The sequence below is a fragment of the Peromyscus leucopus genome, chromosome 5, assembly GCF_004664715.2.
Source record: "Peromyscus leucopus breed LL Stock chromosome 5, UCI_PerLeu_2.1, whole genome shotgun sequence".
NCBI lineage: Eukaryota > Metazoa > Chordata > Mammalia > Rodentia > Cricetidae > Peromyscus > Peromyscus leucopus.
Genome location: NC_051067.1, coordinates 84,763,992 through 84,883,467, shown reverse-complemented (window position 1 = coordinate 84,883,467; position 119,476 = coordinate 84,763,992). Strand labels below are relative to the sequence as shown.

Below are 119,476 nucleotides of genomic sequence, written 5' to 3'. Positions count from 1 at the left end.
AGTATTTTCAAATCTTCTTTGGGTGAGAGAGAGCACAGGGAGCTGGGGATGCAGAGAAGGTGAAGTCAGGTGGCCACTCTTCTGCTGGGCGATACGGGAGGCGTGGACTAGTTTAGCTTCCTATTGCTGGGAGAAACATCACAACCAAAAGCAACTCGGGGAGGAAAGCTTTATTTGACTTAGAGTTTTACATCACAGCCCATCTTTGAGGGTGGTGAGGGCAGGCACTCAAGCAGGAGCAGAGGCAGGAATCATGGAGGAACTCAGCTTGCTGGTTTCTTCCTAAGCTTACATTCAGGTACCCTTTTTGGTTTTTTTTTTTTTAGAGTTTTTTTTTTTTTTTTTTTTTTTTTTTTTTTTTTTTTTTTTTTAGAGTTTTTTTAACTATGTTTTATGTATACAGGTGTTTTGCCTGTATGTGTTCCTGTGTACCGCATGTGTCTCTAGTGTTCTCAGAGCCCACAAGATGGCATTGCATCTCTTGGAACTGGAGTTACAGAAGGTTGGGAGTAGCCACGTGAGTGCTAAGATTCAAAACCAGGTCCTTTGGAAGAGTTCTCAGTGTTTTTAGCTCCTGAGCCATCTCTCCAGCCTCTTAGCTGCCTTTCTTATTCCTCCTGGGACCACCCTCTCAGAGGAGGTACCACCCACAGTGGGCTGGGCACACCCATATCTATCAGTAATCAAGACAACACCTCACTGACATGCCCACATGATGAAAGACAATTTTCAGTTGAGATTTCCTCTTCCCAGACATGTCTAGGTTTATGTCAAATTGACAAAAAAACTGGCCAGCATAGGTGATATGGACTGAAAAGACAGGGTGCTGACTCCTGCCTGGGAGCAGGAAAGGGAGACTTGTAGGATGAGAGTATTGCCATTATGCTGTGCTGGAGAAGTGTTTTTGTATGTCACCCACAAGCTGTTAGCAGAAGCAAGTCACTAAGTTTCTATGAACCCCAACTTTCTTTTCTAAATAATGGGAATAGAGATACAATACCCACTGGGAACATCTGTTTTGAAGGTGAGGAGAGCAGGTGTGTGAGTTACATACACAATGCCTGTGTGACCCAGGGGATGTGGGGATATTAGTCACGATTTCCTTCACCCGTAGTCCAGGGAGGAGACAGACTCTTAGGGTAGCCATAGCCTCAGGGTTGGCTTCCTTTTGCTCATCTCAGACTCCCCAGAGAGCTCAGGCATTTTCGTTCTTCTCCAGCTCCAGACGCTAGGCTAGCTGGCTCTGCCTTCCTTGCACTGCCTCCTCCATCTTGGGGCTCTTTCATGAAGGACAGAAAGCTGGAGAAACACAAGCCTCACCGTAGCTCACCGCTATCTTGGGTGTCAGCTCAATGCCTAGTAAGACTGGTACCGAATTAGACTGCCCTGTTTGTGATTAGGACAACCCTGGTCTGTAGAGAACTCCGTGCTCTGGAACTCTTTCCCTTCATTTCTTTTTGTTTGTTTTAGCCTCAGACACAAGAGATGCCTCTCTGGGAAGTCAAGGATAGCCCAGGGTTCCTACTTAGCAGGAGCTGTGCTGTTAGGTTTCATGGTGAGTGTAGCCCATTCTGTTCCTCCTCCTTTTTCTGACAGGTTTTTGTTTTCTGAGTTTTCAAGTTATGACATTGAGAACCTTCAAGTTCATGGTTACAGTAACTTGTCACTTCCTCCTCACTCACTTGTAAATAATTCCCTGATTTTCTGTTTGCAATGCAGGACCTTCTAGCCGGGGAAAGAGTTAGTCATGCTTTAAGTTTCTCTGGTGCACACAATTTCTTGGATGGCCTGTGGATGCTCTGCTTGAAGTCAATAAATTACCCAGTCTACACAATTTCTGACGTAAAAGGTCTTGTGGGAGGGACAGCGTTGGGAAGCCCGGAGCGAGACAGCTGAGACGTTTACCATGGTTGCCTTCCCCCTCCTCTTGAAGTTCTTCCTCACTAATCCCAAGAGATTACAATGCAGATGGGCTGCCTTTGTCTCCAAGTAAGTCATGAAAATTATACCCCTCCTCTTTACAAACCAATAAAATGAAGACCAGAGAGACTGGTGTGACTAGCCTGGATTTCTCAGCCCAAAGGTGCTCAGAGTAGCAGAAACGGGACAAGGAACAAGACTCTCCCAGCCCCAAATCCCTGGTACATCTTCTGTTCTCTGCCTTTGGTTAATTCATTTGCTAATTAAACAATTCCTTCCTTCCTTCCTTCCTTCCTTCCTTCCTTCCTTTTCAAAAAATTTTAAAGTTAATTGTAATTGTAATTGCAACACAACACTGGGCAATAAACTCAGGGTCTGGATTTTGCTGGGCAAGTGTCTGCCCCTGAGTTCTCTGCTACTCCTAATTAAACAAATGTCGATTGAGCCCCTGTTCTGATCCATGCTCTGAGCTGGGCAGATATCCCTGAGACTGCACCTGTACAAAGCTTGTCGACACAGGCAAACAGAGGGGCCCGCAAGTTCTGCTCTCAAGTTTGCAGGAAGTAATTATTTTTTTCTTCCTCACCCTGGGGCAGTTATCCTTGAGTTTGGTAGCTGTATCTTTGCTTTCTCCCCTTCCTGTAAAACAAGCGCTGGTCCAGGATCCTGTGGTCCAGGATTCCCAGTTCAAACTCCCTAGACAGAAGTGGACTAGCCTGTCCCCAGGCTGTCCACGGTAGGAATCCCGATGGAGGCAGGTCTCTCTCTCTGTTGCCTCTGTTTCTCTTCTATTCCTTTGTCTCTACACTTGCACCTTTCCCTCAACCCCAGGACTTTGTGATGATCTGTGCTGGTACACACTCATGTCCTTTCCTTGGACTCTACCACCCGCATCCCTCTTTGGGGAGCTTGTATTATAAAAAAGGAGATGCCAATGTTGGCCTTTCAGGACATAGATGGGAAATGCCTTTCATGTTTCCTACAAATTAAAGGATGTAAGATTGTACCTGATAGGGACCATAATTAGAGGTCTCTGGGGGCTTCTTCAAGAATGTAAAAGGGACCTGGGTGAGTTCCAAAGACCAGGGGAGAGGGGGTTCCTGCTGGGTCACAACCTCTGAAAGTTTCAACCACTTCCCAATAGCCCCACCTTTCTCCCAAACCTTTGATGTGTGTGTGTGTGTGTGTGTGTGCGCTGCTTAAGATCTAAACTATAGCATCAGGATTGGGGGAAAAATCAAAGTGGTCTCTTCTCTCAAACTCTCCATGTCTTCCATGGGCAGGTCCTTAGGATGTCAATCCTGATGGGGAGGAACGTGGTAGACAGTGGCACCATCATGCCATTTCTTCCTACCTGCAGATGGGGGACAGTCATCTTTAGGACTTGCCAGATGCCACATAAAGTATCATGTTAGAAAATCCTTATTGCAGCCGGTTGGTGGTGGCTCACGCCTTTAATCCCAGCACTTGGGAGGCAGAGCCAGGCGGATCTCTGTGAGTTCGAGGCCAGCCTGGACTACCAAGTGAGTTCCAGGAAAGGTGCAAAGCTACACAGAGAAACCCTGTCTCGAAAAACCAAAAAAAAAAAAAGAAAAAAAAGAAAATCCTTATTGTTCAACCCATGTCTCCCAACTGTGTCCTCCCCCAAATGCACAGTCCTTTAAGGAGTAGGTGTCCACATGTTTTCATATCTTGCTTCGCCTTGTTAGGTGATGAGATTCTCTGCTCTGTTCTAAGTGGAACATAAAGCACAGGGCGTCTTTAGTAGCTCGAGGCAGGCGAAGGAGGATCAGAGCTGTGCTGGGCATCCAAATGCGGAGTCAAAAGGCTCAGAATCAAAGGGAAGGCGTTTGGTTTGAAGTCAACTCTCAGGTCATCATCACAGCACTTCTGTCATTTACCGGAATCAGGATGAGGACTTTTGGCTGCAGCTGGTTGCCGTGTGCTGGCAGAGAGATCGTTCCAGAACAGCTAGAACCCAATCGTCAGCTTCAACGTTAAAAAGAAATCAGCGATACAGAAGATGGAAAGAGGAACAACCCCAGTGGGGTCAGCACTCTGCTTTTGGATCTCTTGGGTTGTATCCCAGATAGATCATGAGAGATGCCGGTGTTTGCCATGGAAACCGCCAGAGCAAAGCTGGGAGGATTTAGAACTTGGCAGGTGATTCTAGCTTATAGTATCGCTGGCACCCAGTGTACAGGGGGAACTGAGTGACACCTACATCACTGAAAATTCTGGGGGAGCCAGAGCTCGGGAGCAGGTGCATAAGAAAGCATCTTTCTTACCAACGTTGGGGAATCTGTTCTCCAAGCTGGAAGGCCGGGCAGCTTAGTATATTTTGGGCACGTGGGGTTTATTTTAGCTTTCCATGAAGCTTTAAAAACCAAATGAGGAGCCTAAGTGCTGTCTCTGTCAATAAAGTGCTTGCTGCCCAAAGATAGGGACTAGAGTTTGGATCCCCAGTATCCACATCAAAGCCAGTGGGAGCAGGCAGAGACAGGGAAATCCTCGGAGCGTGGTGGTTAGCCTAGCCAATCGGTGAGCTCCAGGTTTGGGGAGAGGTTCTGTCCCAAAAGTAAGGTGGAAGGAGACAAAAGATGACACTTTCTGTGGACCTCTGACCTTCATATACCACACACACACACACACACACACACACACACACACACACACACACACGGTGCACATGCGCGCACATGCACACATGCATACACACACACACACACACACACACACACACACACGGTGCACACACACACACACACACACACACACACACACACACACACGGTGCACACACACACACACACACACACACACACACACACACACACACGGTGCACACGCACATGCGCGCACATGCACACATGCATACACACACACACACACACGCACGCACGCACGCACGCACGCACATGCAGGCACAGGCACAGTCACACACAAAGTAAACTTATAATATTGTTCTCAACGAAGTATTTACTTGACACTCTCTCTCTGTCTGGGACAGGATCCTTAGTCAACCTGGGAGGGGTGGGCAGCTTTTCCTTGCCCCAGGCAAACCCCTTTTCCCTCCTTATGTCTTGGGTTTCCTTGTTTCACAAGTGTGTAGAATTAGTTGTACCTCCCAAGTATACTTCGAAGAACAGAGTGTGTGCTCTTGGACAGACACTGGTATTCGGGACTCAATCCTGGTGCCAGCACAGGTATGCAGGTTGAGAACAAATTGGTGGGTGAACAGCCACCCAACTCCTCATGGCTTTTGGTTGAAGGAGGGTGAGCTTGTATCTTGTACCTCGTCCTAGTCCTACCTTTCTGCTTGCTTCATTTCCCCTGGGTGGTCACCAAGGTCCTCCCCAGCTCTGGGAAGCAGACTTTGCCCTGGGCTGTGGTCTTCAGCCCTTGGAAGCAGCTATAGCATCACACATTACTTTTTCCTAGACTCGAGTTCCGATCTTCTCCATCGGGCTCCTTCCCTGGCTTCATTATGGCATGGCACTGAGCTCATTCTTCCAGACTACGAGGTTCCTTGTCTATCTGGGGCAGAGCTATTATTCCTGGAGAGAGGAGTCATATGCTTCCCAATGAGCATCTCAGCTGCCTTTTCTCTCTGTCAACGTGAGAGGGTCTAAATTGCCCATAATTCCCTACAGCTGGCCTCACTGTGCACGGTTGTTTGGGAATATGGTTCTTTTGTCTCCTTGTTTTTCTTTTTAAGTAAACGTTTTCTTTTGAGTTCTGGATGAGCGTCATCTGGAGTTCTTAGGGAGAAACATCTCCTTCTCTGAAACTTCTGGGCAAGGCATTAGAGCTGCTGGTAGGGGAGAAGCCATTGCCCGTGTTTGGGGAAGGAGACTGCCAACAAGGAAGGCTTAGTAGGGTGAAGGGGGTGACCGCATTTGAGTTTGAATCCGCATTCTCTGCTTTGTGATCTTGGGAAATCCCTGACCTTCTCTGGGCCACATTATGGCCATCTGCAAGGATGGGACTGAGTTTGATTGAGAGTTTGCAGTTAAAAACAAAAGCAAAAAATATTGCAGCCCTCACTGAAATTAGTGTGATTGCTGGTTTTGTTGGTTAAAATAGTCACTACCATACATCTAACTCAGTGTTTCTCAGCCTTAGCACTATGGGTCTTTTGATCTTGATGGTTATGGGAGGATGTACTATGGATAGGAAACAGCACTGACCATGATTGACAGACACCTGAGAAATATTCAGATGTTGACAGACACCCCAGAATGGGCAACGTCACCTCTGCAGAACACTACAACTTTAAGCCAATCAAACTGTTAAAAGATGAGGATTCAAGGAGTGACGGATTTGTCTTGGACGACTCTCTGTGGCCTTCTGGTGAACCAAAGTTTCAGAAAACAGAGTTCAATAATCAGCGCATTCAGAGTTTTGATACTTCTCAGCTCAAAACTTCCCTGTGGACCCTGGATCCTATGTGTTATTAGTCAGCCCACAGCTGCTGCAATAAAATGCTTGAAAAAGTCAACCTAAAGACGAAAGGTTTGGCTCCTGTGCCAAAGGTGTTAGTCACAGATATTTGGCTCTGTTGTTTCTGTTTCCAGATCTGTGATGAGGTGGGACATCACCATGGTGGCGAAGCAAGGGAGCTAGAAGGGAGAGAGATGAGAGGAGAGGGGAGGGGGGGAGGGGGAGGAAGAAGAGGAGAGAGGAGAAGGGAGGGGGAGGAAGGGTAGAGGAAAGGGAGGAAGGGGAGGGGGAGAGACAGACAGACAGTCAGACAGACAGACAGGGGGAATGTCCTTAGATATTTACTCCAACTAGGTCCTGCCTTCTAAATGTCCATTACCATCCAATAGCCCATCGATTACTGCATTGATGAAGCCAGATTCTCCACGATTCAAGAAATTCCTAATACTCCCACCTCTGAATATTGCAACCTTGGAGATCAAGCCTTCAACACACAAGCCTTTGGGAGACATTATATCTAAGCCATAGTGCCTCCCTTTAGATGGGGATTTAAATACACTTTCTTGTTTCCTGTGCCCTTGAGACCTCTGGGTTTTGAAGTTCAAGAGGTCAAGTAGAAGGATCAGTGTCCTCAAGACTGTGGGAAGATGAGTCCTAGGGGCTGGGAGCTTCCTACTAAAGAGGCCTGAAGCCGTGGATTCAAGAGCCGCTAGTAGGAGGGTGGAGCGTAAGCCCAGATTTCCTGGGTTTCTGCTCTAGATTGGATCTGGAACGCCGTTTCCAGGCTTGGTTTCCTCCAACCCGTGGGTGTGGAACCTTTAAGAAGTGGGGCATAGTAGGATATCTTTAAACCACGGGTGTGTGTGAGAGAGAGAGAGAGTGTGTGTGTGTGTGTGTGTGTGTGTGTGTGTGTGTGTGTGTGCCCTCCAAGGAGACTGTTGGATGATGGTTTCTGCATGAAAATGAGGACATGACTACACCAAGGAGTGGTTGAGGAGAAGGGTTTTGTTGTAGATATGAGGGAGAGAACAGCCAGAGGCATCTGGAAGAGTTCAGAGCAGGGGGAGAAAGAAGTAGACTGAAAATGGCCTGCAGGCTGAACTGGGCTATGAGAAGATAGAGAGGGAGGGAGAGAGAGAGGAAGAGAAGAGAAGAGAGAGGGCAAACAGACCAAGAGAGGAGCTGAGGACTAAGCAAGCAAAGAGAAGAGAGGGCAGGAGGAAAGAGAGAGCTCAGGGCCAACCTGGGTTTATAGGAATCCTAAGCTGGGGGAAGGGAAGGGAAGGGAAGGGAAGGGAAGGGAAGGGAAGGGAAGGGAAGGGAACAGAAGGGAAGGGAAGGGAAGGGAAGGGAAGGGAAGGAAGGGAAGGGAAGGGAAGGGAAGGGAAGGGAAGGGAAGGGAAGGGAAGGGAAGCCCCTGAGCTGGAGAGGTTCAGGGTCGGAGACAGGGTATGCCAGCGAGGATGACTCTGTCAGAGGTGCTTGCTGAGAGAGGCTAGAGGTTGGCATGTCTTTGGGTATGCTAAAAGGCACCTCAGCTAACCATTTGTTCTGAGGTCCTTAGAATCTGAAAGTCTCTTTTTCTTCTAGACTCCATGGCTATATCACAGGCAGCTTCCTTTACCTTATGTTCCCACCGTGATGAATTCTCTTGCCACAGGCCACAAAACAACCAGGCCAACTCATAGGGAGCTGAAAAACCTCCAAAAATGTAACTCAATAAACCTGCCCTCTTTTTAAGTTAATTTGTCTCAGACATATTGTTATAGTAATAGAAAGTCAATTAATTCATTTACCTCAGATTAGCTGCGTTTTCTCTGTGTGCCCCAAACCTGTCCAAATCTCAGTTGTCTTTATCACATCTTGTCTTCTATTATAGTTACCTGTGCTTGCATGGACCTCCTGCCCTGAATTTAGATTAGGTAATCTTTATGTCTTGGTTTCTCTGTATTCTTCTTACCTCCATATAGTTTTCAAATACTAGCCATTTGGTGAAGTTAATGGGGTGTCAGTCCTTTCCAAGAATGGACAGACAAACAATGTGTTGAAAATGATAATACATTAATTGCCTTTCATTTCTCCTATCTACTGGACATTTCTCATTCAGCTAGGTGCCATATTGTAGTCATTGCTTCAGGGAAGAATAGCTCAGCATAAAACAGCAAAAATGAGATCTAGTTCTAGAATTTCTGAGCTCCCAAATTAGGTTCCAGGAGAGTAGAGAAGTTTTTTGAGGGGAGGGTAGTTTCAAGGCAGAGTTTTTCTGTGGAGCCCTAGCTGTCCCGGAACTCACTCTGTAGACCAGGCTGGCCTCGAACTCACAAACATCTGCCTGCTTCTGCCTCCGGAGTGCTGGGATTAAAGGTGTGCGCCATCACTACCCGGCTGAGTAGAGAAATCTTATACTGATGAACTTTAGCAAGTTTGTGATTCTGGGTTGTCCAAGGCTGTGAGTTTCGTGTGTGTCTTGACCCTGGCTGCTGTGGATATCGCTCTATATAAATAAAACACTGATGGCCAGTGACCAGACAGGAAGTATAGGTGGGACAAGGAGAGAGGAGAATTGGGGAAACAGGAAGGAGGGAGAGACACTGCAGCCACCACCAGGAGAAGCAGCATGTAAAGACGCCGGTAAGTCACCAGCCACGTGGCAAGGTATAGATTTATAAAAATGGGTTAATTTAAGATAAAAGAACAGTTAGTAAGAAGCCTGCCATGGCCATACAGTTTATAAGTAATATAAGCGTCTGAGTGATTATTTTATACGTGGATTGTGGGACTGCGGGGCTTGGTGGAACCTGGAGAGAAGCCCTCCAGCAACACTTGCACCAAATCCATTGCAGGGGGAGCAGCATATGGAGGGAACTAAGAGGACTGGGCCCAAACTCAAGACCAGAAACAAAGACGCAAAGAGCATCCAGCAGTGATGGGGTCATAGACTTGGATCTGAAACCAAGTGGTAGTGTCAGGAAACTCAGCTCCACAGCCTGCTGTCATGTGCCTGATGTGGAAATTGTTTTTGAGTTGGAGAAGAATAGGGCTCTGTTTGTGGGGTTCCCTAGTTTCTGGACCAGGATTCCCACACACGCCTATGCTAAGCCTGTAGTGTCTAAGATAACACAGATCCCCTTTTGACTTTTTTTTCTCAGTGAAAATTGGAGAGGGTTCACCTGGACTGATGAAAGAGCTTGCATCCAGCTGACAGTGTTTTCAGGACTTTATCCTGATTTGAGATTTTGGCCATTAGATGAGTACAAAGGCCTAACCAAACATATTAGTCAGTGTGGGAAAATGTCCAGACAAGCATATGTAGAGTAGAAGCTGGAGCACTGTTGATTTGTGATTGATGGTGAATGAGTGCAGACATGGCCCTGACTTCCATCACTCTGGGTATATGGCCAAGGAGTTGACTGTTTTTCATCTATACTAATAAATAGTCACCAGAACTGGTTAGAAACAGGATTATTAACTTATCCTTCAGAAAGTTATTGAAATGGAATTAACTCCAGGGAGTGAAAAACCCAAGCTCAAGGGTTATCTTCACATATCTCTGTGTGGATTCACACTCCTGTGATCACCAGATCACAACACAAAACATTAGTGGAATTCAAACAGTCTCTTGTGTTCCTTTCTCTTCTTAACACTCACCACCACTGAGCTATTGTTTTGCTGCTTTGACTTCTATAATTATAGATGATTGTTGTCTGGTGGCATCTTGGTGACTTTCAGTCTACACCGTATTTCTGAGTGAGGTTCATTCATATTGCTGTGTATGTTAAGTTTTTTGTTTTGTTTTGTTTTGTTTTGTTTGTTTTTTGTTTTTGGCCCCAGTAGTCTCATAGGGAGTGGTACTATTAAGAGGTGTGGCTTTGCTGGAGTGGGTATGGCCTTGTTGGAGGAAGTTTGTCACTGTGGGGGTGGGCTTTGAGGTTTCCTATGCATAGTATATCGCCCAGTATCTCAGTCGACTTCCTGTTGCATGCAAGATATTCTCTCAGCTACTTCTCCAGCATCATGTCTGTCTGCATGCTACCATGCTCCTGCCATGATGATAATGGACTAAACCTCTGAAACTGTAATGTTTTTCCTTTATAAGAGTTTGCCAGGAACAAAGCTACTATGCACAGTCTTTTTGTGGACACACACATTTATATCTCTTGAATATTTACCTAGATTGTGAATTATGTAGGTGGACATTTAATTTTATTAGAAACTGCTACACACATTAACTCTGCAGCATTGCCAATTCTTGGGATAGCTAGTATATATATAATACTTCTGGTGGGTGTGTAATGGTGCATTCTGTGTTTTAAATTATGTTAATTGACAAAGAATGTCTTTGAGCACATTTTTATGTGTTTATTAGATTTTTCCTTTTGTAAAATTGTCTGTTCAAGGCCTCCAGTTTAGAATGGATTGCTTGCTTTTTAATTGAAGTGTGGAGGTACATATATGTTGCAGAGAGGATTCCTTTGGGCATATATATGGGAGATTTTTCCTCATTAGTGTCTTATAATTTCACTTTATAATGGAGTTTCTCACCAAAGAAGCTTTAAAATTTTATTAAGTATAATTTATTTTTTACTTTCCTGGTTGTTATGTTTGTATTATCATTTAGAGATCTTTGCTTGTTCTAATACCACAAATTCATTCTCTAGAGTTCACATTTAAGTCTATAGCTCATTTTAAACTAATTTTTGTATGTGATAAGTTAGGGTGAAAGTTCCTTTATAGTGAGTAAGTCTTGGCATTGAGTAGCATAAGTCTTCAAACATTTGACATCCTCATTCTGAAGGATGAGTTAATAATCCTGTTTCTAACCAGTTCTGGTGACTATTTATTAGTATAGATGAAAAACAGTCAACTCCTTGGCCATATACCCAGAGTGATGGAAGTCAGGGCCATGTCTGCACTCATTCACCATCAATCACAAATCAACAGTGCTCCAGCTTCTGCTCTACATATGCTTCCTGGACATTTTCCACACTGACTAATATGTTTGGTTAGCCCTTTGTACTCATCTAATGGCCAAAATCCCAACTCAGGATAAAGTCCTGAAAACACTGTCAGCTGGATACAAGCTTTTTCATCAGTCCAGGTGAACCCTCCCTGATTTTCACTGAGAAAAAAAAGTCAAAAGGGGATCTGTGTTATCTTAGACACTACAGGTTTAGCACAGGAGTGTGTGGGAATCCACAAACTCATGAACCCCACAAACAGAGCCCTATTCTTCTTCCACATAAGATTAGAATTACCATTTCACTTTCCAATAAAATAAAATGGGACAAACCAGCTGTATTTTCATTTGGACTCAATTCACGCTGTAGTTTAGTTGGAGAAAATTGACATCCTCATCGTGCACTTGCCTGGATTTAGTCATTTAGGAGATTGCAGAGGCATGATTCTGGGACTGTGTGTGAGGGTGTTTGTAGACATGTGTAACTGAGGGGACGACCTGTCCTGAATGCAGGTGGCTACAGTCCCAGGTGACATAAAAGGGGGAAGGGACACCGCCAGCAGTGCACTGACATCTCTTCTCTCTGCTTCCTGGCCCACTGTGATGTGAGCGGCTGTGTTCTCCAGTGATCTGTCCTCCACAGTGGATGGAGCTCCCTGAAGCTGGGAGCCCGAGGAATTGTTCCCTCCTCAAGTTGTTTCTGGAAGGTACTTCGGTTAGAATGACATGTAAGCTTCTTACTAATATTGACTCCTTGAACCCATGAACACATTTACTCCTGAATTTATTTAGATCTTCTTTAGTTTCTCTTAGCAGTATTATGTAATTTTAGGATACAAATTGTCCAAATCGTCCATTTAATATATTCTGAGTATTTGATGTTTTGATTCTATCATACTTTGCATTTTGAAATGTTCAACTTCTTTGTTCATAGTGAATAGAAAATTGATTTTTTATATTGAAAGAATGTTCTCATAAATTTAGTAAAGATTGTTTTTCATCCATAGTAATAAGTAGTCACCAGAACTAGTTATGTGTGTTCAACTGACCAATGATGGCTTGTTTCAGTGAATACACCTTTTCAAATCAAGAATTTACTGTTAACATTTTGCTTCTGAAAATCAACCAACCAAGGATAAATTCACGTCAATAAAGACACCTCTGAGTGTCAGCAAATCACTAGCAGGTAGTCATGAGCAAGCTTACATCTACAGAGGAACTCAGTCCATTTATGCTAGCTAAAATCAGTCTTGCTCTGAACCCTTGTCTAATTTTCCTCATGATTTTGTTGTTGTTGATTCCTGGGTAATTTGCAAATGTGTTAACTTTTGAGCTTAAGGTCCAAGCAGCACACCTAACATTAGTTGGGCAAGACCACCCAAGAGCAAATCCAGCATCTGGAACCAGACTCCAAATGGATCACTTACCAGTGTTTGTGACCTGACCTCCTAAAGGACCGCTGAAAGGTAAAAATAGCATTCACATCTCTACTTTTCAAGGACTTCCTAGAAGTATGGCTAGTATCTGTGTCCTGACTTAACAAAGGACTGCTCAGGAGTGTGGCAGATACCAAATTCTTAATATACAGTACATAGTATATAGTACCAATAAGAGTGACCACAGTTAGTATATACAGTTCTATCCGTATTCCTTTACTTCTTAAAATGATTGGCATTTTATGTATTTTACTGTATTTTTATAGTGGGCCTACCCTTTGAGGGTGATTATTTATGTAGACAGTATTTTACTCTCGAGGGAGTAAAAGAGATTGAGTTAGAGATCAAACCCATAGTAAACAGTACACGGCATACGGTACCAACAAGCGACTGTACACAGTTAGTATACACAGAACTATCAGTGTACCTTCACTTCATAAAACAATTGGCATTTTACATTTTTACCATATTTTCACAGTGGGCCTACCCTTTACTGGTGATTATGCAGACAGCATTTTACTCTCAAGGGAGTAGAAAAGATGATGCCTGATAGCTCTGATTCCAGTTCAGAAGAAACAGGCAACTCATCCTTGTTATATCAACTTATATCAAGTTATATCAACTATAACTTGAACACTGCAAACACCTCCACTGAAAAATAAGGTATTAAAAAATTAAACCAATGACCTAATCCAAGATACTTAAGTCCTAGTGCAAAACGAAAGATACATGAAAGATCAAGGAAACATGGTATTTCCAAAAACTTAAACCTGTAATAATGTCCTCTGATGAGAGTAAATTAGACGGAACTTCCAGACAAAGAATTCAAAAGAGCAATTAGATAAGTTTTAAAAAGGAAAGTATCAGAGTAAGAGAGCTACCCCACAAGGGTCCTGTAAAGGTAAGCAACACTGTACATTTAGAGGACTTAGTCCCCCACATGTACTTGATAAATAATAGGCAATATGGTTTAAGAAAACTCTAGCTTACTCTAGGGAGAACTAGTGTAGAAACATGGTAAGTGTTTCATGTACTCTTGAAAAAATGTATAATCTAGAGTTGTTAATATTATTTTATGTATTTAACTAGATTAAATTAATTAATTCTGTTCAAATCTTTATCTCTAGGGGGTTCCTTTGCTTAGTTGATTATGTGGATGGTTTTGTTTAAACTATGACTGTTTTCTATCTTAAGGTCAGTAGTGTTCACTTCATGATATGGAGATTGTGTTGTTAGGATTGCTATAGGGTCCTACTCATATCTATGGGTGTGCATGTATGGATTCAGACAAGCAAGGGCAGACAATACATATTTTTTAATTGCATAGACTTTCTTTTATTGTCATTGTCCCCTAAAAAATAAAGTAACACAGCTACTTATATAAAATTTTAATTGTATTGACCATTATATACAACTCAGAGACGACTTAAATAGAAGAATGTCAATAGAGTGTGCAGACACTACTATTTTTTCTGAGGGACTTGAGAATCTGTAGATTCTCTCTCTCTCTCTCTCTCTCTCTCTCTCTCTCTCTCTCTCTCTCTCTCTCTCTCTCTCTCCTCTCAACCAATCCCCCAGACACCAAGGAAAGACTTTATATTTTGGTAATATTTTTTGCCTTAAAATCTACTCTATCAAGTGTACTGTAAGGTCACACTCTGTTTAGGTGATTTTCACTAAATGTGCTTACCAATATGAACACATATGGAGAGGCTCAGGCCTGCATTTTTGTTGTTGTTGTTGTTACTGGTTCTGTATTTTTTTCATGTCTTGTCTTTTCTATTTCTCCTTTCCTCTTCTAAATTAATTATTTCTCATGATTATTGGAGAGTTCTGCTATTTAGTTTACTATGTATATAAGATCAGAAACTTTCAGAATGAACTTTCTGTCAAGCCTGTAGGAGCCTGCCCACATTCATGACTGCCTTTAATCATCAGTGTCGGCTGTCTTTGTCTTGATTAGAAGTTTATCAATTTTCTCTTCAAAGAATCAGCTTTGGGATCCATCTCTATTAACATTTTGCAATTTTTCTGTCCATCATAATTAGCATCTCATTGTTTTTCTATTCTCTACTAGTTTCTCTCCATTCTATTATCATCTTCCTTGGATCCTTGCTGTTCTTCTCCTGCTTCTGGACATATGACCAGGTACTGATGTGGGAATTTTTATTACGGGCATTTGCATTTATAAATGTCACTCTAGCACTGTTTTTGTATCACACATCATAAACTGCAGTGTGTTGGATCTTTATTTTTATTTGTCTCAAAATACTTGTTAGTTCCCATTAATTTTTTTTTCTTTAACCTACTGGTCATTTGATGTTCTGGTTGCATTTTACATACTTGTAAAATTTGTGCATTTCTTTTGTTATTTATTTCTAGGTTATTTCATGTGGTAGTACATGATATTTTGTATGATTTCCAACTTTCTAAATTTATTGAAATTTATTTTGTGACCTGACAGGTGGTATACCATAGGGAGTTTTCCATGTTCACTTGAGAATAATGTAGAATCTGCTCTTCTAAAAATGTACGTATGTATGTATTCATGGGAATCCTTTGGAAATAAGATCTTGACAGGTAGTTCACATTATCCTCCAGCTCTTGATCTGCAGGCCCTCGAGATGGTTCAGTGGGTAAAAGTGTTTGCTCTGGAGACTTGACGACTCGGGTTTGATCCCTGGACCCACACTGGAAAGAGACAACCAACTCCTGAAAGCTCTCAGCTGCCTTCCACATGCCTGCTGTGGTACACGTGTGCCTGCTCCTTAATATCCACATAGTGATAATTAATGACAGTGACAAGATGATGTTGACTGTAGTAATAAACACCCAGTCTTCATGTCCCAGCTTGCCTAGTGGTGGGTGTCAGGGCCAAAAGAAACTCAGGACAAATGACTACCTGTGGTGCCTATTAGCATACCAAAGTGCATGGTAGTCTCCAGGCTCTCTCAACAAAGCCAGTACCTGTTACAGAGCCCATGCTGGCATCCTGGCTCTCCTCAGCTCTTTTCACCCACCCTTTCCCTAAACTTTTCCAGCTCATCCGCTTCCTTTCCCCTAGCTTCTCATTCCATCATTCCTATATAATGCTGCCATCTCAGCCATGCTCTCTCTCAGCTCTTGGTCCCCTCTCTGCCCCTCCTCTTTGTCCCCTCTCTTGGTCCTCCTCTATCACTCTCCTTGACTCCTCTCATGGCCTGATTCAGTCTACTAGTCATGTTTAGTCGATTACTTTCCCCCCCTGCTCTGGACTCTTCCAGATGCCCCTGGCTGTACACTCCCTCGTATCTACAGTAAAAACCTTCTCCTCAACCATACTTTGGTGTAGCACTAATCTTAAAAGGTCTTATTAATAAAATCAAACCTGAAGCCAGGTATTGGGGTGAATGCTGGAAGATCAGAGAAGCAGAACAAGCCACAGCTTCCTCACCTCACCAATTCCTCAGCTGATCCTGTTTCCTCAGACTGGCAGCCTTTGAGTCCTCATTCAGAATGGATCTCAGCTGAACTGTGCAGCTCAAAGGCCTAAAAGCTTAACCAGCTCTAGTTCCTGGTCTTCACGCCTTATATACCTTTCTGCTTTCTGCCATCACTTCCTGGGATTAAAGGTGTGAGTCACCATGCCTGGCTGTCTCCAGTGTGGCCTTGAACTCACAGAGACCCAGATGGATCTCTGCCTCCAGAATACTAGGATTAAAGGTGTGTCTGCCACTACTTTCTGGCCTCTATATCTAGTGGCTATTCTGTTCTCTGACCCCGGATAAGTTTATTAGGGTACACAATATATTTTGGGGAACACAATATCACCACACCTTGGAGTGGTCACGTCCTCACTTTATATAGTGGGTTTGTAGTTATGTGTCAACATGCCCTGTTCCTGTTGTTTGTTGGAATGTGTTGCACACAGTTCTTAGGTTTAGTTGGTTTGTGCTATTTTAAAAATCTTTGATTGCTATGAGCACTTTATATATAAATGGTCTATCCCTTATTGAAATCAGTATATTGAAAACTTCAATTATCATTGTAGAAACCTTTTCAAAACCCATGAATTTCTACTTTGTATATTTTAGAGCTCTGATGCTAGTTGTATACATATTTTTAATTTTCATAACTTCTGGTGGGTTGATTGGCTCTTCAGAATTACATATATCCTTCTCCATGTCTTTTTGAGAGTATTTGTATGGTTACATATTATGTGTGGGTATACATGTATAAGGGTGACAGCGCACATGTGTTGCCTAAGAAACAAAGTCAATATTATTGTAATGATGTCTCATAAGAAAGGGGGACGGAAAACAGTCCCTGAATGTCGGAGATGGTTATTGAGCCAGGATGCATGACACAGCACACAGCTCACCAGCTGACTAGGCTGATGCCAGTAAGCTCCAGGGGTTCCCCTGTTACTGAAGCCTGCCACTAACAGTGGGCTCCTCACAGATGTGTGCCACTGCCTCCAGCGTTTGTGTGGGTGCTAGGGATCCAAACCCAGCTCTTCACATTTGTGTGGCAGACACTTTAGAAATAGTTTGTTTGTTTTTAAAATTAATTTCTTTCATTCTACTTTTGTGTGAACTATTTTTCACATATTCTCGACTTTTTGTTGAAAAGTAGAGATTTTGAATATCGTAAGATGGAAGATCTGCAAATCCCCTTCTCCCTATTTTAGTCAACTTTCTGTCACTGTAACAAGATATTCCTGAAAATAACTTAAACAGAGGATCAGTCCATTGGTGATTTAAGAGGTTCCAGTCCACGGTCACTTGGGCCCATTGCTTTGGGCCTGTGGCAACATGTCCTGGTAGGAGCTCATGACGTCATGGCAGAGGAGACCACTCACCTCATTGCAGCTGGCAGGGAGGAAGGGCCAGGGTTCCAGTACCTCTTCAAGGACCTCCTCACTCCTCCATTGGAGCCCACCTTCTAGAAGTTTCAGCCTCTCTCAATACGACCAGCAGGCTGACCCCCAACTTGAGCACATGGGCCTTTGGGAGACATTAAAGACCCAAACCAAAACACATCCTTCATTGAGTTTGTAGTTGCTACTTCCTGTTGGTTTTGTTTGTTTAACGATTTATAAACTAATTGTGTAAAGTTTATGTTCCTTGTCCTGTATGGCAACTGATGTCTCTATTTGGTTAGCTTAGTGGTCAGTTAGTGATTTGGCAGAGATTTCCTGTTTTTATTTCATTTTAGTTTATTCTGTGGAGTTTGAAGCGGAAATTTAAATGCACGTACCATGGAGGCTTTAGATACAGTACTGAACAATCTCGAGACAAAAAGCACAAACCATTTATGCATTTCTCATTTTTAATTTTACATCTTGTAATACAGAGGTACTGTTAGCATACAAGTTCTAATTCCTCACAACCTGTTTGTTAAGTAGTGGGGCAACAATGTGTCACAGGATTGAAAGCTCCTTAAAAAGCCACAGCAGCAGCGTTTGGTGAATGGTTACGTACAGACTTCGCTGGAAGGTGATGCCAGACATTCCTTGTGGAACAGGTATCAGGCATGAAGCAACAAATGGAAAAGATCTGAGTTCTAATGATACCAGGAGAAGATAAAATGTTAGCTCCAGGACACTTTAAGAGCAGGCATTCCAAGTTGCTTTAATTCAGTCCCATCACCTAGCACTTCTGTAGCTGCCTGAGAGTCAGTGTGCTTCCAGGGCTGCTCGGTGGCTGTAGGCAGTCTCCTTCAAATATAAAAGCACATAGTCTGCTAGTGAAGAATCTACATTTACCTGGCAAATGTTCACAGTAAAACATACCTTCTGAGAAAAACAGACTTGAAAAAAGGTTGCATTGTGGGCTTATGATGATTTTAAAAATTGTTCTTCTTAAAAAGGAAAATGTTATGTTCATATCTTTCAATATGTGTTAGATGCCAGCAATTTATGTATTCTACACTTTAAGCAAAATTCTAGTTTTGAAACAGTTCTTAAGCCTAATCTAAAACAAAAAAGAAGTCAGCATGTTGGTAAAATGGCTATCCAATACAGAACAAAACCTGTTTCCACTATGAAAATTCATTCAGCTCTATCATTACCTTCAGGTAAGTGTTTAATACCTCATTTAATAATGTCACACGGGCACGAGAGATGGCTCAGCGGTTAAGAGCCCTGGTTGCTCTTCCAGAGGTCCTGAGTTCAATTCCCAGCAACCACATGGTGGCTCACAACCATCCGTAATGAGATCTGGTGCCCTCTTCTGGCCTGCAGGGATACATGTAGGCAGAACACTGTATCCATAAAACAAACAAACAAACAAAAAACCAAAAAAAAAAAAAAAAAAAAAAGTCACACAAATATTTAGTGCCTAGAACAACAAAAGCCATAAACAAGACCTTCCAGTGTGTGGAGACATTCTCTGTGTGTGCTAAGGTGCCTTCAGCATTCAGAAGGGCAATACATAACTAATTGTGTTTCACTTCGTGGAGGTCACCCAGACACGAGACTTGTGGCTTACAGGTATTTGTTGAGTGTGTTTCCTACCTTTGAAATGCACATAGCCACAGGACTACGTGGGAGTGTTTTAAATCTTTGTCATATGTTAGTCAGCTTCTGGTGGCTATGACAGAAAGCCTTGCACAAACAACTTAAAGGAGCTTGCTGATGAAGTTCCCCGATTCTCTCATCCAGTATGGATCACTAGAAATGTATTCTCTCAGCTTCCTCTCCCTGAACATGCCTTTCCTTTTCTTCATTCCTGAAGACTAGCCTCATGATGGAGGTGCGGGACAGGCAGTTCCTTCCTTTTCATCTTTTTCCATCTCTGAACATCTTCCATTGTCTCTACTAAAAATAGATCCTTTTCTTCTTTTCTCCCTGGGCTCCGATGAGTGCCTTATTTTCTGTCTGCTCTTAAGACTCCTTTTTAAAAAAAACCTTTGATTTTTAGAAGTTGATCACGGTATATTAAGTAGCAATATTTTTTCTTTGAATTAATTTCTGTTTAGAATTTGTTGAGATTCTTAGATGCATGAACTAATTTTTTTTTATCAGTTTTCAGTCAGTATATTTTTAAAAATAATTTTCAGTTTCTTTCTCTTCTCTTCCAGACTCTAATATTTTCTGAGATCAGATTTTAGTGTGTAGCTCAGGCTAGTGCCAAGCTCATAGTCCTCCTGCCTCTGCCTCGTAAGTGCTGAGATGGTACCCCTCACCCCAGCTTCTTCCAGTCCCCAGTCTCATACAAAGGTTGGACGCTGTGCCTTGTTCTGGAAATGCTTTGGTTTTTCTTTCCTGCCTTTTGAAATTTGTGCTTCAGTTAGGAGACTTTCTACTGTTGTTTGCAAGTTCGCCACCCATTCTCCAGCTTACATGGGTTTACCACTAAACCCATTCAATACAGTGTTTATCTTATATGCTGCATTTTAATACTTTGGAATTGTCATTACCAATATTGTAGTTCTTTCAGTTTTGCCCCAAATTTTCTATCTTTCCACTCATTTTCTTCACCTATTTTTGAAATCTTCCATGTGCTTATTTGTAATAGTCATCTTAAAGTTCTTATCCATTAGTAACATTTGGTCATTTATGAGGACTGCTTTTATTGACCTTCTGACTACAGGTCACATTTTCGTGTTTCCCCGTGATTGACATGGTTTTCTATCTTATAGCACACATTGCAAATGCAGTTGCCGTGGTCAGCTTAGCTATGGCTGGCCTCTGTTTTCACTCGTCTTGCAGGTGGGATCTCGTCTCTTCCGTCTGTGGGGCCCTGACGAGGCGGCACTGTGAATGTGCATCATTTCTGTTTCCCAGCATTTCTCTCCGCTCCTCAGTGCCATGCTCACTCTACAAAACTACGCTGGAGAAGTGGCAGCCAGAGAGCGGGAGCAGAAGCCCTTTTAGGACTCTTTTCCAGACTTCAGTCTGCTGGGCTAACCCGCAGTTAGCTCTGGAAGCTTGGATAATCGGTTTCTATTTGTGAGAGACTTCCTGTCTGGGTAGCTCTTCCTTCTACTTGTGTGTGACCCCCCCTCCCCCACGGGCAATCTCTTCCAGAGACACGGCTCCACTCGTCTGTATTCATATGCACGCATCAGGACAGTGTGTTCTCTTTGTGTACCTTAGTTTAATGAGACTTGCCTGTGACCATCCATCAAATCCTCAAAGGATGACTTGAAGAAAAATACATAATTTTAAAAATAGGTCCGGCACTTACTCCTTCCCCCACCAGAAGCTGTAATAATCTTCCGTGTTTTAACGGGGAGGAACATTCCCATGACTGACTTTATGAGTAGATCTGTATTTCATGAAGTTTTTGAAAGGCTGAGCTGATGACTTCTCAAGGTTTGGGTATTAGACCAGGGCAGCCTGTAATGTCGAAACCACATTGATGGATTTTTCTAATATTAAACCATCCTTGTGTGTCGATGTAACCAAGGGAAATCTAAGGAAATCCTTGAGTTTCATTTGCTTCTAGTTGACTTTAAAAGTCACCATGTTTAAGGTCACACAGCTGAAGAATTATTATCCATCTTCCACCAACTTGGCTGTTGGTGACGCCTCTGACTGAAGATGCCCAATAAATTACAACTGTTATCTTTTACTATCTCTCCTTTCCTCTGGTATAATTTTTTTTTTATTTTTTACTTTTTGTATTTTAAAGATTAACTACAAGGTTAGCTATTCCTGGGAAAGAGAACTAAAAAAGACACACATTGTAAACTACCTGTTAGGAGTTTTCCTTTAGATTTATCAGATTTGGATATCTGATAGTCTTCAGACAACACCAAATGTGGGCTATGGGCCTGCTAAACTTATTACTATAATTGTTAAACATAGACTAGTGTTTAACTGGAGGGGGAATAAAATGTTTGTTAACAGAAACGATAGGGGCTGCCTAAGATTTAAAGTCAGATTTGTTGCAATGATGCCTCACTAGAATGGGAAAAAAGATGTTCTCTGAAGTCAGTGATGGCTATTGAGTCTGGACAAACGACTCAGTCATCTTCCTTCATGTTGTCCTCTGCTCCCCCTTTCCTCCCCTGTAAAAGCGATCTCATGTCCCTGACAATCTCTCGTGCACAACAAAGCATACCTAAATCCCTTTGAAGAACAAAGTAAACTAAATACAGACCAGATGTGACTAGATGGAAACTCTTTGTAAAGATGTGACACCTGCCATAAAGATAGTTCTAGATTGACTGAGAAAAACAAGTTTATGAGAAGGGTCTGGAGAGGTCCTGGGCCAGAAAGTCTCTGGCCACACATCTGAGATAGTCTGTAGTCTGGTGGGGTCAAGCCCTAAACCAGTGGTATCTGTTGCTCTAGACAGTCAAATTAAATTGTAATAGAGGACATCCAGGTGACTTTCACTGGAGAAATACTTGATTTATGGAGAAATATCCCACACATTGGGTGAAATGTTGTGTTGAGGGATGTATGAGACTAGAAACAAACAAAAATTTTCTCTCCATATTCCTTAGACTCACCAATATCTAGTTCATGTCCTTTAGAGTTCAGATATAAGGATTGAAATATTTTGCTGAGTTTGTTATTCCTGACCACTTTGCATAAGCTGTACCCTTCAGCTGCTGAATTTATAATTTTAAACTTAACATTTACTGAAGACCTGCTCTATCAGACACGGGGATCATCATTGGAATACTAAGTGAGACCAACATATCCTAGTCCTTATGTGGTCTATAATCCATCATGATGGTTCATCTTAATTGCCAATTTGGTGACATTTAGAATCTCTTAGAGGATGAACCTCTGTGTGTATCTGTGAGGATGTTTATAGAAAAATTTAACTAATATTGGAAGATTCACCCTGAATGTGGGCAGCACCATTCCATGGGCTGGGCTCCAAGACTGGGTAAGAAGGAGAAAGTTGGAGCTGGAGAGATGACTCAGAGCTTAAGAACACTTGTTACTCTTGCTGGGGGCCTGGGTTCAGTTCCCAACACCCACATGGTAATTCACAATGATCCATAACTCCACTTCTAGGGCATCCAATGCCTTCTTCTGACCTCCATGGGTGTCAGGCATGCATGTGGTGCACATACATATCTGCAGGAGAAACATTCATATGCATAAAATAAATCTTAATAAATATTATAAAAAGGAGAAGGCCAGCTGAGCACCAACATTCATCCCACTCTGTTTCCTGACTCTACTTGATGTGAACACAATGGACCAACCACCTCACACTCCTACTGCCTTCCTTGCCATGACAAAATTTACCCTCAAACTATGAGTTGAAGTTAACCCTTCTTTCTATACATTGTTTTTGCAGGGGTATTTTATCATAGTAACAAGACAGGTAGTTAATAACTAATGAGAGAGGTTGAATATCATTAAGATTGAAACTAGAACCAAACAGATCCATCTCTGAAGATCAGCTTTACCACTCACTGATCTTTGTGACCCTTTTTTAACCTGACAGTGCTCAGCTTTCTTATGTATAAATAGAATAACAAAATAATCAATTTCACAGCATTTTATGAAGATATAGCAAGGCAAGGCTTGTCATTGGAAAAAACTTCATGGCAAAGATTGAGACAGGATTGAGACAGAAGTGTGTCTGTGCTTCCATGGAAGGGTTTCCAAAACTTCAACTGAAATCAGAGGGATCCAAAGGTATTTATATGGAATCCCCAAGACATCTGCTACCACCCATCCCAAGTCTAGTGGATGGTGCTGACCTCAGTGGGTAGGTCTTCTTCTACTGATTAAGAAAATTAAGACAATCTCTCAGAGAAGTTCACACAAGTCCTCCCAGGTGATTTCAGATCCTGTCAAGTTGATAGTGAAAACTGACCACCACAGTACTCACTATTTTTTCAACATGAGACTCAGGTCCCCATCGTTGGACTCATTTCCCACAGTGAATTTGCATGTTTGTTCCTCAAACCTGTGGGTCATGTTTTTTTCCTATCCGTCTCTTTCCAAACTCCTGAGCAACCCACTTCATTCACCAATATCCCAAAGTTATGTGTGTCTGTACCTCAGGTTTACTTTTGTTCTTATTAAAGATAGACATCTAAGTACATTGCTAGGCACCCTAACAAGCTTTAGACCTCCTTCAGTCCTCATGGACATCTAGAATGTTCCTAGGCAACCCATGTGTCCTATTTTATCCCCTTAGACTCTCCTTTCAGATTCCATCATGGCTTGGCAGTCCCCCGGACTTGCCTGGCTCCCTCTCCATTTTTAAGCCCTAGATATCTCCCCCAATAAAATCCTTGCATGAAACCCTCTTTTGGCACATGCTTGTTAGTTAACTCAATGCAAGCAGTATCAACTGGTCTAAGAAGGCATGTGGTATGATGGGGCCCTGGGACTGGGCCTTGAAGGATTGGAAGATGTCACCTTGTTTGATTGGAGGCGCACAGAGAGTCCTTGGCACAAAGCGGTACCTCAGTTGCTGTTTTTTCCCCTGGTGGTGATTATATGTCACAAATGTAGGAGGCTACTGTAAGAGATACGGAATGTAGTATTGGGAAGTAAGAGACCAAAGTCATCACAGACAACAGAGTAGTCAGATGGGTTACTAAGTTCTGTGCTGCAGAGGATGATGGAAGACAAAGTTGTTAAGAAACCGATCATAGTGATGGATCATGGCATGGGAACAACAGATTCCTGGTGAGAGTGTAAGGAAGGCCCCTTTACTCTTTATTGGGGTAGTTACCCTCACATGCCCTTGCTACTCCATTCTTGTGAATATAAGGCAGCATCTCTTTTGATAGTCTGTTTTGCTTCTCAGATACAATGCCATATTAAGCAACTTCATCATTTCTGACAGGTGAAGGCCTTGTGTGGTCCTTTAGATGCTGTGGGTCTTAGTGTCCACCTTCTGGCTTCTGGCAGTGAAGTGTCACCACCTAGTGTATGAATCTTCACCATCTTCCACTCTACTGTAGGAAGACCCTGTGGCCCCAGAGAACCCAGTTTCTCTGGCTCTCCTGCCTGCCCGTGGATGCTGGCTGCCTGATCCCACTGCTCCCATGTCTGTGGTGAGGACTTACCCTGCAGCTCTCAGAGAAGTTCACACAAGTCCTCCCAGGTGATTTCAGATCCCGTCAAGTTGATAGTAAAAACTGATCAGCACAGTGGCAGATTTTTCTGCCATTCTCTCAGCAGACCAGGCATTCTTTCAGGACCATCAACCATACATCATGAAAATGTACTTTTTTATTATTAAATCCTCTCCTACCCTGCCTCATCTTCTGCCCCTCTCCTCAGGACCAACATCAAGAGTCATTTCTACTCCATTCTTGTTAGCACAAGAGCCATATCATACTATTCATTTGGTGACAAATTATTTACTTCTACAGATTGACAATTTGTGTGTGTGTGTGTGTGTGTGTGTGTGTGTGTGTGTGTGTGTGTGTGTGTGTGTAGGCTACACTGAAACCTAAAAGCACAAATCTCCCAGATCTTATTCCCCTAGATCATGTAGGCCAGTGGTTCTCAACCTGTGGGTCACAGCCCTTTTTTTGTGGGGGGAGGGGTTAGACGATTCTCTCACAGGGTCGCCTAGGACCATCTACATATTAGATATTTACATTATGGTTCATAACAGTAGCCACATTACAGTTATGAAGCAGCAATGAAAATCATTTTATGTTGGGGGTCAGCACAACGTGAAGAACTGCGTTAAAGGGTCCCAGAACTGGAAAGGTTAAGAACCGCTGCTGTAAGCCATCTTCAGCAGTGAAGGTTTTATTTTGTGAGGCATGAGTCCCTGGTCTGGGTCTTGTCAGAGCAGGAGTGTCTTCTCTCCTTTAGTAAAAAAGGGGAGAATTGCACTGGGTAGAGTGCCAACTTTAGGGGTATCTGGGTGTTCATGGTTTCCAACTGTATCATCTCATGCCCCACCCATGCTGAGGGCTTCAGTGCCTGGCTTTGGCTCAGGACATCTTCCAAGGCTACATAGAGAACCTCTTGGACAGCTCTGTTGTCCTTGTAGTTAAACACTGCGTCTAATTTCCAGCATGGTCTAGCTATAGTTCTTGGAATAAAGGTGATCTTTAGAAGCGGCCCACAGGCCCCCTGACTTCCATGGCATACCCTGTGTTGACAGCAGATTTACCTGAGTCCACTATTTTCTTCAAGTTTCCAAGGCAGTTAAGAGCCAGGCAACAGCACACTTCAAATTATACCACTTCTGTAGCTAGCGGGGTTGGAGTTCCTGCACTCTCTCATACTGCCCTTCCATCTGGGAGCCTTCCTCATCACGAGTCCTAGTAATATGATGCTGTTGGACTAGCAAATAACCACATTTCATAATTTTGCTGGGATCTCCCTTCCCACTCCTTTTTGTACCAATGGACTGAATTTTGTTTCCTGAAGCAGAACCCAAGACAAGGCTTCAGGTTAAATATATATATATAATTATGTAATCATTATGTAGGAGATGATGGTAGGAAGGAGGAAGAAGGAAGGAAAAGGAGCAAACAGGGGTGGCAGATACAGGAAATGCTTCTGTCGGCAATGAGAACCCAACTCTCCAGGTCTCGGTCCGCTGGGCAGTGTATAGAATGCCTCCAGAGCCCTCCTCGCCACTGCGGCTCTTTCTTCCAGGGGTACTCCTGGGGCTTCAACTGTTTTATAATTACAGTCTCACGTGAGTAAAGAAACATTTGTGTATGCCTCAATCTGAGTCTGATTGAGATCTTAGTTCTCATCCGGGTTTTCTCCCTCAGGGTTTCAGTGGAGCAATCTGGAAACTAGGGAGGTGCGATCAAAGGTCAGTGTCTCTCAGGGCCACTGGTCTGTGCTACTGATGAGAACACCTAGGACTGAGGAGGTGGTGTCACCTGAAAAGGTTAATTGAGTGTGGCCAAGTAAAAAAGGAAGCCAACCTGTCCTTCCTGATTTTACTGTTCCTCATTTCTTACTCCACTCTGCTCAGAGCTGTAAGATTTGCTGCTAAAGAGGCAAGGAAGTTTTGTTTCAAGGCTGAGATGTGTTTTTTTTTCCCAGTAGTGTGATATTGGACAAATCAAGCTGCCATACAGATCCTCAGTTTCCTCATATACAAGATAGGAATTTTATAACAGATGCGAAGCCTTTAACCTGGGGCCTGGTACCTAGGGGCTTCCTGTAAGTGGATGTAGGGTCCTTGTTTTCTGACTTATGGTAAGGGGCACCTAAGGTAGTCATAGGTGTGTCCTGTGTGGTAACAAGATAGTACATGGGAGCCACTTTAAACACTGTAAGAGTGAACTATTGACTCTGATTGGAGAGAAGTGGGTACAGATACCCAGCCAGGGAGAGTCTTGGTGGCCATTCAGGAGGACCAGAAAAGAAGACCGTTAAAGGAGCTGGCCAGGAGCACAAAAACATCGGAGACCCTCTTTGACCACCATCTTGACTCACATGACTTTTGAGGTAGCAAAATTTGTGCCTTCAGAACCTGTCACCTGCCTGGCATCCCCTCTCATCCTCTCCTTGGAAACTTTTCTCCTTCTTTGTCAGGTTCCTGTGGAACATATAATCACTAAAGGTCTGCAAAAGCTGTCATCATTTACAGTACTGGGAAACTGAGGCCCAAAGGAGAGGTAGGATTTGTTCAAGGACACCCTCCGTTCTGAGGGGAAATCAAAGTAGAATCCAAGTCTCCATTAAGGGTTGTAAGGCCATGATCAGGAACATCTAGCTGCTTGGACAGGCAGGGGCAAAAGTCACAGTCTTCATTATTGTCTTTTGAAGACCAGGATGTGGGTGGGACTCAGATTCGAGCTGAATTAAACACTATTGTCCACCTACTGTAGAATCAGACTTTGAAGTCTACAAAGCTCTAAGGGTAGTCTGGCTGCAGTCAGTGTACCATGTACACGTGTTGAAATGTCCAGTGAACCCCACTCAGATGAAAAATGAAGCACACATTAATCAAAAATAAAACCATTGCCAACTTTTTGTGAATTCTGTCAGCAGCAAATATGCGTGTAAGCATTCATTAGGCTGTTCAAATGCTCAAGCATTATGTTTAAACAAGTGAGCCGCTTGACCCTACTCCAGGCAAGCTAGGGATGGTTTAGAAATTCCCATTCTTCCACCTACACATCCCCAGAGATTATGGTCACCTCAAAGATGGGCAGTTTGAATAGCCAGGCTTTAATATAAACATCTCTTTTCTTCTTTAGCTGCAGTTTATGGTTCTTAATCATCAATTATGTCCACTGTTGGTCACTGGGTTCCAGAGGAAATTTGAGGAGAGACTTTTATTTTGTTTACATATGTGTATATATACACACATATTTGTACATATCTATGTTTATTTTATTTAAAAATAGATTTTTTTCACATAATATTTCCTGATTACACTTTTCCCCTCCCTCTACTTCTCCCAGGTCCTCCTCATCTCCCCTCCCATCTGGATCCACCCCCTTTCTGTCTCTCATTAGAAAACAGACAGGCTTCTACGGGATAATAATAAAATATAATATAAGAAGATAAAATATAAGATAAAACAAAAACTAGCACATTGGAATTGGGTAAAACAAACAAACAGAAAGAAAAGATCCCAAGAGAAGGCACAAGAAACAGAGACCTAATCGTTTGCACATTCAGAAATTTCATTAAAAACACTAAATTGGAAGCCATAATAGATACACAAAGGATTTGTATGGTAAAAAGAGAAGAAAAAAATATAAATAAAATAAAATTTAAATTTAAAATAGTAAGATAAAATTAAAAAAATAAGAAGAGTCCTGACATGACATTATGAGACAAGAAACTGCACGAGATGCTGTTGAGTTTGCATTCTCTTGGCCGTCTACTACAGGCCTGCAGCCTACCCTTAACAGCAGTCTTATCCAGTGAGACTCCCTTGGAGGAAACTCAATTTTTATTTGAAGTGGTTATCAATTAGACATAGCTTCTGGTTTAGGGGTGGGGCATGTGTCAGCTTCTTTCAGCTCCAGGACTGCATTTAGTGCAGACCCAAGCAGGCCTGTGCACTCTGCTTCAGCCCCTATGAGTTCATATGTGTTTCAGTCTTGCTGATTTAGAGGGCTCTGTTTTCTTAGTGTCCTTCATCACCCCTGGCTGTTTATACTCTGGGGCTCCCTGAGCCCTGAGAGGAGGGGTTTCACGGAGACATCACATTTAGGGCTGAGTGTTCCAAGGTCTCTCACTCTCTGCATAATGTCTGACTGTGGGTCTATGTATTTATTCCCATCTGCTGCAGGGGAAAGCTTCTCTGATGATGGCTAAGCAAGGCACTAATTACACCCCCTATACACCTATACACCCCCATCCCTGGCATGTGTGCACACGCTTGTGCAAGCACACACACACTACATGCACACACATACATATTATTATTTAGTATTTTTATTTACTTGTATGTATGCATGCCTACATGAGTTTATATATACCATGTATGTGCAGGTACCTGTGGAGGTCAGAGGATGTGTAATTCTTGGAATGGAGTTACAGGCAGTTGTAAGTGTCCTGATAAGGGTACTGAAAACTGAACTCAGGTCCTCTGGAAGAGTAATAAGTGCTCTTAACTGCTTAGTTAAGGTTTCTATTGCTGTGAAGAGACACCATGACCACGGTAACTCTTTTTTTTTTTTTGGTTTTTCGAGACATGGTTTCTCTGTGTAGCTTTGTGCCTTTCCTGGGACTCACTTGGTAGCCCAGGCTGGCCTCAAACTCACAGAGATCCGCCTGGCTCTGCCTCCCAAGTGCTGGGATTAAAGGCGTGCGCCACCACCGCCCGGCTGACCATGGTAACTCTTATAAAAGGGAGCGTGGTGTCATGCAGGCAAGACATGGTACTGGAGAAGTAGCTGAGAGTCCTACATCTTGTAGGAAACAGGAAGTAGTCTGTATCATTGGGAATAACTTGAGCTCACTCTCAGTGACACATTCCTCCAACAAGGCCACACCTACTTCAACAAGGCCACACCCCCTAATAGTGCCATTCCCTTGGGGCCATTTTCTTTCACACAACCACAACTGCCAAGTTATCACTCCAGTTCCAAGTGCTTCTTCTTTTTTGAAAAATTTATTTATTTATTTATTTATTTATTTATTTATTTATTTATGTATTTATTTATTTATTATGTATGCAGTGTTTTGTCTGCAAATATGCCTGCAAGCCAGAAGAGGGCACCAGATCTTATTGTAGATGGTTGTGAGCCACCATGTGGTTGCTGGGAATTGAACTCAGGACCTCTGGAAGAGCAACCAGTGCTCTTAACCTCTGAGCTATCTCTCCAGTCCCCAAGTGCTTCTTAAAGTTAACTTAAAACATAAGCGATTTTTGCTGAATCTGGGATCAAACTCACATAGATTCCACAGTCTTCTTTCTGTCTGTACTTTGTGGTGAATCAGCAGTACACGGATGTGGAGTGGGAAGCAGGGAAGAGGAAGACCCACTGGAGTAATTCAAATCCTCACAGATTTATGGAGTGCCTCATTTTGAGCAAAGTGCATCCACCAGTGCCTGGCTCTGACACTGAGAAAATCCTTTCCTGTTTCTTGAACAGAGTTCAGTATCCAGCGGGAATATAAAGTTCAGTATCCAGCTCATGACTCACCATATGAATATTTATGAGACAACTGTTTAGAAATCTGTGAGTTCAATGGATACTTCCAAAACCTACTATTGTACTTTTCAAATGATAGGGCCTGGTACCCTTATCTTCAGGGGATAGGAGGATGCATTTTTAACAAGTACCCATCTAGTCTTCAAGCACTTTGGAAGGCCCATTTGAAGCCCTGGACTAAGTGATGCCTGAAGCCATAGGGTCAGATGCTTTCTTGCTCTGGATGCCCAGGATCTACCAGCATTTTCTAAGAGCCTGGACTTATATAGGAAAGAGCATTGTGCTACACGACCAGAATGCCAAAGACAAGTCCTAGTGGCATTTAGTACCATAATTTCCACTCTCTGGACCTGTTCCTTGGTATATAAACTGGAAAACATGGGAATAGATTGTAATTACAGAATGCTGACTCAAGACACAATTCAAACCAGAAAAAGTGCTATATTGAGTGCACAGCATTAATTTTTAAAAAAAAATAAAACTATGTTTTAAAAAACTGACCCACAACACAGCCATAATGCAATGTAGCTACATCTAAGAAGTCACTATAACTTTAGCAAACATGCATTTTGTCAAGTTTGCCACAGTTCTTGCCATGCCCTATTGCCTCTCTCCCAGTCGTCTCCATACTTTGCTAGTTTGCTGCCTTCCTGGCTTCTGTAGGCATCAGTTACAGTTTGAATAGATCAAGTATCTCCTATGGATCAGGTGTCTCCAGCTGGGGGTTCTGTTTTGAGAAACTATGGAAGTTTTTGGAGATGGACAGCTGGAGGAACTGATTCATTTGGGGAAGGTCCTTAAGGATCTCTTTTTTGTTTCTGGCCTATTCCTAAGTCTCTCTCATTTCTGCTTAGCATGTTTCCCACCACCACCACCATCACCACCACACACGTCAGCTGCCGTGACCCTTCTGAGACCAAACAAACCTTTCCGTAATTTCTTTAAGTTGAATGTTTTGTTATAGCAAAAAGAATGTCCGACCCACACAGCACCTGTGTTTGAGAACCCTGGCTTAGTGGTTCCCGAGAGTCCTTTCCACGTCCGTCATCCTGTGAGTTCCAAGCCTGTAATATGCTTTCTCTCAGCACAAGTGTTAATCATTACCTACTCGGTATGTAAATCAGAGCGAGAACGTCTTGCTTGGCCAATTCTCTGAAATCTTGCTTTGATGTTAATCATGATTTCTTCTGCGTCCTGTGTCTTGCCTGTTCAGCACTTGTCTACTCAAAGGAAACACTTTCTGGTCCCTGACTGAAGTTCTCTGAGGCCAGCAGCAGCTGTGGATATCCAGACAGTTGAGGCAGGCCAACCAGATGAGTGGGGATCGGGTGCCCCCAGGACAGGCCCTAATCTGGGTCATTTGGATCTTTGCAGCCACCATCAGGGGTGAGATGGCCAGGGGGAGATGAGGGTTCTCAGGATGCAGGAGAAGGGTAGAATTTTCTACTAGGGGAAATGAACTTATTTCCCAGAGGTCTTTGGGGGCCCATTGTGGGTTGTGTAGACCCTTGGGGCTTCAGTATCTGGTGTTGTTGGAAGTGCGGGACCAGAGTCTCCTTCTCAGAGGCAGACAGAGTTGGAAAGGATTGACTCTGTCCTTGGGGTTACTCACACCCGGTAAGGAAAGGTACCATCCTGGGCCCTGGGGAGACATGTGGACTGGAGCCTGCGTTCTGTGGCGTGGCCTGTGGAGACAGGACTTGCACAAGTGCCAGAGCAGATAGTGCCCAAACTCCTGGGTCCTGCTAAGTAAGTCATCGGAGGCTTCACCGTCTGTGCAAGACCCAAGATGCTAGCTTGCCTAGTCATCCAAAGCCCCGTCTTCAAACTCTTGGAAGTACCAGAGCTGATTTCAGCTATCATTATCATGGGAGGGTTTTTTTTTTTTTTTTGCATTTTCACTGATATATTTTCATTTTCATATGTAGCCAAATCAGCTACCTAACTTATCCAAACAACTCTATAGATATTATTGCCCAGGAGTCCTCTAGACTAAATTTTAAAGGTAATTTATTTAGTTGGTTAAAAAAAAAAACCCACCATCCTGTAACTGCAGGCAATGATTGACATGTGGTGGTTTTGTGGTGAGTATGGAAATGACAAGAGTGTGGTAGACCCAGCCATCAATTTGGCAGGATCCAGGCATCTACAGAGCTCCAAAGAAAGGGACCACTTTGGTACAGGAGAAAAGCTTCTCCTCAAGTTCTTTGGTGTGGTGTTGGGTGCTCAGTAGCAACTGAGGCAGGCCCCTGTGGTGGTGGCTTCTCAATCAATCCTGAATGAAGAGGACCTGGCCTCAAAGAGAAAGTCCCGGCTCCTGTGGCCTCTGGGTGGAGAAAGAGCACCCTTGAAGGGAGCCCCGGGGTGGCCAGTTGTCTCCCTCTTTTCATCCTGTTCCTCAGTTCCTCCCCTGTGTTTCCTCAGGGTCTGTGACCGAAGAGCCACATAGGTATACCAGGCTGGGATGGGTGAAGGGGAAGCAAGTCACTGTGCTGGGAAGCCTCAGACCTGTCAACGTGTTCCTTGGGATTCCTTTTGCTGCGCCCCCACTTGGAGCCCTGCGATTTTCCCGTCCACAGCCTGCGAGCCCCTGGCATGACTTGAGAGAAGCCACCACCTATCCCAATTTGTAAGTCATGGCTTGCCTGTGGTTCTGGGGACTGGGAGAGATTGCTGAGGGGGAACATAGGTCATGAAGTCCAGGGGCAGAGGAGAGGGAAGATGGACATGGAGATGGGAAGGACCACAGAGCTGGCTGACTGTTTCTGTGTCTCAGGGTGCCCACACTGGCTGCCCAGCAGAGCTGCTGGAGCCTTGTTAGAAATGTGTATGTTCCCTGGCCTCTTCTAAGTTTCACGAATCAGAACCCCTTAAGCTGGGCCCAGGAATCTGAATGATCTGAGAGCTCTGTGGCGTTCTGAGTCCTAAGTAGGTGTAAGAAGTGCTGTGATGGGCTGCCTGAATCTTTCAATGAAAGGGACTTTCCTGGTGTTTCTGTGTGGCCCTTTACCCTGGACTGGCCTTTCTTACTGGTCAATCTGGATAAGGGATTCAGAGAGCAGAGCCACAGTGTGTGTGTGTGTGTGTGTGTGTGTGTGTGTGTGTGTGTGTGTGTATAACTCCTGTAGTCTCAGTTGGGCTTAATGCAAGGCCTGGACCACAGTGGGAACTCCATAAATGTCCGTGTAGTGACAACATGGCCGCCGTATTAGTTTTCTAGTCTCTGTGACCACATTCTGACTGAAAATGATTGAAGGGAAGACAGGCTGATTTGGGTCCATAGTTTGAGCAGGTGCCATCAATGTAGCAGAGTCTGTGGCGGTAGGAGACTGTGGCTGGGACTCCTCACATCTGTGCAGATGAGGAAGCAGAGAGCAGGCTATGCTTCTGCTGTTTTCTCCCTTGTCCTTCACTGTGAGACCTCAGTCCATAGGTCACATTTAGGGTAGATCCCAGAGGAGCATCTCCTAGGTGATTCCAAATCCAGTCACGCTGACAATGAAGATTAACCATCACAGATGCTCTGTGATACAAGGGAAGTAAGTAGCTTCCAGCTAGTGAGGAAAGGCTAGGTGGTTAACCAGTTACCTTGTTAGTTGTGGAAGATTGCTAGAACACTGTGTGGGGCAAGAAGACCTGAAAATACCCCAGGGACCTCCAATTCTGGTTTTGTGAAGGCTTAGGTTGGGTTACATGGGCTTAAGAACATTCCCTACACCCCAGAAGATGACTTCATGCAGTTCACATGTGGACTGAAAATAATATGAAAAAAACTCATTAGTTGGTTATTTTTTTTGTTTATCTATTCATTCACTTATTTATTCAACTCATTCAGAACCAACTCCAGAATTGGATATCATTAGGACTTGGGGGTTTCCACAGTGGACTGATGATGTTCTTCCTAAGATGTTATAAATTGAAAATATGTTTACTTCACCTACCTTACATACACTACCATACATCAACCCCCAATCATATAATACATGGGTATGGGCCCCTGTGACACTATGGCCATTCACCTACACAACTGAGCATCTTGAATACTGGCCCACATGAAGCTCACCCAGCTAAAGATCAAAACTCAGCATTTGAAGCCTGGTTTCTGTGGACTACGTATTGATTTTTCACATTATAAAGTTAAGAAAAACATCAGATCATCATGTGTTTGGGACTGTTCTTTCCTCAAGGAGCATGTAAACCAGTAATGAAGGATAGAGAAAAAGAATTGATAATTAAAATGTAAGGAGCCAAGGCAACCACCAGGGGTCAGAGAGGCAATTGATAGAGTAGAGAACCACCCGGCCTAGCTTTAAGGAAAGAAAGGTCAGGCATGCCTTTGTGGAAAGCAATGAGGCCTGAGTTTATAAATGACCACATACAAAGGAGCCAGGAGCACAACCACCTAAGAAGGAATATATTTCAGTGGTGGTTTCTCACTGTTCACTAGTGTCCACTCGTCTATCAAGAAAACAACTAATAATAACAGAGCACTTATGTCTGGCAGAAACATCCACACACACAATTTCACTTAAGTCACCCCTTAGCCTTTTGGCTAAGATCAAATGTAGTACATCTTCATTTTTAGTGAGTGTCAGGTTCTGTGCTAGGAACTGTGGGGTGCAGAAGTGATTAATCCAGACTCACAGGCTTTTTAGCTGCTCATAGTTGAGTTGGAGAAGATGATGATGTTATGAGCAAGCCTGGGCTAAGTTCTAGGGCATAGCATGCATTCTGTGAGTGTTTCTAAAGAACAGCTATGGCCACTCAGAGAAATCTCAGAAGGCCTCTTGGAGGAGGGGTGTTTGGATTGAATCTGAAAGAAAAGGATGATTGTGAGCCAGAACACATCAGGAGAAGCAATTGAGGCAGAGGGAGCTTGAGCAAAGCCTGGATGCAGGAGTCTTCTGTGTCTATCTGGGTTCCTGGTATGGAGACTTCAGGAAGGTTCCTTTGCTCCTCTGGAGCAGGAGAGGAGAGGAGAGACTGGCGGGAGAGAGCCTTTGCTATGCGACTCAGTGGTGGGTACAGACAGGGAGTGTCCTTGGGGTTAATGACACAATTATTTTGGAAAACGGGCTTTCCTATCCAGGAACTGGATAAAAGGAAATCATCATTTGTTAGTTGCTTGTTTCTGAAAGGAGAGGCCTGGGGGCACAATCAGATTCTGTACCAATAGTTCTGACATGCCTCTGGGCTCACAAGGGATGGCTGGCCTTGCCTCTGCCCCAAGAACTGGCCCCTCCCAGAAAGTCATGCTGACATAGATTGTGGAGAAATTCTCTCCTCCCTCTCCCTCCCCCTCCCCCCTTCTCTCCTCTCTCTCTCTCCTCTCCCCCAGGTGCCTTCAGAACCTAGAGTGGCTCACCACATATCAAATAATGCTCAAAGTGCATTACCCTAAATTTGGCGTCTCAGAAGACTGTCTGTATCTCAACATTCATGCACCAGCCCATGCCAACAATGGCTCCAGTCTCCCGGTAAGGCTGCCTGCTGCACTGGACATCTGCTAGCAGGTCTGGGCACCATCTGGGCATGGGGGCATTAGAATTAGACCTAGCCTCTTATTGGGTAAGGGAAGTTTCATCACACAAGTAACTTGTTTTTTTTGAGAAGTTGTAATGGTAGCTGTCCCTGTCATTGTCTCTGTTGGATATTTCAATGGTTATGATTTAACTTTCAACTTTTGTTTCACTTTGCTTCCCACCCAGGTAAGTATTAAAATTGTACGAGCAATTTAGGAAAGATAGAGTTTAAAAGGCTTCTGATTGCTTTTTGAGTTTGAGAACCCCTCTTTTTAAAAGAGTATAATTGAGTAATTCAACTTTTCTTATTTAATTAAGACAGTCAAGTACGGATGCCAAGTATTTCATTTAAGAACATAAGGAACCCTGTAGATGAATGAAGGAAGGTTTTCTATGACCTGCATTTGGGCCACACCCTCTCTCTCAGCATCCTCTCTCCCCATGCCTCTGTAACAGGAGAGCCTTTCTGGGGTATCAGGCAGCAACATTTGTCAAGTACCAACTGTGTGCCAGGCATTGGACATTGTGTCATTCAACACAGTGTGTAAGGATGGTTGAGCTCATTTTGCAGATAAGGAAGTTGAGACACAAGGAGTGCACATGTGCTCGCTCTATGGTGTACAGGGCCAGCGCTTTCCCTCCATGGCTCTCTACTCTTTTCCTGACCCAAGGGCTATAGTCCCAAATATGGAGTTAGAAGAATGAAAGGGATTTACTATTATCTATGAAAGTAGTGATTGTAGCTAGAGTTTTCCTGCCTTGCCCACAGTCAGGACAAATCTTTGTCACCCGCCAGTCCCACAGCCGCTCAGACTCAACCAAGTAAACACAGAGACTTATATTGCTTACAAACTGTATGGCTGTGGCAGGCTTCTTGCTAACTGTTCTTATAGCTTAAATTAATCCATTTCCATAAATCTATACCTTGCCAAGTGACTGGTGGCTTACCGGCATCTTCACATGCTGCTGGTCATGGCGGGAGCTGGCAGTGTCTCCTTGCCTCAGCCTTCTGCTTCCCAGAATTCTCCTCTCTCCTTGTCCCACCTACTTCCTGCCTGGCCACTGGCCAATCAGTGTTTTATTTATTGACCAATCAGAGCAATTTGACATACAGACCATCCCACAGCAAGTGATAATACCAATTGAATAGTATTTTGTGTTCACTGGTCCTAATTTTTCCTAAACAAAGCAAAGTTTCTGTTTTTGCCCCCCTTTACACTGAAGGTTAAAAAAAAAGAAACCTCTTCAGCTGATGTCTTAGTAATTTGTCTTATCACTGTGATAGAATACCCAGACAAAAGCAACTTCAAGGAGAAAGGGTTTGGCTCACAGTTCCAGGGTTCAGTCAAACTGGGGACAGGAATGCTGATGCTCACCTCGCTTGCTTCTCTTAGCTCAGCACAGGACTCCAGGCCCACATTGGGATGGGTCTTTCCATTCAGTTCTCCTAATGTAGATAGTCTTTCACAACTAGGCCCAGAGGCTAGCCTGTCTAGACAAGGATCACACGCTCTCCTGGAAGCACATCTCCTAGGTGACTCTAGAGCAGTGGATCTCAGCCTTCCTAATGCTGCGACCCTTTACTACAGTTCCTCATGTTGTGGTGACCCCCAACCTTAAAGTTATTTTCATTGCTACTTCATAACTATAATTTTGCTACTGTTGTGGATTGTAATGTAAATATCTGTGTTTTCTGAGGGTCTTAGGTGACCCCTGTGAAAGGATCATTCGACCCCCAGATGGTTGAGACCCACAGGTTGAGAAAAACTGCTCTAGAGCCTGTGAAGTTGACAGTTTTAACAACACAGCCACTGCCCTTATGTGAGTCTTACAATGGTTTCTGTCTTCCTGTGGGCCACAGGCTCAACGGGCTTCAGTTATCAGTCTCTGAGCACTTGAACTGAGCAAACACTCTTATAAAAAAAAAAAGCTTTAACTGCAAATGCTTATTTGGACTTCACAAAAACCTCTGAAGTGAGATTTGTATGCTCTTCACAACTCTTACACAAGGGAAAACAAAAACAACAATCCCCAGAGAAGTTGAGTAGCCTGTCTGTGTTCGCTCAGCTAATCAAATCATCTACTTACTCAGAGGACAGCATCTATATGCTTAACCCTGGATCTTATTTAAAAAATAAGACCTTAGAGCTTACTTATAAAGAAGAGTGAGCATTTATATTTTCCTCAATAAAAAATAATCCAACAAGCATGGGAAGAGATTGACGAGAGTGATTCTGTCTCCTCAGGTCATGGTGTGGATACCAGGGGGTGGCTTTGAGACTGGCTCAGCCTCCATCTTTGATGGGTCTGCCCTGGCTGCCTATGAGGACGTGTTGATTGTGACCATCCAGTACCGCCTAGGGATATTTGGCTTCTTCACGTGAGTCTCTTCTGGTGAATGACACACCAGACCACAAAGGGAAGCTGGGGCAGTAGCTGTGGGCAGCTACCTTAGGAGGAAAGAACCGTCAGTGGCATTGTGTAAATTAGGTCCTAATTAGTTAGGCAACTTAGCACATTAACATAAAACCTCTCAAATCCTAGCAGTTTAAAAGGACCTCTTTCTCATCAAGGACAGTCCAGGTTTGTGCCCCCAATGGACAGATAGCCTTACACATGGTTAACCAGTGCTCCAGGACTCTTCCATCTTGTGGCTCTGATGTCAAATTGTCTAGATCTGAATCTCCAGCAATGAAGAAATCATAGAGGGTCTCACAGAGACATGTTCCTGGATCAGCCTGAAGATGGCATTCATCACTTCTGTTCACATACTACAGGGAAGAAGGCATTCACATGGCATACTGGGCTGCAAAGAAGACAGAGACAGGAAGTGTACCCAGTGGTGTGACCTGGAATTGTGTGAATCTGAAAGGCCTGACTGGGCAGGGATCTGAATACCATGGTGTTCATGGAATCTGGAACTTTTTTTTTTAAAAACTGAGAGTCCTACAATTATCCTGCTCAGAGATATGTACCAGGAAGTGTACTCTGGAAGAGACTAGAGGCTAGACCGTGCTTGATGGCTGTCCATTAACAAATGGGAGGCCAGTAAGGAGGCTACTGCTGTCTTGTTGAATCTATGCAAGATTGAGTTATAAAAAGAAGAGGTAGCAAATGTAACACAGTGTGCCTGGTATCTACCTTTCTAGCAGTCCCACGGAACAAGTATTATTGTTATCCTTAGCTTCCACATGAGGAACTGGAGGCCCAGTTGGTTAAGTGACTGGCCCAAGCTCACCCAGACAATGGATCGCCAGGCAATGAATTCTGTGCAACAGCTTGAGATCTTAATGATTGTGGTGAGGTGCTTGTGCACCATGAGGGAGGAATGGGAACATTGTGAGACCCACCATATAATGAAGGTTAAATTGGCAGGGCTTGGAGAAGGCTGGGAATGAGATGTTAGTCTAAGCCAGCATGGTCACAAACTGACAAAGAGGTGTAGAAGGAGGAACAGGTTGGAGAACTAGAGGATGCTAGGGGATAGGATAATGAGATTTCTCACTCAGAACGTGTACCACGTGCCAGTTCCGGGTTCCAGTGCCTTTTTTTTTTGTTGTTGTTGTTCTATGTTATTTTCATGTGTTTCTTATGAATTGCTCAATAATTGGGGGAAACATCTAGCTTTTTGAGGCAGTGCATGGGGTATAATTAGGAGCGTGGATTCTGAGGCTAGAATCATTGAATCCCAATTCTTCCTAGATCTTTCTGGTAAAGAGATCTCTGTGCTTGAATTTCCTAGTCTGTTTAAACAAGATGCCTATCTTGATGGCATGCTCACAGAATTAACTGAAAAGAGCTGGCACAAGCTGTGGCCATGGGGGTAGTTTGCCCCTGCCCTGTTCTCTCTGTCCAGCATGGAGGGAGAATGGGGTGGTGGGATACATACTCCAGTCTTTCTCCCCTCTCAACTCTCAGTACCTCATGCCAATGGCCTAAGTGACGCAACTTCTAGAAGTCAACCTTTTGGTAGCAGGGCAGAAAAAACCCAGAGAGGCAGAGAGGGCAATGTTGAGAACCACCTCTCTTGAAGGCTGTGAAGGTTAGTAGCTGTACACTTCTTGGGGCCACGCTGAATATACCTGCTGCTGTGGGCATTACGTTTGCTGTTAATGAACTAGGCAATTTAGGATTTTGTCATTCACTGGCTCAAGTGGCAAAGATAACTCTCACCAGCAGGATTTTTCGGGATCCATGGGTTAAGGGGAGCCAAAAACACCCTAACATTGGACATACAGTATTGCATGTGTACTTCTCCGGAGTACAGAACTTCCACCATTCTTGAGGAAATCCCAGAATGTAAGAACTAAGCCTTTTGTCTTCAGCTCCTGTAGGGCTCTGGTTCTCAGTGTCCTGCCAGCTCACACCTTACTGGGAACCGTGGGACTACTGGACACATAGGAGCTAGCTAAGAACTCCCACTTGGCCTCTTATCCCTAGTACACGGGACCAGTATGCCCCCGGGAACTGGGCCTTCCACGACCAGCTGGCTGCCCTGCTATGGGTCAAGGAGAACATCAAGTTCTTCGGTGGAAACCCTGATTCCGTGACCGTCTTTGGTGGCTCAGCGGGAGCCATAAGCATTTCTAGCCTGGTGAGTTTTCTGCTTTGACTTGGATGACTCTTAGCTAGGGTGGTTATAAGCATAGAGACAAGTCATCACCTACATTTGGTTCCTGTTGAATACATACAACATTTTTATTTTCTTGGGGTTCGAAAATGAAACTTTTATCAATTCTTTGAGTATTTCATACATGCATACAATGTGTTTTGATCATATTCATCCCCTTCCTCTTCCTCTGCATTCCTCTAAAATCTACCTCTTCCTGCTTCACGTCCTTTTTTTTTTTTTTTTTTTTTTTTTTTCCGAGACAGGGTTTCTCTGTGTAGCTTTGCGCCTTTCCTGGAGCTCACTGTAGCCCAGCTGCCTCGCTCACAGAGATCCGCCTGGCTCTGCCTCCCGAGTGCTGGGATTAAAGGCGTGCGCCACCACGCCCGGCTCCTTTTTTGTTTTTAATAACCCACTGAGTTCTGTTTCTGCTGCTCATACCCACATGGGTGTGGAGGAGTCTATGGGAGTAGAAAACACGTTTACAAATACATATTGCTTCATGGGTAAGTTGTAAGTCTCAGGCACGGTATCGTGAACAAGACAGCAGCCACCAGGAGAGTTTAGATGAATTCCCAAGGTCACAGAATGAGTGGTAATTTGAGGGGGGGGGGAGAATCCCTGTGTTTGTAGAGTTGAATCTCTACACTCTATTCATCAGGACTGCTAAGCACTTATTTGTAGTAGTCACTCACTCATACACACACACACACACACACACACACACACACACACACAGTAGTAGGTGGCATCACATCTTGTGAACAAGCAGAGAGAACATGCACTTGGAACTGCTCCCTGTGTTACCAGGCTCTCCTGAGAACTACTTCAGTCCTTCCCAAGGCTATGGTCCCTCTTTGGCTCTGCCTCTTGTAGGTTTCACACTGTTTCCTAATACTGCCATCCTAGAGACCAAAAGTCTAGCATTTGGACCTTCTCTGTGTGTGTGTGTGGTGGTGGTGGTGGTGGTGTGTGACATAAACCATAACACTGTTCACTAGAAAAACCCAGCTAAAGCATGAATAATGAAAGATGTGTAGATGCACACAGAGTGCTCATGCCTCACTGAGAGCTGGATACAGACATTGTCCTTTTAGAGCTGGTCTGCTGCCCAGAGTTGGGACATGCATCCTTTTGTATAGATCAGCTGCAGAAATCACTTCCTTGAGTATGGTTTTTGAGATTTTTTTTTAATAGTTAGTACCCATTTAAACATTACAAAGTAGCTTGTAGTCTGCAAGTACCTTGTAGAAAACCACTTACACTATTGTAACGGGATAGCAGGTTTTTATGGTTTTCTCTCAAAGATTTCACTCTGCTCCACACCAAATTTGACAGCAATATTTTTTAGCCACCCATCTGTATCAATTTTTCCCTAGACACAATGCTTTCTTTTCACGTGGGAAGTCCACCATTTCACACTATATTCCCTTGATTGTGTTATCACAGTAACAAGTGCAGCTGACAGTACAACTTTGGGAATAACATACTCTTGGCATAAGACTGGTAGGAGCAGAAATGCTTGAATATGCTAGAGAATGACTGTCCCCAAGTGGTAGAATTCCATGGCATAAATTAGCATGTTAATAAGAGATCAGTCACATGGTAGTGGGTTAAGAGGGTTTCTGCTGTACAGGGCCCAACACTACTCAAGGTAATTTTATGTTTTCAGTCTTCCTCTCTAAGAAGGATCATGTTAACACACTTTATATGTATGGCAAGGGTCACCCTTCATGACTGAAATTGGACAGGCACTGAGGGAACATTCATATTCATTATTTCTCCTACTATAAATAAAAATATTTATGACCTGATGCAATTTTTGTTACAGTGTTTTGTAGCAAAACTGTTGCTACAGTTTTTTGCTGCAGAGGAATAAATTGATGCTTGGGAATATTAAGTGACTTGCTAGAAGCAAGGGTGTAGAGACACTAGAAACCATGTCAGACTAGCTAAGTGTTCCCAAAGCCAATCATGGAGGTCCATGCCTGTAATCCTGGTACTTGGAGGCTGAGGCAGAAGGATGGAGGGAACCTGGGCTATAGAGGAAGATCCTGTTTTAAAAGCAGAAAAAAATTAATAAAGAAATGGGGACTTACAGTGTTGGAGCCTATCTGGTTTTCCTGGTGGCTTTGCCCAGCAGGTCTGCAAAGAGGATGATTGGACCACAGGCCTGAGTATTAGGTGTTTGGAAGGGTCTACACTTGGCTGTATTGAGCAAGGGGAAGGTCTTTTGCTTCTCCCCTCGGCATTGTGATAAAACATCCCCTGGAATAAAGTTCAGAGGTAGTGGGTTGAGACCCAGGCCCTCCCGAGGCTATCTTGTGTTTCTGTCTTTCCTCTCGTCGTCGTCTAGGTATCTCTTTCTAGCTAATATTTCTCACTTCTCCCTACTCAAGAGTACCCAGGGTCATAAAAGTGGCAGCTGGTCCACCACATTACAGAAGTGAAATAACTCATCTAAGCCTCTGTAGCTAGGCCTTGAACTCCCAAGCAGGGCTTTCCAGGCCAAAGTAGGATCCTGAAGGGGGCTTTCCTGGGATGGTGTCGTTAAGGAAGGAATTGGTGGCATGTATGATGGGTGTGATTCTGGGATAACCACTGCTGGCTACATTCTCTACTTAGGTTCTGTCTCCTTTGAGCAAGGGCTTATTCCACAGAGCCATCATGCAGAGTGGAGTGGCCATCATTCCTAGCCTGAAGAGCCTTGATGACGAGCTGAAAACTGATGTAGGTATTGCTCACACCCTCCTCCATCCCCTGAAGCCCAGCTTCTCATTACATTCTTAGATTTTTTCCCACTGACTGTGTCTGAAGAACCTCATGCTAGTCCAGTGGCAGTCTTGGGCCTGTATGAAAGGTCTGTTCAACAGGAAAAGGTTCAAACACACACACACAGCATAGCATTATGGGTGTGTGTATGCATGTCAGTCACAGAGCAGTGGTTCTCAACCTGTGGGTCATGATGCCTGGGGGTTGAATGACCATTCACGGGAGTCGCCTGAGACCATCAGACAACAGAGATATTTACATTATAACAGTAGCAAAATTATAGTTATGAAGTAGCAAGGAAAATCATTTTATGGTTGTGGGTCACCACAACATGAGGAACTGTATTAAAGGATTGCAGCATTAGGAAGGTTGAGAACCACTGTCACAGAGGGAAGGAGTCCACTTACACAATGCAACATCGCTGTTGTGCTTGGGTGTGCACATGTGTGATATAGTTCTTTTTTTTCTTGGTTTTTCAAGACAGGGTTTCTCTGTGTAGCTTTGTGCCTTTCCTGGATCTCACTTTGTAGATCAGGCTGGCCTCGAACTCACAGAGATCCACCTGCCTCTGCCTCCTGAGTGCTGGGATTAAAGGCGTGCGCCACCACTGCCCGGCGTGATATAGTTCTTAAATAATTCTTGTGGGGACACAAATCAGTCCCAGTTATTCTCAGTATTCTGTGTAGTTGGTCTTCTGTGCCTGCCATATTTTATGCTATCCTAGAGTGCAATGTTAAGAAAGACCCCGGGGCTGTTTCCAGGTCTTTGGGGCAGATGGAGTGACTAATGGGGTTTGTGGGATGAGGTAGGGTGCATATCCCAGATGCTTGTCATCCCTGGGAATTATTCATTCTAGTGGCTACATTATCCTTTTTATTTCTTTCCCTCCCTCCTCCCTCATCCCCCTCTCTCCCTCCCTCCCTCCCTCCCTCCCCCTCCCTTCCTCCTTTCCTCACTCCCTCTTTCTTTTCTTGAGGTTATCATCTTACTATGTTGCCCAGGCTGGTCTCAAAGTTCTGGCCTGAAGAGACCCTCCTATCTCAGTCTCTAGAGTACATGGGACTGCACTCATGCACTATGTCATTAAGCTTACATGGTCTATTTTCTTAAACACAGTGTAGAAAATAGCACCCTTCCAAAGTCTAAACAGGGTCATAAAGTTGTGAACTAGCTTCAGTATAGATGAATACTGATTTTGGTAATACTTAATACAAAACTACTTTCAGCTTGTGCATTGATTAATTCACCCCAAAGCATTTATTGAGTGTTCATAGTTTCTCAGTGCTGTATTAGGACTTGCAGCTTCATCAGTGGATAAAGCATATCCTCATCTAGAGAAGACATGATCTTGGTATGGAGGACTTTAGCTGAAGTCTGAGGATTGGTGTGGAAGGTGGTCCTTGAATGACTGACTGTCACATGTAGACTCTATATGTTGACTATGTATGCAGCCCATGTTGAATCTTCAAAGCACCCATGACTCCCGGAAGCTTAAGGGCAATTGTAAATGGACAAGTTCTACAAACATGGAAAGCTTGATGGCCGGGCAAAAAGTTGCTTAGCATTGGCCTGGGTAGCAAAGGTGTGGAACACTGGAGGGATATGAGATCGGGGGAAGAAGGACCTTATGGGATTGCAGTGGTCGGGAGATATGTCCTAGAGAAGGCAGGACTTGGGCCTTAAATTAGAGAAAAGAAGTGAATAGAGGCAAAGACAAAATTGTAATTATGAAATAAAAAAGTAAGATTAGTATCTTTAAAGATAGAGAAAAGATCCCAAGAGATTCCTGGCCATGTGTGGGGCTGAAGTTTAATCAGTACAGATAAACTCAGCGCTGATCCCAAGGCCTGCCTCAGGTGATGACTGGAGCTTGCAAAACTATCCCTCACTCTTGAGGTTCCAGCTCCACTTAGCACTCCAATATCAGAACCTCGTGACAGTTAGCTAAGTCCACAGGACTGGTACATCTGTGGCTAGGAAGGAACTTTGATTCTGATCCATGGCCATAGACTGACAACCCATTACCCCCAGCTCTGGTAGCCACAAGAGTCAGGATAACACCAATCTAACTTCAGTGTAGCAGCATGGACCTATAGAGAGGCAGGTAGCATGTTGGATTTCACAAAGAAGTCCCACTTGTGGCTGCATAGGCCACTTCCCAGGCTTTTATTCCCCTGGATGCATTCAGTACCACTGTCTGCCTGCCTTCTCTGTAAACAGTTGCAGGTGGTTGCTACTGTCTGCCGTTGCAATGCATCAGACTCCCAGGCTTTGCTGAAGTGCTTGAGGAAAAGTCTTCCTTGGAGTTGCTGAGCCTTGGCAAGGTGAGGAGGGATGGGAAAAGCTGGAGGTGGGTAACTCGGAAGATGAAGTGGCCAAACATTCTGTCTCTTTTATTTGTGTTGATTGGAGACTTCACAAGAGAGGGGTTGGCGATTCATGGCAACATCTGAGCAATGTGGAGTTTAGGACTCTTACAAGTGACTGACGGTGGGACAGGGACGTTGCTCAGCCTGGGTTGTTGCTTAGACATTGAAGGCATCACCCTGGGAAGAGGGTCATGCTTGTGCCACATGACCCCGGAAGCTAAAGTCAGGATCAAGAGCTGGGAGTTCTAATTGGAAGTAATTTTTCCTTGTTGTAGCAGAATATTCTAAAATCTCAGTTACCTGTAAAGGAATGGGCAGAGATGCCTACTGCTGTAGGTATTCAATCAAAGTCTGGCTGGCACTAGAGAATTTCCACCATTAGATGACTAATTGAACTGGATGGATTTTAACAGATCTTCCAGTGTGAGGCTCTTTGCTAGTCCTTGAATGATTAAGGTTGTTATTTAATCAGACTCAAAGGTTTGTGGCTACTTGGCATGTGTAGAATATCTGCATGCTAGAGTCTATAAAGTGGGTAATAGTGACCCACCATTGTAAGCTCGTGCATGGCCCCTTCTACCCAATTCCCTAAACAGGAGCCTAAAGATAGAAAACATGATCAGGGCTGGAAAGATAGCAAGCGTTTGCGGCATAAGCCTGATGACCCCAGTTCAATGCCTGGAACCCACCTACGGGTGAAATGAGAGAGACTCAACACAGGTGTCCTCTGGCCTCCACACAGACACTGTGGTGTGTGTATGCCATACCGCCCCTCATCACACACCCACATACAGATACACACACACACACACACACACACACACACACACACACACACACAATTAATAAAAAGGTACAGGAAAAGGTTTGTACCCACTTCCTTCCTCCTGGCTACTACCTACCCCCAATTTTGCCCAGACATTCTCCAACTTGAGCAGGCATCAGTATCACCTGGAGGTGACCCCAGTTAGGCTGCTCTCAGTGTTCCTCATTCAGCAGACCTGGGAATTTGTATATCTAATACATTTTCAGATGACATTGCTGCTGCTGGTCTATGAACTCCTTTGAGAAATACTGTGCTAGGCTATTATTTTTTCTTTAATTGATATTATTATTGTTGTTTTATTATTTGGCAGATGAGAAACTATGGCATAGAAAAGTTTAGATTTTCTTTGTCCCTTAAGCAAATGGCAGGACAGGTCAGAAACTAATGCATTTGTCTGGGCTGCTAGTGTTTTGTTTTTCCTCTTTCTGGATGCGTTTGGACTTCTGGGGACAGATTTCATAAGCAGAAACAACCATTGTTTTTTCTCTCTTTATTGCAGAAGACAAAGTCGTTCACTAGAGTGATCGATGGTCTTTTCTTGCCTGATGAACCACTAGAACTATTTTCTCAAAAGACATTTAAAGCAGTTCCGTCCATGATTGGAGTCAATAATCAAGAGTGTGGCTACATATTGCCCATGGTAAGAATTCTGTCTTTCCTCCCTGCCTCTCAACAGCAAGGCAACTGTTTGCTTCCATAGATGATTCCCCATGTGATAAGAATTGGGACCTCTTGCTTTTCATGCAGCAATAATCTTCCCACTGACTGGAAGAGGGTGTCTTAGCCTGTTTAATGCCATAAAACGTAACACTTGGTGCTGTGCATTTTAAATTAGAGGGGTTTATTTGGCTTGTGATTCTGGGCAATAGGAAGTAAAAACAGTATGGTGACAGCATTTGTAGAAGACTTCACAGCTATGTCACACCATGGTGGAGAAGAAGACAGGGCTACATGAAGAAGGGGTCCTGTAGCTGAAGTTTTCTCCAGTCCTGCCTGGCCCATGGTCAGGACAAAGCTCTCTCACCTGCCAGTCCTGCAGCTGCTTAGACCCAGCAGCTCAGACCCAACCGAGTAAACACACAGAGACTTATATTGTTTACAAACTGCGTGGCCGTGGCAGGCTTCTTGTTATCTAGTTCTATCTTAAATTAACCCATTTCTATAAATGTATACCTTGCCACATGGCTCGTGGCTTACCAGTATCTTACATGTTGGTACTCATGGTAGCGGCTGGCAGCATCTCCTGACTCAGCCTTCTTGTTCCCAGAATTCTCTTCTCTGCTTGTTCTGCCTATACTTCCTGCCTGGCTACTGGCCATCAACATCTTATTTATACAGAGCGATATCCACAACAGGGTCCAGCATAAAGAGGTGGCCCTACTTCATAACAACTCACCCTCTTGAAATCTAGCCACGCCCTAGGAGTGCTACATTAATCTCTTCAAAGCATGGTGCTCTTTTGACCCATCACTTTTGCCTAGGTCCTACCTCTTAGAGATCTACCATCACACAATACATTTATAATTGGGTTGAAACTTCCAGCCCACAGACCTTTGGCTGAGCATACTCAAACACATCTAAACTATAGGCAAGAAGAACTGGGGTCTGGAGGATCAACAGTATGTCTGTCTTGCTCCTCATACAGATTTATGGCAAAAGAAGTAACTATGAAGAGGAGAGAGTTGGATCCATTTGTATTTACTAAAAAACAAACAAAAGAGCAAAGAAAAAAATCTACACGTGATTATTTCAAGTAAATACAGTTACTGTTTCAGATAGGTTTTGGAAACTTCAGTTTTTTATACTCAGTCTTGGCCCTGGCATTCTGACTTCTGAGAACAGTTCATGTCTACTGTGGAGTTATAGAATGCAGAGAAACTGTACACATTTTCAGTAGGGACACTCACAGGTTCCTGTATCCTGTCAGGCCACACTCTCCAGGGGCATACAGCAAGTGTGCATAATTAAAAGATGCTTTTTAGAGCATGCTCAGAGCAATGCAGAATGCAGTGGGAAGAAATCTTCTTCAGGGATGTCAGAGTATGGTGAGGATGAGCCCCTCTGAGGAGGGATGATTGAACAAAAGCCCGGGCGAGCATGGAAGGAGGTTTTCTGGACTCTGGGATTTAAGAAGCTTTTCATCTGCTTTAGAAGTTTGGAGGAGAGGTCAAATTCATTACAATGTCAGGACTCATTTGTCTAGACCAACCTCTTTGTTTTAAACTGGCAGGGTAAGGGACAGTAAATAAAGAAGTCAGTGACCATAACCGTTGTGACCGGTCCCCGGAGTGCCTTTCACATACCAGGCACATACCACCGAAACGGGAACTTGCAAACAGGCATCACCTCTTCTACTTTACAGTTAAAGAAACTAACGTTCAGAGGGTGGGCATGCTGCTCCTGTCTCCTAGCCAACAAGGAGACAGTGGTGTGTAACTTTTGTGCATTTAGCCCCTGCTTTTCAAACAATGAGCCCAGATGGCTCATAGAAAATACCCTGCTTCTATCCACAGAAGGACACCCCTGAGATCCTCCACGGCTCCAACGAATCTGTTGCTCTTAACTTGATACACATTTTCCTGGTAAGTGGCTGTGGGTGGTGTGGCTCTCCAGAGAATCGTTCACTTGGCAAAAATCCCTGCTCTGTACACATGGATAGAGGCTAAAGTCATCTTGCACTGATTAATTAATCAGCTAATTAACTCAGTAGACTTTTTATTGGTTCACAAACCCTTAGTCACACTCTTAAATCCAAAGAGCTCTTTTTGTAACTCTCATATTTGCCAAATGTGATCTGTGGCCACTAGGCCTTTTCACGTCTATGCATTAATTTTCTTTATTTATGCCATTATTAATCTGTTTCTGGGACATATTAATGTAGATTTTTGGGTACTTCCTCTTCTTTAGAATGTTTCAGATCAGCACATATACTGAATTATCTAAGTATAACTTGAAAAGTTATGAATTATGAAATATACAGGGGGCTAGAATTCTATATTTACTATGTGGCCAACAGGCTTTGTGTTAAGTTCCAGCATCAACAGTCATGTGCTCATCTATTCATTTGTGAAGCATTTCAAACACTTTAGAAACAAACAGCGGCACCAGATCTTACTCTAGACACTAAGATGTGAAAATAAACTTATTTCTTTCCTTTCTGCTCCTTCCTTTTATCTTCTTCCTTCTCATAAACATTTATATAGCATAGTCTCAAGGCCATGTTCACTGCTTTTATTGACTCATAGAACATCTGTTTACTGAGACCAAATACTCTAAAGCTTCCTCAGGCAGTGAGATACAGTGTGGGGTGGACAGACATGATCATGACTGTCACATGAAGTGGAACAGATGATTGTCCACAGGAGGATCTAGGTAGCTCCCTGCAGGGAGGAAGAATTTCAGGGAGTCAGGAGCGAGGGGAGCATAGGAAGAACTATAGAGACCAGCTGGGAGCTGGGGAATAGGAAGAAATCAGCTGAAGGAGTAACTACTGAAAAAGAGGATCCGTGAAACAGTTACAAGCCAGAGAAGGAGTAGAAAATCATAGAAGCCCTGAGGAACAGAGAAGGGGGAAGTGACTGAACTGCCAATTGAAGGTTTTTTTCCTAGCTGAAGATTAGCCTGACTGGGTAGGCCAGGGGTTAGTCCCTGGGGCTTGGAAGAGGGATGTTTGGTGAGTCTTGACTATCCAATGAAGTGAATTGAGTCTGAAGATAGAGGGATATTCAAGATAAAAATAGAGCCGTGGGATCTCTGTGGCTGTTCAGTAGATGTTCCTGGGAGGTGATTTCCATTGGTCTGGGTCATAGGGGAAGGGAACCTAGAGAAGAAGGGCATTTCAAATGCTGAATGTGTCTTGAGTGCAATCTTAAGGGTAGAAGTAAGTAGGTTTTCCGGGACATCACAAGAGTGAGGGGTGAGCTGCAGTGTCTCTAAGAAAGACCTGATGACATGTAGGACCTGCTTCACAAATGGCGACTAGTTCTCTGGCCTTGACCCAGAAGCCCCAGAGTCTGCCTGTGACTGTTTCCTGGTGACTTGCCAGTGACCCAAAGCCTCTCCACCCCTCCGGACACTTCCAGGCCTGTAAGGTCTGTCGTCTCATGGCCCATGTGGACAGGCTCTTGTACCAAAGCCTGCACTGCCATAGCCACCTCTTACCCTGGGCCCCATGAAAACACTCTCAGCCTTCTGAGCTCCGGAAGAGTGAGTCTCAGCGGCACTCCTAGAGGAGGCTTATGCGGCTTTGCTGCCAAATTCCACAGAAGTGTGCCCATGGTTGTGCTACCAAAACGAAGACTTACGGTATAACAAATTTCCCAGTGTCACCTAGGCCATTGGACCCTTTTAAGCAGTCACCATGGTGACAGGCCCTTGGATCCTTGGGTGGTTGACCTTCTACGGTCTGCCACTGGTACTCAGGGCAAAGTCAAAGTGAGAAGAGTTGGAGGCAGCTGGAGTTGGGTCAAAGAAGGCATCAAATGCCTGATGGAGGCAGTGCTCACCAACAGTGCTCAGCAACCAGCCCATCCAAGGCCCGCTCTCTGCCAGGAAGCGTGCTCTTCTTGTCATCCCATTTTAAAGATTATAGATGAGGAAACTGAGGCTGCAAGATACCCAATGGCTTAGAGGCAGAGCTTGTCCCAGGAGCAGGGATAGTTTTGTGGGTGTGTGGCCAGTGTGTCACACAACACTTCCTGCCCCGAAAGGCCCTCTCTTTAGCTTGATGTCTGCTGTCACCATCTGGAAATTCCTAATAACTTCGGAACATAGGACACCAGATTTTCACTTGCACTGAGCACCACTGATGTGTGTACTGTATGTGGCCCAGAGCATGGGGTTTGAATTCAGACTTGTGAAGGAATCATGGTTCCATCCGTTTGGACCAACCATTTACTCTCTCCATGCCTTAGTTTCCAAATCTGTGGAGTTATTTTTAATGTATTCTAGGATTGCTGTGTGTGTGAAATGAGGTAGCACATAGACAGTATTTACAAATTTACTGTCACAGGTAATGTTTAATTAACAGGCTGGCCATTGTTGTTGACTTGGGTTTCCTATGACCACGATAATTTCTCTTCCTCCCTCCCTCCCTCCCTCCCTCCCTCCCTCCCTCCCTCCCTCCCTCCCTCCCTCCTTCCGTCCTTCCCTGTCTCCCTCTCTCTTTCTCTTTCTGCCCCCTTTCTTTTTTCTTTTCTTTTCACAGCATATCCCCACCCAGTATTTACATGTTGTAGCTAAAGAATACTTCCATGGCAAGCACTCCCTGACTGACATTCGAGACACTTTACTGGACTTGTTTGGAGATGTGTTCTTTGTGGTTCCTGGGCTGGTGACAGCTCGATATCACAGAGGTGAGTCTCTCATGAACTCCTTTCAAGGTTATAGACAGTGAGGTAGGAGGCCATGGGGGTTCGTGCTGTGCACAGAGGAGCCACCCCTGGGTTCCTTCACTGTGAGGCTCTTTTAGGTATGTCCACGATGGAAGAATGCTATATCCATCTTTGCAGTTCCGGAACACGGACTACTTTTTTTTTAAAAAATGATTTATTTATTTTTATTTTATGTGCATTGGTATTTTTGCCTGCATGCATGTCTGTGTGAGGGTGTCAGATCCTCTGGAACTGGAGTTACAGACAGCTGTGAGTTGTCATGTGGGTGCTGAGAATTGAACCCAGGTCCTCTGGGAAAAGCAGCCAGTGCTCTTAACCACTGAGTCATCCCTCCAGCCCTGGACTACGTTTTTTATTCTTTCATTTTCTTCACTTTTTTCTCTGGAGTTGGTTGGTTTTCAAAGCCTCTTAGCTGTAGGAGTAAGGGGGGAATGGGAGAGAAGAAAACATCGTTGGGAAAGGGATGGAAAGCTAATCTACTCCTTTCATCCCTCTCTCCCTCCCTCCTTCCCTCCCTCTCTCCCTTCCCTCTCCCCTCCCCCTCCTCTCATTTCCCCTTCCTTTGCTTTTCTTGCAACAAATACTTAGCAATATGCTCCTTTATGCTCGACTCTCTTCTATTTCCTGGACATTTGGCAGTGAGCAGAAGAGACACCCTGCCATTGTTCTGGTGGGAAAGACTGGAAAAAAGAAGCAAACAAATTAATATAGACTGTGTTTGATGGTGATAAGTGTAGCGGCAGAAAAGAATTACAGAGGCTATGGGCCAGGTTGCCATGGGAGATTATCGAGGCATTAGTTCTGTTAATGACAGGCAAGATGAGACTCTTGAAATTGGCAACACAGAGGTCACTGGTGACCTTGACAGTGACTTTAATGGAATGATAAGATAGTGGAAGCTTAATTTAAATGGTTCAAAGAAAATGGGGGAAATTGATCTGTAGACTCAACACAGAACAACTTCAAATCTTTTGTAACAGTTTTGTGGAAATTAACAAACTAATTCTAAAATTGACATGAACATACAAGGATGGCCAAATCAATCTTGAGAAAGTATAACAAAATTAGACGAGATAAAATTCACTTGGTTTTAGGACTTATTATTGAGCTGTGATAACTTAGCAGGCCACACGCCTCACTGAGGAGCTACTGGCAGGGGATGATCACAGGGGTAGAGAATTGCTTTTTGTGGATGTTGCCAGTGTTTCAAGGGTCACCTCACCCACGCACATGTGTGCAGCACTGACTGGTTTTAGTAGGTTAGAAAATTAAAAGACATGAAGTTGGGGAAGGGAAGAGGAGAAGTAGGGTAGATACAGTCATATTTCATTATATACATCTATAAAATCCCACAAAATAAAGAAAAACTTATAAAGGAAAGCATATTCCTTTAATTCTAGCACTCCAGAGGGAGAGGCAGGTAGATCTCTGAGTTTGAGGCTAGTCTGGTCTAGTCAGGACAGTCAGGGCTACACAGAGAAACACTGTCTGAAAGACAAACACACAAAATAAATAAATAGAAAGATAGATATATAAGTAAGTAAGTAAATAAATAAATAAACAAAGCTGTGTATTGGCTGGAGGGTAGACAAGCTGAATAGCAGAGCATAGTGGAGAGTTCAGAATATGTAGATCCACTCTTCTACAACTAAGAAGTGGAGCTGGAGGCCAATGGGATGACTCAGTGGGTTAAGGTTCTTGCTGTCAAGCCCGAGGACCTGAGTTCAATTCTCAGAGTCCACAGAGTGAAAGGAGAGAAAAAAAGTACTGATAAATTATCTTCTGATTTGCACACAAGTGCTCTGGCATGCAGGTGTGTGAGCACACACACACACACACACACACACACACACACACACACACACCCGCACACACCCCACATGTGAGCTTTCAAACACACACAGAGTTGAACTGAAAGACTGTGAATTCCTTTGTTTTTCTTTTTTTGCTTTGTTTGTGTGATTGGTGGTTCCAAAGGTTTATGGAAATATCAATAACTTATTACGTCATAAACTGATCACTAAGGTACCAGAAAACAGGCTTCAATGGCAACTTACGACAAATAATACAAACTTTATAAAGGTAGTATAGAAAACCAGTTAAAAAAGATCAACAACACCCAAAAAATCAGTGAGACACAAAACCCAGGCACTCGTAGGATTAGAGTCCACCACTTCCACACCAGGACTTCTGTTTTTGTTGTTGTTGTTTCTGTTTTGTGTTTTTTTAAAAATTATATTAGACAAAGAAACAAGAATGTATTGCTCACATACAGGAAAAATAAATGAACAGAAACTGATTTTGAGGAACTCTAAACATTGGAACTATTGAGCAAAAATTTGAAATCAATTCTTCTAAATATGGAATGGCAGGAATGCCAGTCACTGCATCACCACTACCTCAGTGAAAATCTACTGTTTTAAATATGTTCAAATGTTGAAAGGAAGCAATGAGAATAAATTATCACTAAGTAGTGGCTAAAAAGGGAGGATTTATTTAAAAAAAAAAAACGTGAGAAGAAACTGAGCAGAGTGGAAAGGCATTATGTGAAATGAATGAATTACTCAAGGGATCTATTACAGATCTGAGCACATGAAAGACAGAGCAAGGAACTTAGTTATACCATTTGAGACACTCAATCTGAAAGAGAAAAGAATAATGGAAGGTAAACAGAGCATAGGAATCTTGTGGGACAATTTGATCAACCAAACGTATGCATTGTAGGATCCCAAGAAAGACAGGAGAGAAAAAAGAAGGAAGAATAAGTAATGGACAAAATGTCCCAAAGCTGTTGAAAGTCGGGCATCTATGGATTTCGACAGCCCCTATATAGGAAAAGCTCAGATTTCACAATGAGACACATCATATCTAAAGCCAAAGAGAAAGAAAAGAGCTTCATGGGCTCTGTAAGAGAGCTGAGACTTGTTGTCTAGAAATGAGATTATCATAGGATCTGCCTAAAGAAATGATGGTGATCAGAAAGCATGGAGATGACACATTCAGAGTGCCATAAGATGAAGTACCAAGGCTGTCAACCAAGAATTAGGTATTTGGTAAAACTGCCCTTCAGAAAAGAAGGAGAAATTATGACATTTCCTAGTACACAGGACTTAAGCTCATAGCTAACAAACTCTCCAGAGTAGGAAAAAGAGTCCTTTAAAGATTTTAGGCTGAAACAAAAGGATACAGAAAGCATTTCAAATATACATGAACAGGTAAACAACACAGTAAAACTAATTGTGTAAGTCAATATGGAAGTCATTATTAATTCATTTTTGTTTATAACACCCCATTTCCTAAATGGTTTTAAAGACAATTGTAAATCTGTAAGTAAGATACAATGTATGGAGATATAAATTTTAGCCTTAGCAGCATAAAGTTTTATGATATAAAAAGTAAGTAAGTTAAAATTAATCTGAACTTTATTGTAAGTTAAGATGTGAATTCCAAATATTAAACATTAGCTTAGAAAATAACTAAAAATATGTGGTAAAAGGAGTAAGAAGTGGATTAAAATGATGCACTAGAACATTCTAATACAAAAGAAGGCAGTGGTGGAGCAACTAAAGACACAAAACTGATGAAAGAGACATAGGAAACAAAAAGCAGAATGGTGGAAGTCAGTTCTTTGCTCTCAGTCATTGTATTAAATGTAAATGGACTAATCTCTCAGTAGGCAGATGTAGAGGGGTTAAAGAAACTATGACACATGCTGTTTAGAAAAGATTCACTGGAGAACCAAGGATGGACATTGGCTGAAAGAGAAATAGTGGAAAAGATATTCAATGTAAGCATTCACCAGAAGAGTCCTGGGCCTGCTGCATAAGTCAGAAAAAATAAATCTGGAAACAGAAAGTATGACAAGACACAAGGAAGGACATTATAAAAGGGCATCTGCACCAGAAAAGCATCAGAATTGAAAACCCATATGCACCTTACGATAGAGCCACAAAATGTATGAAATAAAGGTAACAGAGAAAGCTTGAAGGGGTGGTTTTATTGTAATAGTTTGAGACCTTAACATGCATTTTCAATGACAGAACAATTATGCAAAATATGAAGAGGGAAATAGAAGATGAGAACAATACTATAAATCAAACGGACCTAACAATGCATGAAGAACATTACATCCAACAGCCACCAGAGTCCTCATTTTTCTTTTGTACATTTAATATCCTCCAGAATAAACCACACAGTTGCCCACAGAACAAACCTTAATGTATCTAAAAGAGTGGAGTATGACCCCAGAGGAGTCAATCAGAAGTCAACAAGAGGAAATAGGAAAACTCAACAATGTAAAAATTAAACAACATAATTTTTACACTTACAATATTAAGGCAAAATGTGTATGACAAAACATTTAGTACTTTAACCATTTTTATGTATCTTCTGTAAATGAAATAATATAGTATTTGTCCTTTTCTGATCTAGCTTATTAGTATAATGCCTGAAGGTTCATCTATTTACTGCTATATGTCAGAATTTCTTTCTCAGGATGAGGAACATTCTTTGCCTGTCTATACCATGTTTATTTATGACTGTGGTGAATAATGCTGTTTGAATGTGAATGTATGGATAGCCCTTCTTTTAGATGCATATCCGAGGTGGGTTCCTGGACCACACAATCATTCTAATTTTTGAAGACCTGCATATTGCTTTCTACAGCGGCCATGCCATTTTTCCTTCTCTCCCCGACACACAAGAACTGCAGCCCCTGCCGCATCAGTACGTGCTTCCTGCTGCCGCAGAGGGAATAACTATCACATCCCTGTACAAATGGGCGACGTGTCATCCAATGACGGCGCTGACTTGTGTTTCCCTAAGGATCAGACAAGTTAGGAGTGTTTCCGGGTCCTTTTCAGACAATTCGAAATTAACTTTAAAACTAACGTAAAATAATGGATCATATGATGAGATTTCATACACGTAAACGTACCCATCTCCCATCCCTACCCCATCTGTTGCTTGCCCCCTTCCTTCCCTTAAATAACTTTTCTTCTGCCCCCTCTATCTCCTTTTCCTTTCTCTCTTTTGATCTCCCTCCACATGTATGTGTATATATGTATACACATACATGTATGTATAAATATGTATAAATACCACATGTAAGAGAAAATGTGAAATACTTTCCAAACATTTTCACATCTCGTAGCAAAATGTCTGTGCAAACCCTTTGTTCTTTTTTCTTTGAACTGAGAGTTACTTATTTTGTCTCAAGGATTCTTCATATATTACACAAATTAATTCATTTTTTGGACATAATTTGCAAGTATTTGCAAGACATTCAGTGGGTTGGTGTCTTGCTCTGTTGATAATGTTCAACAATTGAATACCAATTCTAAGTCTTCATGCATATTACTTCATTTACATTATCTTTGTTCATTGTGTGTTTTGTGTTGTACCTTAGACACCATTTCCAAACAAATACAGTGGGGGAAAAAGGTTTATTTTTGTTGTTTTTAAAGTGTGTGTGTTGGGTTGATGGACATGCTCTATGTGGAGAGTTCATGATTGTGCATAGATTTGCAAAAGCTCTTCAAATTCTGCATTTGAAAATGTACTTTTTATTATTTGTAGAAAGATAATAGAAAGAGAAGGAATGGAAATAAACAGAAAGTGGTGTCTTGTTGCAAGAGATGCTGAGAAATGAGCCAATAATTGAAGGAAAAATTGAGACCAAGAATATGTGTGTTTGTGTGTGTGCTCATGTATGCGTGTGCATTGTTACAGAGAAAGGACCTGTGTAGAAGAGAAGAAGGTTTTGGTTGCTTGTGTGCAGATTCTTTTGGAAGGAGGGAATTACTCTGTGTGCCTCCAGACATCTGAACCAGGATCAACGAGAGGAAGTTACAAGTATATCTGGGCTCAGTATGAAAGGGCTTTTCTTTTAGTCAGTACAATTCTCCTCTTCTCAGGGTGTGCACAGGGCTTGTAACATCTTTGTCACTAGGGATAAGAAGACTGCCATAGAGAGGAATTCCAGCCTCAAAGAAGGAAAGAAGGAAGGAAGGAAGGAAGGAAGGAAGGGAGGAAGGAAGGAAGGAAAGAAGGAAGGAAGGAATGAAGAAAGGGAAGGAAGAAAGGGAAGGAGGGAGGGAGGGAGAAAGGAAAGGGAGGCAGTCAGGCTGGTTTATGTGGCCTCTGAGCTGTCATACCTATGGGTCTGTAAATTTTAACTTGCCAGGTAGTGATGCAGGGCCACACCTTACTTACATACATGCCTGATGTTTTCTGTGTTTTTCTTTTTTTTCTTAGATGCTGGTGTACCTGTATATTTTTATGAGTTTCAGCACCGACCCCAGTGCTTTGAAAACACGAGGCCAGCCTTTGTGAAGGCTGACCACACGGATGAAATCCGCTTTGTCTTTGGAGGCCCTTTTTTAAAGGGTGATGTTGCCATGTTTCGTAAGTAACTAGCTGTGGGCTCCTTCTGCAGGAACATGGAATGTGGGATGGGGTGAGAAGAGTCAATTCCCAACTGCTTCCATAAAGGCTCTGCTCAGCCCATCACTATACAAGAGATTTAATCACCTGAGTAGTTTACAAGCATACACATCTCTCTCTCTCTCTCTCTCTCTCTCTCTCTCTCTCTCTCTCTCTCTCTCTCTCTCTCTCACACACACACACACACACACACACACACACACTGAAAAGTTACAAGCAAATCACACATAGGAAATACCACTGAAACATTTGGTTTAAAACACTATGAAATGGAGGTTCTTAACTAATTCAGCATGACCTTTGACAGAGGCTAGAGCTGTTATTGAGAGTGTTTGTGGACTGTGGTTTAGCCGTTTTATTTATCTATCCATCCTTGTCTTAGAGATAATGAGGTAGATGCCGCTAAGGCTTTTATAAGGATGAAACTAAACAGTTGCTGTAAAGCAAACCTTGAGTGCTTAAGACATGCTTTTACTCAACAGAGAACTTATACTCTGGGTGAAGAAAGGCCTCTACTTTAGGGTTAGGGAGGTAAATGCCTTGCAATCTAGAATCTCTAAAGTCTATAGGAAAAGAGCAAGCTAATAAACACTTGAACAACTTATAGAAAACTAGACATGTAGGTGGCTTTTAATGCATGTGATTTTAACTCTCAGTTTCAGCTAGAGCAGGAGAACAAGAGACTATCCCTAGCTGGTGAATCATTCTTTCTTAAATCAAGCCATGTTTGGAAGAACAGCACATTTTAACTGGTGTATAACAGCAGGTGTGGCAAACAGACAATTTCATATATTAGAAGAAGGCCATAAGTATTTACAGTGTGTACAGTTTAGTCTGGCTCTTCTGTGTGCAGAGTTTTGAGTTATTATATCCACATGTGCAAAAACATATGTGCGCATGAAAACATTGCCTTTAAAAAAAACTATTTTGTGTTAATATCCATCACTAGAATATTGGATACTCATACTATGCTAAACACAACCTTAAATGCAATTGCATATACATATGTTTGAATATATATATTATGATTTTATAGAACAACAATTGACATATTTAAAGCTGAGCATGTAGAACTTATAGATAAGATTTCTAGATACAACCTCTATAGAAAGAATAAGAAGCAGAACACATGCCCACACATGAGCAAATGTGTGGAGAGGGTTGGCCTGCACACGGCAGGTGGAGCCTATCTTCCTGAACATATCCAAGACCTTGGAAACAATGCTTGCCTTTGAGCTGGCACTTAAGTACCTACAGGGAAGTGATGAGATTTACCTGGCCTGTCCCGTGCTAGGTATTGCAAATGAGGCAGAAGTGATTTGGGGGTTTGCAGAGGCTATAAGCAAATGGCATTGTTTTATAGATGGGCCATAGCATCTTTGGAATTGGTTGTTGTTAGGGGCATCTTGGAATCAACCTTTAGCAGATAGCAGAGAGAGGGCCAATGATGGAGTTATGTTCAGCATGTGGGAGCTATGACTTATTTGTAAGGACTCAATGAGGGGGCAAGATAGGATGACAGCCTCAGTGAGTGGGAGGAGCCTCAGGCCCGGGTGAAGCGGGTAAGCAGCTGGATTTGTGTTCATCTGCAGAGGAAGCCACTGAGGAAGAGAAGTTGCTAAGCAGGAAGATGATGAAGTACTGGGCTAACTTTGCCAGGAGCGGGTGAGTAAATCAGCTGGCCTCCTCGCAGTGGGGTGTTTGAGGAAGACTACCTCACCAGAGTCTGCTTTCACTTTCAGGGATCCTAATGGGGACAGCCTGCCTCTGTGGCCAGTCTACGATCAGAATGAGCAGTACCTGATGCTGGATTTGAACATTAGTGTCGGACAGAGACTGAAAGATCAGAGAGTGGAATTTTGGACAGATACTCTCCCCCTGATCATGTCTGCTTCAGAAACACTGCTCAGTCCTGCTTCCTCCTTAATCCTCTTTTCTCTACCTCTGCCTTTCCTTTTCTATGTTGCCCTTTAGAAGTCATCATTGTGTGGTTCTGAATTTCCTGCTTTTAAGTTTCTCCCTCAGCCATTACCCTCATTCTCCACTGAGCTGCTCTCTGTGGGGATTTCTGTCCACTAATCTGCTTTAGCTGGTGTTTTATGGGCTTAGGGATGAACCTCATGAAATTCTTTTCAACATCAAAAAATTCAATTTGTCTTGGAAGGTAATGAGATTTTCTCAATGAGTCTGGAGGAGGGCTGGCCCATTACTTGTCATGTAATGATCCCGTTACTCATATGAAATAAAATCAGAATGCAAAATATATGCAAAATATATAACAGAATTTAATTTGTGTTGATAAATCCCCTCCCCCCCACACCAGCACAGATGCCTTCCCCCTGATCATGTATTGAGTTCAGATACTGAATAAAATGCAAGTTCTATAACCTCAGAGCATTAGAGCTTTTAGTGGGAGCCAAGTCCTGGGCACCTCTGGGTTTGAGCTGAGTCTTAGTGAGACATGTGGGGGAAGGGGACAAGCTGGAAAGTGTTCTCTGATGTCATCCAAGGTCCAGGGAAGTAAAGGTCTAAAACCAGAGAGCAAAGGTCAGGCTAGGAATGAGGAGAAACGAGGCTTTGCTGATGGGGTAATGAGGATTCCACAATTCACAAAGCTAGTGTATCGTAAATAGCAGACATGTCCCCAGGGGGTACCGTAGTGAACAAACAGCATGCAAGCAGGTACTGGGAAAGATCTACACCTCTGATATCCTATGGTGTAAGTCTGCTGAGTGCTACTCAGGAGGGGCAAGCTGTTTTAAGATTTGGCAGAGGGGGAACTTGATTTAGAGTGAAGCTGTAGGCCTTCTCTGGAGAACTCAAATTTACACTAGAAAGGATGGAATTGACTTAGCCACCTGGTAGGTGGGTGGGTGGGTGTGTTCTACTTACCAATATTGACAAGACTAAGGTGACAGTCTTACTTTTTATATCCACACTGAACCTGTATAATTTGCTGGAGTTGTTGTTGTGAGTGTTTCAGGGTCACACACGAGGCACAAAGAGTGAGTGGATTTCTGAGATGCCAGGAACTTCGAGTTTACCTGGCTCAGACATTTCCAACTGACAGACTGACTCTGATGACCCAGAAGTGTCTTCTTCAGCCCACACAAGAAAGAAATAGTTTGCAATTAATAGTGGGTGAATTTCATTAGAGGAACTTCATATCAAAAGTCATATTCCCAACTTCCCTAAAAAATAAAAACAAACTCAGAGATCAGCAGAGTTCTGTTCTCATATGCTGGGAATCTATGGACCCCTTTGGTGCATGCTGAAAGGTACACCTTCCTCGAGACTGTCTGGAGACATCTTCCAGGAAACTACCAGGGTTCTCCACAGCAAGGCCTTTTCTGCCGAGGTGCAGACTCTCTGAACATAACATCCAACATTATGGGATATCTCTAGCTCAGATGGTTTTGGAAAAGATATACCTGGGTCACTTTCTGCTTCTAGAGGTCACACCCTTTGCAAGGGAGTTGGAAAATTCCATGGCCTTTGTAGAGAGCTCTTTCCTGTGTTGATATTTGGGGAAAACTATCAGCTAGAAAGCTAAAACAAAAATGTTACAAGTTTGTGGGAGTGGTTAAGTCCATCAAGTGTCTAGCTTCCAAGCATTAGCAACAGAGCCTGCATACAAATGCTGGATGTGGTGGTAAGTACCCCTATCCCATGGCTGGGGAGCTGGAGACTGGTGGATCCCTGGCTCACCGGCCAACCAATCCAGCCTCATTGGTGAGCTTCAGGCCAGTGAGAGACCCTGTCTTAATGGAGGTGGGCTCCATTCCTGAGGATGACACCTGACACCGTTCTTTGTTTTCCACACATGTACACATGTGAACACACATGCATTAAACTACTATTACATTAGATGATATTCATGCCTCTTTTACATGGCCCATGTCTGACATCCTCAAATAGGGATCTAATCAAATAGGGGTCTTGCTAGTGACATTTTCAAGTCATCCAGACACAGAGCCCCCTTCCTTCATGTTCATATGCAGCCTTACATGTTATGGAGTGAAAACTGACATATAAATGAGAGTTGATCTCTCTCTTTTTCCTCTCAGGAATGCAGAGGAATCATTTGGATGAATATTCCAGTGTCCAATGGCCGACCAGTCTTCAGTCACACGAAGTAGAAGCTTCTTGCATGGGCCAGATGTCTGCATTTTCAGTTCGCAGATATCTGCTGCTCACTTTGATTAAGAACAGCCGAGTCTATGCTCAGTCTATGTATAACTTTCTCAGTTGCTAGCATCTCTCTAGAAGTCTGTTTTAATATCCTGAACATGGATGAATATAGTTCCATTTTATTTTTTTTGGTCTTTTGAGACACGTTTTGTGTAGCCTAGTCTGGCCTTGAACATAGTATGTAACTGAGAGTAACCTTGGATTCCTGCTCTACTTTACCAAGTGCTGGGATTATAGATACAGGCCTCCACACGTAGCTTTAGAGATGTAACTTCTTGAGCTATTTTGGGAATGAGTATTTGTACTGGTGTAAGGCCAGACTCTTTAAGCTTACTCTACGTGAGCTATTTAAAACCACTGTCCTAGTCCCTTCTTAGTGCAGTAGGCAGCAGGTCGGTCTCAAAATCACTGTCCTCAAGAGCCACATTACTTCCTTGTCATCTGCAATACAAGTGTGTAGCATATATCCGTTATCTATGCTTTTCCGTTATCGTAAAAATCCAAAATACATCCTAACTTTCTTATTTTAAAATAAGTGATTTGTTTTCTTTTTACTAGGAAGTATTTTTACCTCCTTCGTGCCCCATCTTGGACCCCTTTGAGTGAATCAAACCAACATCCCATTTGGAAGGAAACACCCGTCTTTGCCTGTGAGTGTCCAGCAGATGGCAGCATGACAATGGGGAAAAGGTGCTTCTTCCCGGGGCGGTTCCTGGCAGCGGCTGCCAGTCTGCAGCCTGGGATGGAACACAAGTATACTGAATGGATAACTAGAAAGAACATCATTAATGCCTTTCGTTTTCTCTGTAACGTTTAGTATGCGAAGCGGTGTAATCCATGACCCGAAAGGCTAGACTCTCAGGCCAGAGAGCTTGAGCAAGGTCTGAAGTCTCTTTGTTTTTGTACTTTCCTGCAAAGTTCTTAAAGACAGAGGCTCAAGTGAGGCAGACCTTTCTTCCAGGCTGACGGTTTCTTCTGTTCTCCGAAAGGCCTCCAGGCTGTGGATTGTTTGCTCAAGTCAGAAACCCAATTCTCCTCTGGTCGGAAGACACAAGTCACCTCTCATCTTTCTCAGAGGTGGAGGGGGGAGTAGAGATTGTGCTCAGCCTCACACAGGGAGGACACCTGACCTGGTACTTCCACAGACATCTTTCCCAGGGCTGAGGGGGAGGCCAGTTGCTTATAAACTCTGTCCTTAGCTAGTTAGTGTGCCTCATTTATTCCCTGGGAAGGAAAGGGCAGGAAAACAAAACAAAACAAAAAAAAACAAAAAAAAATAAAAAAAACAAACAAAAAACAGGAAAATCCCCCTGCCTTGCTATTTGAGTGTGTTAAAATACAGGGCACACCTACTAATGAGTGCTGACTTGAATGGGTTGGAGCTCAAGTGTGAAGGGACCTGCCAGGAAAGGTGGTGTGGAAGCATGGCGGCAAATGTGCAGGCTGGTGAAGGGGCTTACCGGGAGAGAGCGCTTAGGGTGGGAAAGTCGCGCAGCTCATGTGAGGACCTATGGGGAGAGCTTTCCTGGCCTGATCTGCAGGAAATAAAAAACAAACAAACAAACAAACAAACACAAAAACAACAACCCCCCAAACAGAGAGTCGTAAGAGTCCATCTTCATTGCTCTATCAACACTCTTGAGGTTGAAAGGTTCACAAAGATAAAAAAAAAAAAACAACAAACTTATTGGATCCACAGTCCTGGGGTTCAAAAGCATGGTGCTGGCATCTGCTTGGCTTTGGTGAGGACTTCAGGACAGATGACACCGTAATAGTGGGGCATGTTCAGAAGAGAGCACCTGGAGGAGCTAGGCTCACCCACAAAGAACAGCAGTAATCTGTCTGTCCCTCAACATCTGGCAAACACCGCTGCTGAAAGAATTGGAGAGTAGAGCACCCTTGTCCAATATGCTCTCCCGAAGGTGAAGAAGTTCCAGAGAGGAGCCTTGCTTTGTGTAAGTCATGATCATCTATTCTTGATGGTTATTCTGAGCCGTGTTCCCCCATTTCTCCCTCCAGATTTGTGCCTCGACCTCCTGGCCTGACTTCTTTCACCGATAGACTGTGACATGGGGGCTGGAAGCCAAAAGAAACCCTGGCCTCCCCAAGTTGCTTTTGGTCATGGTGTTTATCGCAGCAAGAGAAGCTCCATAGTGAACAGCGCGGGATCTAGAACATGGAAGGTGTACAAAGAATATAGCATCTGCCCATGGCCCCATGGCTCTGGCAGCAGGCATTCCCTGAAGCTCCAGATGACCAAAGACTATGACCCTTGACCAATCTAATGCCTGTCACCTAGCTGGTGATGGTGGTCAAGGCAGTTATCACCTGTATGTTACTAAGTAACTATCAATGGTTCATTTTTTTTTTTTTTGCATCAAGTAACTTGCTTGCAGGTATAGATTGTTTTATAAATATATTATATTGTTGTTTGTATTTCCTCATTTACTTTTTTTTATCTTATCATCATTTAATTTTTAAGTAAACTGCTATACTTTCCACCCTTACCTTTAATTTATCAGGTGTAATATTGGTCTTCCAATTATAAAAATGATGTCTGAAAGTAAAAAAATAACTAATGTATTTAAAGAAATTTCAATGAAATAGATGGTATGATAATATGATGTAAACCTCCAAATATAAAACAGAAAAGAGAGGGAGTGGAGGAGAGGGTTGAGTCCAGGGAAAAACTACCCCCCTGAAAAGCATGCCCCGGCAAGTCACTTCCTCTCCCTAAGTCCCTCCTCCTGACAGCTCAGTCATTTGGCTGTGGACTCATCAAAGGATTATTAAATTGCAGAACTTAGTGCCCTCATGATTCATTCACATCAGTAGCCCCATGACCTGGGGCCAAGGATTCAACACATGAAAAAATTTAGGTAGACAGGTCATGGTGAAATCCTAACAGCAGAGGCCCGAGGAAAGTGTCTGATCTCACCCAAACTTGAAAGCTTAGAACCATCGGAACTACCAGACCACAGAAGCTAAGGGTGTCCTAATACCCTAGTTGAGCAACTTTGGGGCTTCAAGTTGCTCCACAATGTGGCACCTCCTTCTTAGAACCCAGTTTACCTGATGCTATCTGACTCTGAGGCTGGAGTTCTACAATGGGGGAAGTCTTATATAAAAAGTTAGATATGTTTACGTTCATCTGCTACCTGTCACAGACTGCTCAAATGAAAGACGGTAGACAGGGCTGGGTGGTCCTAAAGGACTCATGGGAAACTCTTTGGAAGAAGGAGGTGTTTCTGCTCTGTTAGATGATGTAGCTGTTCTGCCCATGCAGGGTGGAGATTGAGGCTTGGGGCGGGGACAGCGTATCCTTTAAGAGGAGCGTAGAGAAGTCAGAGCTGGAAGAACTGTTGCCATTCCATGATGTGGTTCCACACTCTCATCTTGGCCTTTTTTCCTCTTTGCATGGCTTATGGTGAGTGCTCTGAAATTCAAATATGCAGAAGCCCTGTTGCAGGGAAGAGGTAGGCAGAACTGCAAGGGATGATGGGTTGGTTCTGTAGCACTGTTTATCCTCCATTCTTGGACTTGAATTTGGGGCAGTTGTGTCCAACGAGCCTTGGCCATGAAAGATGATACAGAAGAAAATAAAGTCCTTGAGACCCTGCAGCAGGCATCAGGTTCAGGAGGCCAGTGTGCTGACAGCAGGCTTCATACAGGGGGATTAAAAGAGATCAGATTATTTCCCCCTTGATTCTTAGACTATTTCTAGGTGGATCATGAACTATCTAAAGTAGATCTCAAAGTTTTTAGCAAGATATTAAAGTATCACCCAGTAGCTGGAATGTGGGTCTATATCCAGCTCAGGCTTTTAGCTGTGTATCCTTTAGTCAGGCATTTATTTTCCTGTGTCTGGGTGACCCTGTCTCTAAAATAGGAATAGTAATAATACTTATCTTATTAGGCTATAGCTGGCGCTTGTTAGGAACACTTAGGACGGACTGGAGGAGGATAGGCACACAGGACATGAGCAGTGCCAATCGGTATCAGGTCATCCAGGAGGGATGGGGTGATGTGACTCTGGACAATGGCCTTTATTGTGTTCCTCCTGGAAGGAAGGGGAAAGGCACAGAAAACCGGTGTGTAGGGAGGCCTATGTGGAGTTATCTCAGAAGACTTTGAGGGCATACGGGCTTTCCCCAATTCTCTGGTGTCAAATTTTGGGTGATCAAGACAGCTTAGGGATGGTCCAGGCTATGAGACCCAAATAAAGCTGTTGTCTGGAGTATGAACTCTGTAACTGCTGAATACAGGGAATGCGGTTCCTTCAAGCTACAGCAGGAGAGAGGAAAACAGAATCCATGGTCAGCAGAGGTGTGTGATGAGGGGCCATGCCATTACATAGAGGGAGAAGCCGAGGCTCCTGGGGACATACACTTGCCCAAGGTCACCTGAAAATCACATTCAGCCACATCTCTGACCCAGAATTCAGCCCAGTGGTGAGTTATCAGAGGCTCAGCAGCTCAAGCCTCTTCTGGATTTTATCTTCTTTCTGGACACATGGCACCATGAGAGGCCATGAGCTGAGTGCAAGGCACAGCTAGGAAGGACCCAAATTCAGAATGGGATGTTACTCTGGCAATGCCAACCTATTTTCATCTTTAGGAGCCTCCCTACAGGCTGCTTTCAAATCCCACTGGTCTAACAGCTAAGTGGCTATATTAGCAGGCACCCAGCAAGGCATCTGTACACATCCTATATGAGGAACTATATAAGGGATTGGAATACACATCGGGCATACAGCAAGTTCCTGATATGTGAACCTGTGTACATTCCCTATTATATAAGTGGCAACTGTCATGTCCTTTTCTTTACCCCTCCTCATGGAATTTATTCCCCATGGAATTCACCAGGAGCAAAGGCAACTGACCATAGACATCCAGTGCTGTGGGTGACAACCCATGGAGGAGGTATATGGGTTTGTCACTTTGCTTTTAGAGTTTCTGGTATTAATGGTTATGTTCTTAGACTTATGGTGGGACTATGTTCTCTGTCTTAGATTAAAAACATTGTAAGTCAGAACACCATAAATTGGGGTCTATCTGGACATGTCTTCCTGAAAGCTCATAACAGTGATATTTATAATATTTAACAGCCACCATAAAAGACAACCTGAATATCCACAGCATGAAACTGGACATTGGCACGATGAGACTTGGATACTGTTTTTATTTTATTTGTTTATATTTATTTTATTTATTTTTTAATCTCAATTTATAGTAAATCATTTATTCAACATCTGCCACCAGTTTATACATTATACAATACTTTCTTCATCAAGAATGTAGTTCATTACTATAAATTATTACTAATTATAAAGTAATTACTCAAGAAAAGCCCAGAGTGAACAAGAGAACTTGAAGTTCAAATGCTGTTTTTAAAACTTTTCCCATAAAGCATTTCTAATACTTGGGCTATTTTCTTCGGTCAAATCTAGATGGTTGTTTTTATCTCTGGCCACACACTTTGGGAGAGATGTTGACAATCTACCTGTCTCTACAGCAACTGGGAGGGCAGGAGTCAGGATATCACCCCGATACACAGATTACTGAAGCCAGACAAGGACCGGTCGGGAGTGACCATAATGGAGTCTTGAAAGAGGACGGGTTGAGTCAATGTCCCCACAGGTAGAAGCATGGTCATGGAGAAACATTGTTTTCTCTGAGAGAATCTAGTTGATGAGTACACAGAAGCCAGTCTCTACTCTCTGTATGGCCCAGCTCAGAGCCAGCAGAAGATTATCTATTTTGTCCTCCAGCACGCTTACTGCAGCTTATTGTCCACAAAATAACCCCAATCCTCATGCTAGACTCCACCCGCTCACCCAGGGCCATCTTCTTCTCCTCGTGGACTCCACTTGGTCGTCACTTGCTATTCCCAGCCGGGTCTTGTGCTCTGGCTTCCCTGGGTCTTCTCACAGTCTCTTCTTTCTGTTTCATATACTCTTTTCCCATCTTGCCTTATTCCCCCCTCCCTATCTGTAAATCCAGTTCTTCCATGATCACACCAGTTAGAAAGCCTCACTCCGTCAGACTCCTAAAGCCCTTCCTGTCCTCTCCTTTACTCTAGAGTCAGGTCAAGTGTGTCTGTGGCCCTCCTCCTACCCGGCCATTCCTCCATTCGGGACAAGGGGACACACTTCCTGTTCATCCTCTCACTCAGCCCGCACCGGGGCCATGACAGGTAAATGCTTCTCCAGTGGCTTTTGAGAGAGAAACTGAAGGTCATGTTCATTAGAAGTTCTCTGTTTACAACCTCTTTGCTTGGATACTTTTATACCTCCAACTCCAATTTATTCATTCCATCATTCTTATGAGTTACGAAGAATTATTTTCTTCATTTTTTATGTGAGAAGAAACCATGGCCTGGAGAGTTGAGGTGACTTTCTCAAGGTCACATGCATACGTAGTAGGATAACTCCTGGAATCCGGGTCTGATCTTGTCACTCTGATGTGTTCTTTTTCTTCTCCATGTCTTCCAGGCCACCCATCCTCACCACCCGTGGTGGACACTGCTCATGGCAAAGTCCTGGGGAAGTATGTCAGCTTAGAAGGATTCACACAGCCTGTGGCTGTCTTCCTGGGAGTCCCCTTTGCCAAACCTCCTCTTGGATCCCTGAGGTTTGCTCCTCCACAGCCTGCAGAGCCCTGGAGCTTTGTGAAGAATGCTACCTCCTACCCTCCTATGTAAGCCGCTGGGGTGGGCCTGGGTCTCGTTCCACAGGGACATCTGTCTAGTGATGCAGAAAGGAGTCAGGCAGTTCTGTGATCAACTAGGTTTTGTCTGGAGTCCTTAAGAACAATGCAGAAATTAAAACAGTCCAGAATTGTCACAGCTTTTTAGAGCCTTGTTCACCATGCATTTGTTTAGCCTGTCTTGTGAGTCGGGCATGCCCTGGGAATATGAATTCATAAGTAAAGTAAACAATGATCTTTATGATATTTGCTCTCAAGAGACAATGAGTAAACTAATAAATGAGTTAGAGAAAATGCTAAGTGCTTTGAGGAGATAAAGAAGTTGAAAAGCAAGATTCTACCTGTTCTGTCTTAAATGTTGGTGGGGGTGGGGGTTGGTTAGAATATATGTGGGCGAGGGATAATGGGGGGTCACTGTAAATTCAGTCTTGCTACTTAGTCACAAGCTGACTGGTGCTCGGTGTTTCTTAGTCACTGTGGCCCTTGAGTGATACCCCAGGAAGCCTGGGCACCTGCCAAAATCAGATCAGACACCATCCATCTTCTTAGGTCCTTTGAAGGTTTCCAGAAGCCCACTTCTTTTGTTTTCCTTTTAAAGCAACACTTATTCTTTTCATTTCCTGATTATAAGTATAAAGCAAACAGTTTGCAAAACATTTTTGGGCAATCCAGGAAGTGGAGACAGGAAAACTGAAACCTCACACCACGTTGTCACCCAGACAGAACAAATGCGGGAACTTTTCAGCTGTGCTTTCTCATCCTGTATCTGTGTGTACTTTCTCCCTGATCATAGACAGAGGTGCTGTGGCTGACTCTTCACTCATTTATAAGATTATCATCAGTATCCTCTTCATTCCGTCCCATAATTATCACAGCCTGATGTTAAGAAGCTGCCTTAATTTTGCTATTGAAATACAGTTTATTTACTCAATTTCCTTTTGGGTGTCATTGAGTTGTTTTTTATATTCTTGACAAATGAATAAGAATATTGTGGATATGTTTTAGCTACATAATTACACACTTTCATGAATATTTTAGCCTCAGAAATGACATAACTGAGTCAAATAATATATGATTTTGGCTTAATTCCCCTTCATAAATATTCTAAATATGCATACTTCTTTCACTGATATATGAAAAAGCCCTTATTTAGCAGATGCTTGCCAATGCTTGGGCTTAATCAAGGAACACTTGTTTTGTGGTTACTGAATAAGGAAAATACTAGTATAAAATCACAGTAATAATTTATAGCATCAGATCTTTGGGTTATGTTTATTTAAATTATTGGTGATGTTTAACTCCGTTCCTCTTTGATAATTGAAAATGAAAATCTGTTATGAATATTATTCCCCTTGTTATTGTTGCATAGGGCACATTCTTTAAGATGGAAACCAGAAATTCCTCTCTAGTATCTCAGATTCTGCCACTTGACATCTGTGTATCAGAGATCAACACTTGATTCTGGTATCAGAAAGCTTCAGTTTTTCCTTTTATACTAAGGAGCGCATGCTTCCCTTAGCATCCACTGGGATCAGGGGATGCTGATTATGCTTCACCTGAGATGTAAACGATATGTTGTCCTTGTGCTCACGGTACCTTGGGCAGTTTCTCTAATCAACCTATGCCCTACTTTTCTCATTTATAAACTGAGGATATAAAAGAATGTATGGCTAATCTGGGGTTTAAATGAGTTACAGCATAAGGGACTTTAAACCAATGCCAATTTAATCCCACTGGGAGAACTCAGTTCTCATTAATAGTTACATCTGGGAATAATCTCCAAGACCTCTCAAAAGGGAAGTCACTGATGATTGCTGGGGCAGGTGGATAATAAGAACCTTAGCAGGCCAGGGCTGCAAGGCCCCTAGAGACAACACTCTTCTCACCTGCACCTGGAAGATTAGAGACCAGATCAGGAAAGAAATTCACCCAATGTCACCTAGCACATTAGTCGCTGAGGCAGGACTAGAATGCAACTCTTTATCTAACAGAGATAGGACCCCTGACCTACCATGGGCTGTCAGTCATTGGAGGTGGTCCTTCTGGTTGATGGAAATCTCTCAAGAACTAGATCGTGCTTGTGTGGTGGAGAAGTAGGCCACCCTCTAGCCTATAAAAAGCCTAGCAGAAGAAAAGCCATTGGATAGGGGAGGAAGTGCATCTCCCAAGACAAGTCAGTGCAATAAGCATCTCTTTTCATTGACTAAGGCAACCCAAACACTCTGGGAGGAGTAATGATGCCAGGTCTTCATCCTCTGCAGATTTAGGAGACTCTACAGAATCCAATGGTTCCTCAGGAACCACAAAGACCCTCTTACTCTTTGATATCAATTTCATTTCCAGGCTCAAGCTTCACGGGGCAAAGCTGAGCCCCAGGTGATATGTCTAGTATCTATCTGGTGGAACCTCAGATGTTCTCTTTTCCTCTCAGGTGCTCCCAAGATGCTATGCTAGGGAAAATGCTCTCTGATCTCTTCACCAACAGAAAGGAGAGCATTCCTCTCACATTTTCTGAAGACTGTCTCTACCTGAATATTTATACTCCTGCCGACTTGACAAAGAGTTCGAGGCTGCCGGTAAGCGTGGGAACCACTGATCTGGACCTGTGATTTCCAGCATTTGGCTTTTCTGTGCAACTGGAGGAAGGTGAAGGAAACTGGGGATGGGGGCTCCCTGGGCCAGGACTAGTTTGGAGATTCAGAGCATTCTGTAACTATTGGGGATGCAAGCATTCTTTCCCTCATGCTATCCCAGTGATGTCGGCCAGACTGTGGTAGAGATTGCAGCACATCTGGGGTGCACACCTTGCTCTTCCAAGTTCTCATGCAAACAGAAGGACAGTGACTGGTCTTAGTACTAGAGAGAGAATATGATCCCCAAAACAGCCAAGGTACAATTTGCAGCAAATTAAAGCTGGAAAGAATCTTAGAGAAACATGATGAGCTTTTTATTTTACAGACAAACTGGGGCAGTGACTGAGGAAAAGGATGCCAACCATTAGTGATAAAGGATAAGAGATTGGGTTTTCTGATCTTCAAAACAGTGTCTTGGTCATGAGCTACGAATGACATGAGGCTGTTCCACGACACACAGCTATCACATCTAAAATCTTTTACTGTCCTATGGTGGTGCGGAGGATGCAGAGTGAGCAGTGTTAGCAGTACAGTGGCAAAGCATTTGGGTCTTAATTGTATCTCATTTCTCTCCTCATCTCATCACAGGCTGGTGACCCAGTGAGTTAGAATTTTCCAAATAAGTGAAGGGCCAGAATTGGGGCTGGCTATTAGTTGGAGGTTGAAGGTGAAGAGGCTGCTAGAACAGAAAATGACTCACGGGTGGAAGAGGTCGGGGTATCATGACCTCCCTGAGTTGCCCTGGCTTTTAGCCTAGGAGTGAAGGGAGAGGTTGCGATCTTAGAATTCCTGTTTTTGTTCTGCATGTGCTTTGAAACCACAAGGAAATGAGGACAGAGCTCACTCATCCATGCGTTCACCTTCTATTGTGCACTCAGAGTACCCATACACGCCAGATTTGGGGTCACAAAGAGGAAGATCATGGACCATTCTCATACAGCCTTGCCTGCTAGTATTACAGGTGTGGATTAGAGTCCAGAGTGCTCTTACCAAGACATGTAGGTTCTTGTTTTCTGGAAGAAAGGAGTGGATCAGGGACACATGAATCATGACGGAAATAGAGACAGTTTATTAAGAAAGAGAAAAGTACTGCTGAGAATGAAGTGAGTTGGAGAGCTGGAAGGGGTCTGAGGCTCAGAGGTCACCAGAGTCTCTCTTTCATAAGTCACTTAGTCATTCGCAGCCTGGCTTTGTCAGCATTTGAAGATCACTAGATCACTGGGCTTGTCGTCCATACATGCTGGTTTGTTCTATGGAGCTTGTGGTCAAAGAAGTTTCCAGTTTTTCTTTGTCATGGATCTCTCTCACTTATCAATCTTGATGCCTCTGGAGTTCCCCTCTCTATCCTATTCTCCCATTTCAATTCTCCCTGACAGCTGTGGTCCCTAAAACACTTTTTGGGAGGACTTAAAGATGATGATCTGTCTTGTAAAACCTTTCCCATGGCTTTGAGAGGTATAGTTCCCACCTAAGACAGATCACAAACTCTTTCTCTACTTTACCCACTGGAGTGGAGACTTTGAATTTCCTGTAGTAGAAGTTGGCTAGAATCCTTGAATCATTAGGGATATAATTTAAAATTGTCATATCCTAGAAGACACAAATTTTAATATAAAAATACCAAGCCTAAACAAGTAACATGTATACCAACAAACGGTCCCAGAAAGGGTAAAGGCCATTGAAACCACAGCACAACTGCCCCGAGTTATTGATGTGATCTCTGTGTTATGTAGTTTACTTTAGAGCATTGTGGAAACAATAGGAACAAATGTCTTGATGGTTATATATTGAGAATATGACAGGACACAAAAGAACATTTTAAAATATAAACTAAAGGTTGAATGTATTAAAAGGAAGATAGTGTGAGTTTATTACCACTGAATGCCAACAACAGTATTAAAAGAAAAGATAATCAAGACAATTATAACATAAAGTAGGGCTACATTGTTCTTAGGTTGAAGAGTCCTGGGTGTGAATGATACCAAGAATTATAAAAAAGTTATTTTTAATGCTTGGAGGCCAGTTCTTGGTATATGGCACAAATTATAAGTTATTCTTTATTGGCAATTTTATAATATTATTTGAACACTCTCATGGCAGCAGGGAGTAAGAGTGAGCTACTGGGCCTGGTATGGTCTTTGAAACCTCAAAACCCATGCACTCCAACAAGGCCACACCTCCTAATCCTTCCAAAGCAGGTCTACCAGCCAGGGACCAAACATTCAAATATATAAGCCTATGGGAACCATTCTCATTCAAGCTGTCCTAGAGGGAATGCATAGGTCTTGAGGTAGTCACCATACAAAAGAATGTTTAACCCACCACTACAGAGTTAACTGATATGGAACATAAATTCAGGTAGATGAAGAGTCCAGGAATGAGTATTGGGGAAAACAGTGCATCATTGGTCCTTCCTGTGCCTGCAACTAAGTTATCAATGTGAAGAGCATCTCAGGGTGAGAATGAAAGGCATGCTCTTCCAGGAGACACAAAGTTTGATGGTGGGCTGAGGACTGGTGAGGGGAGATGGAAGAAGATGCCTTTTGTACCTTTGCTGGGTACTGATAGACTTTGGGCATTGGTCTCCTTGAGTCAGGGTGAGGAAAAGACAACCAAAACAGATAGTTTCTAATGTTCTTCCCAGTTCTGCTTCTTATGGCCCTTGTGGCTGTGTCCTGCAGGTGATGGTGTGGATCCATGGAGGTTCTCTGGTTGTAGGTGGGGCATCAACTTACGATGGACTGGCCCTCTCTGCCCATGGAAACGTGATAGTAGTTGCATTCAGTACCGCCTGGGCATCTGGGGATTCTTCAGGTAGGTCACTGGAGACTGCACATTAGCTCCCATAATAGTGAGTTGTGTATTGATTGTACAAAATAACAAAAAGTGAATTTAACTCTTTTTTGTGGATAGTTGAAGCCCAAGATCAAGTGGCCTCATGGTGACATCTGGTGAGACCCTTTATCAGCACTGCCACATTGCCAATACATCAACATGGAGTCTTCAGCCTACACACCTAGCTACATCTCATGGTGATATAGGAAACCAAAAAAAAAAGAGCCTTGTTCTTACTATAAGAGCTTTCTCACAGATACCTTCCAAGTGCGGCACCTGATGACCTAATCACCTTCCATTGGGCCTAGTATTTTACAGAACCTGTCACTGTATATTCTTGCCACACTGGGGAGCAGTAAGCCTTGGTGACACAAACCACATCTAAGCCATAATAGCTGCCAATTCAAAGATTTTAGGGCCCAGTTCTAGTGATGTAATCTCTCATGGAGCCCTTTGCTCAACTCTGCCCTATGTCTCTGACCTGGATAATTATTTTAATCATTAATTATTATGATATTGCTAATATCATGCTTAGATTACACATGTGTCAGAGTGAGTTATGTCTCATCACTGGAGAAGGCCCCCACTTGGTCTAGGTCTACAAGGACATACAAGTTCTAGCCAAGGCTCACAGTTCACACTCTTCCCACATTACACACTAACTTCACACACAGCTTTGTTTCCATGGCCCTGGGGCCTTGCACTTAGCTCTATTTCCTTCCTTTGATAATTTCTGAGATAGATGCGTTCATTCTATTCAGGTCTCTATTAAATGCCAGTGCCTCAAAGGATTCCTCCATGGTCATGAAATCTTAAATTCTTCCCTCTAGGCCTCCTTCTAGCTCCTTCTCTGCTCAATTTCATCTTCCCACTATATGGCATTGTGTTCCCTTTCCATCTGATTCTGATTTTCAGTGTGAGATGACTGGCTGAGAGTTTTTCTTTGGTTCTCAGGTGTGCTCTAGGTCTTAGGCTACTCTTGCATACATGATGATGTCTCAGCACACACTTCCTGAGAAAGCCTCACCTAGCACAATGCTGCGAAGGATGAGGGGCAGATGAAGGTCCCTGTATCAGGGATGCAGAGCCAGCCTTTTTTTTTTTTTTTTTTTTTTTTTTTTGGCTTTTCGAGACAGGGTTTCTCTGTGTAGTTTTGCGCCTTTCCTGGAGCTTACTTGGTAGCCCAGGCTGGCCTCGAACTCACAGCGATCCGCCTGGCTCTGCCTCCCAAGTGCTGGGATTAAAGGCATGCGCCACCACCGCCCGGCTAAACTTTTTTTTTTTTTTTTTTTTTTTTTGGTTTTTCGAGACAGGGTTTCTCTGTATAGCTTTGCACCTTTCTTGGAACTCACTTGGTAGCCCAGGCTGGCCTCGAACTCACAAAGATCCGCCTGCCTCTGCCTCCCGAGTGCTGGGATTAAAGGCGTGCGCCACCACTGCCCGGCGCAGAGCCAGCCTTTTAAAGAAAGCTCACACCAGTCAATCTGTGGTCCTTAGAACCTGCTGTGACATATCTGTCCATACTTGCACCCTATTTTCTTGCAGCACTGGAGATGAACACAGCCCGGGGAACTGGGGTCATTTGGACCAGGTAGCTGCACTACGCTGGGTGCAGGACAACATTGTCAACTTTGGAGGGGACCCAGGCTCTGTGACCATCTTTGGAGAGTCAGCAGGAGGTGAAAGTGTCTCTGTTCTTGTAAGTGCCCCAGCACCAGGCCTCATGCCCTGGCTTTATGTGGCCGGTAATAGGATCTCTTGGAGGCTAGTCAGTTCAGCCATGGCACTTTTGCTCTCAGAGTTCAATTTGCTTATTGTACAATATCAGATAGTGTTGAGCAAAGGATCAGATTTCCCTTGCCCTCAGAAAGCTCAGAACTCAGCTTTACCTACTGGGGACAAAGTAATATCCAATTCTGTCTGTGCTAGTGACATACATATCTTTTCATGTAAAGTCTTTTCTTCCTTGCTAATAACTTAGCATTAGGATTCACTTTACCATTCTTGGGAACTAGGAGTAGATAGAATACAAAGAGGAAGAAGCAAAAACATGAAATAGAAAGATGTCATTCAATGGCTACAAGATAGATAGATCTACACATTGGGGGACTTGGTAACAGGCACAGGTTGCTTCTGAGGTTGTATGAAGATTTTCTATCCTTAAGAGGAAGAGCAGCTAAATGAGAGGAATGAGGGGTTGACAAAGGTTGGTGAGAGGAAGAATGAGAGAAGTGAGAAGTGGAGAGCAGAGCAGAGAATGTGGGACACAGACACAGCCCAGGGGAGCAGTGACGTGCTGTTGTGGACACTGAGGATACAGAAGGTGTTTGGAGCTGCAAGGAACTCTTCGGCTGCCCCAGGGAAGAGCAGAGGATTATCCCTACTACCTCATCATTCAAGCACATATTTTTCCATGGTTTGACAATTAATTACAAAAATACTTTAATGTGTTTTTTAAAGTATAGTAAATGTTAAATTTCAGATAAGCCTAAAAAAATAAAGTCATCCAGTGTCCCACCACCCAGGCATTGTCAATGTGGGAGTTCTGACAAATAATTTTTAGTTTTTCCAAATTTTATGCCTCTTACCTCCTCTCTGTCTCCACCTATCTCTCTCTTACCTTGTATTTTTTGAGACAAGGTCTCACTATATAGTCCTAGCTGGCCTGGAACTTGCTATGTAGATCAGGCTGGTCCTGAACTCGCAGAGAGCTTCCTGCCTCTGCTTCCTGCATGTTGGGATTAACAGTGAGTGCCATCATGCCTAGCTCTCCCTGTATATATCTTTACCTCCTCATGTAGACTTTCTTTGTCATCTATCTACAATGTTTAACCACTTACTTTTAATATTGTAATATAGTGCAAACATTTCCCAAAACGTTAACCTTTTATAATTGAATGGTATTCCATGGTTGGGATGAAATTTTTTTTACATACCCAATCCCTAATATTGAAATATTGAGTTATCCTGGATCCATTTTCTAGCAAGAATCTTCAGCTGGATAAGTCATAGGCCTTAGGGGAGAGTGTACTACTGTTATCTTACTAAATGAACATAATACTTAAGCAACCTGTAAGAACTTATTATTATATCTAGAGGTTAATGCATCTCTCAACCCTCATCAGAGAAGCATCTTTTTTTCAATAGATGGTGGTTAATACAGAGACTTGCAACTTGTCAAGGTGCAGAGAATAAGAGACTGCAGAATGCACAGCAGCCCTAAATGGGCCGTCTATATCACATCCTCCTTCTGAGACTCACAGATCATTGCAGAAGAAGAGGTGGGAGGAATATATGAGCCAGAGGTGGTGGATGACCACAACACAGGGATGGCTGTAACAGGGATGGCACACCAGGGCAGTTGCAACATTAACTCACAGTAGCTGTGACAACATGCATCAGGCCTGTGAAAGCTCAAGGCAGACAAAGCTCAGCATGCAGAGGGGAAGATAGCATGGAGTTTCACCCCATCTGAGGAGCTACTGGCAATTGATGGTGACATCTGTCAGTTGCGGTGACAAGAAGGGTTAGTTTTCTTTAAGGTAGCAGTTCTCAACCTGTGGGTTGTGACCCCTTTGAGGGTTGAATGACCCTTTCATAGGGATTGCCTAAGACCATCAGAAAATACAGATATTTGCATTATGTTTCATAACAGAAACAGGATGACAGTTATGAAGTAGCAACTAAAATAATTTTATGGTTGGGGATCACTATATGAGGAACTGTATTAAAAGGCTGCAGCATTAGGAAGGCTGAGAACCACTGCTTTAAAGGGCTATCTCCTGGTAGGTAGAATAAGCTCCAGTGGATGGCCAAACCCTTAAGACTATATAGACTTTATGGGTTTACAAAACAAGGAAACAAAGTGGGCAGGTAGGGAAAAGGAGTGGGACAGTGAGGAGTTGGGGGAGGAGAAGTGAATATGATCAAAACTCATTGTGTGAAATTCTTAAAGAACCAAAAAAGCAGATCTCATGTTGTAGATATCACAAGGAGTCTTAGACGTTTCTTTTGCTGCTCCATTATCATATTTTTTTTCTTTTCTTTCCCTTTCTCTACTTTGGTTCAAACCCAGAACTTAAGGCATATGAGCTACAACTTTAGTTCTGATTGTTTTGGTTCAAAATACCTTTTCATAGAGTTAATTCCGAGTAATAGAAGTGCTGAAACGGAATTTGAGGTCAGGGATTGCTAACTCTCTTTCCAATAGTATTGAGTACTTAACACATACCTCCTATTCTGCGTCTTACTCCAAACTCTGGTTCCACACCAGTGAGGCTCTCTTAGGAAATTTGGCTCTACAGGGAGCCTGAGATGCATGCTGGGATACAAGATTGTGTCTATAGAGTACCAAAGTCCCTAGCTGAGCAGCCAGGGCCAAGAAGCAGATAGAGAGAGACTTAAAGGGCAAGTGAGCCACTGACCACTCCTGTGACTATAATCTCTCCTTCTTCCTGTCAGGTGTTGTCTCCTCTGGCCAAGAACCTCTTCCACAGGGCCATTTCTGAGAGTGGTGTGGCCCTCACCCCGGGTATGGTCAGGAAAGATGTCAGACCTGTGGCTGAGGTAAGACCTACGTTGGACAGCTCTCATGCCCTTTCTTCTGCTCTTCTGGAGTCCTTCTTGCCTAGAGAGTCAGGTCTAAACCAGATGGGGTCCCAGTGCAGAGAGAGGAAGTGGACACAAGCCCCAAAAAGCACTGCTCACAAAGGAAAAACAGTGTTCTCTGTTGGAATCTCACTGAATATGCAACGTACTATTAAGGGCAGGCCCCATAGATGGCCAACAGGAAATGAACCAGTGACATTTTTGGAGGTTTATCTATCTATCTATCTATCTATCTATCTATCTATCTATCTATCTATCTATCTATCTATCTATCTATCGTGTGTGTGTGTGTGTGTGTGTGTGTGTGTGTGTGTGTGTGTCTTATAATGCTTGGTCTGGGTATTTGGTTTCCAGTTTTGTGTTTCTGTGGGATTTCTGTTTGTGAATATGTGTGTCCTTGCATCTGTATGTTTGTTTCTTGTGCTTTTTCTTTGATAGTAATTATTATTATATTATATATATTATATTATATTATATTATATTATATTATATTAATAATAGTAATTATTATTATTATGAGATATGTTGTTATATATTATAATGAGAGAGCAAGAAAGAGTGTGGATTTGGGTGGGTACACAGGTAGGAGGATCTGGGAGGAGTTGGGGGAGGGGAAATCAGAATTGGAATCGAATATATTGTATGAAAAAAAAGCACTCAAGGAATCCCAGAAGTCAGAACATCTGAGCAGGAAAGCTTGCAGGGCTGGACTAAATCATATCCTCTAACTTTAGATGTATCTTCCTGTAATTTGTGCTGTCTAGGCTTCCTATAAGTTTTGATGTGTAGAGATACGAAATCTCCCTTTACTATATCACAGGCACTAGCCTCCTTATGTGACAGGTGCAATAATCACCTTCATCTATTGGTAGAAAAACTGAAAGCAAATGGCCAGAGTGGAGGAGGCTGTTGTGAAGCAGACAGTAAAATGTAAGATTCTTTGCTCTTCATTGCCCAGAACACAGCTTGCTGCTTTGACAATGTGCGCACTTTTAAAGTTCAGGTAACATAGATATAGATATAATGCCATCATTTCAATTAAAAACAGATGCAAACCTCTGTCACATGCCTGTTGGTCTAGAGAATTTTTGAGTACTCTCTGCTTTCTTCAGAAATCAAGGATGGTATCAAACATTTCCGTTTATATTGATGTAGGGAAGGGACATTGATCTTTACCTTTGCTGTTACTTTTGATTTTGTATAGCAAGTTGCTATTGCTGCTGGGTGCAAAACCACCACCTCAGCTGCCATGGTTCACTGCCTTCGCCAGAAGACAGAGGATGAGCTCTTGGAGACCACTCGGAAGTTGGTAGGTATGCTCATCTGCATAGCTCCACCTTGAGTCCTTGTCTCAGGACTTATTGTCTCTATTTAGCTGTACCTTGCTTTGAGTGGTCTGGCTAGGAAAGTTCTCACCTATTAGGAGCCTTTTGATTCAAACTTGGAATTCCATTATTCTATGATATTATGAAATATCACAAATATAAGAAAGTCCAAAAGCAACAGGATGAAAATTGTGTAATAGGGCGGGGGATGGGACCCATGTCACAGCACTGGAACAACAAGGGCAGAGTCCTCAGCTCTTCAACAAAACAAAATACTCCAACCATATAACAATCTATAATCTAACCTAAAGCAATACTAGTCATCCTGTTAATGCTTCATATCTATTTTAAGATATTTAAATTTCCTCATTCCACAAATAATTACTATTATGGATTTTAGAATGAGGTTATTAAGCACGATTTTAAAGAATGGTGCCATAATTTATCTTTGCTGCTTAAAATGTTTTCTAAGTAATAATCTAATAGTGTTTCAATTATTTAGATTTTATGAGATTCTGTCCCAATTTTGGGAATAGACCCCCTTTTCTTCCTCCCTCCCTCCCTCCCTCCCTCCCTCCCTCCCTCCCTTCCTTCCTTCCTTATTTTCTTCATTTCTTTCCTTTTTTGTTTTTTCTAGACAGAGTTTCTCTGTGTAGTCCTGGCTGTCCCAGAACTCACTCTGTAGACCAGGCTGCCTTGAACTCACAGAAATCTGCCTGCCTCTGCCTCCCAAGTCTGGGATTAAATATATGTGCCACCATGCTAGGCTTTCCCCCCACTATTTCTTTATCTGTTATCCATCCATCCATCCATCCATCTATCCAGTATAGCTATTTTATTTGATTTTGGAAGTTACAATATAACTACAAAATCTCTCCTTTCTTTTTCCTCCTTCCAAATGCTCTCACAAAACCTTCCCCACTCTCCTTCAAATTTGTGGCCTCTTTTTTTCACTAATAATTATTTCATAAATATTACATCAGGATTTATTATTGTAAGAGAACACTCAGGACAAGAGGCCTTACACAGAAAAAGGAAAGAGCAACAGAATCTTCAAGTGACTCATGTCCTGGGATGTGGAACTCTGGAGATGTTATTGAGAGCCTATACCACAGCTTTCCATGGTTCTTTATTGGCATCTTTCTGAAGCATAATTATCTTCTTGGGAGGTTAAAGACAGAGCACTCTACACATCTATCTTATGTCCTTAGAAACTGTCTAGTCCCAGCATTTGATTTGAATTCTGTTGCATTGAGAGTGGTATGGATCCATCTTTGGACTAGTCTCTAGGTTCAGGGACATGGTGACTCAACTCACACACAGGTGTCTGAACTTACAAAGTGAGAGTAGGGAAGGGTGAGGGAGGGACAAAATGATTCTCTTTTGAGGGTCCATTCTACCTCCTGCTCAATCTCACCTTGAAGCCATTATATCCCTGCTACCAAAGTCATTTTATTCTTCCCTTTTTCCTAAAGGAGAATTGAGGTGTTGTTACCAGGGGAAATGGGTAGATAGAAAAGATAAGGATAACCTAGGTATAGGTAGTGGGTGTCTTCCCCAGAGCTCCAGCAATCCCAGCTCTGAGTCTGAGAATCTGCCCCTTGATGCTACCTTCTCTCACCCTAGCCCATGCCAATATTCAGAGAATTCTGTGTAGGGTCCTCTTACCCTGGGCCTCCATAAGGAGGAGCCAGGAGGGAGGACCTAATACCTTAGGGATGATGGTTAAAGGATCAGCTTTTACATGTGGAGACCATCTCACCAAAATCTCTGCTTCTGTCTTCACAGAAACTTTTTAAGGTCAATTTACTTGAAGACCTCAAAGAGGTAAGAACCTTTGTCCTCTGAATTATCAATTTTTAATCTTATTAGTGTTATTCTATGTTGAACTACAAATAGAAAATTTTCCTCTGTGGATTCCTTGTGTGTATACTGCTGATGCCCTAAGAGGGAAAATCATGTGTCAGGGTAATAAGACATGAGGACCAGAGTTAAGCCCTTCCTGGCTCCTACTCCAGTGCTCCCTGTCAATAACTCTACATCCCCTGCTAGAGTGCCCATTCTCATTTACATTTTCTTCTTCCAAAATGACCCTGTTGGTGGGGGGAGGAAGTCTACATTAGAACCTTCTATGGCACCTTCCATATTAGTGTTGGGATATGTGTGCAGGAAAAAAAAAAGATGCAGTGTGTTCAGATTTAAGATAAAAATGAAATTGGCAGATGATGAGAGCATTAATTAACAGCACAGAACATCCAAAAGATGGAGGAAGGAGGTATATCTGCTTGTCTTGCTGCAGGACAGAACTGCTGTCTGCAGTGTGGGATAAAGCTGTGGCAGGATGGAAAGGCGGCTAAGTCTGCAAACGTGGGAGCTGATTGCCTTTTTCTTTTGTTCTAAAGGCTTGGCTTTTCTTTCTTTCCCCCTCCCTTACTTCTTTACTTCATTTTGGAGATAAGGTCTCAGTCTCCAGGCCAGGCTAACCTGGAACTCAGCATGTAGCTCAGGCTCACTTCAAACTCATAGCCATCCTCCTGCCTCAGGCTCCCGAGTGTTAGAATTTCAGGCATGGGCCACTATGCCCTGCTCATGATGATAATTTTTTTTTACAAAAGCATAATGGAAAACATGTTTGTGAGACTGAAGCCCAAAGGAATTTACAGTTAAGTTACTCAGGTCAGGAAAATGTTAAGCCAGTTCTAGCCATCATATTTTATAAAATTTACATGTAATGATAAACCTAAACAGCATAATGTGTTTATAAACAGGAACCCCCACACAAATAAGTGCTGATGAAAACTTTGTGAGCAGAGGCTCCTAGGGTTCTAGAATTCTAACTCTGGAATTCTCCTTGGAGCAGTGGCTCAAATTTGCTAATTTTATATTTACTGCAACTTCAAAGACATCGCTTCTACAAAGAGCAAGAACTCCACCTGTGTGTAGTATCTGTGTGTATACATATGTATTTATGTGTAAACAAACCTCAATTATTCATGTATCAAGTAAATCAAGATGTCCTGTGCACTCCTCTACATCATCAGTGCCAGCACCCTGGTTGGAGTTCTGCCCTCATATCTCAGCCCCCCTGTTAGGACTCTAAGTCACTGTGGCTGTTGCTCATAGCCACTGGAGTCTGGGTACTAGTTTTGCATTCACAAAGGCAGGGTAGGACATAAGCATTCTCTGGGAAGAAATAATCACAGATATTGCATTGTTCTCTCCCCTAGAACTGCCCTTTCCTGCCTACGGCAATTGATGGAGTGGTACTGCCCAAGGCCCCAGAAGAGATTCTGGCTGAGCAGAATTTCAACACTGTCCCCTACATGGTGGGGATCAACAAGCAAGAGTTTGGCTGGCTTCTTCCACTGGTAAGAAAGTACAGATGTCACACAGACACACCCCATCCTATGTCATTCAAGGCTTCTCTGAGTCCAGAAGAGCTGAATTCATTGTCATGAGTAGACATTGCCACTAAAATCTTCTCCAGGAGGTCTCAATGTCTCCTGGAGGGTTCAGCCCTAGGAGCTCTTGTCATGTATCTCATAATTACTCTGCCTCCTATTAAAGAATCCTGGATGGACCCATAGAGATAATAACTGTGTCTTTATCAGAAGGATGTCCAGACAAAGAGAAGGAGCTGGAGGTTCAGGAGAGCTGGGCCTGGCATAACTGCTTCCAGTCTGCATGTAGAGATCCAGGTCCTGTGGCTCTCCACACATGGTCTCAGGCACCTCAGTGGACAGTTAAGCCAGATGCTAGTTAACACAATAGGATAGGCTTTATGCAGCAATATGGCTGCAGTAAGTTAAACAATTCAGCATGACCAGAACCCAAAGCTCTGACACAAAAAGAGACAGATGACTCCAGAATGGGCTGAGTGCAAAGAGGGCACTGCAGTTGTGAGTCAAAGTAGCTACACTCAGGCTTTGATCAATGATTACCCTCTGGAGAACTGTCAAACCCCTCTTCACGATAGAAATCAGAGTTGGGAAGGAAGGTGCTCATGGAATTCAAACATCTTTCTGCAGAGACTGGTAGCTTAGCCAAGACTTATCTTGCCAATTTTTTTTTTTTTGGTTTTTTGAGACAGGGTTTCTCTGTGTAGCTTTGCGCCTTTCCTGGGACTCACTTGGTAGCCCAGGCTGGCCTCGAACTCACAGAGATCCGCCTGGCTCTGCCTCCCGAGTGCTGGGATTAAAGGCGTGCGCCACCACTGCCCAGCAGCCAAATATTCTTATTCAAAGACTTTTTGAATTTTTTTTTAGCTTTTAGAGCTTGCTCTTAGGTCTTTGAGGAAATAATTTTGAGTAGGAGATTCATATCCCAAGCAGGGAAATGGTGGTAATTGAAGCTTTCTAGAAGAACTGCACCAGAGAGCATCAAGCTGTCTTAGGCAGGCATTATAGGGGGTCCTGCTTATCCTAGGGTTCGCCTTAGGCTGCTGTGCTACTTAGCCATGTTACAGTCCTGTCTCTGAATGCAGAGGTTTGGATATGACCAGCCCATGCTGAAAGTTCTGCAGTTCTCACTGCAGGAAGATTTTAGAGTCACCAAGAACATAAGCATTATGATTCATATTGGTTTCTGCTGTCATCTGAGTCTGAGGGTGTGTTCTCTGTCCTCTGTCCCTGAGTTTTCTGCTTCTGCATATACTACCATTGTTTAAATTTTCTTTAATTGACTGGAGGACAAGTATACCCCACAGACTGACATGTCAACACACACACACACACACACACCACCCCTACCTTAGTATTTCTTGAATTTCTAGATGTAAGGTCTTTTGTTTCATTGATATTTTCTAATCCTTGGGAGATCTATGCTCATTGAGACCCAACAAAGAAATTTCATGCTTTTAATTGATTTGATTGTGTTCTTTCTATTAATTCTTGAAGACTCACAAGAACTTGATAATTTTTTTCCAACAGATTATGGGATATCCACTCTCTGCAGGCAAACTGGACCAGACAACAGTCACATCTCTTCTGAGGAAGTCTAGCCCCTACCTTGTAAGAGGCTTATGGGGATGATGAGAATTGATTGAGAAGCACAGAGGGGCTGAGGGCTCATCCAATGGCACAGAAAATCCAATATCACAAATATATGTAGACTTGGGGTTCTGTTCATTTTCATGCCTTTAACATTTTATCACCCTAGTAGAAACTGAAGGGTTAAAAAGGCTCATGATCAACAAAGACTTCTAAACTGGCCAAAGAAGCCACATTGCTCACCATTTAAGGCCGAGGTTCCTTCCTTGATCCATTTCAGAACGTTCCTGAGGACGTGATTCCAGCAGCCATTAAGGAGTACTTAGGAGGGGCAGAAGACCCCGTCAAAAACAAAGACCTCTTTGTAGACCTGATTGGAGACGTGCTATTTGCTGTGCCATCTGTGATTGTGGCTCGTCATCACAGAGGTGAGACTCAGGGGTTGGATTGCATATGGTCACTGACATCAGTATTAGTTTCTGACCCATTTATCTCCTAGCATGGACAGACATGGACACTGTTGAGAGTTAGGCCCTAAGTCTTGGTTCTGCATGGTCGGGGATGGGTATTGTCCTGTTGTATTATCTGCTAGTAAGTAGACCATGCTGAGGAAAGGACCCAAATGCATGCAGTTAATTTAGGAGGTGGTTCTAGAAAGCAGCAGTAAGGAGATGAGGCAGTGACACAGGAGGATGAGGAGGCTCATGATGATCACTGCTAAGCACATATTTAACATAGCTGGTGGAAGCTGGACAGTTTGAGAGAACAGTCAAGAGTTCCTTTTGGTGCTGGGGACCTTGATACCATCCAGATTTGTGCCTCAACATGAATTGTACATGTGTGTACATCTGTGTCTTCTCAGATGCTGGAGCCCCCGTCTACATGTATGAATTTCAGTATCATCCCAGCTTCTCATCGGACCTGAAACCTGGGATGGTGATGGGAGACCATGGGGATGAGCTCTTCTCAGTATTTGGTGCCCCATTTACAAAAGGTAATAGCTCCTTGTTAGTTATGTGCCTTGAGATAGGAGGCCTGGACTCTGGTCTTTTTTGGGTGTCCTTGAGAGGGTTTCTCCTCTTTGATCTTAGGTTCATGGTTCATCAAAATAGAGCCAAGCTAACTTGAGCAGTCTCTAGCCTTTCCTGCTCTAATGGGCATGAAAGAGGACAGTGTTTGTGTCCCCAGCATAGTCTCTTAGAATCCAGATGTGTAACTTCACCTGCAGGGCATTGCCTGAGGATGAGAGTGCCAGTAGTTTCTCACTCACAGGGGTTGGAGAAGGTTGGAATTTGCATTAACCTTGAATTGAGTACAAAGTGTTTATCAATATGTCTCTATATATTTAAAGTGACTTAGTTAAAAATACACTATTTGAATATTTTCACAAATGTCTTCAGTTGCATGTGACTCATGACCTCTCTCATGAAATACAAGTATCCCTAAGCTGGATTATTCATTAGAATTTTCTCATTTCTAATATATTTCAGACTATAAAAGTTTGTGTGTGTGTGCGCGCGTGTGTGTGTGTGTGTGTGTGTGTGTGTGTGTGTGTGTGTGTGAGAGAGAGAGAGAGAGAGAGAGAGAGAAAGAGAGAGAGAGAGAGAGAGAGAGAGAGAAAGAGAGAGAGAGAGAGAGAGTTAAAGGAAGACCCATGTGCCAATAGCAATCCTATGGGGAAAGCTGGAGATGTGGTATGGAAAACAAAAGCTGCTTGCTTACTGATGGGCTACCTGCATGTTGCTGAAAGTGTGAAATCGGTCAGTAGTTTATTCAAATGCCGATTTTGACTCAGTTGATGTGGAATGAGGGTAGAGAATCCACAGTGTCAAAGGCTGGCCTGGCAGCAGTGCAGCTGACTTTTGGACCAGTATGAGCGACCCAGGGCTTTGTCCTCTCCCTCACAGGGGGCGCCTCAGGTGAAGAGATCAACATCAGCAAGATGGTGATGAAGTTCTGGGGCAACTTTGCTTGGAATGGGTGAGACTGGTGGCGATGCTGGGCAGGGTTCATGGGAGAGGTAGGGATACCCATGGGAAAGTGGTGGATTTGAAAGTTTAAATGGACAAAGGCTTAAGCATACGACCATAGTACTTTGACAATGAGAACTCTCTAACAGTGGTCAGGCTGTCCAAATAGATGGAGCGCTCCTCTCCAGAGCCATATGGCCCATGGCAACAATATACCCAGGATCCATCTAATTTTCAGAAAAACGTGGGAACCATATAGCAGATTTGAGAAACTCTGATTTTGATTCTAGGAACCCTAATGGGAAGACATTGCCTGCATGGCCAGAATACAATCAGAAGGAAGGATACCTGAAGATTGGTGCAACCACTCAGGCAGCCCAAGGCCTGAAAGATAAGGAAGTGGCATTTTGGACTAAAGTCTGGACCAAGGAGGCAGCAGAGAAGCCCCTCCAGGAAAAGAAAACTGAACTTTGAATGGGAAGCCCAGCTGGCTTTTGGGGGTCAAAGCAGCAAAGGCAGTGTTAGACCATGCAGTGTTTGTAGATGAAAAGGCTTCTTGCCGCGGGGACTTCAGAACTGTGTGTGATGGGGTGTGGGAAGGTAAGAAAGATGGGATGTTTACCTCATGGCCTAATTTGCAGAAAACTTGAGTTCTTTTAGAGACCACACCAGTGTCTGTGTTATGTCTTTGGCTCCAAATGAACACACCCTTCTCTGGCAGAGGAGGATGAACAGAGTAAAAAGGGAAAAGGATGTAAACCACCACAGGAAGGCAACACCACAAGGGTGGCCCTGAAATATAAAGGTGGATAGGCACTTTGGAGGAGGGAGGTGTGAATATTAATTAGATCACCTTCCCTTTCCAGATGAAAATGTTTTATAGCATGTTAGGAGAATGACTAAACTCTAGAGTTTACAAAAGTGCTGAAAGCTGGACATGGGCTACATCAAGGGTACAAAATTCCTAGGAAGCACAGACCCAAGGAGGAAATTATATCCATCACAGACTCTTCTCCACAAGTGTCTAACAGGTGTCCATGATCAAGATTGGGGACAGTAGAATGACTGGATAAAGCTTGTCCCTAGGGGTTCAGGTTCAAAGGGATTGGAGACATGCCCAGCAATTAGAAGCACTTGTTGCTCTTCCAGAGGACCTGGGTTCAATTTCCAGAACCCACATAGTAGCTCACAACCATCTATAATTTCAGTTTCAGCAGATCCAATGCCTTCTCCTGACCCCTGTGAAAACCAGGCATGTACACGGTACACAGACATACATGTAGGTCAAACTCTCATACACATACAACAAGCAAACACCCAAACACTGCAGACCACATAGGAACAAAATCTCATAGTAATTGGGGGGAAAAAAGCAAGCTAATCTCCCTTTGGTCCTGGTGAAGACCTATTAAGGACACAAAAAGGAAAATTGTGACAATTAACACTCTTAGTGGGGAACAGGAAACTGTCATGAATCAAGATCACTGTAGATCTTTTAGTGTTAATATCTTAGGGCTTCTACTGCTGTGATTAAACACCATGATCAAAAGCAACTTGCGAAGAAAAGGGCTTATTTTATCTTACAGTTCCACATCACAGTCCATCACTGAGGGAAGTCAAGGCAGGGACCTGGAGGCAGGAGCTGATGCAGAGGCCATGGAGGAGTGCTGCTTACTGGCTTGCTTCTCATGGCTCGCTCAGTCTGCTTTCTTATAGAACCTAGGACCACCTTCCTAGAGTGGCACCAACTACATGGCATGAGCCCTCCCACACCAATTACTAATTAACAAATATTCAACAGACCTGTCTACTGGCCAATCTTATGCAGCCATTTTCTCAGGTAAGATTCCCTCTTCCCAGATATGTTTAGTTTGTGTCAAGCTAACAAACAAACAAAAAATAAAACCAAACCAAACCAACCAGAGCAGTTGAATAGACATAGGATTATTGAGAAGGCTCCATTTCTAAGACTGAGGAACACGGAGTCCCCCTAAAATTAAGACCAGACCAGAACTAGAGAAATTACTTCTGGGTGCTACTACTGAGTCAGTAGTCATGAAGTGTCAAGTACTAGAAACTGGCTGGGTAGGGAAGGCAGGGGAAACAACTCACTCTGGAGGGGGTAAAAACAGTTGGCAAAATATAGGACAGAAATATCAGAGATAAGAGCTAATACTTTATACTTTTTGAAATTTTTTTAAAAAAAATAATAGGTAATGGATGCTACTACATTATTTGAAGGGATAATGAGATCAAAGCTGGATATGGTATACCCAGAGTGACCAGTAAAGATTTTCTCTCCTTCTACATAAGTAGGAAAATGTGCAAGTCATAATTCTTGCTTAAGACACATCTAGAAAATGAGCATATTATTGATAATGACAGAGTTTTTTGCCGGCTTGATCACTAACGGGTCCCCTTGGCCACAGGTACCTCTGTGTGCCTTGCTGGATGAATGTGGAGAAATGAATCTGTAGGTGACCCTGTGTGAACAGGGTACCACTCACTTCTCTTCTCAAAATACAGTGTTTCAAATGTTAAAATGTTTCCACCCTTCACAACCTTAAGCCTATGCTGGGTGGTATCCAGACATTGCTTTAGATACACTAAGCTCATCTTTCTTATTGTCCCCATGCAAATTACTTGGTCTGTTTTATTTTAGAAGATTTATTCTTTTTTCTGTGTGTAGGAGTGTTGATGTCTGTTAAGGCCAGAAGAGGGCATCAGATCCCCTGGAGGTGGAGTTACAGGTGTTTATGAGCTGCCAGTTGTGGGTACTGGAAACAGCTGTAGTCTTCTGGAAGAGCAGCAAGTGCTCTTAACTCCTGCACCATCTGTCCAGCCTGCTTGGCTTCTTTTAATGGCCTTTAATTTCTTCAGCAGGAACATTTCATTGGTCCCAATATCACATAGGCTTTTCTGACCTTCTGAAAAACTCTTTGCTCCCAGTTTTCATTGCAAACCTGTCTAAAAACAGCTGGCAACAACAGTGTCCAAATACTCTACTGCCATGAACCTGCTTCTGCTAAGTTAACTATTCTATCATCTTAAAACTTAGTCTCAAAACCAAGCCCAAAGCCTATAGCTACATCTTTTCCAAATTCTTTCTGCAAACTGGTTCCAGAGATTTCTGAATCCCATAGTTAAGAACAGTCACAGCAACAGCCCCAGAGCCCAGAACCTGTTTTAGTCAGACTTCCTGTCACTATGACATGCAGCCCAGAGAAACAGTGAGAAAGGTGAAGGATTTGTTTTGTCTCTGTGTCATTTCATCACGATGGGAAGGGCATGGTGGAGCGGAACATCGACACCATGGTGGAGCAGGGCAGGGGGAGAAGATGCCTGTGCCAGGGGATTCTCTGCTTTTTCTCCTTTATTCCTTCTGGGCTTCCAGTCTATGGGATGATGCTGTTCAGGATAGACCTTCCATCCTTAGATGAGTCTCTCTGGGATGTTCTTAAAGACACACAGAGGTGGGCTTTACCATCCCCTAGCACTTCTTAAGCCAGCCACGCTGACTACCAGCAGTAACCGTCACAGGCCTGGGTAGCAGTCCCCTGCCTGATGGATGACTAACAAAGGTTTTCCCTGTCTGTAGGAGAGTCCAGTATGGTTTTACTTTTGCTATGAGTGCTACTCCTCAGGAAATTTTATCTGTTCCAATTGGCTATTCAGTGACTCTTTTGCTTCATGTGAATTTTCCGATATTTCCCCAGCTGTATGAAGAAAGACAACAGTGTTTTGATGGGGATGGCATTGCAACCGGAGCTCCCTTTCTGTGGAATGGCCATTTTAACACTCTCAGCTCTCTTCATCTATGAGCATGGGAGGTCTTTGGATCTTCCAGTATTTTCTTTAACTTTTTCCCTCATGCTTCATAATTTTAGTTGTTAAAGGCCTTCTACCTCCTTAGACTTATTGCTAGATATTTTATTTTATTTTGTGAGGTTATTGTGAATGGTGTTGTTTCTCTCATTTCTTTCTTCGAGTTCACTATTGATATAGAGGAAAGCTAATTTTGGCTATTGAACTTGTGTCCTGAGTATCTTAAAAAACATTGGCAAAATAAGCTGATGCAGAGAAAATAGAATTATAAACACTTCCTCAAGCAGAGTAATAGGAAAAGAACATAGAATATATGAAGGGGTGGGAATGTCCTCCCAAGGTGGCCGGGGCCTTTAAGGTGGCTGGGGCCTTCAAGGGGGCCTCCTTTAGCTTATGGAAGTCCTCATCCATTTTAGGAGTCCAGTCCAAGGAATTTTCTCACCCCCTTGTGGCCTCATAGAGGGGCTTAGCAATTTCTGTAAATCCTGGCACCCAGAGCCTACAGAATCCCACCAACCCCAGGAATTCCTGAATCTGTCTCCAAGTCTTGGGAGTTGCGATGCTAAGAATTGTCTCTTTCCAAGCCTGGGGTAACAGATGTTGGTTCCCCTTGAGTGTGTATGCAAGATACATCCCCTCTCTCTTGCAAATCTGTGCTTTCTTGGCTGACACATGGTACCTGCTCTGGTCCACTTCCTGGAGCAGGTCAGTGGTCATTGCACGACAAGTTTCCTCATCTGGAGCCATTATAATGAGGTCATCTATATGTTATAAGACATCTATTCGGAGGTGAGATCATTTGTACTCACCCAAATGTCCGTGGAAGGCCTCATCAAAAATGGGTGAATTCTTAAATCCTTATGGCAGCCTGTTTCACATCAGCTGTCCATTAAAGCACAGTCTGGGTTGTTGCTCCATTCAAAAGCAAACATGGGCTGGCTGGCTGGGGCCAGTGGCAGACTAAAGAAGGTGTCTTTGAGATCCAGCACAGTATAAACGACCCATTCAGGTGGAAGGCCACTTAATGAGGTGTATGGATGAGCATCGTGGGGTATAAATCCTCCACTCTTTTGTTAGCGTCTCACAGGTCCTGCACAGTTCTGCAGTCATTGGAATAGGGCTTTCTCACTGGAAGGAGGAGAGTGTTCCAGGCGGACTGGCAGGGGACCAGTATCCCTTGTCCCCAGAGTCAACTTATGTGTGGTGTTATTCCCATTTTGGCCTCATGGTGCATGGGGTATTGACAGACTCTGGCTGGACTGGCGTTGGCCTTTAACTGTACCATAATTGGAGACCAGTGTTTAGTCAGTCCCATCTGGTTTTTCTCTGCTCATACCCCTGGAATCTCATCCCATAGCCTCTCTAGAAATGGATCTTCGTCAGTGTCCAGAGGGAATGTGGCAAAGAGCTTATATTCTTCCTCTGGTGCCACAGTTAACACACGTATGGGGCTGTCTTTGCTTAGGACCTGCACTCCCTCAGGGCCAAAGTGGATCTGTGCTCCAACTTTTGTCAGGAGATCATGGCCCAAGAGTGGGTATGAGCATCTGGGACGACAATAAATGAGTGGGTTACCCATCCCACTCCCAAGTCCACTTTCTTTGGGTAGCCCATGAATATCAGTCAGTCCCTGTGGCCCCTCGCACTCAGGCCTTTTAGATAAGGATCCCATGGTCTGTTTTAGAGTGGAGTGCCATGCCTGTGTCCACTAGAAAGTCATACTGGCTTTCCCTCCACCTTTCAGGTTACTCCAGGCTCGTGGAGGGGATGTGATCCCCGATATCCTCAGTCACTGAGCTCCTCTATCTCCAAGACCCTTGGTCCCTTTTCTCCTTGTTTATCTAGGCACTTGTTTGTCCAGTGTCCCATTTCCTTGCAATAGGCACATTGGTTTTTCTGGAGGAGGGGGCATGGCCACGTCTCCTCTTGGGGAGGGTCCTGTCTCTGCTGCCTCTTCCTGTATGCTGTTTTGAAGCTTCTTTGCATGTGGCCATTCTTTCCCCATGGCTGCCAGCAACACTCTGGCAAACCCCTCAGTCTGTTTCTCTTCAGGAGTTTCTCTATGGTTATAAACTTTTCTGCTATTGCCACAAGCTCAGCCAGTTGCTAACCCGCAAACTCATCCAGTCATTGTAACTTTCGTCAGCTGTCTGGTGCTGCTTGGTTCACAAAAGCCATATTAACAGCTGAGTGGTTTTTCTCTTGCTTCTGGGTCAAAAGGAGAGAATTTTCTTCAAGTCTCATCTTTACCTTGGACTATCTGTCCTCCTTTGGATAAATGTGTGGGCATTCTCATAGCCTCGGGGTGATCCCCCATTAGAATCTTGTGGTAGCCTTTCAGCTGCTCCCTACCCACAGGGTTACTGTGTCCCTATTCCAGATGGGCTAAGGGAAATGCATCATCAAGATCAGCTTGAACAGCCATAGGCTGGCCATTCAGTCTTAGAACCAATTTCCGAGAAGCGGAAATTGATCCGTTCTTGCTCCTCAGCTGTGAATAATATCTGCAAGAACTACTCACGATCATCCCAAGTGGGCTGGTGAGTGATCATTACAGAGTCTAGTAAGTCTAGCAGGGCAGAGGGGTTCTCTGAAAACTTGGGGTTTTGCATTTTCCAGTTGTACAAGTCACTAGTGGCAAAAGTGATACGAGTCAAGTAGCGCCTGCCGTCCTGGTTGCCGGGGTGGGGGGTGGGGGGTGGTAGGAGGAGCCACCTGTAGGGGCAGGGCGACCGCTGTAGAATCTTCCTGCGATGCTTGTGCTGCCTGCTTTGTGGTCTAGGTTTGGGTGTGAGGAGGGCTTGCCATACTTCAGCCCCCTTCCCCGGGCTAGGCTCAGCACCATCTGTCTGATGGGGAGAGACTGACGTGGAGATCCACGCCGGAACACAGGGGGGCAGGGAAAGCTCCTTCTCTGGCACGGAATGGAGTAGGACCTTTGGCTTATGGTCCTTCTGCAGCTCTGTTTCTTCACCTGCAAGATTTCCGGAACCGGCGGCAGGAAGAGCTTCAGCCAAGAAGCCAAGCAGTCATGTATGGGATCTGGTTAGGGTGCCCAGGTTTCCCACACGTGGTATCGTTAACTAGAAAAATGGTAGGGAGGTAGAAGGTGCCCTCTGCTGGCCATCCTACATTGAAAGTCAGCCACTCAGGCTACAAAAGACGTTGAGCTTCCCCGAGCATACAGTTAACCCCAGATTCTTTGTCTGTTGCTTGAACTCCTTGAAATGTGACCGGACTAGGTCCAGGGGGTTGGAACTCGCTGCCTGCCCCATGGTGATGTCTTTCAAGAAAACATAAGAGGATGAATAGCATACACAGGTACACAATGCACACACACACACACAAAACAAACCCTCTGGAGTTTGAATAAGAAACCGAGAGAGGGAGAGGGAGAGAGAGAGAGAGAGGGAGAGGGAGAGGGAGGGGAGAGGGAGAGGGAGAGGGAGAGGGAGAGGGAGAGGGAGAGGGAGAGGAGAGAGAGGAGAGGAGAGAGAGAGAGGAGAGAGAGGAGAGGGAGAGAGAGAGAGAGAGAGAGAGAGAGAGAGAGAGAGAGAGAGAGAGACAGAAATGCAGATGGCAGCCTATCCTGTAACGTGTTGGGTTCCACCACATGGGGGCGACCTGTCTGTATTCACCAAAACCAAAGACAGAGCTTTGTGGCTCAAACAGAAGGGGGTCTGGAGTGTCCTTGGACCACACTCACACCACACCACCAGGAGGGAGTTAAAGGCACATTCGCCCTACCTCCGTAGGCCTCCAGATTGTGTTGTGTGGCGCACGCCTTTAATCCCAGCACTCGGGAGGCAGAGGCAGGTGGATCTCTGTGAGTTCGAGGCCAGCCTGGTCTCCAAAGCGAGTTCCAGGAAAGGCACAAAGCTACGCAGAGAAACCCTGTCTCGAAAAACCAATAAATAAATAAATAAATAATAAATAAATAAAAAAAATAAATAAAAAAAAATAAAAAAAGAAAGAAAGAAAAAGCCTACAGCCCAATCTTATGGAGGCAATTTTTGATTGAGCCCTCCTCTCTGAGGACTGTAGCCTGTGTCAGTTTGACATAAAACTATCCAGCACGGGTCTGTAGTCTGGGAGTCAGTCTATTCGGCAGCAGTGTCTGGGGCTTTTGCTTTCTTCGTTGCATGTGGTGGATTCATGGTATAATGCCAGATCTTCACAGGTATCTATAAATCTGTGTCTATCATCAGAGATACTGGTGATGCCTTTCAGTTTATGCAAAAGATCTTATCCCAGTCAGTTCTCTGTTGTCAAACACCTTTTGCTTACCTCCAGGAACTGGGATCTATTTATGCCTTTAAATTTTTCTAACTCTTCTAACTTTTTCCTACTATCTGAGGCTAACTGGGTGACAAAGGAAATCTATTTAGCTGTTGCCTTTAACCCTACTAAAAAGGACCTAGTGAAAACTGTTTAATCTCTTCTTGGTCAGTTTTGGACAAGAAAGAACATTCATTCTGTCTAGGCGGCAATTTTCCAGCAGTACGCTCCTCACCCAGCCTGGGAGAAGTTTTTCTACTTTGTTCAGAGAATGATGGATTTTGAATGCTCTAATTATAGAGATAATTGTTTGGAAAAAATAAATAAATCATAAGGAGGGAGTAAAACTTCTCTTCTCCTCTCCTCCTGGACATGGCTTGCTGAACTTTTCTCTTCCTGGCACCTGCTTGGAGCAATGAATGAGCACCACAGGGAACTGTTTTCCCTCCCTGTGTGTATTCTACTCACTTGACAGAAGGGCCTGGATGAGAAGCCTGGCCCCTCCTTCACACAGGGAATGACCTGGACTGTGAGACAGAGTCTCACAAGGAAATAAGCCAGTGTTCCAGGAGTGGGACAGGCAGAGGGTTTTTTTTGGGGGGGGGAGGGGGAGGTTCTCTTGGTAGTATGTCACAGCCTAAAGGATTTAGGTCCCCAACAGGAGTGGGCCCAGGTCTTAAGCTGGTTTCTCACACCAGAGAAAGCCACGTCTCAATACAGGTTAAAAAAAAAAAAAAACTGGCAGAAACTCATAGACATACACATAGAGACATAGACACAGTAAAGACAACCAGGGGTGGCCTCCGCACATCCATACACCTGAAGAGACATGGTGACATGTCAGTCCCCAGACACCAGATTAGTGGATGCATCTGACCTCTCCTATGTGTCCATATAGAAGGTGCCTTAACCAGACTTACCGCCAGAGTTGACGGAACAGGTGCCTTTGATTTGTTTTCCTTTTAGGGTAGAGGTTTGAGAGTCCTTTGAAGCTTTAGGCAGTGATTGTTTTATATGTTTTTAAAGATAACTCTACCCATTGGATACTGGACAACCATTTAAGAAGTTCATTTCTAGGGAAAACTAATTCTCCTTCTCAGCAGTCCTTAATTGCCAGAAGGTTTTCATTTAGCCCTCTTCTACAACCCAGGACAGAACTGCCATAGATTGGTCTTACTAAAAGGGCTGAACTTTCTCACATCAGTCAAGGAAATGACCCCACAGACTTGACTACATCTAATATGGTGGAGGCGAATCCTCAATGGCAGAGGTTCCTTCTTCACAGATGACTCTAACTGTGTTAGGTAGGAAAGAAAAAGATAAACCCGAATGAACACTGTACAACAAACAAGAGTATTAGCTTATAAGTTAAGGGAAGAAATACTTATTTAGGCCCATAGAATTCCTAGGGCTCAGGACATCCTGGCCTGGGAGTGCAATTCCTGACTCTTGACCTTGAAGTGGTCCAGGAGGAAGAGATGTATACAGGAAGTTTGTGTGTGACCCTTTTACTAATACTCCTAGCTGGGCTGAGTCCCGGGTCACATGGACAGAGATCAACAATACTGTGAAGTCCCTATAGTGCCCCACATTAGGACAACTAACCTGATTCACAATAGAGACTGGCACTTGGATTGACATTCCTTTTAGAAATAAATGGTTCAAATAAGCCGTTGTGAATAAAACATTAAATAGCAAGGAGAATCAGTGGCAACCAACTAAAAACTTCTGAACACAAACAGGAAACTTGAAAACAAATTAAGCAAACAATTGAAAGAAGAATTCAACAGTAACGTGAGTCACTAGTACAATCTTTAAAGCAGCATGCTTTCTAGCATGTTATGTTGCGTGGGTGGAACAGTTTCTAACTTAGTGGGCACATCCATCTTATAGATTGCTTCAGGTGCAGCTCTTCCTTGCCCCAAGTTAGCAGTACATAGAACAGTGTTGGGGCATCACCCTCTTTTTACAGCCCAGAACCTGTTCCAAGACTCTTCAGCCCACCCTGCCTCAAGTCCGTGGTAGCATCCATGAAAGACTACAGAGCAGCCTTGGCATCCAGTGGGTGCTGCTACAGTAAGTGCTTATGCAGGATTTCCCATACCATCTTCTTCCTAAACAGAGGCATGTGGTGCTGAGAGAAGGTTATGGGTTGGCCTCTCGAAATATAATCTGCATATTTACAGGTAAACATTCCACAATCGCTCCCATTCAGCTGTAGAGGAATCTCCTCTGCTGGCATGATGTACTGCTTCTACTGTAAAGGATTCAGATCTATATTCCTTCTTGCTCTGCTCTCATCTTTCAGGTACTGGAAAATCATCCCCAGGGTATCTGGTAATTTTTGTCCCGTTGAATCCCAGTAGATGATGGTCCTCTTTCGTAGGTCTACGGCCATCAGGTTCCAGTACACATCCAGATGTACTGGCACAATGACTATTTCCTTCGAAAAGATGTTGATTGTATGGGTCCATCTCTTAACAGACCTATAGCCTCCACATTTCAATTTGGTATAAAAGAAAGTTTAAACATGTGAAGTGCTGGATAGCCTGGGGATTTCTTTCTTTCCATGAGAAGATTCATGTAAAAATTAATGATTTCATCATTCAGCCAGTGGCTCTCCTGTAGAGTCTGCATGTCTCCTCACGTAATGTTGAGTTTGAATTCACAACTCAGCAGCTACTCCTTTGGCCCTCAGCCTAGTGCCTCCCTGATTTCCTCCTCCATGTCAGCTGTTCATTCAGGGCCCTGGTCTTGGCCTCTATCTTCTTTTTTGGCCCTCAAAAGACTCCTCCTCAGGCTCAGGCATTAACATGCTATTGTTCAGGATGACACTGTGACTCCATCTCTAGAGATTTGGGACTGAGCTGCTCCCAGAATGTCAGGCTGGGAGTGTTGTCCCCTTCTCTCATTTTGAGGTTCATTCCAGCTTCCTTCTGTGTTTTGATATGTATCTCTGGTGAATACCTCTTTTCATTGTTGCCCAGTAAATGATGCCTTTTGACAGGAGAGGCAGCTCGATTTGGCTGGAGCTGGGTTGTTTCACATCCATGGATATCGCCTTCCATGCAGCCTTTGATCTTCAAAGTGTGTACAGGGCTTGTGTGGGTGCTGGGAGGGCCAGAATCTACGTGATCAGTGGGTTGATGACATTCCAACAACTTTCTGTACTTTACATTGGGTTGGTTCTGCATGTTACTGGAAGTGCACTTTTGACCCTTGCCACCACCCACAGATTTCACTTCAATCACATCCTCTTCTTGAGGGCCATTGGCAGTCTTGTGTCTTTTGCTGTAATGGACCCTTTTCCAGAGGATTCAATATCTTATCTTTTCTGGGCTCTTGAAAACCAAGCTCTATATCACTTTTTTCTTGTTTTATCCTCTTTGGAGCATCAGCTGGCTCCTCAAACTGCACATCATTTCCTGCCTCCATCTGGCCTTTTCTCTTTCTACATTTCCTTGGACATTCAGGAAGCATGGTATCAAGCTGCTGGTCTGATAGCCACGTACAAGGTGCTCTTGGCTTACCTTTGGCCAAGAGCAGGCTTTCTGTTCTGCTACAGCCTTCTGATTTCCATGTTGAAGTGCAGTTTGGCCTGATTGTTGGTGGATCCTTCTGGGTTATTGTTCTATGTATGTCTGCAATATCAGTTAGTCCAATAGCAGATGTCTTATGAAGGCTAGGCATATTGCTCAAGTTCAGAAACCACAGTGTAAAGATCTCAGTTGTCCTGTTTAGCAGTGGAGGTTGCCTTTGGTGATGGGGTCAAGAGAAAATTGAAGCCAGATAGATATGACAGGATCACAGTGTACTTTGAACTCGGTGTGAACCCCTCAATCAATTCCTGTTGTTAGGAGGCAGCTCACCAGCCCCACTCTAGAAATCAGAGTGGGGTTCAGGCACTGCCTCTGTGCTGTGGGATAAGTGGGGCTCCAGAAGGCAATAGTCCCCTGTAGACCCTGAAATTGAGGTAATCACACTGACCTTCATAGCCAGTTGCCCCCAAACTGGAGACCTTGGCAGCACAGTCAATGCTTTGGAGGCAACTCTGTGTCTGCCCCACTGTTGCCCTGGCTATGAGTTTCCAGGTTCTAGAACCAGTTGTGAGCACTTTGATGCTTCATGACAACATTCTATAGTGAGTGGAGTCCCCACCCACCAACGTCCAGGTTAATGGTCTTAATGCTTACTTCCATCCCTTATATTCCTGTTGGACTGTGCCTGTTCAAAAGCTTGAAGCAAGCTCAAAGTCAGTCAGAACTCAAGGGGGCACAAGCTTAGCTTTTGTCTTTGGGAAATGAGATCCTATTGGGAAGAACAGTAGATTTACTACATTTTTCTGAACTGCAAATTCTAGGAGAGAGAGTGTTAGATCCTTTGGTACCATTTAAACCCAACTCCTTTCCCCTCTGCTGGACAGAGAATTAGGTTCATTTCTCCCTGTAGATGGATCTAGCTTTGGTTTATTTTGGCAAAAATATGGCTCAGGCAGTATAAGTTCATCTGGGCAGAATTTAAGGGCCAATGCAGAGTCACCATACTCCCCCTTCCTATTCCTCAGGAAAAATCTGAGAAAAAGTATAATACATGAAATCTTAAGTGACACAGAGACATTGCAAATCTTTTGGGGACAATGCATTTTTAAATCATTCATTCTCTGTAATTCAGAGACCAGTTTTTAAAAATTAATAAATGATCATGAGGCAACTCCATATTGGAAATGTGATATTAAAGAACACTTTAAAATGTACTGAAAATAAAATCTAGATAGGCAGGTGTTCTACTTCAATGGTAGTGTGTGTTTTACATGCAAATGTCATATTCAATCTCTAGGATCATTAACTCTCAAGAGTGTGTTCAATTTTAGTACTGGGGTGTGATTTAGTGATACAGTGACTTCCTTATATACACAGAAGAAAGGATTTAAACCCTAGTGGTTGAAAAACGAAAGCTACTGAAGAGAATGATCATTCACCTGCATACACTCACATATTCATGACAATGCGCGCGCACACACACACACACAACTCTCTCCCTTGTTTCATATATGACAAGACATGTGGAAGTCAAAGAAGTGACAGAGAAGTGACCCAGCACAAACCTCTGTCCCCACACCCAAAGCACTTTCTATTGCAGCTTAGTTGCTTCTCTCTGAGTCTTCACGTGACGATACCTCAGCTCAACCGATATTGAACATCTCAGAGCCCTTGTCATTTCGTTTGCTCTTCAGTTTTCAGTGTAACATATTATCCCCATAAAATGTAGTTAAGAAGGCTGTATGTGGTGCTACATGCCTGCAATCCTAGCACTTGAAAAGTGGGCACAGGAGGATTTGCATTTTTTGTCCTATAGAATGAGATTCTCTCAAAAAGTCAGTATGGATGGGTGGAGGGTGAGGAGTCTATCTCAGTTTGTGGAGTGCTTGCCCTGGCATTTAAGAACACCTGACTTTGATTCCTAGCACTACACACAACTGCGTGTGATGGTATGTGTCTCTAATTTTAGTACTTTGGAGGTAGAGGCAGGAGAATCAAAAGTTCAAAGTCATCCCAAGCAGCACAGGACATTTACAGACAGGCTTGGATACAAAAGTCCCTGCCTTCTAAAACATAAAAGATACGAGAATGGAGGATGTATTTCAGAAATTACAGAGTATTACTGTGCATATACAAAGCCTAAGGTTTAACCCGTACCATCATATTACAAACAGAAGTATATATGATGTATGTCAGGGTTTTTTTTCTAAAGGAACAGAACTGATGACTGAATCAATATGAAAAGGGGATTTATGAAATGACTTATAGGCTGTGGTCTGACTAGTCCAACAATGGCTGCTTCCCACTGGAAAGTTCAAGAATCCAGTGGTTGTCCAGTCCATGGGTCTGGATGTCTAACGTGGTCTTCAGGATATTTTGGAATCTCAAAGACCCTGCCTGTAATAGCAGTGGAAGAATGCCTCAATAGCAGGATAGATGGACTTGCCAGAGAGAGTGGGGAGGTATCAGGCAAAAGGCAGGGCTTCCTTCTTCTAGGATCTTTTACACAGGCTTCCACAGGGAGGTGTGACTCAGATTTAGAGTGGGTCTTTTGATCTCATATGATCCATTATTATGGCAAGCCTTTCATATAAATGATCCAAAGAAGAAATATCCCTCCTGGAGGAGGTAAGCTCCATGAAGAGCACACCAATTTGTTGTCCAGTATCTAACAGTCATCTCTGAAAACATATTTACAAGTAATATGATATGAACTTAGCCTTTTATGTATTTATATATATATTATATATATGTATATACATGAATTAGAGGCTATGATTTGAAGGAGAGTGTGGAGGGGAAAATGTAAGGGTTTTGAGGAAGGGGGAGAAAAGTTGTAATTAGATTATAATCACAAAAAACTTTTTAAAAAATTAAAAAATACAAATAAAGATCTGTTAAAACACACACACACGCACATACATATACATACACACACATACACATGTGTGACTGGCTGCTCAAGTTTTGGTTGATTCTAGATGAGGCCAATTTGACAACCAAGATTAGCCATAGTATGATATGTGCACACAACAGAAGATTTTTCTTGCAAAGAAAAATTATGACTAAACATGGAGATAGTGTGCTAAATGACATAAGCTTGATAAATGTTGTTGTAAGCATGACAGCTAAATGGAAAGATGTCCTGGCAGCTAGGAGCCAAGGAACATGACATAGTCTCACTGTACAACATATCTCACACAAGAGATTTATTGGGAGGGAAAAAAAACCAGGAGGATGGCTGCCTCTGCTTAGGTGATAAACAGCAGCAAATGAACAGGATACAGGGCTTATAGAGAGCTTCTTGGGAAGGGGGTGGAACTTTTTAGGGTGGAGCTTTCCAGGGTGGAGATTGGTGGGATTTCATGTTCAGAGACTGGGCATTTTACTCTGTAGGGTGGGGACAGTTTTAGCAGTTAGGGCAGTTAGAGTATTCTGTGGGTAGAACTTGGCAGTTAGAGATTCTTGGTAGAGGGGCCTGGCCATTTCTGTGGCTAGAGGGGCTTACAGTTATACTATCTCACTTATAGCTGTCTTCAAATCCCAGGCTCCTGGATATGGAGAATACAATGATGGCTGTCCAGGGTTGAAGCACAAACAAAAAGAGATGATGGTCAAGTTGGCAAATTATCCGGATGAAAGTCTACTAGAAAGGTATTATTCATAGTAATTTTAATGAATAATGCTGTACTGTATGCTTGAAATTTCATAAGAGAATGATTTATATCCTCTCTGGGAAGTGGTTTGTAATTTGATTTGATCATTTCATATTAGTTATACAAATATCAGATTAAAACTGTTATTGGCTTTGGATAAAACCGCATCATGATAAGTCCATTGTAACATGAAATACTGTAAGTCTAAGGTGTTTTCAATACACCTCACCTTATAGGCATTATCTCTAAACCTGGTATGACTTAAATCACAACAGAACACTTACATTAGCCTAGATTTAGAGAAAATCATCCAGTGCTGTAACAGGACCCCAGAGCTTCGTAGGCCCCAGACCTTAAAACAACTGACATCATGATAGAGGTGCCTTTTAGCTATCATACTCAGTGTGTATACAGCACCAGTTACCAAGCCAAAAGCAAAGGCCTGATCTATCAGAACCCATAGACTCGGGAAGGGCTGTAAATATACCAAACTTGGTTTTTTTGGCTTCTCTAGTTCCACTTCTGTCTGACTGTTCTTGTTAACTGAAATATGTCAACACAGGATATGTTTTTTCTTCTTAAAAGCTCACCATGACAAAGGCTTGGGCTGCAGTGGGATCCCAAATGACCAGTGTAGTAGCCAGCCAGCTAATAAAGGCTTTCTATTATTTCACACCGGTGTCTGAGTAGTTTTCTCAGGTGGATAGCTCATAGCAACTCAATGCCTACTTCAGATTTAAGTTTTCACATTTTAAGTTGTCATTTAGTGTGTGTGTTCATGTGCATGCATATATGCATGCCTCCATGCATGTGGCATAGCACGTGTTTGTGGAGGCAAGAGGACAACTTTTAGGAGCTGAGTGTCTTCATCCACTATGGACACCAGGGGTAGAGCTCAGGTTCATAGGCTTAGCTGGCAAGCACTTCTACCCTAGCAATCCTGCTCCCCACATGCCTGGTCTCTCATGAAATATAGAATGGCTCGTTCACTAATCGAGCACTGAATATTAGAAATAAAACACAGAATTATGAAAAATCAAGGGAGTATTAAGACACTCATGTAAGATAGGCATGGTGTAACTTGTAGCTCCAGGCTTCCCCTTTCCCCATCTTTTAGTGTCTTGTACTATTTGTGTGAAAGATCTTCAGGCCCACTTACTTTTCTTATATATAAATATATTCATCATGAAAATAGCCAGTGGTACTAGAGAGATGATGGGATTTTTCTGGTCCTTCCTGTACATGACCCATGGAGAGAAAAGTGGGGTTAGGGTGGGGTTCCCTTCCTAGTAGACGCTGCAAAGAATAGCTGTCCATCCTGAACAACCAATGTGTGTTATTGAAATCATTATGTCTCACTGATGTCACCATATTGAATATCTCTTGTCGCTCCAGGTTTTCACTTAGGTGGCTCCCAGATCCATTCTCTACAGAATTACCTAGATACCACAGTGTGATCCTCAGGTAATCCCCAAAGTTACTATTAGCCAACTCAATCTCTTCACTGCTCACTTATTAGAGATGATAACAAGTGGACATTAACTGTTGGGAATTTCATACTCTTATACAGCAGGTTTACTCACTATGGAAAAAATTAAAAGCAAAGCTAATTCCATCCATATGAGGACAGCCAAGAAAAAAAATGTGGAAAGCTTGAATAATTTATGAAGCAATTAATATGAAATTTCATGACATAATGAATTAGAGTCAAAGACACTGAAACTGAGACAATCTTAATCCTTCATAGATAAGAACAAACACACCCCAGAGACAAATAGGAGTCCTATTTGGCATAGTCTGTGGCATAATATAGCAGATGGCAATTAATAGTTCGGATGTATAATTCTCTGATGGAGTAACCTCATCAAGCAAGGCTTATGAAGCCATAGACTTTGAATATTGTTTGCTTCTGTCTGTAATTTCACATGTGCAAAAACAGCTGTGGAGTCTCCCTGTTGCCTGTGCTTTAATGTGTCTATATCGTGATTATATCTCAATCTCATGGGCATTAATTCTGTGGACAGTGTAAAAGATGACCCCTCATTAAGCTGTATTGTCCATTTGATACCTATAATGATAGCTTCACAGAGTTTGACAAATAAATATGAATGCAAAGAAATACTGCACAAGTCAGGAATTGTAGTCCCTGAGAAGTGTTTATATTTAGAGCTCAGACTGACATAAGAAAACAGTTGCATCTCCCCAGCCTAAGGCAGCTAATTTAGTGTTGCAAAGTGACTTTGGGTTAAAACCAGGTGCCTTGATAATGGATTTTTAGGTAAATATTCCCTATCTTAGTTCTCAGTTTTGGTTAAAGTTTATACATTCATATTGATATGTTCTTATTTTTAAATCTGTATTTTACTTTCTCAGCTTTTAAAACATTAAACAGTCATTTTCAGTCAATAACAGATTTATTCTCCAGAAAATAGGGGATGTACTAAAGTTAATTCTCAATTAAAGAAACTTCGAGTATGGTATAGAAGGTATTCTGACATATAAAGTTTGCCTGGAGGTCAGAGGGCAGAGCTAGCCACTAGTTAACCGCAGAAGCCAGGCAGTTGGTGGCACACACCTTTAATCTCAGCACTTGGGAGGAGGAAGCAGGAAGATCTGGAGTTAAAGGCTGCCCTTGGCCACATGAGGAAAGAGAAAAAAGTCTAAAAGAGAAACAGAACTGGGCAGTGGTGGTGCACGCCTTTAATCCCAGCACTCAGGAGGCAGAGGCAGGTGAATCTCTGTGAGTTTGAGGCCAGCTTCGTCTACAAAGCAAGTTTCAGAACAGCCAGAGATACAGAGAGATACCTGTCTTGAAAAGCCAAAAAATAAAAATAAAAATAAAAGAGAGAGAGAATCCAGCATACTTGTTTCCTTGAAAACTAACAAAAATGTTTAGAATGCCAGAATTACTTTGAGTAAGTAAGCCAAGCATACAAACGTGGAGCTATACCAGTTACTCTGGGTCAGTTTCTGCAGGAGATATACAAATACTATTGTAACGAATTCCAAGGGAACTCCTTCCTTAGAGATAGGAAGACCCCGTGAAGTCACCACAACAGAGGGGAACATGTTTTTGGATGTGGAAGGCTCTGAATCTTTATTTTAAGACAAAGTGTTCATATGCATTGCTGACTGACCCCACATTACACGATTACCTCTACTCCAAAGAGCTAAGATTATATATCTACACCACTACATGTAGCCCAAAGAGTAGTTTTGTTACAACTGAATTGCAATGGTTCATATTGTCATAGTGCTCAGAGGTATAGGAGAAAGGAAACAGCTCTCTAAGCAGTATTTGTTGCAATTGTTACAATTCTGGAGGGAAATGTGTCCTGACTTGTCAGAAAATCATACTATACCAGGAGCTGTGAAGGGGCAGCTCTGGAGGGAATGGTATAGGGATCCTGATTTGTCAGGAAGTCAGGCTATCCCTACAACTGTGAAGGGAGAAAGGTATCCTGACTTGTCACGAAGTCAGGCTGTACATGAAACTGGGATGTGATGGGGGAAGGTCTTCATGCAAGATGTAGCAATCCTGTTCCTATTTGGAGAGCTGTTACAGCTGAGCTCTGCTCTACCCTGCCCTACCTTAAGGGGGCTTCCCAGCAGAGGTATCTGTTTCTTCTTCTGCTCTGCTCCCATAAGGGAGCTTTATAACAGAGGTATCTATTTATTCTCAGCTCTGGCCCAAGATGTTACTTCTCCTGCTTCACTTTGTTAAAGGGGAAACCCCTGCAGAAATGTGGCAATCTCCTCCTGTGACAAGTTGTTATTTTTCTGCCCAGCCCTCGCCAAGGGAACATCTCAGCCAATGTTCTGCTCCATGATGACAGAAGAAGACCTTCACCCAAACCTTTTTTAAGAAAGAGATTTATTTGGGAAGGAGGAATCAGGAGAGTGGCCGCCTCTGCCAGGGTGGAAAAGGACAGCTCGCAACTGAGCAGGTAAAGGGGCTTATACAGGGCTTCTTAGGGGCCTAGTTTCTTCAGGGAGAAGATTTTCTGCTCTGGGATTGGTTGGTTTTCCTGCTCAGGGATTGGTCAGTATGGTTGGTCAGAGGCAGAATTGCCTCTGGTTTCAGGGCTAGACTGTGTTTCTTTCAGTGGCCCTTTTTAGCCTTTTGGCTCAGATTCAGGGTCAGGGAGTATTTCCTTCAGTGGTTCTGATTCTAGGGATAAAGTATGTTTCTTTGGCTCTGGTTTCAGGGTCAGGGTGTGTTGCTTTGGATCTGGTTTCAAAGCTAAAGTGTTTCTTTCACTGGCTTGATTTCAGGGCCAGGGTGTGTTTCTTTCACTAGCTCTGGTTTCTAAGCCAGAGGGTGTTTCATTCACTGGCTCTTGCTTCAGAGCCAGGGTGGGTTTCTTTTATGGTCTCTGGTTTCTGAATAAGGGTGAGTTTCTTTGAGTGGCCCTTTTACCCTACACTTGTCCCAAAGGAAACATGGCTTAGCCTTCATCTTGATGGCTTTCATATGATATGAGAAGGGGGTGGGCGGGCGGGGAGGATAGAAATAAGACCTATTCAGTGTGCCTTCCTCTCTTTCCCAGTCTTGTAACAACTCATGTTTTCTATATGGTGCAATGCTTATTTTTGTGTGTCAATGACTGGATGTATAGAGAAGCAAGATGTCTTAAATGATTTCTCTGTTTCTGTGATCATACACTGACCAAAAGCACCTGGAGAAGGAGCGCTTTTATTTGGGTTACAGGTGACATTCCATCATCCAGTGAAACCAAGTCAGGATCCTGAAATCAGGAGTTGAACCAGAGACTATGAAGGACCTCCACTTGCTGTCTGCCCCACAGCAGAGTGGAACATCATTTGGAGGAGGAACATCACTTGCTCCTGTGGTACTCGCTCCTTTTGAAAAATTAATTTAGTTCCAATTAACATATACTTACATCCTTTTCCTCTCCTCCCTGTAACATTCCACATTCACTCTCATGCTGCCTAAAGCTATCTCTGGGTCTGTGGTTCTACCACAACTGGGGTCTTTGTTGATGCCCATGTTGCCACTAAGGTCATGGGGATACCTTGGATCTAGGCTGCCAACTGTGGTTGGTCATTTTGGTGTTAGACTGCCATGCCACTCTTGGGAGCATGTAGATATGAGTGGAGTGTGCTGCTCCCTGGGGTCATGATGACATCCAGTTATGAGCTGCTGCCAAGGGTCATGCATGATTGGGTCCACAGCACTGCAGCAGCTAGAGTCTGATTGATGTCCATGGCTGCTGTTACCACCAAGGTCAGTGTGGACGCCTGGGGTCTGGATAGCCACATGAGACCCAGTTCACCAAAAGCTCTAAATATCTGGCCTCCTTTAGAAAGGGGTGGTTCATCACAGCAAGTTCATCCTATTGACTTCAAGTCTGTTCTTAAATAACCCTTAACATCCACCTTCTGTCTCACAGGTATTTCAGTGGAACTTCCAGTGGAACTTCTCAAAAATATCAGGTATTTTCTGTCCCTATAAATTGAGGCAGATAATACTCATTTTCTGTGGGTCTATGACCAGCAGACTCCAGTGTACATCTAGATGTATTGGCACAATGATAATTTCCTTTACAAAGAGGTTTACTACCTGGGTCCATCTTTGGACTGACTTGTAGCCCCCAGACTTTAATGTCGTGGAAAGGAAAGTACTAAATGAATGAACCTTTGGATGTCCTTGAGTTTTATTACTTTTCATGTGAAATTTCATATCAAAATTGATGACTTCACTTTTAGCCATTTGCCGTCCTTTGGTGTCTACAAGACTCTTCTAGTAATTCTCAAGTTCAAGGCACAACTTAAAATCTCATCTTCTGGCTTCTGACCTAGTGCACCTCTGATTTTCTTTTTCACATTTGCTGTGACGTCAGAGCTTTCCTGTGTCCTCTGCCCATCTCTTGGTCCTCAAGAGCCTTTTCTTTTTTCTCAGGTATACATAGCAAGATGTGGTAGTATAGCATGCCATTGCTGACACTGTCTATGCAGATTGGGCAATCAGTTCCTCCCAGAATGTCTGGTTGTGGGTGGTGTCCTCTTCTGGTCATTTTCTAGAATTATTCCAGTGCTCTGCTATGTATCCAAATTTTAATCCTCTTAACTCTCCTTTCCACTTTTGACTCACTAGTGACATTCTCTTGTGACAGGACAGGCAGATTATTTGATTTAAATAGAAACTGCCACACAGTCTTTGTTCTTCTTATAGGTGTCCACAGGGCTTGTGTGAGCTCTGCAAGGGTCAGAGTCTACATGATCACCGGTTAGAAGGTGTTCCAACAACCTTAGTTACGTTTCCTTGTGGTGTTTCTGAACACATTCCCCTGTGTTTCAGTAGGTGAGCTTGTGACACCATGCACAATGTCACCTCATCACAGCTTCTTCCTGATGGCCTTCAACATACTCTTGCTGCTTTAGCTGTATCCAACACTCTTCCTGGGTTTTCCATATCTGACCCCGGCCAGGCTCTTCATACCTAATCTCTGTTTCATCCTGTTCCTGTTTCAACCTCTTCCAAAGCTTGGCTGGCTCTTCAGACTACCTATAGATGAGTCTCTCTTCCTGGTATTTCCTTTTTCAAACTTTTCCTGGATTTTCAGGATTCATGATTCTATGCTTCTGGTGAGGTTGCCATGTAGAATGACTACTTGAATTGCTCTGCTCAGGTGCTGGCTGGCTGCTGTGGTAGAACTTTCTGATTTCCACATCAATGTGTCTGTCAGCAGGACTTCCGACGAGTCTTCTTTTATCATTCTCTCGATGGCTGAAGGATCACTGTATCCAAAAGGAGATGTCTTATCCACACTGGACATGTTGGTTTTCACCCAGGAACCACTGGGTGAAGAACTCAGTCTTCCTCATTATCAGTGGGCTTTGCTGTTTTTTTTTTTTTTTTCACAGCATCAGTGAATACTTTTCAGCTGGTTAATCTATCAATCTAACCTTGCTTTTAAAGTAGCATTTGACCAGTCCTAGTGTAGAAAACTCCATGAACTTCAGGCACTGCATTTTCTTCTGGGGAGAAGGGGGGCTCCAGGATACAGCGAACTCCTGTAGACCCCCACATTTTCAAAACACACTGAACCGTAAAGTATCTCAAAGGTACTTGGCATTGTAGCCATGCAATGGTGGCTAGGCTGCTGTGAGCCTCAGCTGTTGCCCTGGCTATGGGCTTCCAGGTTTCATAGCTGGTTTTGATGCAGTTTCATAATTCATGGTAACATTTTATGGTGAGTTGAGGTTGTGTACACCAACCTCCAGGTCAAGGGTCTCAAAGCTGTTTTCCATCCCTGGAGTTCCTGTTGGTCTGTGCCTGTCTCAGAGGCTGAAGAAAACCCAAGGTGATTCAGAACTCAAGAAGGCAGAAGTATAGCTCTGACTCCAGGAAGGGAGAAGATATTGGAAAGAACAGTTGATTCACTTCTTTTCATTTTTCTGAAGTGCAAGTCTAGAAAAAATGTATCCTTGGACAGACTTATCCATGCCTCTTACCCTCTGCTGTACAGAGGATTGTATGTAGAGTTACATCTCTCTCTCTCTCTCTCTCTCTCTCTCTCTCTCTCTCTCTCTCTCTCTCTCTCACTCTCACTCTCTCTCTCTCTCTCTTCCTTTTGTTGCTATCTTTTCTTGAAAATAGATTCTTTTCTTGTGATCTTAAAAACTCTGACTGTTGCAACGTATTTTATTGCTTCAGCTATTCCTACAAGGTAATTTGTCACAAGATTAAACAAGCTAACAGCTAAGTTCTGCTTTGGTGTGAAACGCTTGCTTGATTGGATGGCTGAGTCCTCTGCTAGACATCTGTTACAAAGTCAACCTTTGCCAACACACAGGCAGCACATGAGAAAATATGGCTCCACCAAATTATATCCTTGTGGGTTTTTCTATTTTTAAAAAAGAATTTATTTTTATTTAATGTCCCTTGGTGTTTTGTCTGTATGTATATCTGTTTAAAGTTAGAGAATTCCCTGGAACTGGAGTTATAGACAGATATAAGCTGCCATGTGGGTGCAAGGGATTGAACCTGAGCCCATTGGAAGAGCAGACAATGCTCTTAACTGCTAAGCTATCTCTCCAGTTCAGTCTTTACTTTTAAAATCCTTGGGCTAAAAATAGCCAGGGCCTTGTCTGGCAAACTCTCTCTGGTTTGGTCCTAGATAATATCATTTTCATAAAAAGCCACTAATTTACAAAACTCAAAACTTGCATCACACTGGTGAATGTTTGAATGATCTCAAACCTAAAACATTTTGAGGCCCCAGTGAGATCTTGGCATTCAGACAGTAGCTGTCAGTTTTTTTCTGACTGGGCTTGGTTCCCCAGAAACTCTCAGGCAGGGGGCTTATGGAATGGCAAGGCCTAGTCATTGGGGGACTCATGGCAGTTACCCAAAGCCTAACCTCACAGATAAGTATTCAGTCCTTGAGGGCTTACATCCTGGGGCCAAAACAAAGATCAGAGAGTCCCAGTTCTTGTGGATGCCACTGGTAACTTCCTGGCCTGGAAGCCAAGGAATCTGGAAGGTCAAGTGTTTGCAGGAGCCATCGGCAAGATTTTAACTGCAGAAATTGTAAAAAGAGGCATCTGGAAGCCTCTGGAGGTCTAGGCAATGATCTGTCTATATTAGCATATAGTCCTGATAGTTGTGGGAAAGCTAAAAGCAGCATTATTTCCTAACTCTGAGGGCTCTGAGAACTCTGGGCACTCTAGGTTGGGTCTGGAAGACAAATTTGGAAGAAGGGTGTGGTCTCTAAGTTGTAGTGTCTGATGTTTCTTTTCTGTTTTACTTTGCTGTTTTGTGTGTTATTGTTTTTGAAAAATCTGAAATGATGGGTCAAAAGTCTTTCACTCAGGAGACCCTCTGAACCTGATGAAATCTTATTTTTAGGACTACCAGAGAAAAACTCAGGAGTCTGGCGAACAGGTCTATGTAAGAAAACCAGTTACTTTTTATTCCTTTGATTGGCCTTATTCCATGTGGGCTATCCAGATGAAGGCTCCTTTAGCCTTTCTCTTATTTAGAGGGCACACCATGGAGATTTTAGTTAACGAAGGCATTTGGACATACTGTCCTACATTCTGGCCTGGATATTCCTGGTACAGGATTCCCCATCCTTGATAAGGAAGTACCAGCCAAATTCTCCCTCAAAGAGACCCTTTAATTTCAGAAGAAATAAATGAAATCAAAGGGTAGGACAATGTCTGGCCCACAGTCTTATCAGTTCTCCTTGAGTAGAAAAATGGCTGCCACCCTATGCACCAGTACAGGCCACAAAGTGAAACAATCCAATGGCCCTTCTCACTCTCCCAGTAATTTCTCACTCCCCCAGGTAGGTTTTAACAGGATAAATTTCCCTTGGATCTCCCCAACGTGCTTCACTTTGGTCCCTTAATCCAGCCATTCTCCTCTTGACAGACCTTCTCACGGGGAGCAACGGAGAGGGAAAAGGAGGGAATGAGAGAAAGTCACCAGTCATTTATGATACATGTTCCTTTCACCACTATATAGTTATCTATATAATTGGAAATCTCAAAAACCTCCCTTTCCCAGGAAAGCCCCCAAAGCTTGATTTCTCCACAAGAAATGATGGTTTACAAACATAAGCTAACTTGGTCATACTGTCAGCAGCTACTTCAAACCCTCTTCACAACCTAGGAGAAGAAAAGAATTCATCAGCAAGCCCAGAAACAGGTCATTGGAAATGATGGGCAATCAGCAACTGAGCCTGTGATTATCAAAGAAGTTTTCCCTGCCAAACAGTTGGATTGGGACCTAAGTTCTGGTGAGGTAGGGAGTCTCTCAACCACTTTCGCCAGACTCTGGTAGGGGGGTCTCCGGGCAACACCAGACAGCCCACAAATTTATCTGAGGTAAGCCAGAAAACTCTGGGTTCAGATGACTCCTATTTGCCTCCTCGAGGCCTTTCAGACCTACACTCTAACTGAGCTGGAGACCACAGGAGACCAGAGACTATTTATTCACTTGGCTTGTGTTTCCCAGTCAGCACAAGATAGAAATTAGGAAGTAAATTCAGAAAATAGAAGGGTTGAAAGAAAAGTATTGTCAGAGTTAGTTGAGAATGTTTCCCAGGTAAATCATAAGAAAAATACTCGAGAGGATGGACAGACTAGGAAACCAGCTAAGGTTATGGTGGCCACCTACTAACCAGAAAGATCCTGGCTTTGAGGATCTGCAAGGGAAGGACAAAGAATGAGTGAAGATGACATAAAAAATGAACGCTTTTGGGGAAAAACCAATATGCACAAGGCAAGGAGACCAGCCATTGAAAAGACAAAAGCCCAAGATGTACTTGATGTGCACTCTGCTGGAAAATGGACCTCTTAAAAAGTGAATGCCTGAACAGACAACACAGGTCTGCATCTGTGTACCAGCTATGGACAGACTGATGAGATCTGGTTTCTACCGCCCCAGATCCCAGGACTACTTTGATAGTGTGTGTGAGTGCTCCCATTAACTATCTGGATGTCATGGGAGCCACCTGCTGGGTTCTAAAATGGACAGCAAGCCAATAAGTGAGAAATGATAATATAAGGAACTACCAGTTAACAGATCTGCTCCTGGACCACCTAAAATCTGTAGATACGCAAAGGGGGACAGCCTCCCACTCATTCCTGGGAATGCCCTCTCCTGGAAGTGATCTGCACCATAAACTATGGACAGAAACACATTTTGAAAAGATGAGGTCTTATTAGATTTAAAACATCCAAAATTAATAAATAATATTATGCTAATCATGCCACTGTGAGAAGAGTATATCCTACTAAACAAGCCTCTTCTGGATTAAGATTTAGACTTATTAAAAATGTTCTTATTTCTATGCTGAAACAAACCCACCAGGACTAGCATTCCTTCAAACACCTGTCAAAGTGGAACTGAACAGCAATGCTACTCCTCTCTAGGTAAGCAATACCCTAAAACTTAGGAAAGCAAAACATGGGATCAAAGCTCATATTAACAGGCTTCGTGAAACTGGCACATCGGTCCCTTGCCACTTCCCTTGGAATCCTCCACTCCTGCCTGTGTGAAAACCAGGAACAGGGAATTATAGGCCAGTACAAGACCTGCAGGAGATAAACAAGAGAGGACAGGATATTCATCCAACAGATCCTAATGCACACAGACTCTTGAGTTCACTCCCTTTCTACCTCTTCTACCCTGATATGCAGGTCTACAGTGCTAGATCTGAAGGATGACTTCTTTGGTATTTCTCTTCATTAAATCAAGTCAAATGATATTTGCCTTTTAATAAATAGATATGGAAAATAGAACAATGACCAATTGAAATGGACTAGATTGCCTCCAGGTTTTAAAATTTTTCCAACACTGTTTGATGAAGCCCTCCACAGATATGTGCAAGCATTCAGATCCAAGACTGAAAATGTCATGTTCTTGCAATACATGGATGACTTCCTTCTGGCAGCGGAATCTGAGGATCAATATCTCCACACCACAGATTGACTATTAGAAACACTGCAACTACAGGGATATTGGGTTTCTACAATAAGGGCTCAGCTCTGCACCCCTAAGACTAAGTACCTGGGGATGAACAGCAGGAAGGGAAGAGATTGCTTTCCACTCACAGAATCCAGGCAATTACTCAGATCCCAAATCCTCAGACACAAAGATAATTCTAGATGTTCCTTTGGATGTAGATTATTGCTGGGTCTGCATACTCAGGTGTGCTGAGTTGGCCAAGCCATTATACCTTCTACTTGGGGCACCGAGGAAGCCTTGAGCTGGTCTCCAACAGTGGAGGAGGACTTTGGGAGTTAAAGTAGCCTCTGGTTTGGGCTTCAACATCAGCCCTACCTGACGTAGCCATGTGATTCTACCTATTTGTGGATGAGAGTAAAGGCATTGCCGGGGATGCTAACACAAAACTAAGACCCTGGTAATGTCCTGTTGCCTACCTCTCTAAGAAATTGGAGCCAGTAGCAGCAGGTTAACCAGTATGTCTTGGAGTTATAGCCACCATGGTTCTCCTAACAAAGGAAGTGAAAAAGCTGACTCTGGGATAAGATCTCTTGATGATGGCCCCACATGAAGTGAACCTCTCTTGAGAAGGACTCCAGACAAAGAGATGACTAACTCTCCTGTTGTCAGACCTGGTTTCTAGATTAGCCAAGAATCACATTTCATCAAACAGCTGCCAGAATCAATGATGCTGCCATCCACTTTGACGGCTTCCAGGTCAACACCACATTTTAGGAACTGAGGCCAGATGTGATAGATGTCCCATGTAATCAATCAGTTTTGGTCATTTCCCACGGTTTCTGGTGGTACCAGTTTCACCTAGGGAAGAAGAAGGTATCTTGGGGCAGGTGAAGTGACCGTAGATCACATCTTTGGACAGATATCCTTCCCCCAGGAACTTCATCTCAGACTGGAGAATTTGTTGTACTCACTAAGGCTCTCTAATGGGAAGAGAAAGACTATAAAAATATATGCTGATAGTAGAGAGGCCTTTCCCACTGCACATGAGCATGGACTATCCACATGGAGAGAGGCCTCTTAAGAGCAGAGGGAAATGTTATAAAAAAATAAGACAGGGATCTCAGACCTGTTAGCTACAATTTCAGCTGCAAGAATGGTTGCTACCATACACCATGAAGTGGATTCATAGAGACAACAGAAATAGGCTGACGAGGTGGTCAGAGAGATTGCCTCAAAAGCAGTTAAAGAAAAAAAGTCTTCCACCCCAGATCCCCTTCTGCTAATAAGCCATATCACTCAGAAGAGGACCTTAAAGTAGCAGAGAACCTGGATGCAGAAGACGCCCCCATCCACCCAACGTTGTCTTAAACAAACTGATGAAAGGACAGTTGTTCCACAGCTTTGGGGGAGATTTGACTCATCAGCTCCATGAAGGGACTCATCTGGGAAAAACCAGGCTAACTGAACTTATATGAAAAGATTCTTTTTCACAAGAATGGACCAGATGATTTGAGAAATTATTTCCAGATGTCAAGCCTGTCATCAAACAAATGCTTTCCTCAGGTCTGATGCCATTCCCAGGGATTAGAGAACAAGGTTTAGGAGCAGGCAGAGTCAGAGAAGTAGATTTTGCAGAAGTTAGGCCAGGACAATATGGATACAGGTATTTGCCTATTTTTGTGGATACCTTTTTTTTTTTTGGATGGGTAAAGAGCTTTTCCAGCAAGACTGTTTGGAATACAGTTAAGAAACTTTTAAGTTAAATAATGTCTAGGTCTGGATTACCATTATCCATGGGGTCAGATAACAGGCCAGTCTTTACATCCAAGGTCACTAAAAATATTTCCACTGTTCTGGGCATCAATTGGAAACTAAATTGTGCATCTATCTCATCCCCAAAGTTTGGGACAGTAAAGAGGATAGATTGGACCCTAAAGGAGACCTTAACTAAATTACCCTTAGAGACTGGCAAAGGATGGATGGGACTCCTTCCCATTGCCCTCTTTAGGTCCCATATGGAAAAGGACTGACTCTATGTGAAATCCTTTTTGGAGGCCTCCTACTATCCTCCTGCAGATATTGAAATTATTAATCATCTATTGCTTTAATTTGTGTAGACTTTGCAGCAGACTCAGGAGGTTGTGGCCTCCTCAGTTAAGGCTACCTTCTAGAGTCCAATACCTCATCCACACACCTTATAGACAGGACATAAGGTGTGGACCAAGAGACATGGAAGTGCTGAATTAGGACCTTGCTGGAAGGGACCCTCTCTGGTCTTCCTGACCATCCCCACTGCTGTCAAGGTAGATGGCATCCACACCTGGACACACAATTCCCAAATCAAGGGCATCACAGAGGAATAAGGAGACCCTGGTGCAGGGGAAGCCAGCAATCCTGCTTGAGAGAGATGGACTTATCACCAGGACCAGCCAAGGTCCACTAAAGAGAAGACTGACCCTGTTTTATCCAAGTGATGTTAATATATTGTATGTTATTATGTCTGATTATGTTGCCTCCTTTTATGTCTCAGGATTCAAAGTGGAAATTCCTTCTACCTCTCAGATGCCTATATTGTAGCCCTCACAGTAAGTTTAGGATTAGAAACTTCTGGAGCTACTCTTGGTGCAACCAGCACAGCATGGCTGATTCTAACTAGAGGAAGTTAGGGTGTCAGAATACAGAATGTTAGGATTTATTTGTACTGGAAAAGTCTATTGCAAAGTTAGAGTAAAAGGTAGTTTCTTAAGCTGACGTAGACTTGAAAAATAATGGACCACATGACCTGCTGTATACAGAATATGGGAGTTACTGTATGGTCTTGAGAGAAACTTGCTGCTTTTATGTGAACCACTTAGAGATCCTTAGAGCTAATTAGGCTATGCATGGAAAACACCATATAGAAGGGGAAAGACTCTGCATGGAGGAAATGCAGAGTTTCTGTTTTCATACTCAGGTTCCTCCTGCCTGGAACATGTAGTGTCAGCTGTTACAGGACTTCTAGCCCTCCTGTTCCTTCTGATTACTACTGGCCCTGCACCTCTAAAGCCATAGCTAGATATATAAATTCATGCTTAGGAGCCATTAAGCTGAAGGCTATTAGATTCCAATATGAACAGGTACCCACTGCAGAGTCAAGGAGTAAAGAGTCAGAGTAAAACTGTTATTTGACTTTGGAGAAAATTGCGTCATGGTTAATCCACCATAACATAAAATAGTGTAAGTCTAAAATGCTGGACCCATCTAACCTCATAGGCATTATCTCTAACCCTGACCTACCTCACATAACTTCAGGACATTTACATTGAACTGGAGTGGGGTGAAATCATCTAATTCTGTAACAGGATCCCAGACCTTAGCACAACTGACGTCATGGTGGAAACACCATTCAGGCCACACTATTCAGTCCATACACACTACCCATCACCTGCCACAACAAAACAGAAAGACCTAATCCATCAAAGTCCATAGTTCTGGGAAAGTCTCTAATGTACTAACTTGCTTTTTGGTTTCTGTAGTTCCACATCTGGCTAACTGTTCTTGTTTCCTGAAGTATATCCACCCAGGACATGATTTTTGTAGTTAAAAGTTCACCCTGAGAAAAACTGGGCGGGGGGCTACACTGGGATCCTGAATACCCATTGTGGTTGCCAGCCAGCTAATAAAAACTTTCTATTTATTGAACCTGTTATCTGAGTAGTCTTCTCTGGTTGATAATTCAGAACAATACAGAACCTACATTAGTCAAGTTTTTATATTTTAAATAGTAATTGTATGTGAGTGTGTGTGAGTAGGTACATGTATGTAGTATACAAGCATGTGTCACAGCATGTGTTTGTAGAGGGAAAAGGACAACTTTCAGGAGGTGAGTATCTCCATCCATTGCCAAGGGCCGTGGCTGTATACTTCAGGTGACAACCAGTGTTTGACAGGTCCACCCACTGGATGTGTAACTCCCTGATGTGGAGCCCCACCTGGCAAAGCCACTGAGGCACTAACTGTGGAAACTGGTTGTTTTCTGTCTGCAAGTTTCTCATTGCCACTGTGATGTCTCCCTAATACAAACAGTTAGTTGTAGGGTGCTTTCCACAGCCCTTTGGTAGTGTGTTTTACAACTCTGGGCACACAATTAACTGTGGATTTCTGTTTAAGCTGTATAATTCTTATATATAGAAATAATACCAGAATATTCTTCTTTACTGACACAGGAAAGTAACAGTATTCTCAGTCTCAAAGACAGTGTTTTACACATTTTGAAAAGGTCCAAAACAGATTAAGCTGCCTCTACAGAATATACACAAAAACTAATTCCCAGGTATTGTTTATTGCTAAATCAAGGCTAGACTGTTTACATCAAGACATAGTCCTTGCAGTAGCTCCCTTTCTGCTCTTACTCTGACCCCTCAAGTTTCAGCCAATTGTTTACTGTCTGGGACCCCTCACCAACTTAGAGCTACGTGCATGGGTCAATGTGACATTACTAGCCTAGGAGAAACTACCTGACTTATCTTGTGTTTTGAGAATGGGTAGGGCCCTGAAAATGTAACTTATGATTGTCCAGAGTTTAGCAGTGAGGGTGCAGCAGCAGCGGTGTGGAGAGAGATGGCTGTGCAGAGCTATGTGAGAGCTGCTGCAGAATGTGTGTGTGTGTGTGTGTGTGTGTGTGTGTGTGTGTGTGTGTATACACACTGAGTGAGATGAAGAAGTAGCGTGAAGAAGGAGGAGGAGAAGCAGCAACAGCATGAGAGAAGTGTGAGGGAATGAATGGGTCAAAGAGTGAATGAGTAAAGAACGAGTGAATGATCTAGAAGTATGTGTGTGTGTGAATGAGTATGAGAGAAAGAGCTGTTTGTAAGCGCTGCTGCTATGTAGAGGAGCCATGTCTAGGAACTGTGTAAAGTGCTGTATGATGGGAAATCTATGACAATGAATGTGTAGCTGTGGCTTTGTGGAGATTTGTAACTGTGTGGAAGCAAGGAAGAATGAAAATGTATAAAGAAGGGATATAGAAGAGAAATGTATGTAAAAGATAGATATGTAGACATGTGAAAATAGATGTAACTGTATAGACATGTATGGCTATATGTATATAAAGAAAGATGTAGCTGTATGTATAGAATGTAGCTATGTGGAGATACATAGCTGTGTGGAGATAGAGTCAATGCCATTCTTCAGATGAAGTAAAAGAGAAAGTTAAGATCAGAAAGCATGTGTGTTTTCTTATTTTACCAGTCAGAGAGATAGAAACTTATTTCTTTCTTTTTTTGAGA

General features: G+C 43.2%; 1 protein-coding gene and 2 pseudogenes across 1 annotated transcript; 2 read left to right on the top strand and 1 right to left on the bottom strand.

Moving 5' to 3' along the window:
* The first annotated feature begins 31,455 nt into the window (after positions 1-31,455).
* Positions 31,456-60,487, top strand: Ces5a (carboxylesterase 5A). Its single transcript, XM_028871556.2, is given in 14 exon segments — positions 31,456-31,662; positions 32,701-32,905; positions 35,615-35,753; positions 38,045-38,178; positions 40,239-40,392; positions 43,033-43,137; positions 45,400-45,463; positions 45,466-45,503; positions 46,874-47,014; positions 48,888-48,956; positions 51,581-51,728; positions 58,023-58,172; positions 59,804-59,876; positions 59,954-60,487. Coding segments are annotated over 14 exon segments (1,725 nt in total). The 5' UTR covers positions 31,456-31,589; the 3' UTR covers positions 60,186-60,487.
* Positions 60,488-65,586: 5,099 nt separating this feature from the next.
* Positions 65,587-88,940, top strand: LOC114694553 (annotated as a pseudogene).
* Positions 88,941-97,386: 8,446 nt separating this feature from the next.
* On the bottom strand, positions 97,387-99,633 carry LOC119088062 (annotated as a pseudogene).
* Positions 99,634-119,476: the final 19,843 nt, after the last annotated feature.